Here is a 129,710-nt window from a genome sequence, read left to right as displayed (position 1 = left end):
GTTTATCTTCTTAACAATCAGAACCAAGTTTTATTGTTTTAATCCATTTATTTTATATATTTATCTTTAGTAGTGTTTTATATATTATATTTTTTTATTTCATATAATATATATATATATATATACTACAAAAAAACATGTAAATACCGACGTTTATTTTTGTAATTTACGTCATTTTTAACTGTCGTTATTTACTTGAGCGACGGTTTCTTGAAATGTCGTAATTCTTGCCGTCACAAAGTATAATACGACGGTTATAGATGAACCGCCGCAACAACCGTCATTTTATACAATGTATAAAGTGACTGTTTAAAGAGGCAAAAAAGCGTCAGTTAAAGCTGACGTAATATTTTACTGGATGAAAAATATAATGTGAAAAACGACACTTTAAACTGACATTATTATTATTATATTATGACTTTTTTAATTGTCACCAGATAAATTACGTCATTATCAAATGTCATAATTTTAATATTTAATTATTTATTATTTTCCACCATACTTTCATAATTTAATATAATTTATTTTTGATGATAATTTAAAATATATAAAAAATTATATTACTATAAAAAAAAAGAAATTAATAGACTAAATTATTTTATTACCAACATAATATAATTACACCAAAGTACAAAAATATTCAATCATCCAAAAAAAACATTAAAATTCCATAAGACAATTATAAAACTTGCAATGCTAATTCTAAGTTGTTTTGCTTCCACCACTTGATCTTCATATATCGTGTGGAGATGGCACACCACTTCTAACATTTGGTGCCTACAATGAAGAAAGAATATAAATACATATGAATAAGTGAAATTCAAATAAATTAAGAGATCCATACAATTAAATGCCAAAATAATTAAATAAAGATGTTCTATTCTCAAAACAATTAAATGAAATAGTTAACTAAAATAATTAGTTAACCAAAATATTCATTCAAAACAAATATAAAATTATATATATATATATATATATATATATATATATATATATATATATATATATTCTGCACACATATAAAATAAATGTCAAAAATGTATTTTATAAGTTTTAAGCATTTTATCTTCTTAAACATCATATTTGGCTAAAAAAACATAACAAACAACTACGACATTTAACATATGGACCTTAAATCCTTTAAAATATAACTTTTCATAAGAGTATAAAACAAATTTTAACAAATTCAAGAGAAGTGTTAGATATGGGTGAGTTGCTAGTATTTCTCATTTTGAAATATGAACTTTTAGACATTGAAAATGGTGAGGCAATACCCCTACACGCACCATAACCAAACAAGGTTAGCATTTGAATATACTAATTTAACATTATCAGATTAAATATAACACAGTCTTTTTATGGAATTAAGGAAAAAAGTTGCTAAGTATTTAGTTTTATTACACTACATATATAATCTCATCAACATCTAATTAACATAATAAGATTCTCAATGTATAGGTCATACAAGAAAGAATTAAGAAGTCACGTGAAAAACCCAAAACTTTATGAGAATTGAAATGCATACCTTTTGTTATTTTTCAAGCTTTTGAAATAGGGAATATGCAGGTAGCATAAACTACCTCATTGAGAAGCAGAACATATATAGTTATGAAAACTAACCTTTCTTTAGTTAACATTCTTTCTCACAGACTGTGTATCTGCACAAAACAACAGTAAATTCTTTAGAAGTTATATACATATGACTCTTATATATATATATATATATATATAAGAAACAAATAAGAGAAGAAAAGAAAGAAAAGTTTAGCATGTGATATATCTATCCATAAACACTTGTATGAATAGGGGTCTTTGTCACACCACCTTTTGAAAAGGAAATGGGAAGTCAAATTAATTGAAATTCATACAATAAGCCATATCTCTTTACACACCCAACCTGCAAGCCTACCAAATTAATACATACATACACACATAAGCAAACTGAAATAGAAAAGGAACATGAACACACATTATAAATTACTGTCATATTACTTATAAGGCTATAAATTGTATAACTTCCTAGTCGACCCCGAGCATGCTTTCTCTTAGAATAAGTGCAAACACCTAAACAACCAACGTTAATAGGAAGAATCTCAACAAACTTGTTCTTCCTTACCTCATACAACAGTATAATTTGAAAAAAAAAATGCATTAACTATAAAAAGCATAAAACATAAGATTCAACACATAATAATTGGGTAGAAATTCAAACCTTTAGAATGTGTATTTTGTGGATTCAACATAATTACTCACTACAGAGTTGTCTCTTTAGGGCACTCCCTTTATGTTCCAAAGGATATATTTGAGTTTATGTATGCAGATGTTTAAATATAGTTGTGCTTTCTTCTACTTTTCAAATGGTATTCGTATTATGCCTCAACAGAAAGTGAAGAACTTTTCCCTAACTGCACAAGAAAAACAAAAACTAAACCCAGTATCCAGAAGGCTTGATTATACATTGACATCATCATTGCTTCATAAGTGCCTTCTAATTCATATATTCACAAGAAATGAAGAGGAAACTCACAAGAAAAAATTGTGTCGTTGTGTCCTGACGACCCACCACGATCCCCTTCACGAAAAAAATGCAAATCCATGCCCTTCTTCCTGCATTATTGTTTAGCTTCTCCTGCGACGACGATAGGGAAAACAATCCTCGGGTGTTGAAGGTAGTTCCTGAGCGGATGAATTGAGAAACCCTAACTCTAACATCAGTGATAAGATGAAGATAGTATAGAAGGTGGAGGTAGGTGAAAGGGAAGAGGGCGAGAAGGGTGGCATTGGCGGGGGATTTATAGATGCAGCCGAATAGGGAGTGGTCACCGTCATTGTTGCTGGAGAAGAAGTCAATGTTTAGGGTTCCGACGTGGGTGAGGTAGAGGAAGGGGCGGCACTAGTGGCGACTATGGAGGGGAGGTCGTCAATGACTAAGTCTACAAAATGTGAATTTGGAAATGTGGGTTTGGAGTGAAGCGTTTCTGAGAAGGTTTGGTGAGCAGGAAAGAGGTGCAGGAAAAACAATTGTGGGAGGCAAGGTTAAAAGTCGACAAATTTTAAGCACCGAGAGGGTAAGTAAAAAGTGATAGGGAAAATATCAACATTAATTAAAAAATGACATTTAAAACGTCATATTTTACCGTAAATTGCCATATTTTACTCGTAAAATGTAACAGTTGTTCAAATGTCATATTATAATGTAAAAAGTGACAGTTTTAAACAACCGTCATATTAAAATTGTCATAATATACATGATTTTTTGTAGTGATATGTCAACTAGAAAATTTGAATCATGCTATTTAAAATTTCAAAAGAAAAGAAGAATTTAGACTTTAATTGCATAACAAAAAAACTATGAACAAAAAAGAACAAATGTCTTGTGTATTACAGTTTTTAGATAATTCATTTTTAAAATAAAAATGCTTAAACCTTGAAAAATCTTTAAAACATGATAATTCAACGGATATTGATGGATTTGATCTAATTTAAGAATTAAATATCTTATGGAAAATTATAGGTTTGGAAAATCATAAACCAATTGACACTCTTAATTATATAAAAAAAAATACATTTTTTTTTCAAATATATATAACTTATAGAATAATATTAACAATTTTAGTGTTAGTTGTTTTCGCCGAAAGGAGTTTCTTAAAGCTAAAGATATTAAAAATTTATTTAAGATCAACAATGTCTCAAAAAAGATTAAATGGATTAGTCATATTATCTATTGAGAAAGAAATATTAAATGAAATTAATTATGACAATTTAATAAATAACTTTGCATAAAAAAGCACAAAAAATAAATTTTAAATAAAATGCCTCAGTTTTTAAGTTTGCTTTAGACCTCCCAAATCATTGAGTCGCCCTGATAATAGATACCATAATCCAATAATCTAACTAAATATAGAATAAATGAAACAATGAAAAATAAACGCTTTATAATATTGTATGATTGAATTTGATTGAAAAGTAAATCAACTACAATATTTGAAGCAAATGAATAAATAGAGAATTCATATAAAATATGTTACCATGTCACCACTATTTTTTTTTCTTATATATTATTTATTTATTTTCACTCAACGAAAAACACTGAACTCTATAGTCAATTTGTTTACATTTATAATTATAAACTTCTTACTAATGTAAATAGTCATAATACCAAGAGATAAGAACATGAAAAGATCTTAAATGTAAGTAAATAGTAAATTCAAAATTAGTTAAAACAATCATAATTATTTATTCGTGTTTTTGTATGATTAAAATCAACTCCTTATACATTTTCAATAGCTACATATGCTAGTTTATTATTCATATATCATTTTTCTCTCCATAATCTTTCAGTGTTTAAATGTTTTATCATAAATACAAGAAGATAGACGTGGAGTAAGAGTGACTTGGAGGGGAGAGGCTCTGATGTTGGTTAAGCCAATCTGTTCAACCATATCAACAGCTCCTCCATCAATAGTTGCAATATCAAACCCGTGCAGTAAGGTACCAAGTGCCAGTGGCATCACTTGAAGACTAAATGATAGTCCAGGACACATTCTTCTACCTGCACCGAATGGAATCAACTCAAAATGTTGACCCTTAAAGTCCACTTCCTTGTGGGTTGTTAGGAATCTCTCTGGATCAAATTCAAGAGGATTTGGATATACAGAGGGATCTCGATGAAGCTTTGAAATATTAGTCAAAAGACGTGTGCCAGATGCTATATTATATCCACCCACTGTGCAATCTTCCATGGACTCGTGTGGTACACTAAGCGGTGCAACTGGGTATAAACGCAGTGTTTCCTTGATGATAGCATGAAGATACTTTAGCTTCTTCAAATCTGACATCTCTACCATTCTTTCACTCCCAACTTCTGTATCTAATTCATGAACCACTTTTTTTAGGATCTCACGATTATTCAGAAGTAAAGAGAGAGCCCATACCAATGTTCCTGTTGTGGTATCTGAACCAGCCAAAATTAAAGCCTACAAAATAGAAAAGTGAGAAATATTACTTTTGTATTTATTGTTATTTTTCTTATCATACTTGTATGTGTTATTAACGTTTAAATAATTTTAATATGTACGTATTATGTTGGATAAAAAAAATTGAAAATTGCACCTATTTTTAGAATAAAAAATACATAATTGTGGTGTCAGGGTGATGGCACTTACCAGACATGTAGCTTTGATTGTGGTGTCAGGGTCATGACCATCAAAATCTTCACCCTTTTCGGCAAGCCCAAGAAGCACGTCCATCAGGTCCTGGTTATGTTTCCCTTCACCTAAATCACAACCTCTGTTGCGTTTGTGTTCTTCAAGCCAAATCTGAACAAACCCTTCTAACTCTTTCGCCGTTCTCTTCATCTTCTTCTCGACACCACCCAAATCCAACCATCTCAAATACGGCAGAGAGTCGGACACCGCGAATGAACCGCTCAGATCAAACAACTCTCTCAATGCTTTTCGGAGCCGTTCGTTATCTGCATTCACACCGCCGTCACCGCCGTCACTAGCTAAACGTTTTCCTACCACCGTTCGGAACATAATGTTCAACGTTATGTCCCCAAACCACCTCATCATTTCGGAACCGCCGTCTTTCTTCTTCAACCACAGATTGTAACTCTCTTTCATTGCTGCTTTCACTTCGGCATCCATCACGTGGTGCAGCGTGTCTAAGCGGTGCGAAGAGAGGAGCTCCAGCGTGGCGATTTTGCGCACATGGCGCCAGTAAGAACCGTAGGGGCTGAACCCAATCATGGAATAGTTGTAGCCCAACACTTCAAAGGCCATGGATTTGGGACGGGTAGCGAACGCTCTGTCGTTGACGGTAAAGCACTCTTTGGCCATTTCCCAGTTGCTCACAACCAGCGTTTTGTGAGCTCCCAGACGCAAGGTGAAGATTGGGCCGTATTTGTCCGCCATCTGTCCCAAAGTAACGTGCGGCGGTTTCGACCCCCCTAAGAGGTGGAGGTGGCCAATCAAAGGCCACGCGCCACTTGCTTCTGGTGGTGGTTTTCTCGTTGCTGCGCTGTGGTTTTTGTGTTTTCTGGACAGAGATGAAAAAACGAAGAGAAATAAGAACAGGCAGAAGAATGAGATGGTAAGTGGTACTGTGTACTGCGTGAGAGGGTTTTCGAGGTACGCCATCATCGTATTGAAGAATTTTTTTTGTTGGATGGTTGATTATGGGACTATGGTGTGGGCTTCTTGTTAGAGTATAAATAGTGAAACCAAAAGGTGCGTTCATTTCAAGATATGGATTTATTTTCATTGAAGTCATATTTTAATTATTGTTAATTGAACCATGTTGAAATTATGAAATTATGAAGTCAAATACGACTTTTATACTAATTATTTTAGCAGCCATGTGGGTTGTAATAAAGTAAAGTGATTCCCATGTGTAACAGGATTAGGTGTAAGTCTATCTGTTGTGTCAACTGTTATGTGTTTCTTTGACTGTTCAAGAAAATTAGTGGATTATTATACAAAGCTTTAGATCTTCGGGCCCTATAAGTGACAGGCAATTTCCCAATACATTAATATTAAGTCAATGTTTAACTACAACAATTAATTACTCTTTAAATTATAAATGTTTTCATTAAGATCAATATTATTTGCCTTAGAACCTAAAATTCATTTTGTACTTAAAAAATATCTCAAGAGTTGAAAAAAGAAGATGTATTTGGTTTTTACTTCTAAACGATCTGGGACTACAAAATATATTAACAAAATCTTCAATTGAGAACTATGAAAATTTTTGTTACTACATATGACATCAATTTTCATTTTTTAAATGATTTAAAATTTAATTCATTAACTAGGTAATTTAAAATTTAAATTGTATTCTTATTCATTTTATATTTTATATGTAGTAGTCCATGTTTTTAAATCTATCCAATTTTTGTTTCCATCTACCATAATAACAATAAAAGAAATTATATTTTTCTATTTTAATAATTTATATTAAAATTTCTATATTTTTTATATTTTAAAATTTTCATTTTACAAAATTTATTAAAATCTATTAAAAAAGTATACACTTTGGTATATATTTTAGTTTTATTTATTTTTTTGAGATAAAATATTTTTAACAGAAAGTTACAGTCTCTTATTTAAAAATTTTATCATTTTTTATTTACAAAATTATATATATTTTACCCTGTCTCTACAGTAAAATTATATATTTTTTTCTTTATTTTTAAAAATTTTGAAAATTAAAAAAATGAAAATATAACCAAGTTAGAAATTAATTCACCAATATTAGTTTTAATAAATTAATCAATAATTTAAAAATTTAAAAATTTAACAAAATAACAGTTTTTAAAAATTATTTCATTTCTTAAAATTAAAAAGAAAAGAAAAAAAACTGGTTAGAATTGGTCCCTTGTGGAATTGAATTCGAGCAGTGTTTTGTAGAAAAAATAACAAAAACACCCTGTCAGGAAAACGAATTTTTTTCATTTACAATAAAATGATTTATATGGGAAACTGATGTTTGTGAAAGGAAAATAATATTTTAATTTATTTTTTTAAACTCATTTTTAATCTATTATTTTGATTATTATTAAATTATTAATTTTAATTTTTTTTAATAATATGATGATTTAATAGTGATTGAAATAATAAATTAAAAATAAATAATTAAAAATAGGTTAAATTATACTTTACTTTCTGAAAACTAATGTCTGTGAAGAAGTTGTATTAAAATGAATAAAAATAAAAAGGTTGAATCACCTCTGATGTTAATGGTTTTGGGGTTCACATAGTTTAGTGCATTTAATGTTCTAGACATGTCAGATCATAGCTTTTATAAATATAACATCGATGCATCTAGAAATGCTAATCAGAGAAGGTCCACAACTGAATCCGACTTTGATTCGCTAGGGGTTCTTTTAATAGCATGATTCATGATGCCTTACTTTTTATTCAATTTGTACTTAATTGCAACACCAAATTTGGATCAAGGTGTAGTATATTTGTATATCTGATTGAGAGGTGCATGCTACCTACTTCTTTCTCTTTCTACACTTGTTACACACTTCCATGAAGTAAAGTATTCAACATATATTCACACTTCTCTTTCTTTTTTTAATTTTTATGCAGTAAATTTTAAAAATAGTTATTTGTGCGAAATAAATTTTGGATACATCTACCGTCATATGCATACTGGTATTCAATTAAAAAAAATAGTTGTGTTTATATATATATATATATATATATATATATATATATATATATATATATATATATATATATATATATTTGTGTGATTGTATGTATAATTTTAGTATTAATTAATAATTAAATAATATATTTTTTTTATGTTTGTATAATTGTTCATCTGATATTTTCATAATAAAAGTCCGAATAATCATATGATCATTCTTTCCTTAAAAATATCAAATGGAAAAACAAAAAGTAAAAAGTAAAAAATATCATCATTTTTATTTAAATAGTTTTATTGTTTTTAAGAACTAAATAATAATTAATTCTTATTTTGAATGAAAAATACATAGAAATAAAATCAATTCTTCTTGAGTTCGATTTTTTTCCAATATAGTTTTATTTTATATTTTTGAAAAAATAAACATTTTAAAAAAATCATATACTATTATATATTTAATTAAAAGTATCGTTTTTAAACAGAGGTGATAGAATACTTAGAATCTTTTTACACATAAACTATTCTTAAATCTAAAATATGACTTTGCAAATTATAATTTATTTTTTACTATTCTTCATAATATTTTATAATAAACTATGATAATAACGTCAAATTTTATTTTTAAATTATTTTTTTTCCTATCGCAATTTAGGTTGCCAAAATCTTCAAAACTTATGTAAGACCATTATAATATCTTTTAGGTACTTTAAAAGTTTAAAGCATATAAATAATCTAAAAAAACATAAGTTTGAAGATAGTGGGTGTTTCTTATAAATAAAAGCAAAAGGGTGTAGATTTTTTGTTTTTTGCAATAATACTTTTAAAAAATTAATTTTATTTTTAATGGTGAATTTAATACACAGCTGTTTTCTCTGTCCTTAAAAGGTATATAAAAATTATTCCTCAAACGGTATTTGTCCTTTTCTTTCTTTAACTCCACTTGTTATTTACGCTAATAACCACATGTTATCATTAGGAAATCCATGTGTAAGATGGACCATGTAAAATTGAACATACCAAAATTTTAATTAATTAATTAATTTATAATTTTTTATTGGATTTCTGATGTCGACCAGAAAAAGGAAATACAAATTTGTTTCCTCTTTATCGATAAAAATGGGTTGGAGAAAGAGTGCGGAATTCCTTCTCTTTATTGGTTTGGTCGTTTATTTCCTCTAAACAACAAAATTGATTTGACAAGTGAGGAAGTGCCAAAATCATCTTCTTCCGTGGATAGGTTGTGTTCATGAAGAGTCCTACAAATTTTGTTTCCTCTGAAAAATGAAATTTGTTTTGTGATCGAAAAAATGCACAAATAATATTTTCTATTACTTAAAAAACTTTAAACACAATGGTTAAAATTTTTTTTCTTTAATTTTTAATAAATTTTAAAATTAGTTTATTTCGAAATTTTAGATCAATTTAGTCTTTCATCTCTCGAAATACATATCTAAATATATGAATTTTGTCCTTTTAATCAAATTTTATTAAATTTATTTGATGTTTTGTAAACATTTTAAGATTGTATTTGAGTTGTTTATACTGTATGACACATTTTAAGTCAAATAATATTATGAAACACATTTAAAATATTTTTAAGTTATTTATACTATATAACACAATTATCAAGACAATTCTCGATTCAAAACTAGGGGATCCTTATATCTTTTCGTCAACATGACTCCAGTTAGAGAAAGGGAATTGTAGGGTTACATTATTTTTTATGTTCCAATTAAACCTATAAGGTTAAACTTCCTATTAAATGTTTGGTACTTTCTTTTAAGATCCTTGTTTTACACGTTGACTCATTAATTACACATGCAATAGTTGGTGACATCCCATTTATTTATCATATGAGCAAATTGAGGAGGTTGGAGTAAAAAAAAAAAAAACCAACATAGTTTTTATTTTTATTTAACTTTTTTTCTCATGTATCTCCCTTCAATTTCGCAATAGTAAACAACAGTGGGTTTAACTTTTGAAAATGGTATTATCTCTTACTCCACTTTTAAATATCAACGTGAAAACGAGATTTTCCCTTGTCTTATTTATTATTTCTGTTTCTTCTCATGTATCTCTCTCCAATTTCTTATCTTACTCTATTCGTCAATTATTTTTCTAATGCTTCCCTCTTTCCGATCTATTACTTCTCTCTCTTTCTAGTTGTTGTCGGCTGCAGGCTACAGTAGCCATGTTGATCATAACTTTGAAAATGATTTCAATGACAACTATGATCACAACTCAAAAAGTTGTTCATCTCCTACTGCAATATTCAACCACACCTCAAACAACTCTTCTCAACAAAAATAGTTAAAAAATAAAAACACATGATGGTCCCCAAATTAAGGTAGTGTCCCCTTAACAAAACTGATGTTATAAGTACCGATTAACTCATGAGCATAGTTACAAGCAAACATATTTTGATGCTCAATAAAAAAAAAAGAGCTATTATTGGTCGACAAAGTTTTTTAACAAAGTTTTTACAAACTTTCTTATTCAGGTAAAAAAATATTATTTTATTATTTTATTTTAATTAAAAGTTAAAAATTTAAGTTTGTTAATTTCATTTTTAGAAACTTTATTAACTTTGTAAAAAAAAATGTGTCAATAGGTAATTTTTTATAAAAAAAGTTAAATATATTTTTGTTCTTCAAGTTTCAGTAAACTTTATCCATTTTCAAAATTTTATATCAATTTAGTCCTTAATTTTTATAAATATATGGATTTGGTTCTTCTTGTCAAATTTTGTTAACTTTATTTGACATTTTAAACGTATTTTATGATAATATTTGAATTAATATTGAAGCGAAAATGTGTTAAACGTGTAAATAATTCAAATATTATCATGAAATGCGTTTGAAATGTCGGATAAACTTAACAAATATTGGTTAAAAGAACTAAATTTATACATTTTTTAAGATAAAAAACTAAATTAATCAAAAACTTAAAAAAAAAACTAATTTCAAATTTCAAAAAAAATTAAGAAACAAATATATATTTAACTAAAAGAAATTAGAATAGTGCGTACTGACACCCCAACCAAAAACAAAATGTGATTGCAATTTGAATCCAAGTGTTAAAATGAGATTGGCATGCGGACCAGCCTACCAGTCTATCAAAATGGTATGGATTATCTGACTCACCTAATTTTTTATCCATTAAACCGTTTTATTTCTATATTTTTGTATATTAAAAATTAAAATGATTTTAAAAAATTATTTTTTTAAATATATAAATATATAATATTATTATAATTTAAATTATTAATACTTATAAATAAAATTTTAAATATTAATTATAATAAAAAAATTTAACAATGTAAAAGTAATAATTATATTAATTTAATTAGGTAAAAATATTAATTAATCAGTTAAAAATTCAGAAAATATTTATATGATTAAATATATTTTAAATATTTATTTATAAATTATATACAAACAAATTTTTAAAATAAAAATTAAAAAGTAAAATAAATTAAAAAATAAAAGTGACGGATCTGCCAATTACGGACAACTCTATGATGACGCGTGTTACAAATTATTCCATATATAATCTATCCTTCAACAAATTATTCGTATCAGGATAATATGTAGACTCAATAATATAAATATACATACCTTAATACACAAAACTTGTTATCTCTAAAAGATGGGGAAAATTTAAACTATTTTTAGATATAAATAAACTTTTATAAAGTGTCTTTAATAGCATTATTTATCAAGAAAAACATATGGTATCTTTAATTATACAATCAATTAAACAGTTTCACAACAGATGAGTAACTTTGTTGACGTTGGGTAATACAATGGATCTTGCTAAACATCATCACCAAAAAGTAGGTGATGTGATAAAGCGGGTCTGAGTAAAACCTGGAGAGGAGTGGTTTTCATATTTGTGAGTCCAAACGTGGCACTCATATCAACTGGAGCATTGGATGGGGTGGTGATTTCAAATGCCTGCAAAAGTGAAGCTAATGCCAAGTGTGTCATCTGAAGGCCAAATGATATGCCAGGGCACAACCTCCTTCCACCACCAAAGGGAAGGAGTTCGAAATGCTGACCCTTCAGATCAACACTTCGGTGGCTTGTCAAGAACCTCTCTGGTTCAAACTCTAATGGATTTGACCATATTCGTGGATCTCTGTGTAATTTCCAAATGTTCAAAATAAATCGGGTACCCGCTTTGATGTTAAAGCCTCCCAGTGTACAATCTTCTGTGAATTCACGTGGACCAGAGAATGGCCCAGATGGATACAATCGCAGTGTCTCTTTTACCACAGCTTGAAGATAAACTAATTTGTTTATATCCGATTCGTTCACTAATCTTTCTTTTCCCACGTGCTCATCCAATTCATCTTTTACTTTCTTCAATGCGTCCCGATTATTTAGCAACAACGACAGTGCCCATGTCATGGTAACTGCTGTTGTATCAGTTGCTCCGGCAATCAGCATCTGCAAGATGCAACAATAAAGCCACCAAACCATTACAGTTTTTGAGTAGTATAGGGTAACCTGAGTTGATGATACTGAATATAAACCAAAACAACAGGAAAAACATTTTTAATTTTGAATCTTTTATACGTACCGTGCAGGTGGCTTTTATCACAGTGTCGACATCGTAACCGGCAAGGTCGACGCCTTTAAGGACCGACAACAAAACATCAACGAAGTCCTGTTCTGTTTTGCTCTCATCAGTGACTCTTTTCTGGCGATGTTCTTCTAACCATTCAGAAACGATGATATCCATTTCCATGGCCGTTTTCTTCATCTCCTTTACTTCACCTCCCAAATCAAGCCACCCCAGAAACGGAATGGCGTCTCCAACCACAAACAACCCTGTCAAACGGAAAAACTCTCTGAAAACCTTCCTTATCCGCCTCACCTGTTGCTCGTCTTCACTTTTGGCGGAGTATTGCTTTCCCGAAATCATCCGCAGAATGACGTTGAGATTGACGTCTCCGAACCACTGCTTCATCTCCACCGACAAATAATGTGACCCACCTCCTTTCTCCGCCCATGATCTGTACAATTCTTTGAAGGAGCTCTTCACCTCCGAGTGTCTAATATCCTTCAGAAGTTCGAAGCGGGTGGTGGAGAGCAACTCCGAAGCCGTAATCTTTCGCATCTCGCGCCAGAATTCTCCGTAAGGGGAAAACCCAAAGTTAGCATAGTCGTAGCCCAAGAGTTTAGCGGCGGTGAATTTGGGGCGAGAAGAGACAACGACGTCGAGAGTGGTGAAACACTCTTTGGCTAACTCCCAAGAACTCACCACCACTGCTGGATGCACACCAATTCGGATGCTGAATATTGGACCATACTTGTCTGCTAAGGATGCTAAGGTTACGTAAGGAGTGGAACCACCTAAGAGGTGAAGATGACCGATCAAAGGCCACCCACCGGCGGCTTCCGGTGGGTTGCGGGCGGAACCTGGTGTATCCCTTTTGATGAAGAAAGAAATGAAGAGTACGGCTATAACTGCTGCGACCAGATACTGAACCGTAAGATCCATCGCAATTCAGCTACTATATCAAGAAATTCTATTCGCGAAACGTGGTTGGGCCGTAGATGGAACGCGAAAACCAAGAGTCAAATATGTAATGGTAGTTAAACAAGAACCAGGGTTTTTTTTACTAGAGCGCTGAATCTTTTAGATCTCTTACAAATACCCACTTATTTGTTATCCTATTCGATTCACACTTTAAGTAATATAATTACAGACTTATTTTGGATCCGTTTTTTTATCTCTTCAATTTGAAACTGAGTGTTTTCCAAGCTAGAGTTGTCACAATCTCTTCTTCACACTAATAATGTCTGATCCAAAAAGAATCCAATTCATCTTACACAGGCACAGTTTCTCTCACTCTCACCCAATCAAATTCTAAATCTATACTAACAAATGTGTAAAATAATCGGAATGATTTCAAAGTCCCAATTCATAATACAACAGAATGACAATGTCTTCACTGGTCCCCTGAATGAGAACCGATAACCAACAGTGTAATCCACAAGTTAAGGTCATCCTGCCTCATCTTCTTTAATCTTTTTTTTTTTTTGGCTGACTAACGCCATAGCTTTCTTCTTCACGCCACTGATTTTTTGGCCTTATCCCAACTTTTTCTTACCCTCAACCTTTGATCAGCATGAAATCAAAAAGCACTGAGCCGCATATTTCGACTTGTAGAGAAGTCGATGGTTCCCATTCCTTTTCATCAAGAAACTGTTTCGAAACTGAAGTTGTTTACAGTTCTAATAATCTCACATCGGTAAGTCAAGAATCAAGATAACGTGGTGATAGACTTTGATTAGGTCATATATAGGAGTATGATAGACTTTTTTTCCGTCAGTTAAATAATCTAGTATACGAGAAATGAATGAAGACAAAAGGACACTATTATGAAAAGATAATTAGATAACTTTAACAAGAATTAAAAGAAGAAAGAAAGTTGGAAAAATGAGAAGACAAAATGGTCCAAACAAAGAATATAAAAGGGAAACTAGAAAAAAAGAAAAGCGACAAACGATATCAATTAATTGTTTTGGTGGATACTAATACACACACATTGTGTTCAAAACACACTTGTTTTTTAGTAGGTGTATTCACCCATGTTTTATTTCCTTTTAAAAAAAATCAATTAGAATGAATGGATGATGGATTAAAAATATGTTTAATTCACTTCATAATAATTTTAATATAAAGGATGTTGTTATTCTTTAATATATTAAGTCTGACGTATTTAATATATAGAGAGAGGTGTTCATGAAAAAAAAGAAAAAAACTAAATTACATGTATGTATTTTTCATAATATTTTTTTTCATGCTAAAAAAATACTGTCTAAAATATTTTTAAAGAAAAATAGGCATTCGTTTCGTCTTATAATTGCATTTTATTTTATTTTATGGTAAAGTTAACCTTTATTTTATACATTAAACTCTATCGATGAATTTATTAATATAAAAGTTACATGTAAGATAAAAAAAAAAGAAACTTACATATAGATAGATGGTTTTTCTAGGTGAAGAAATACTATAAATGATCCTTTTAACTAATAACACTACAAAAATGTTTCATTTTAACTGCAAACAAATGCGTCGACCACAAGTATGACGTTAATATAAATTTTTATTAAAATTTATAACAATTTAAAATAAATACATTTATTTAAAATTTTACAATTCAATCTATAAATTTATTATTTTTAAATCAATCCTAACATTTGTCTATAAATTATTGATATATAAATATTTAAAACAATATTTAAATAAAGTTCAATGCAAAATATAATTTAAATAAACTTAATTTTGTTAAAAATATAATAAAAGTACCAATGTAAAATTTATATAAAAATTAAATTTGATATAGGGATAAAATTAATTCAGTTTTTACAAAATTGGGACTAAATTGAGACAAAATAACAAATACAGAGATTACATTCAGACTTTTCATATTCAATAATAACACATGGTACTACCATATCACACTGTTTATGCCACGTGGCACAATCTTAGATTGACAAGTGACAATTTTTTTTTAAAATAATTATAAAAAAGATAAAAAATTAAAAAAATCACGTGGTGACATATGACACATAAATAACACTATTACTGTACTACTAATGGAAATGACCTTATTAGAACGAATCTTCCAAAATAGAAACTCAATCGAGTTAAATAAAAATGAAGGACCTACTTGAGATTTTGCTACAAAAATGGAATCTCGGAATGATTTAACCTAATAATAATCTATAACAATGTATAAAGATAATTCTTTCTTTTGTGTTTATGTTTTGTTTTTCTAGTTTTACCCTTAATTATTATTTTAAAAATTAATTATTTTATAAATAATTTACCTTTAACCGTTATTTTAAAACCTTCTTTTATTTTTAACAATTATTTTATTTAACAACTATTTTAAAAATTAATTAAATATTAAAAATAAATATTATTGATTTTAACTCAAATTTCTACAAAAATTAAAAAAAATACAAACACACAAGCGTGACAATGCCTGTGTTTTCGCTAGTAATAATAATATAAATAAAAGATTCAATTTTCTTTTAATACAATTTTCACTATGTATATTTAAGTTTATATTATCTTTATTTTCAAAGATAAAATAGTAATTATATAATTTTATTTCTTAAAACATATTTTATAATTTATCATACTCATCACATCATACACAAACTTTCATAAACTATCATCTTAAATCCACTCAAATCACACAATTTTTGTTTTAATCAAAACAACACCACAGTCCCTTCAATGTCTCCTCAAATTCATTCAGTTATTCTCTCTTAGATCCTCTCCTCATTCCAAGCACATCCTTATTCACTAACCAAAACGAGGTCATCATTTGCACATTTGTTGAGCTCATTTTAGGTGAGTTTCAACCTGCTATAATATACACCTACATCATTGGCTTACTGTTTTTAAATCATAAACCCAACTCGTGCTTAACATAATTGAGTTTTCGAAAAAAAAAATAAAGGATTTTGATATTTAACAAAATTTTTATTATCAAACTTTGACAAACTTTCTATTAAATCTTTATCTTTTCTTTCTGAACCATAATAAATTATTTAAAAAAAATATCGATCCAATTGAGTGGTGACATGCAGACATTATTAAAATTTTGTCAAAAAAAATAAAATTTTAATAATATTCACGTGTCATTATTATATTGGATTAATATTTTTTTAAATAATTTATTATAGTTTAAAAAAGAAAGGGAAAGATTTTGTCAAAATTTGTTAAAGTATCAAAATCCAAAAATAAAAACGGTGTCACCGACTATTTAAACCTCCAAGAATTGAAATCACCTTACAAACTTTTCCGCAAGTGGTTATCACGGGTAAAATTGAGTGTTTGGTGGGTAATATATTTATTGCATTACCCTTCCTCCATTTAATAACATTAAATAAATGTAAAACTCTGTTGCGTGAATATCCTATTTTTTAATCCAATTATCTAAAATAAGATAATATTTTATTTTAAATATAAAATAATTTAAAACGAATCCACTATAAAAGTAAAAATAATATTTTTTATTAGATGTTGAGGTTAGGTAAAAAAATTAATTGAGTGGTATACATAAAAAAATATTCCTTAAAAACACTATAACAACTACTCCCACCACATTATAATAACATAACAACATAAACGAATTTTACGTCTGGTGAATGTTTTGTCTTCAAAACTATACAAGTTGATCCAGTGCTCGAAACTTGTCATGGAAGCAGCAGCGCTTGTTGTAGTAGCTGTCTTTCTATTACTATGTTACTTCATCAAATGGGATACAGCAGGTTCTACTGGCAAGCCACCGGAAGCAGCCGGTGGCTGGCCTTTGATCGGCCACCTTCGCCTCTTTAGTCGCTCCGGTCAGCCTGTATACGAAGCCCTAGGAGGCTTAGCAGACAAATATGGCCCAATATTCAGCATCAGAATGGGTGTGCATCAGGCGGTAGTGGTGAGCTCTGGGGAGTTAGCGAGGGAGTGTTTCACCACTCTGGACGCTGTTGTCTCATATCGTCCCAAATACAGCGCCGCAAAAATCTTGACATACGACTATGCTAGTTTTGCGTTCTCCCCTTACGGAGACTTCTGGCGCGACATGCATAAGATTACGGTTTCGGAGCTATTTTCTACCCGACGTGCTGAACTGCTTCGAGGAATTAGAGATTCGGAGGTGCAGAGCTCGTTGAAAGAACTATACGGAACGTGGGTGGAGAAAAGAGGTGATTTGTTGGTGGAGATGAAGGAGTGGTTCGGGAACATGAATCTGAACATGATTCTGAGGACGGTTGCGGGAAAGCGATACTGTGTGGGGAATGGAGATGAGGAACGGATGAGACGGGTTCGGAGGGTACTGAGAGATTTCTTTAACTTGTTGGGGGTGATTGTGATTGGGGATGCGATTCCATTTCTTGGGTGGCTTGATTTGGGAGGTGAAGTGAAGGAGATGAAAAAAACGGCTGTAGAAATGGATAGCTTGATTTCTGAATGGTTAGAAGAACATCGCCAACGAAGAGACTCAGATGGGAAGGAAAGAGAGGAAGACTTCATTGATGTGTTGTTGTCTGCTGTTGACGGGGTTGACCTTGCTGGTTACGATGCCGACACTGTCATTAAAGCGACATGTTTGGTAAGCTGTCTCAAAACTAACTACAGTTTTCATTGAGATTAACATACATAGTATATTTGTTTTACATAAGAAGAAAATGAAGTAGGAAAGTAAAAATAGTAATGTAACAAGCGATTTGATTGGAGAAGAAAAATAATAATGTGTAAATTGTTGCCTTTTATACAGACATTAATAGCTGCAGGAACGGATACTACGACAGTTACGCTGACTTGGGCATTATCGCTACTGTTGAATAATCGCGACGCCTTGAAGAAAGTTCAAGATGAATTGGATGAGCATGTGGGCATGGAAAAAGTGGTGGATGAATCTGACATAAACAAATTAGTGTACCTTCAAGCTGTAGTTAAAGAGTCAATGAGATTGTACGCAGCTGCACCACTTCCAAGTCCGCGTGAGTTCAACAGCGATTGTACCTTAGGTGGCTACCATATCGAAGCAGGTACGAGATTGATTTTGAACATTTGGAAGATTCAAAGAGACCCACGTGTGTGGCCAAATCCATTGGAGTTTCAGCCAGAAAGGTTCCTGACAACCCACAAGGGTGTGGATGTGAAGGGTCAGCATTTTGAGCTACTTCCTTTTGGCGGTGGAAGAAGGTCGTGCCCTGGCATATCATTTGCTCTTCAAATGACGCACTTGGCTTTAGCAGCTTTTTTGCAAGCATTTGAAGTCACAACACTGAACAATGAAGCAGTTGACATGGGTGCTTTATTTGGACTCACACTCACCAAAGCCACCCCGCTTGAGGTTCTAATCAAACCTCGTTTACCACATCAAGGTTTCCTTAATAATGTATCCTAATTATGTGTTTGTCCTTACCAGCACCTTCAATTAGTATCTATGTAGAAAGATCAGAACTTGGTGTGTGTACAATTTTATGAGTGCTGTACAAAACTAAGGTTTTTTTGTATTTCTGAGTATTTTGACAAGCAATTTGCAAAATAGGGTTGTTTGTGAATCTGGGTCATGTCGTGAGAGAAGGTCATGTCGTCGGGGAGGACCACATTAAAGATGAAGTTGTCCTTCCCCAATCTGGTTTCCTTTATTTAAAACTAAAAAATGAAGTCGTCAAGCAAGAAGTCAGTTTTTGTAGATATGACATGAAGTCGTGAGACAGGAGGCCGATTTCAATTTTTTTTTTAACGTTGCAGTTTTATTTTATTTTTTAAAAATTTTTAGTTTTGAGTTTTTTTAACCTTTCAGATTTGATAATTTTTTTTTAAACAATTTTGTTGACAGTAGTTATTATATTTAATTTGTTGGGAATTAATTTTTTATTGGTACAATAAATTAATTTTAAAAAATACATTACATAATAGAAATAACATAATAAAAATTCGCAGCCTAAAAATACATGATAAGAATTACATAATAAAAATAAACTAGAAAATTAGATAAAACAATAAATTATTGACGATAGGGACAATTGCCCCTATGATGTCCTTCTTTTCTATAATAGGGACAGTTGACTCTATGATGTCCTTCTTTTCTATAATATGAACATTCGCTTCGTCTGTTTGGATTTAGTTTATCCATCTCATTATGGATTCTATTAGTTGGTGGTCTTCCCCTTACCTTACGGCGCATGTTTGAATCTGGAATGAAATTTGGTTCGATGTATATGGACCAATATTCTTTATTCCTAATCGGATGAAACTGTATTTCATATGCTTTGTTGATGTTGTAGAGGCTATAATCCGGATGGATGTATGAGGTTAGGTCTATATGCGAGAAAGAGCAAACAACTATTACGTGATGAGAAGGCCGTTGAAGAGCTTAAAAATGACCACAATCACACCACCAATCATTTAAGTTAACTGTAAAAGACATTGGTAGACAGTGATCATATGGATAAAACATCTCTCACTTGAAATTCATTATTTTCTCTTGAGTATCGACGCACTTGACACATGTCTTGCCTGATGACTTTGTTTTTTTTTGTTTTTAAAGAATGAAACCGGCATGATGGAGGACGACTTCACCTTCAATGTCGTCCTCCATCCTAACGACTTAACTCAGTTTCGCAAAATAAAAAATTCAGAGACCCTTTTATACAAATTCGAGTAAAAAGGGACCCCAAATAAAAAAAAAACCTCAAACTAATTACAATTATTATCTGCTAAATGTTTGATTAAAAACGTAATATGTTGCACAAAAGTAAATAGTTGGTTTCAAACCTGTAACCAAAGTAATTCGGGTCAGCAATTAAATCGGTAAAAAAAGGATTTTTTTTAATTCATTAATGAAATTATCAAGAAAACATATCAAAGTAAAAATTATTATTATAAAATTAAAAAATGGAATATTTAAAAATTAAAACATATCAACAAAAGAATATAGGGATATAAGTAATTATATCTAAAGCCGAAGCCAATTGAAATATTTAAATAAAATAAGCCAATTGAAATAATTATTTAAAAAATGTTATGTTTTGATTCGGAAAGGGACATTGCAACGAAAGACTTAAAAATAAAATATATGATTTCTTATTCCACAAGTATAAAATAATTATTTTCAAATGAATTGAACAAAATGACACTTCAAATTCGTATTATAATGAGTTGTGAGCTTGTAAAATGTCACATAACTCATTCTTTTTAAAATATTTTTTTATAATCATAATTGACATTATTATTTTTTTATTTTATTTATTTTTATGTTTTATGTTTTATTTTATTTTTGAATTTCATTTAATATTTCAATTTTATTCAAAATGAAAGTGGAAAAGATAAATATTTGGGTTAAATTATGCAAATAAGTAAAAATCTTATAAATTTGAAAAGATTATCAACAATATAACTAAAATATTGACTAATAAAAAATTATCGACACTTATTCACTAAGTTATCCGATTACAAATCAAAAAATTTGAAGAATATATTAAAGATGAAATCTCCAAAAATTAAAAAATATATATTAAGAATTATCTATTACAATTGAGATAACTACAAAATCAAATATAAATTTTAGGCTGTCTAATTATAAGAGTTTATAAATTGATGATATGCTGGTCAAAATACAAAAACTTGATATTTATACACTTGGTAATTAAAGAACATTTTAAAAGCTGAAAATATATAATTTCATCATCTAATTAAATCCTTCAATTGCGGGTGTTGGACAAAATATATTCTTAACTTATAATGTTTGAACAGAATATTGAGCTCATAAAATTGTACAGAGACAAGTTCTGATCATTCTACACAGATACCAATTGAAGGTGCTGGTAAGGACAATAATCGCGTGATTACGATACATTATTAAGGAGATGTTGAAGTGGTAAACGAGGTTGGATTAAAACCTCAAGCGGGGTGGCTTTGATGAGTGTGAGTCCAAATAAGACACTCATGTCAACTGGTTCATTGTTCAGTGTTGTGACTTCAAATGCTTGCAAAAAAGCTGCTAAAGCCAAGTGCGTCATTTGAAGGGCAAATGACATGCCAGGGCAAGACCTTCTTCCGCTGCCAAAGGGAAGTAGCTCAAAATGTTGACCCTTCACATCCACGCCCTTGTGCGTTGTGAGGAACCTTTCTGGCTGAAACTCTAATGGATTTGGCCACACACGTGGATCTCTTTGTATCTTCCAAATGTTCAAAATCAATCTCGTACCTGCTTTGATATGGTAGCCACCTAAGGTACAATCGCTTGCGAATTCACGCGGACCAGGTAGTGGTGCAGCTGCATACAATCTCATTGACTCTTTAACTACAGCTTGAAGGTACACTAATTTGCTTATGTCAGATTCATTCACCACTCTTTCCCTGCCCACATGCTCATCCAATTCATCTTGAACTTTCTTCAAGGCATCGCGATTATTCAACAATACCGATAATGCCCAAGTCATCGTAACTGTCGTAGTATCCGTTGCTGCAGCCATTAACGTCTGTAAGATGCAACAATACCATTAGCAGGAGTAAATTTCGAATTAAATCTCCATTAGTCAAATTAGCCTATGTCGATCCTAACCGTAATTAAACGATTTATCAGTTTTTACCTTCCTTATTTTTACCTTTTCCTCCTACTTTTTCTTCTTATGCGTGTTAAACTCAATGAAAAACTTTAATTTTGAGACAGCTTACCAAACATGTGGCTTTAATGACAGTGTCGGCATCGTAACCAGCAAGGTCGACCCCGTCAAGAGCAGACAGCAACACATCCATGAAGTCTTCCTCTCTTTTCTTCCCATCTGAGTCTCTTCGTTGGCGATGTTCTTTTAACCATTCAGAACTGAAGCTATCCATTTCTGAAGCCGTTTTTTTCATCTCCTTCACTTCACCTCCCAAATCAAGCCACCCAAGAAATGGAATCGCATCCCCAATCACAACCACCCCCATCAAATTAAAGAAATCTCTCAGTACCCTCCGAACCCACCTCATCCTTTCCTCATCTCCATTCCCCACACAGTATCGCTTTCCCGCAACCGTCCTCAGAATCACGTTCAGATTCATGTTCCCGAACCACTCCTTCATCTCCACCAACAAATCACCTCTTTTCTCCGCCCACGTTCCGTACAGTTCTTTCAACGAGCTCCGCACCTCCGAATCTCTAATTCCTCGAAGCAGTTCAGCACGTCGGGCAGAAAATAGCTCCGAAACCGTAATCTTATGCATGTCGCGCCAGAAGTCTCCGTAAGGGGAGAACCCAAAACTAGCATAGTCGTATGTCAAGATTTTTGCGGCGGTGAATTTGGGACGAGATGAGACAACAACGTCCAGAGTGGTGAAACACTCTTTCGCTAACTCCCAAGAGCTCACCACTACCGCCTGATGCACACCGATTCGGATGCTGTATATTGGGCCATATTTGTCTGCTAAGCCTCCTAACGTTTCGTATACAGGCTGATCGGAGCGACCAAAGAGACGAAGGTGACCGATTAAAGGCCAGCCACCGGCTGCTTCCGGTGGCTTGCGAGCAGAACCTGCTGTAGCCCATTTGATGAAGTAACAGAGTAATAGCAAGAAAGCTACTCCGGCAAGCGCTGCTGCTTCCATGATAAGTTGCGCGCACCGGATCAACTTGTATAGTTTTGAAGACAAAACATTCACCAAAAGTAAAATTCTTTTATGTTATAGGAGTAGTTGTTATAGTTTTTTTTAAGGATTTTTTTTGTATATTATTTAATTTTTCTACCTAACTTCAACATTTAATTATTTGAAGGAAAATGATTTTTTGACTTTTGATAATTTTTTTTACAATTTTAAGTGTTATTTTTTAAATAATTTTTTATTTTTTTTATTTTTTTATTTTTAATATTCAAAATTCATTTAGAAGATGACACATCATGTTATAAACAAAAGTTGTCAAAATTTAGTATTTAAAATATCATTGTCCTTTACTTTTATAATAGTAGATTCATTTTAAATTATTTAATATTTTAAAATAAAAATATTATTTTATTTATATTAGATAAGGAGAATAAAAATAGAATATATCTGTCTATACCATTACTTCTTTTTTTTCAGAAAATTGAAAAATAATATTTTACGTTTAAACGATAATATAATAATTTAATATACATTAGTATTTTAAATTAAAGGTTGTGTTAAATATTGATACGTTTATTCTAATGAATTTAGAAAGACACGTGACAATCACAAAATAAAAATTATTTACCTAATAATTTGAAATAATAATATTTTTAATTATATTTATTTTATTTTTATCTTAAATTTTAAACATATGTTCATTATATGATTAAAAAAGTTGTCGATATGTTGATTTTAGAGTTCCGTTTCTCGCTTCAGTTCTGTGAGAGCAATGTCTCTGACTTTAACGAGGAAGAAAATTAGGAAGATGTTAGTGACGTGCAGGAATAGTTCAAAGGGAAACAACGATGGCCACGAAAATGACTTTTGTTAAATAATTGAATGTGAAATTCAGGACTTCATTTGGATGTATATCATATTTTCATATCCTTAACCATAATTTTTTTAATAATTCTATGAAAAAGAATATGGACGTCTTTTAGTTCACTGCATTAGTATGTCATATAATGAAATGAAATGCATATAATCAACTATAAAATGAGATCATTGTTTCATCTCTTCTGTGATTTTTTAATGGCAAATATAAGGATATCATATAACACTGACCTCTCACTCATGTCATGGCCTAACATCAAGAACTGGAATTTAACGAAGTTCATTTTGAAGAATAATAAAGGAAAAGGTTTTATTAGAGGATGCAAGGTTAATTTAGAAGGTATATAATTGGGGTGGAAGGCGAGGAGTGAGAAGAAGCTCCAAAGGAGTTGCCTTAGGAATTGTTAAACCGGGACTCTCCGTCATGTCAACAGCTTCATCTGATGGGGTTGCAAATTCAAATGCATGAAGCAGACGAGCCAAGGTCAAGTGAAGAACTTGCAGTGCAAAAGACATGCCAGGACAAGACCTTCGACCAGACCCAAAGGGAATCAGTTCAAAGTTTTGGCCTTTAACATCAACACCATCACTTCTCAGAAACCTCTCTGGTCTGAAAGCAGAAGGCTCTTCCCACACCCTTGGATCCCTATGAATCTTCCACAGGTTAACCACCAACCGTGTCCCAGCAGGGACATGGTAACCTCCCACATTGCAATCTTCTTGGGCTTCCCTTGGGCCTAGGAGAGGCCCAGCTGGGTATAGCCGCAAGGTTTCCTTTATAATTGCTTCAAGATATGCAAGGTTTTTAATGTCTGACTCCTCAACTTGCCTACCCATTCCAACATTCAGGTCCAATTCTTCTTGGGCTTTTTTCAATGCTTGCCGATTGTTGAGGAGTAATGAGATAGCCCAACTAAGTGTTCCTGCTGTGGTATCACTGCCACCAAGTATAATAGCCTGCACATATTCACAAACAAAAAAGTTTAACATTTAACAATCAAAATTCAATAGTTTCTACCTTGCAAAGCATTAGAGAGACAAGATCGTTAAGAAAACATAAAGTAAATTATTAAGGAAGAAATTAGGTTGTTGAGTTTACGAGACACGTGGATTTGATGCTGGTGTCGGAATCATATTGGAAATTTGATAGGTGACCACTCTTCTGAAGAGACAACATGACATCTATGAAATCCTGTTCACCCTCTGCTTTAACTTCACCATCAACTCTTTGCATACGATGCTCCTGTAGCCACCCTTCAAGTATGGAATCCAACTCCATGGCAGTTTTCTTCATCGCCCTCTCGTGCCCCTGCACATCAAACCAACGCAGAAACGGGAGCGCATCCGAAACCACAAAAATCCCAATGAGATGAAAGAACTGATTAATAGCCTTCTGGCACCGCCTTGCTTCATCATCATCACACGTTGCAGAGGCACCGAAGTAGCGTTTCCCTGCCACCATTCTAACCACCATGTTCAGAGTCAAATCCTCCAACCACCGGTTCAGTTCCACAGCCACCGGTTGAGACCTGTTCTGGACCCAAGAGTTGTATAACTCCCTTATGCCCATGCTGAGTTCCGACACTCTCACATGTTTGAGCATTTCGAGCCTGCGGTTGGAAAGAAGTTCAAGAGTCGCAATCTTTCTCATCTCACGCCAAAAGGGACTGTAAGGGGCAAAACCAAACACTGCGTAGTTGTATCCCATAATCTTTGCGGCAACGGTTGTGGGGCGTGAGGCAAGTGCCTTGTCATTGGTTGTGAAACATTCTTTAGCCACTTCCCAGCTGCTAACAACAAATGCTCTGCGAGTACCCAGCCAGATGTTAAACGCTGGTCCATATTGATCAGCCATTGTTCCTAGTGTTCGGTAGAGAAGTTGGTCGTGGCCACCCAGAAGGTGCAGGTGACCGATAAGTGGCCATGCACCAACCGGGACAGGAGCTTCTTTGCTATTGTTCCTACCTCCTTTGTTTCTCTTCTTTCCATGCCAGAGAACGACCAACATGGCTACCAAAATGGCTACAATAGTTAACTGCAAGGAGGAATCCATGGTTTTGAAAAGATTGTGCAAAATGGAGATGGTGTTCCATCAATTTATATTGCAAATACTACTGAATTTAGTTGCCTGAAGCATGCCTCATCTTTAACAACAGTTTCTGCCGAGCCTCCCCCTATCCCGTTGCAAATAAAGAAATTCTTACATATTGTTGAAAAATGATGATGCTAGAACTTATTGATTAATCAAATACGTATTAATTAATTAAATAGCATCATATATTGAATTCTTAATAAGCCTAGAATTAAGGTGAAATAATTTTTCCTCCAGCTGCACTCCTTCCCAAACTTTTCCAAGATGCCAGACTCTGCCATTAACGCTTTATGCAAGAGGAAAGTTGGTCCCATCCCACTTCATAGATAACATTTTTTCAACCATGAGTTGGATTCTTCGACATACACTTTTCAATGACTTCTTTATTTTAATTTGAAGCAATTAATTATTAAACCAAAAAATTATTTATGTATTCTATTTTTAAATTAACATAACTAAATTTATTAATGATAAAGCTATTGTTTTATGTTTCATGTTTTTTTATTTTGATATTTTAAAATAAACTTTGATTTTTTTTAATTTATATGGTGATTTTTAAAATTGTAAAAATAATTATAGCTGAACATTGTAAAAGAAATCTGTTTACATTTATACCTTGTTTATAAAAAAAAATTCTAAGTACTCCCTTTCATTCATTATTTGTCAATCTACACTCATCTGAAAAATGGGTCAAAATTTATTCAAAAATATAAAAATAGCATCAAAATGAAAGACAAAACAATAATTATATTATTAATTTAAAAGCATAACACATAAATTATTTTTACAGTTAATTAATTTAAAAACCAAGTACTTTAAGTTTAAAAAATAGATGACAAATACTTTATTATATTATAATTTTATGGTATTATTATATTATTATTAATACATATAATTGATATAATTGTATCTGATATAATTATATATCATGGATTGATATAGCAGTATCATTTCAACATCAGTTCCATATTACACGTATATTTCTCCAATTATATTCTAAGTCTTTTTAATATGAATGATAAAGATGAGAGTGGTTAGAATGAAAAAAAAAATCGTAGATTTAATCCTCTGCTAATAATTTAGAAAAATAAAATTAGATCGGTGAATTAAAAAGCAGGATAAAAAATTATAGGTTCAACTTCCCCCATAAAAGACAAAAAAAAAATGTAAAATTAACATTCATCCTTGAACTAATTAACTTTTCTAAATTACATATATTTTTAGTCTTGATAAAATTAGCTAAAATTATTTAAGTCAAAGCATCTTCTGAACCACCAACTACTAATTAAAGCTCAGCATATCATTATTCATGCCTCTTTCTCTTCATGTCTAATTATTTTATCCTATACTCTTTATGCTATCATCTGTGCCAATGCTGTAGGTGGGGGAGAAGAAATTATTACACTTTTCCTCATTTACAAGAAAAAAATATTAAAAACATTTCCTTACGAGTCTAGGGGTTAATGGGGACTGCGTAAATTTGGATTAGATAATAATTTCTTATAAAAATTGTAGAATGAGAAATTGAATTTTCTTCCAGTTACTTTAATGAAAACTAATTATGATAGTAAAGAAAAAAGAAAAAGAAAAGAAAGAGGTTGTAGATATAAAAACTAATTGAAGTAAATAAATAAAAAAATAATAAAATAGGCGTTAAAAGACTGTTAATTATATTCTTCTAACACCATTTAATAAGTTTATCGTTGTTGTTATTGTTTGATTACGTTAATCCCATTCAAATATATTTTTTTCATTGAAGTTTGATAGAAAAAAGAAAAGGTCGCTTCACACCTTCTTAATAAGAGAAGAACCTTTTTCTATAAACGTTGTTGTTTCATGCTTAATTGTTCTATTTCTTGCTCATGTCATTTATATATAATATTACAGTAGTGGCAAATATTGCAAAGCTCCAATAAAAAAATCAACCATCCGAAAGAGTGAGTAAATGACAAGATAATGACATGATGAGGAAAAGGTCAAATAATAGAGTACACATTTTTTGTTGTGTGTTTTTGTGGTTGTTATCTTATATCGAGTATTAATAGTATATTAATGTTAGAATATTATTTTTTTAATATATTTTAAATATTAAAATCAGTGTCCGTATTGAAAAATCCGACAAAAAATATTCGAACTAAATCATAATTGTTGAGTTAGTCTTCACATTGCCAAATCATCATCCATTATACAACTTTTTAGTGTAACTTTAAAATGTCAGTGGATTAAGAATGCATTCATTATCGATGTCAATCATGGAGAATGAAACACGACAATGAATTGGTGAATGTTTAGATTAAAGTTCAGTAGAATAAAATACTTATATTCCTAAACTAACATTTCTTTTCTTCTTTATTTTGTGTTTGAAATTCTGAATTACATTTCAAGATTCCATGTCAATTTATTTTTATAAACTTAGAATTTACTAAAAAGTAGTTCATCCACTGATATTTTAATTTATTAGTTAAAGATCTATATTTTGAAATTATTGAATAAATTTTGAAAGTTAATTGTCGAATTTGTGAAGTTTTGAATAAATAAATATTGAAATTAATAAGGTCGACTGTAACCAATAAATATTTTATCCTTTAAATATTGAGATCAATAAGGTCTACTATATAATCGATAAATAATTCAATGTTTATCATAAAAATAGAAAAGTCATTTCCTAATAAGGACAAAATTGTTTATATATTGTTTTATCCTCAAGGGATTTGATCTCTCTTATCAATAAAAACAGAGAAGATTTTAGGAGAAAAACAACCTATTTGTATATAAATGTCTAAAATATAATTGGTTTTTATTATCGATCAAGAAATATCTTTGGAGTAAAAAAGTTTAATGACTTAAATTTTATTTGCGTTTTTTAATTCATCAGAAAATCCAAATTCGGTAATGGATTCCTACTTTTAAACTTCTGATATGAACCAAATTACAACCATTTTTCAAAATAAAAACCATTTTTTTCAATTAAGTTCAAACAAAAAAGAACTTTTCTTTTTATAAATATAAATTCATTTTTACATAATCCTAAAATGTGCATGTTCGAGGGAAAAAGAAAAATGTTTAGAATTAAAATTATGAGACAAATAGAAAGCAAAGAAATTTTATATTTTTATTATTTCTTATGATGAAAATAGTAGATTTTTTTTTATTTATTAAATAAATTTTCAAAATAAAATAAATTATCTTTACAATTAATTATAAAAATTGTAAATAAAAAAATGAAAATTAATACCAAATAAATTCTGAAGAAACTTTGAAATCTAAACGCTGAACATAAAAAAAGAAGAAAAAAAACAATAAGGGTTTCAAAAACAAATCATCACTCTCTTAGATACAAATATAAAGCATGATCTGAGAATGATGTCATGACAGTGGCATAAATCTTGACCCACCAGTTGAACATGGGTCCTCTTCTGAACGCTTACAACATATATGGTCCATTGTCTGAGAGAACTATTATATTTCTTCTACTCTTTGCACTGAAAATGACATTAAAGACATATTCTGAATTCTTTGGACAGAAGCAAGTGTTTCCTAGCAAAGATTTATCCTCTTCTCTCATCTCTTTTTGTAGCTAGACAAAACTCATAAATATATATATATATATATATATATATATATATATATATGTATCATGGAAAAAGAAACTGATTCATACGGATATATAAGGTTCCTCTTCTCTCAGTAATAGTATAGTGTTGGGGCATGCTTAAATGAGAAAAAAAAGGGTTCCAATGTGTTGAAAAGCAGAGAAGAGTTAATTCTGTTGTTTCTGCGTGATCTCTTTGCAAGTAGTGGGCCTTCCAAGGGTAAATTCTAGGTCTAGCGTCATATCGGAACGTGACAAAGAGCAAGATTCCAATTTCTCCTCCATGCAATTCGACAGGCCTCCATAATGCTGTCCACCCACCTGTTTAAATGTTACTGTTACTCCAGTGTAATTAATTGTTTTCAAGATATATGCAGTACATGCAAACTGCACTGAAACTAGTGAAAGCAATGTTTGAATCTATGGGTTCCAACTTACCATGGTTTGGTTTTCTCTCGCATGAGGATACATTGAATTCATAATGGGGCTCTGTATGTAATTTATTGAATTTGTCTCCATCGATGATTGCCATGGCGCCCTGAGTGTAAAAAGCAAGTGAAGAAACTAGGTAAAGAAGGTACGCAAACATGTCAAAGCAACGTAGTTTAGCTTATTTTTTGTATAGAATGAGTACAAATCCTAATACCCTTTTATGATCATTGGTTTTTCATGGTAAAGCTCATAGCAATTAACTTGGAGTGAGAAGTGAAAAGGAAAAGGAAAGTCTAGGTTAATTATGAGAGAAGCTTACGTACGTCGTGATACTGGTATATATCAGTTTTGCAAAGTTGAATTTGAACTTAATCAGCTTGTTCTGGTGATAACTTAATTAAGATCAGAGCCACAGAACCAATTAAGTTTCTACATTTCACAGTTGTCTCTGCCAAATTAAAATCACTTGTCCCTAGATAATGACTTTTATATACTTTACATTTTACTTGTACCTATGTAGATGACTTAACATAAAAGTTTGACGATGGAATTTGATAGAAGAAAAAAGAGATAGTCTACAGCAGTTTTGTGAATCACTGCTAAATGCAAATGTACTCACTAAGTGTGTAAAAAAGGGAAGTGAAAACTATAATGGATTATAAATATTATATGGAAGGAACAGATAGATTAAGGAGGGAATGTGAGATACATTAAGGTATAAGTATGCTGTTGTACCGAATAAATGAGCATAAACCTATAGAAACCTCTAGGTTTAACCTATATCTACAATCAATTTCTCTTGTAATATACATGCTTCAATATTAAATGTATGGCTGTGATTAACTTCAGCGCGCATCAAAATTATATTCACAGTTCAAGATTAAATCTTTTAGGTTTAGTTCTATTTCACTTTGAAACAGATGATCACACCGCAACACTATATTTGTTACAGAACTGAGTAAAAATGTGCAAAAGAAAAATATGGATATCATATACATGTAGAAAGTATATACAAGAACTTGTAATATTCCTTTTTCTCTGCATCTATCTTAAACATTATCTCTTAAAATCGGATAAGGAAAAATATAGGTGATATATATATATATATTTCAGAGATAAAAGATGAAAAAGTTAGAAAGATTAGTATCATAGGTAATGCTATATATCAATCAATAAATGAGAAGGAAAAAGAGAGATAGAAAATATTGTACTAGCATACAAATATTATTGTTGTTATATGCATAATACACACCATTTTGTTAGTTATATGCAATGAATGAATACCTGTGGGATTTTAGCAGCGGGTGTGGCAAATTTGGTCTCTCACAAGCTACGGCTCCATGCAGATCGACAATCCCTGGCTTTTGGCTCAACCCTATACCTGTCTGCCCATAACCTGTATAATTTCACCACCGGCGATACACCCATTATTCTTGCTTTATCAGACACCATCTTAATAATTCACATCTACACTTTAAAGTTATAGTCCTATCCCCCAACCAATTATTTATATATATTCTTCTTTCACACCAACTTTGTTTTATAGTTTATTCTTTCCTTTTAATTATCATACTCTTACTCTACCTCATAACTAATCTTCTCTTCTTCTTTTTCTTTTTCCTTTAGAGTGTTCAAACTCGTTTATTTATTACTCTCCTTCAGAAAAACATTAGACTTTGAGAAGATCATGGCTACTCTTTTATGAAACAAAAAGAGTCAGAGGAAAAGTTTTAGGAATATAATTTCTCAATTTTTAATTGAAAACAGTACTAGAACAAATCATGGGCTGCCACACTCGAATCACCAAGGATTTCAAACAAAGAGAATAACAATAATAGAAGAAACGAAAATGGGGTCCTTGAGAGGGAACATCCAACTACCTGCGCTGCTTTTGTCAGAGCTCTTCACTGTTCTATACATCTGCATGAACATCCGCATGAAATAAAATGAGAAGAAAAGTCCACAACGCTAAATTAGCATCTAGATACCTCTTTGTCCTTAGTGTTTGTTCTAGCTTCCCCACTACGGGAGGCAATGACTAAGGAACTTTATATGTTTGTTTTGTCAAGTCAGAAAATAAAAAGAAAATTTCATTAATTACCACGAAAAAGGAACTAGGGAGAACCGAATGCGGAGAGATAGAAACAGTAACCCCACCTGCAAGTGACTCTTCACGTGAGCTAGAGTTAGATCCTTCACGTTCATTAACTCTAACACAGACTTCGGAGTTGCCCCTGCCACCAACAAAACATACAACCAAAACGAATTAACGAGAATAATATGATATCAAACTTTCATAACAGAATAATGATCAAACTAATCATTCAAGGTTTAAAAAATGGTCTGCAGTCACGATTTCTGCCGCGACATCATGGTTTCGAGGGTTTCTTCGACCACAACTAGAACGTTGCATTTTTCTGCAACTCCACACAACCTCAAAGATCGCAAGAAACAGTGACCGCGGTTACAACCACTGTTTAAAACCTGAATCATAGCATGCAAACTATGCTTAGAATATTGTTGAGTTGATGATTTACTTTCATGCCCACCAAGAAGCTGAACCACATGAACAAAGTGAGCGTGGAGGGTCGTGGTCCATCGCATTCTAGGAGCTCTTGAGCTTCTTCTCACACCTTGAATGCCTCTAGCATTTCGTTTGAAATCAACGGTATTAGTCTGAGGTTGGTAGTTGTGGAGGTGATTGAAGTTTCTCGACACTGCTCCTTGGATAGGATAAAAATTCAAATTTTCCCTTCCGGAGCCTAAGCTCAATGTCGGTTCACGATGACCAAGGTTGTAAACAGCGTGGCGAAAACCATGTTCGTGGCTTAAATCGCTTCCACTGCTACCAGAATCAGAGGTTGAGCACAGATCGCTGTAAAGCGTTTTGGTGGTTAATGTTAATCCGTTGCAGGTTGCCTCCACTTGTTTAGCGTCAGGATCTGAAGTGAATGGAGGGCTGATGTTTAAGGAGAGGTCTGGCTCTGGCAAGGGTGCAAAGGTTCTCATTACTGCGTGCGGAGTGGCGCACATAGGGATTGTAGAGATCTGGAATATCAGTCACAGAAGTGGCCAGTGAGGTGGTACAATTACATAACAAAGGAAAAGAATGAGAGTTTAATCAAGGATGTGGAAATGACACAGTGAATCAAATATAGTAAAACACAGAAAGTAGGAGGAGTTGCTGAGGGAAATATGAAGAAGAGAATAGAGTGAATGATTGAAGGAGGTAATTAAAAAGAAAGGTAGAGTAACTGAGTAAGTAACACTCACTGGTGTACCGTTGTTCCAATTTAAAAGTGGTTTTGAGTACGAGCTCATGACGTACAAGTGCATTAAATAGTCAAAAGGGTCCTATATCAAGTTGAAACAGAAATGTTTCTCGTAAAGAATGGTTGAAGTGTCTATAAATAAGCTAAAGATATATGTTTTATATATGGGTGTGTTTATGTGATGACTGGGTTATGATTTGCATTGGTTTGGTGAGAGGTGGTGGTGGGCTTTTTAAGTAGCATCCCGAGTAGGGATGAAGGACGACACGGAAAGTTGTAATCAAAGCAGTGACGAAACAACGTTTATTAATATTGCAGAGACTAGTTGCCACCAGGGAAAGAGAATTGATGGGAGTTGTTTGTTTGGGATGGTTGTTTGAACGAAAAGGTAGGGAAAAAGGAGTAGTTATTTATGGAAGCTGGGGATTAGTCATCAATATGAAAGGACTGTGTATGCAGAGAGTAAGAGAAGGAAATGGAGAAGCAGGTAGGTGCAGTGCAGTGCAGCAGTAAAATGTTTTTCTTTTTCTTTTTACTTAATGAGGTTGGGGTGATATAATGGTGGTTTTGTCAGGAATGGTTGGAATCGAAGAAAAACAAAATGAGTACTATTGAAGGGAATATTGGAATGGGAATTGGAGTCTCCCTATAACGTTGATGGATTGCGACGACCCATTAAAATTCCCTGCTCTTTTTGTTTCAAGATCGAGGTTTAGTTTATCTCTTTATAATACCATTTTCTTTAATAGGAATATTCTCGTTTTATCAAACACTGACAAGCAGTCCAAAATGTATCCTCACTCTCGATGCATTCTTCAATGGCTGCCTCATTCAGATCCATCCATCGTTGCCGCGTTAAACCTCTTCACCTTCTATTATTATCCATCACATGTCTCTTTATGTCACACCCTCAACATCAACTTCATTTCACCCTAAAGTAACCCAGTTTTCTTATCCATCAAATACGCAACATGACACAAATATGGAGTAGAGAGAAACCATACCAACACTGCTTTTTTCACATGAACATGTTGGGACAAATTATGGTGTTCCAATTTCCATTTTCCATGTAGGAAAACCCTCTACTTTCTTACAAAAATGTGTGTTGTTAACATTAATCACAGAAAAAATATGGACTCAAATTCTTTATGCTCCATCACACTCAAACCACAACGAGCATTGTATAATCATTTTGTTAGAAGTGTCACGTTTGTTAGAAATTGATTTTAATTATGAAGTTAAAATAGACTGAAGTCAAATTTTTAATATAATATCAGATTATTCGTTAATGTTTAATCTCACATTAAAATATTCATTCGAGATGTTAATTTAACTGCGAAACCCTGTACTTAGAAAAAGCTATTCTTGAAAAAATTTAAATTCTTTTTTAAATAAAAAGTTGACTCACGTAGTATTTTGTCTTGTTTTGATCGATTAAATTTTTCAATATTTTTTGGGATTGTGCAACCAGTGTCTTAATCCGTTCGCCAATTATTTGTGAACGGATAATGTGGTCTGATTTTTCCACATGATTTTCAGACTACATTTTTGGCTTTGCTCGAAAATATTTGAATAAATAGGATAAATCCATAACATTATAATAACAACAAAACATAGTTCTATATGGTATCAAAATCGATAATATTCGCCGCCTCTAAATCTACAGTATTTGTTTAAGTCCGAAAAATGAGATTCAATCCATCTTTATGATAATGTAAGATTAATAAGGAAAATATTTCTTTACCACTAAATTTTTGACAATTTTTTTTTTTAATTTTAAGTGGTATCTTCTAAGTGATTTTTTATTTTTTTATTTTCTCATTCTCAATATTCTAAAATCATTTAAAAGATATCATTTTATATTGTAAGAAAAAGTTATCAAAATTTACTAGTCAAAATATTATTATTCTATTAATAATCGACAAAAAGTATTGCTGTGGATTCACCTTTTCATAACAATGTATTACAGAGTGGTTTAGTAAATTGATTTGTATTTTGTAAGAATTTTTACAATACTTTAGTAAATTGGACTTGTATGATATGTAAGAACTTTTTATGTAGTGTTTTTGTTTCTATTTTTTTTTATTTAGTTTTGTTTTAAAATAATTTTTATTACATCATTTTGGCTAAGGTAAGGAAGACTTTGGCATATTGTTTGGCATGCAGTGGTACTGTCTTTAAGGTTAAGGTGGTAGCGTAACTCAATTATTTTCCATCAAATGAACAAATCTAATTCTTTGTATCTCCATTTAATTTTTTATGTTGCACTTTTTTCTGTGTAGAGGTTTTTAATTATTTTAATAAATCTTAGTAATATTGATGACTCTTAAAACTTTAAAGCAATACATTTATTTATAGGTAATATGAAACTTAAATTATATTTGAACTCTTATATGTAACAAAAATAATATTTAACTAGAATTATACTTGATGTTTACTAATACTTAGGAATGAAAAACTTGTCTACTGTTTTTTAAACCATGGTTACTTCCCATGATTTTTCAAACCTGATTATTTATGTCGGTTTATAAACCCCCGGTACTTTTAAGAGTTTGAAACCTTTATAATGTCAATAATTAGTTTTTAGTATTTTTTTTTTTTTTTGAGGTTTCAAAACTCCTCTTGAATTTTTTTGACTTTGTTGCATTATTATTTTTTTCTTAATACACATAAATTCTAATACAAACCAAAAATTTTAAAAACAAAAACTTTTAAAAACAAAAACTTTTAAAAATAAAAAATTTTAAAAATTTTAATATAAGGAAAAAAATAAAATTTACAACTTCAAAATCAAATAGTATAAAAAAACGTAAATTAAAACTATAATGAATCATTATTCTGTTATAATTCTTGATATATATATATATATATATATATATATATATATAAATAGTTCCTTGATCAAATACCTAATTACACCTAGTTTTAGTTATTTTAATAAACATTCATACTTATGAAAAATAAAGCAAAATAAGTTAAGTTTATTCTATGAAAATAAAATCAAACTTATGTTTAACTGGCTGTTTAGAAGCTCATTCTTAGGTTTAATGAGGGAGTTTTATTAATATTAATGTGACCTGAGCCCAACCATATAAGGTACGGACACTACTATCAATCCAAAACTGACAATGAATTTATGGGTCTTTTATTCTTATATAATGCTTTACTTTCTTATTTCTATTCAATGTGAGACTTAGATTCACATTTAAATTCCTAACACTCATCCTACATGTGTATAATATTATCTGAAAATAACCAAGTAATCCATAAACCATAAGTGTTTTCTTCAACTGAAAATGTAAAAGCAGACATTTAAAATTAATTTATGTACTTCATATTTTATAATATTTTTTCACTAATTTTTTAAAAAACTTAATTTAGTAAATATATATACAAGTTTTGACGTATAAACATGAAAAAGAGTATTTATTTTTTTGTTGAGATATCCATGCCTTTATTGCCTTTATTGTTGTACCCAGCTAAGTTGGTGAGGACCGCAGTAGGATGACAGCATAAACAGCTATGCAAGATAACAGTGATTGTTAAGAAAATAAGGATAAGTTGATGTTAATGCCAATAAAATCTGCACTACTGAAGAAGAATATCAGCATATATATTCGTATATATAATGCGTTCAGTACGACGAGTTGTTTTACTGCTTCATCCAAAACCTTCAAAAGCTTTTGCCTTTTTGTCAACCATGGCAGCTTTTAGGCAAGCAGAGAAGGTACGCAAATGGCACATTGTCATTCAAAATTAGTCGTTGGTGCCATAATAATAATGCAGTGATGATGCCAACACCAAGGTCAAAACCTTCCTCCATTTTCAAACATGGTTCAACCTGCTGCTAAGCTAACTCATCACTAGCATAGCTTCTTTTTCAATAGCCGTTGCTCGCAGAGGTACTAAACAAAGGGAGAATGCAATCACAGCATACGTAAACCTAAATTTACACGTACAATTTAATATTCTTGTTATGTACGTCACAAATATATCTATCACCAACTTTAATATTCCAAAATGCTTTTTTGACAGATTTTAAATTTGCGACAAAAAAAAAAATAAAAATATGGAATAAATAACAAACTGAAAATCACGTTTGAACAAGGACCATAGACTCTGAAACTATAAATGACAATAAATGGTAGTACGTACTGATAGTGTAGTTACCGGGAAGTGATTATGCATGGGAATAGAATTATCCTTAGTAATTTATGTGTGTTTGTCTAAGAAAATGGTGGAAGTGAAATGAAAAAAAAAAAAAAAAAGTTGGTGGGAGGTGAAAGAGGTTTAATTTGTGGGTATAGGGAGAGAGAAGTGGTTGAAGAAGGTGATGAGGTAGCAGAGTGCATATGCAGGGGTCCACTGTGGTGCAGAAAAATCATGTGCCTTTAATCAGTTTTGTTGGGCATACTGCAAACTGCTTCTTATTATCTTCTCCTCAACTCCAAATTTCCCATTAAATATCACACTCACTTTACTTCTCAGGGAAGGATATCCATCCAATCCAACAACTGCTTTACCACACTTCATTTCAAACTTTTTAACCTATCAAACCAAAACCTAGGTAGACCAGTTTATTATTTATGTTCGGAATTCAGATTATTTCCATTTTAACCTTCATTAATGTCATCCTAATCAAATTAAAGACTGACTGTGATTGTTCCATTTTTTATAATTAAATATTATAAATGTTATTTATAATTCATTATTTAGTTTCTATATATATAAAATATAAATATTATATATAATAAGTGTCTATAGTATACTTGTAATTGCATATCATTTAGACTATTATCTTATATGAATTTTACATAAATCTTAATAAAATAATTATTTTTGTCTTTAATCACATAATTAATGAGGATTAGAAAAGTTATAAAAACTGAAATTTGATATGTTAGTACTATTTTTTGAGATAAAATTGAAGGAAATTATGAAGATTGCACTAATCCTTAAAGTTGTCATCGAGTCACATAAGGTGATTTACGAAGATTCAAAATATAAACTATGCGGCTAAGTAACAATTTTGGCGTTGAGTCACACATAAAGAAACCTTCATTGCAAGAAAACATCAAGTTTCACAATAGCAATTTAGCCTACCAAGAAAACTCATATGGAAAGGAAAGCTTAATTGTTGTAACACCAAGGTGGATGTCCGAGCATGGAGGAAACACCATGGCTCATTAACATGATAAGAACTAAAACATCATGGAGGAAACATCATGGCTCATTAACATGATAAGAGCTAAAACATCATTGAGTTTTTCTATTAAACAAAGGATACCTATGTTTTAGATATGCTAATTGTATATTCCATTTAGAGAGTATAATTCTTAGACAATTATTGTAATATCCACATAGAACCATTAGAGGAAGGAAGCAACTCTTTGTGCCTATTATAAATATCATAATGAGCAACTAATTTTTGTCTAGTTAGGATTGGACGTAACTTCTCTAAACTCTTTATATTGCATAATATATATATATATATATATATATATATATATATATATATATATATATATTATGTTATTAGTTATTTGATTTGTTTTTATTACTTTGGTAACTTGATCAATCATCATACTTCATCGATCTAGATGTAGTGAAAACTAGTTTAGAGTTTAGATACAATCATATTTTCTAATATTTGATAGATATGAGACATGGATCTACAATTTTAATTGGTTTAAAGAGTTTTCTTCATTAATATAAGGAGTTATTCAATCAAGGATAAGACATCACATTGGATCTCATGACCTTAGGTTACAATATTGTAAACATGAGGTTAAACTTACATTAAAGAATACATCTGTGTTCAATTAGTATTATTTAATTCCTTAAAAATATTCATGCTTGAGTTTTATCGGTTAGTTCCATATTTTAAATTGTTTTATTGTATTATTTCAATCATTTTTATTTTACTACTTGAAAATTCAATAAAAAAATAAAAATCTAAATTTCATTTATTTTGGTTTTTATTAATTGTTTATTCAATTATTATTTTTTTACTTGTTGCATTAATAGAATGGAAAACTAAGATAAATTTCAGTTTCCAAATACTAAATTTTGACCTGTTTTCAAAACGGTTCGGGAGGACGAATATTAGAATTGGGCCTGTTGAAAACTGAATGTTCTGATTATCAATAATAAATATAGACACCTTAATAAATAAAAATAAAACTGACTTTAGTTTGAATTTTTCTAAAGAATATTATTTGAAAAAAAAAAATCGACTTAAATGATATTACACAGTGAAAAAAATATATATTTATCTTAAACACGACTCATTATATATTTTCTTTCAGAAAAAACTCATAGTTTTGAATTCTTGATATTTTAAACCATTATTTTCTAGTTTTATTATTAATTATATTTAGTTTAACAATTAAAATTAATTAATAGTACTTATTTTAATAAAATACTAAGTAATATATTTATTGTTTACTATAAATATAATAATTATAAATATATATATATATATATATATATATATATATCTTTTACCTTTATCTTCAATAATTTATTTTTTAGCATTATATTTCTATTAAAAAAAATTATATTTGTTTTCAATTTATAAATTTATTTTCTATATATTGATTTTCACATTATAATATTATATCATTATAAAATAATGTTTTTTATAAACAGGATTTCTTTTTCCAAAAAGGTCGAATATATTTTATACGTTTAGAACTACTAATCAAAATATATTAAAATTATATGTAATATATAAAACAATAATCACTATTTTTTTCTATTTTATACCATTTAAAACAATTATGATATTAGAATACTCACATAGTGCATGTGTGTACACATTTTTTAAATATATATAATATTATATTAGTAGGTGATGATAATATAATATTAATAAGTTAACATATAAAATAAAATTATTTATTAAAAATAAAATAAAATATATCAGAAAAAATTAGAGAATAACGGTTGATAAATAGAGAAAAAGAGAAAAAAATATAGATAAACTATTTTATAAAAAAATTTGTAAAAATAATAGTTAATTTTCAAAAATTTAATAAATAATTATATTTTAAAGAGTAAAATTGTCATCTTGAAATGTGGACACAAAAGAAGAAATCCTCTTTATATATTGTTATAGATATAAAACACTTTATTTAAATATATTTTAAGTTAATATAGATATAACTTTTTTAGTCTTTATAGGTTTTTATTTTAAAGTTTTTGACATTTTGTTAGCAATTTTTAATCTTTCTTATTAATTACAACTATTTTAGTATTAAGCATGTTAAATATTTTGAATAAATACAGAAATGCGATCTGCAATTATCTTTATATATCGCAATTTACATTATTTAATAAATAAATAAATATTACGAATCGAAAATATAACTTGTATGTTTCTTATATAAGTGAGTTATACGGAAATAAACATGTACTCTGCGGTAGATAGGCTGAGATCATAGGTTTTAAGATTAAATCCTAGGTTTTAAGATTAAAAAAAGAACAGGTTTCTTCAAACCCAAATCAAAATTTAGATTAACTGTGAAGTAGTCCCAAATATTACGTCATAAGTACTGATTTGGAGCGGATAGAGGACAGAACAAGGAGAAGAAGGTGAAGTCGAAGAAGTGAGCGTGTTTCAGTGTTTTCTTCTCATTTGGATCTGCAGAGAGAAGAGTCATGACCGTCTTTCACTTCTTTAACTGCGCGATTCTCACCTTCGGTCCCCACGCCGTCTACTATTCCGCCACGCCCTTGTAACTCTCTTCTCTCTGTTTCATTTTTATTCACAACTCGCGTATCAGATCTATATACGTTTCTCGGGTTCATTTCAACTTCAATTGCTTCATCAATTAGCCCTTAACTTATCTATTTTATACTCAAATAACTTCGTTTGCTTCAATTGTTATACCAAACTCTTTTTCATACGTATTCCCGATAGCTTGATTATGTGATGCTCTTTCAATGCATAGATGTAATCAGTAGTCTATCGGGAACCCTGTTCAATTTTCGATGAACTATATATGTGGGTGTGTTGAATTTTTGAATTTCTCCCTTTTTGCTGCGATGTCAAGACTAGGTCTTGTACGCTGGTTTAATGTGTTAGTTAAGTAAGTAGTTTCAAAATGCAGATCTGAGTATGATACACTCGGCACCTCTATCAAAGCCGCTGTAGTTTATCTTGCGACGGCGTTAGTGAAGGTTGGTGAATATATTGATTTGTTAACTATGTTGTGTCGTTGCACAAAGAAATGTGACAATCTGACTCTTTTTTGTCTGACACTCTGGCTGTGCAGCTTATTTGTTTAGCTACTTTTCTCAAGGTATCGGAGAGTGATAGCTTTGATCCGTATCAGGTATGTATGTGAATTGTCCCTTGTGAATTTGCTTGAATTGATTTATGTATACTGTTCATGTAGGGAGGCTAAATAACAAGTTTTAATCTTTAAATGAAGACCGCGCATTTACGTTTTTATAGTATACCTGAGAGCTATTACAAATTCACAGACACTTACAGTAGTTATGTCGAACACTGCATTGACATTTAGAAGCTATAATACTTTTTAGTTGTATTTTTGTGATTTTCGTTTTTAACCTTTATACCGATGTAAATTGAAATACCATATAATTAGATAAATCTGAGCATCTACAATGACATGTTCTCTTGTAAAACTTGATTTCTATTTTGTAATTTAAGATTTTTAAGTTACAGTAAATTCAAAGAGTTAATTATAGTTGTTTCATATCTTAAGACGTTTAACATTTGCTATGCGTTCTCGTCTTATGAGTTTCCTAGCTAAGCTAACACTACACAATTATTATTGTGTCAAGTTTTGCTCAATTCATAGTTTTATCTTAAATTATAATGTTTAGTTTGTAGAGACAGTGAAGTCTGATATCATGCACGCCATTGGGAATTTCCCATTACTTATTAGAAGAACAGCCAAATTTTATAGGTGAACTGTTTTTTCACAAAAACTAAATGAATAAATCTATGATCAGTATTATCATATCATGCTTGAATTCTGTTTTCTGTTCTTTGATATTTTTATGAAACTCTCCTCCACCATAATACTAGTATGTTCACCACTGAGATGGGGTGTGTGTATTGGCTACTTGAACGTGTAGGGTACTTATTAAAGTTGCATATATAGACACTGAAAGTAAGAGTATGGCATGCCAAAATGAGAAGTAGGCAGGTTTTTTTAATAGTCAGACTGATTTATCAGAATTAGAGCTGAATGGAGAGGAATGATACTCCCCCTTTCTAGTATTTGGTTTGCTGAAGATTGCAAATTGCAATGGTGTTTATAACTTTTAATCCATTCCAATATGCATTTAATATATGCCTGGAATCAGCATAAAATGAAACGCAAATCACAACTGAAACTGATAATATAAACTAGGTAACAAAACAAGAACCTAATACCTTCCGGCCTAGAGTGTAGTGAATAGGCTACTTGTCTGTGAATGTTTAGAAAGAAATCACCATTTCATTTCCTACCAAATTAAGGTCTCCGCATTCATGCATAATAGAGATGTGAATAAAATAACTATTTTGCTTATGAAGTGTCCTCTAAGATAGATAGCCTTATATTTCATGAGTTTGTTGTGCTGCCTATGTTTGAGGAATTATGGAGCACTTCTGGTTGTAAGGAGCTAATCTCCGTATTTTCTTAGAATAGTCCAAGTTTCTGTTAGGCAACAAAATGAAGGCACATAACTTAACAGATGGCTTTCAATTTATAATTTGAAGCCCTAGATACACTCAATGTCTATTTAGAGTCATTGTTATTAAGATTTTGTCTCGAATGATAACAAAGGCCTTTATTCTTCAGGAGATTTTGAAGGCATTAATAGGTTTTATAGATGTTGCCGGGCTTTATTTTGCCTTGACCCAGTTGACTCACAGGAATATCTCTCAGAATCATAAATTTCAAGCAGTTGGACTTGGTATGTGTGACAAGCTATACCATTTTATACACTTTTTTTAATATTTATGTATATCTTAAAGTGGTATTCTTCTTCTAGGGTCGACCATTTATGTTTCTTGTGCCACTTTACTTCTCTTATCTTCATCTGGGTCTTGGTGGCACTTTTCTTGTGACAGGCTGGGCGTTTGCTGACTCTGTACTGCATCGGTTGGCTCCTCTTTGGGTTGGTGCCAGAGGATTAGAATTTACTTGGGATTACATTCTCCAGGGCCTTGAGGCTAATGCGAATTTGGTATGTCCTTTCGTTTTGAGTCTTCTATTTTTTAGTTTTCTTTCTAATACTGAAATACAGTCCTCATCAGTATTATTCTCCTTGAATTTGGAACTTCTTTTAATTCTACATTCATTTGAATGATGGGATTGTTTGTCTATGTTGGTAAGTGTTATTAGTGAAAGCACGACTTAATTCATGTGCAGTTTGTAGTATATGTATCATGTGTAACTTTAAATGTTTCTGCTCATGCCTCTTTACAGGTGTTGAGCATATCCCTTGCTGCACTTGGATCTTTGATGTGGCTTCGAAAAAATAAGCCCAAGACCCTCATCCCTATTATTTATTTGAGTGCCGTTATTGTAGCAACCATGCCATCTATCACAAGGTCTTTCCCTGATTCATTACAGTTACTACCATTTTTTTCAAATTGTAAATGTGTAATTCATATTCAAATTAAAAAGTTTCTACCATTTTTTTCCCATGCAATACAAGTCTTTAGATTGAGAACCAAGCATAACATATTTCTTGAGCTTACCTCGTCTGGCTGTGCAAATGTAATCCATTACAATCAGATTGCCCTTCATATGGTGTTGTACTAGTATTAGAAATTTTACCTGTGTATATGGTTGTGTAATTGTTTAGTCAGCCGTTAAACAATCATTTTATGTCATTTGCTGTAGTGTGATATTTGATGAACTATGTCTTCTGCAGCTATCTGAGGCGTGGGCTGGGGTGGCACTTTCCTAAAGTGGTAGGCTTTGAGCTGTTCACATCCCTGGTGATGGCTTTTATAAGCTGGCAACTGTTTGCTGCGTGTCAGAGACCTTCGGTGTGAGAATGCTCTTTGCACAATGATAGAATCCTGGATAACTATTTTCTGTCTGGAGTTTTGGTCCAGAGTCATCTGCTTCTTTTGGCAGCCGCAATGGTTTTAATTCATAAATGTTTTATCAATCGTAGTGTCTTAATAGTTTGATTAAATTTAACACGCTTATTTATGTTCATGCGGTGGAATGTTGGCTGCTGCAATTCATTAGAAATTTTTGTCATCAGAATAGAGCTGTGAATTACCCCATACGTCTGGGATAACAGGTTGCAAACACTTTATGTTTGAAACTTCGTAGGATTTCCCATTTTTAACCCACCCATGCCTTGTCTATCACAAACTCCATTTTTTAGAATGCTGGCTGCAAATCATTGTGAAACAACTTACGAAATTTTATATTAACAGGGGATCGGTTCCGGTTCCTGTCCATGCTCACCCACGTATCACAAATTCACTAACGAGTGAGTCAAGACTAAATGTTTCGCTGGTTTTGGTAACGTGGGACATTTTCTACGTATCATTCAGCATATATGTGGTTTTGCCGCCGGCTTGTTTTACACATATCTATGATTTTATATCCTTAATTTGAGATGCGATTTGAAAGGATGTGTTTAGCATCAAATCATTTTCTGGTGGCGATACAAAGATATAAATTTCTCCGCAGTTTTAAAATCCAAAAGTTCCATTAAAGAACATCTGTAACATTATAGTATTTTCTTCGTTATTTACACGCCATTAGCACTGATGAGTAAAACACTATAAGTATCTGTAATTTGTTTGATGTGAGACGATTCACCGAAGCTGCGAAATTACGAAGATTAAGATGTTTAATCATTTCAAAAAAGAATGCAATATTAACGTGTTCGATTTTTTTTTTAAAAATCGTTAAGCACAAAGATAATTGGAAATGCTTAATTGACGAAAGGTGTGCCCAATTTAAGAGTAGTTTTAAACAAGAATTTGGTATGTATGCAGCCCAGAGGATTGGGAATGCAGCAGTTGAAGCCGATAAATAATTGACGAGAGATGATCCAATTAAGAAGAAAACGATGAAAGTTGAGAAATAGATATACAAGTCATAATGAAAAGAAGAACAGGCGAAGCATGAAATATAGAAGGAACATATATTGTGGATATTAATTAATTACTTGGTTATCTGATTCAACTCTCACTCTGCCTCAGACTCCTCCACCCACGCTTCAACTCGCAGGAGCACAAAGCCAACAGCAACCCCAACAAGAACAAGGCCATTGATGATAGCAGCAATGGTGAATATCTCACCGGCGGCATTGCAGGTGGATGAGAGCGCCCCTCCTCCCTTTCCTTTTCCGTTGGACGCTGTTGCTTTCACCGAGCTCATAATCTTAGCGAAGCACTTCTCAGTGCTCAAGGGAAGCCCCAAGGCCACCACATCATTGCTAGCCTTCAGTCCCCCAAATGAATTAAGGCCTTTTATGTGTAACACTCTGTTCACACTCTTCTTGGTCTTTGCCGGTGAACTCACGACGGCTCCGCCGGTGATGTTCTGAGGACACACGACAGCTGTGGCCATGGCCATTTGATCCTCACTGCTATACACCCAATAAAATTTTATCAACCAAACCTGCAGATGGCTCGCGTATCACTCACTTCAGCTGTGGATAGGAAGGGTTGTTTTGAAGTAGGAAGATCTTAAAAATGGGTATTTATTTGGATAAGGAGCTCCCACACTGATTGGCTGATAGGCCACGGATGAGGACTGTAGATTAGATGCTTATGAATAAAAGAAACGGTGGGTCACAACTCCACCTCCTCACCACTTCTCAATCTATTTCCAACAACTTTTTACATTTTCCTGATTATCAATACCATTTTTAAATTTTAGAAAATTAAATACCAATTTATTTCTCTAAAAGTTTACCAGTTTTTTTGAAGGTTGGACAAACTAAATGCACATTTTTAAAAGAATTTGATGATCAAATTCATTAATATAAAATATAAAGAAATTTTACATTTACGATCAGCTATAGAGACTGAAAATATATTTATTTTGTATAACTAAAGACTTTTAATATATAAATACATTTTAATGATAAATATTTTATAGTTTATATAAAATTATTTTAATAAATCATATTTTTTTAAAGTATCCAAAATTAATTTAAAATGTAAGAAATTATGAAAGATTAAAAAAAAAGTTCATTGTATTTGATTTTTCTTAATTAACTTTCCTAAACACAGTTACACAGGTTTAGTGATAATGCAAAGGAATAGCAACAACATCTAGGTTTCCCTTTGTATTTTTTTCTGCTTCCTTCTAAAAATAACTGTTGAAGATTCCATTTCTACTAGTTATTTGGCAAAATCATAATAAAAACTTTCTTTTACAAATTAGTTTTTATTAAAGATTTAATTAATTAGATATAAACTCGTTTATCAACTTAATATCATAGTCATTAAAACGCGTGTTAGTTATGAAAAGAATTAGATATAAATTCGTCATTGAAATCCTAATCCTACAGGGAACTAAAGTAATATTTAAAAATAATAATTTTATTGTATATTTTTAAATGAATTAAATAATTTTCAAATTATTGATTGAAAAAATAAATGTACAAAAATAAATAACTCAAATATCTAAAAATATAAGTTAAAGATCAAACGATATTTTCAATCAAATACATAATAATTATCATCAATTAAGCTTAAATAATAAGAAGAAAATTTACATATATATAAAAACTATGAGAATACAAAGATTATTTTTTCACACAAAAAAAAAAAATTTGAAAGGTGGAAAGTTAAACAAGAGAAGGTATGCAGTGGATGGATATTAACCAGACATAACTGTTGAATTTGGTCTATGCAGGGGACATACAAGAAACATAAATCTAGGTAAGTAGGTAATTAAACCACGGTTATGAAACAAACATACATCTAAAAGGAAAAACATTAGAAGGAAGAAGAGGTTAAGAATTAGGGAGAAAGAAGATGATCTATTTTTGCGGCATGGAATTGAGAAATCACAGCAGAGCCTCACGTATGGCTTGTAACTTTAGCTTTGGTTCTCCTCCTACGTACCTCTATAAGCGCCCTTCCCCTTCCAACCTAATGCATCATCTCTCCCAGAATGGTTTCGAGCTTCTTTCTGTTGCTCTCCCTATACCTCCTCTCATCACTATCATCTTCCTCCTATGGACTTTCCGATGTCGAAGCCTCTTTCATTGCTCGTCGCCAAATGATGCACTTGGAGGAGAATGAGAAATTGCCCGAGAACTACGTAAATACCTACAAAACAAACCTAAAATTTTCTCACACCAGGCTAAAAGCCGCATACATTGCACTCGAGGCGTGGAAAAAAGCTATCTACTCAGACCCCACAAATTTCACAGCAAATTGGTCTGGCCAAGACGTTTGCTCCTACAATGGAGTTTTTTGCGCACCGGCTCTAGATGACAAAAATATCGAAGTTGTGGCTGGGATTGACCTTAACCATGCAGACATCGCAGGTTACATTCCCCCAGAAGTTGGTCTGTTAACTGACCTTGCACTTCTGCATATAAACTCCAACAGGTTTTGTGGGATCGTCCCAAACAGCTTTACCAACCTTAAGATTCTGTATGAGCTAGACTTCAGTAACAACCGCTTTGTCGGGCGGTTCCCTGAACACGTGCTTGAACTTACAGAACTCAGATACATTGACCTCAGGTTCAATAACTTTGAAGGGGAATTGCCTCCTGAGCTTTTCAACAAAAGTTTCGACGCTATATTTATGAACAACAACCGCTTCTCCTCCAATATTCCTGAGAACATAGGATCAACCCCAGCCACGGTTGTGGTTATTGCCAATAACAATTTCTCAGGCTGCGTGCCTTCCAGCATCGGCGAAGTGAAGTCACTCACCGAGTTTGTTATGATCAACAACAACCTCACCGGTTGCTTGCCAGAAGAAATTGGAAAACTCGAAAAAGTTTCGGTGTTTGACATAAGCTACAACAACTTCGTTGGCGTGTTGCCGAGGAACTTCAATGGGCTTAAGAACGTTGAGTACTTGTCCATTTCGCATAACAAGTTCACAGGTTTTGTCCCGCGTAATGTCTGCACCTTGCCCAATTTGGTGAACTTCACATTCTCCAATAACTATTTCAACGGAGAGGAAGAAGGTTGCGCACCTCAAAAGAAAGAGCCTCTGTTTGAGGATGAGAACAATTGCATACCAAATAGGCCAAAGCAAAAACAGTCGAACGTTTGCAACGAGGTGATAAGCAAGCCTGTGGATTGTGGCAAAGCCAAGTGTGGCCATGGGGGACACACCCCATCAACGCCGTCTAAGCACACACCATCGCCTCCTAAAACTGAGAAACAGACACCGACACCAGTGCCACAAGCTCCACCCACCCCTCAACAGCAACAGCCACAACCACCACCTACCCCAACTCCACAACAACAACAATCCACTCCCCCACCTACCCCTCCAACACCCACGCCTCAGCAACCCACACCCTCACCACCACAGGAAGAACCCCACGGCGAATCACCCAAGAACCGAGAGAGAACTCCACCAACGCCTGTCTACTCTCCTCCACCACCACCTGTTCACTCTCCACCCCCTCCTGTCCACTCTCCACCCCCACCCGTTTACTCTCCTCCACCACCGGTCTACTCCCCTCCTCCCCCAGTCCATTCTCCACCACCACCCGTCCAGTCTCCTCCTCCACCCGTCTACTCTCCTCCTCCACCAGTTTTCTCTCCACCTCCACCTGTTTTTTCTCCTCCTCCCCCAGTTCACTCTCCACCTCCACCCGTTTACTCTCCACCACCACCTGTTCACTCTCCACCACCTCCAGTCTACTCTCCACCGCCACCAGTGCAGTCTCCACCACCTCCTTCACCAACTCCTTCGCCTCCTATGGAAGACGTCTTCCTCCCCCCTCACTTCGGCTCTTCTTATGCTTCACCCCCTCCACCTACCATTGCCGGTTACTAGACGGGGTACACATCTTTCTACCATTTCTACTAGTTCCTAGACATAAAGTTGCATTGTAAAAACTATATGAACACAACCAGGTTTTTTTTTTTTCTTTTTGTTTGATGTAAATGTTATCCAATCTAGCTGAATGAGCTGATTGAAGATTATTTTAACCATAAAACGTTATAAAAGATAGAATAGTATTTATTATTTGATAATCTCTCTGTTTCCCCCCTCCATCTTTATCTTTATAAGAAAAATTACTAATGAAAAGGATGATATATAATAATCAATTAATTTCTTACTTACAATTATTGTATTTTAGTTAAAGCTTTGAATAACAGACTTCAAAGTTAATTATAATATTTTAAATCAAATAATACAGATGTTTGTATAACTAATATTTAATTTAATTATATTAGTGAATGATTAACAAGGATCAACATATCTCTGAAGCATTAACAATATTAGATAGTCATATTATTTTATGGGAACAATTATATATAGAGATAGATAGATAGATATTGTTTTATTAATTATATTTCATAGTTTAGGAATAAGAAACTTTTTTTTTAAAATTAATACACTTTCAATTTCTATTTATTCTAAAGATTTATAGTCACAAAAAAGGGAAGGTTCTTTGTTTCCGTGGGCACAACTTCAAAATTGACATGTATGTTTTTCCTCTCACTAAAAAAAAAACTAATGTTATTTTTTTGGGTGATTTTTTAACCTCAATTAGATGTGATGTATTGTGGTTTTACAAACACTTACTAGGTGAAGTCTCACAAGATAGTGTGTCATAGTCTTGCAATAATTATTATTGAGTTTAATAATAAATAATGCATATATAGATATATCAACATTATTATTCTTATAATTTTAAGTATACTTTACCATACAGGTTTGACACCCAATTTACTAGAAAAAAAATGGTGTAATTTAGTTAAAAACAATTTCACTTTTACTTATTGAATTTTATCCATGGGATCACCATTTATTTGAAGTTGGGTATCCATTACAAAAGTATTTATTGACCCATCAATCCATTATTTATCACACCGTACCAAATGTCAGTACATTAATAGTTTTTTTCTCAACTTATTATATCAAAATATGTTATTCACTATGTATATAAAAGTATAAACCATTATAGTTTTAAGGAAACAATTGTGAAGCTTGAAGGTTGATGTGCTTGCATATGTTAACCTTACCCTCTATGATGCTAAAGTTAAGAGATTGTGTGTTAGGTGTAATGTTAATTAAGTTAACAAATCCAATACCAATTGAGATAATAAAATAACATTAATTATGTCAATAATTTTCTTTCCAGATTGTATGTAATAAAGGAGAAATATTTAAAGTAAGACATTCTAGTCAATTGGTGATTTTTGGAATTCGAAAACTGATAGGACTTCAAGAGGTCCCATGAACAAAAAAAAAAAAAAAAACTCTAAGAAACAAGAAAGTAATAGAGTGCTTTAACTAATGAAATTATATACTCTTCTGACTTGAACAAAACTAAATTCAAGTAATATAGAAAAGAAAACAAAGGCATTTATCATCTATTTCCAATATCAAACCCTTTCTTATATAAACTAAGGAAAAGTTGAAATAAAATTTTAGTTTCATGGGGTGAATGGAATCAAATATTGAAATTACATAAAAGAATCCAAATAAAAAAATCAGAAAATTTCATTACGATATATTATATTTCGTCTTAGATGTAAATTAGAAATTATGATATGATTCTTCAATTCTTAAATATAAATAAGTAAAAATTTCGGATGAGCGTATCAACATCAACACTATTGTAATATATTAAACATACATCTCCTTGATCGGTAACCCAGTCAAGTTAAGAAAAGCATAAATTGTAAACTTTTTCATTTCAATTTAATCTCATGATTTAAAAGTAAATGCTTCTTTAAATTCTAAAAACATAAGATAAAGTAAAAATATGTTGATATGTTTTGGGAACAAAAAAATATAAGAATATTCATAAATGTGTTCTATATAAGAATTTTTTTTTATGATATTAAACTCTGATCGGGTCATTAACCAAAATTCGACTTAGACATAAGGTTTATTAGATTATTAGATTAATGATGACAAATTTAATAAGAGATATTAAAGAAATAGAATATTATGAAAGAAAAACTTTTATTAAAAAGTCAGTGAAAGACAAAAAAAAAACCTTATAATAAAAATGTGCAGCAAGGAAGAGACATTTTTTAAATATTTTTTACTCCTAGTATCTTTCAACTAGAAAAAAATAACGCAAATAAAAAGATATATTTATTTCGTAATTTTAAAAGGTATACAAATAATTAGATCTGAAAATTCCCAATTTAAAATGTTAAACAAAAAAGAGAAAACACAGCCTTGGGCTCATTAAAAAGTCAGATAAAAAACCGTATTAAATAATAACACTATTATTGCTCTGAAAAAAAAAATGGTCTCATTCCTACCTCTTTCCATTCTCACTTTTCTTCAGTCAAACATAAAACCCACCGTCAACTTTACTCTGTATAGTTGCGAGGAACGGACGTGTCAGCTTCCTAATTATAATTATTTTAAATTTTCGTTACATAAATATTATTTTAATTTGATTCCCTTTGACTTGTACAACCTCAACTTTTTATCTCTACAATTTTGTTAAATTATTAGATGACACATGCACATACGTCACGTGTGACGTAGCAGGTACTCCTAAGGATTTTGCGTCGTTATTTTATTGGCTACTGTGTTTAAAATAAAACTAATCGATAAATACTAAATAACTTTTAAATTCTTTAACCTTATTTATTTTAGGAGAAACCATCAACCCAAGAAATAAATTTAGTAAAACTTAAAACTTACAAAAGAAATTATTCAAGAAAAGAAGTTTATTTTAACGCTGACTTCTATGGGCAGGAACGCGTGCATTTGAAAAGAACAAGGAAATCATGCGGTTTCAAACCAAATATTTTTATTATAATTTGATGTATAAATCAAATAATTTATATTTGGTTATAATTTAATGATTAAATTATTTTAAAATGTAGTTGAAAATTCAAGTGCAACGAACCTGATCCCGTTCCCAATGTCTCATCCCTCCTTTCCGTTGAACCAGTTGAAAACGGAATAACGTGACTGTATTTTTAAAGAACTGTTTTTCTTTTTTTACATGAGATAATCTTATTTAAATAAAGCAGTATAGTGTCACAGGAATTACACGGATAGATACAATAATACCCTTTACCTTCCTTCTTTCTCACTGTCAAGCTATATGCATTTGCAATTTCACACTTAATATGATTTTGTCAATTTTTATTTTTTTTATTTTAAATAATAATTCACATTTCATAATAATAAAAAGAATAATATATTTATTTAAACCAGTTACTCACTTCATTTCCCTCTTAAATCTACTTATATTCAGTCTCTTAAATCCTTCTTTAAAAATAAATACACTCTATGATTCTGGGCACAACAGGGAGAAGCATAGAAATTATAAGTTGTTATCATGTTGAAATATTTTTTTATCAATCTGGTAATCCATGTGGAAGATGCTCGAGGTACATTTTTTATAGTATAAAATAGATATGAAAAGGATAAAAAGGCTATAAAAAAATAAAAACGAAATGAAGTCAAAGACTTAAAATTAGATGGGTAGAGGGTAGGTAATATCGTAAATAAAGAATAAAGCAAAGTTTGATAATTCTGAGGCTAAAAGTATGGGAGCCGCCGTATATATAAAAATCAATTTCCAAATGTAGTTCGTGTTTCATTATTTTGGTTTTCTTCCTTCTCACACTTCTTCTCTCCGCACCCAATCAAACACACACTCTCTCCCCCCCTCTCTCTCTCTCTCTCTCTCTCTCTTCCAGTGATCAGGGGATCGCGTCGGCGGCGATTCCCTACCCTGTTTCGCCGTCCACCTTTCAATTCGACTCTCTCGCTTTCGCTTTTCTGATTCCCTCTATGAAAGTGCTTCCCGTCGCTTGCTAGGGTTTCCCAACTCTCAAATCCGCTTCCCCGAAAGCACCCTGTACCTTTTCTTTCTGCGATTAATCAACTTCGTAGTTATGGCTATCCGGGTTACCTTCTCCTTCTCTGGCTACGTGGCCCAGAATCTCGCGTCCTCCGCCGGCGTCCGCGTCGCCAATTCGCGATGCGTCCAAGAATGCTGGATCCGCACGCGCCTCTTCGGCGCCACCCAGAAAACGGAACTAGATTCTTCCGCCGGCGGAGTCCGAAATTTCTCCAGGCCCAACTGCTGGGCCCAGTCCACTTACTCCACCCTCGCCGGTGAGTTTCTCGGCGACGGCTTCAAGAGCCCAATCATCTTGGGCCTGATTTCAGTTATGAAGTCAACGGCGGGTGTGTCTGGGTCATCCGCGGCGGCTGCGGGTATTTTCGGTATTTCTCCCTTTAAAACAAATTCCATTATTCCCTTCTTGCCCGGTTCGAAGTGGCTTCCTTGCAACGAGTCCATTCCCGACGCCACCTCGTGGGAGGTCGATAAAGGTGGCACGAAACACACCGTTCCGAACGATGTTCCCGGTTTTGGAAAAACTAGTTGGCTTTCGCGGCTTTTGAACATGTCTTCTGAAGATGCGAAGGCTGCGTTCACTGCCATTACCGTTAGTTTGCTGTTTAAATCGTCTTTGGCTGAACCTAGATCCATTCCCTCCGCTTCTATGTATCCTACTCTTGAAGTGGGTGACCGTGTTTTAACCGAGAAGGTTAGTTATTAGTTCTGTTTGACTAAATTATTTGTGTGATTGTGTCGCGTTTTTTTTTTTTTTTTTTTGCTTCTTTGGAACTAATTAGGGTGTTAATGTCTGTGACAGGTTTCGTTCCTCTTCAGGAAGCCCGATGTTTCGGATATAGTGATTTTTAAAGCGCCTCCTTCTTTGGAGGTATGCTTCGAAGACATTTGTTTTTGTTGTTGAATGTTTTAAGGTGGTGTTGATTTGTTAATTGTGATGTTTATTGATTGGTTTCCGTTGTTATGTAGGATTATGGTTTTACTTCGTCTGATGTATTTATAAAGAGGATTGTGGCTAAGGCAGGGGATTGTGTTGAGGTATGATTTTATATTTTGATTAAGTTAATTGATCTAGTGTTGTGCCTTGTTCTTTTAAGTTATATCTTATGCATGATTGGGTTTTTGTTGTAGGTTCGAGATGGGAAACTACTGGTAAATGGTGTTGCTGAAGAACAGGAATTTGTATTAGAACCTCTAGCTTATGAGATGGATCCAATGGTAAGGTTTGCAAATTCGAAGCTGTAGTAGTGTTTGATTGAATTGTTGTGGGGCTTGACTGCATGATTAATAGTGGTGTTGTGTTTTTATCGCAGGTTGTGCCAGAAGGATATGTGTTTGTAATGGGAGATAACCGGAATAACAGCCTTGATTCTCACAACTGGTAATTTCTCAGCCCTTTTCGAACTGACTTTCTCTTGTTTATGCTGGAAGATATTTTAGTATAGGTCGACGACAGATTTTGGCCCATTTGTTGATGCTGTTCTTCTCAAAACAATCTAGCTTATGTAAAAATTTGCTATCAGATCTCAGAACTTTGAAACATGTGATTGTTCACATTATCGGATTAATGATGTCTGAGTTAACTTTTATTTGCTTTTTTTGTGTCTATCAGGGGGCCCCTCCCAATCGAGAACATTGTTGGTAGATCCATGTTTAGGTACTGGCCTCCATCTAAGGTGTCTGACTCTGACACCCTTCGTAAACTGCCTCCTAAGAACAAATCTGTGGCAATTTCTTGACATGATTCCAGCTGCTTTCTGATCTGAGGGTGATGAAGGTTTCCAGATACTTTCATATGTTGTAAATTGATAGCTTCTCCTGTTTTTGCCCGGGAATGAGCTTTCAATTCAAAGATTCTCTAAGAAGAGCCTGCGTGAGCTGGCTCTGCATACAGTTTGGGATGAATATCGTATTCATTGATACAAATTTGTCAATGACCTAATAATACCATTATGCGTTCTTTAGTGCCATCCGAGTCAAATGTGTTTCTCTTTGCTGAAGTACGGGGGAGAAAAAACAAAGAATTCCAAATGCATGGTATGATTTTACCCCATATAATGGAACATGATGATTGATTTGTTTTGTATTCTTTCATGTATGTATACTATCTGAATGCTTGTTAGTTCCATAATCAAGCCTCCTCGTAATTTGAATCTGTAATGTCATTCAGTCATACATGAAATTGTATGGCACAAATTGGTTGCCTATTTTAAAATCAAGTAATAATGCAATTTCGCATTCTTTGCACTCTTTGTATGTTTTTTTCGATTTATCTTGTGCCGTAAGAGTTGTGGAGTACAAAGGATTGATCCACCTGGATCAACAAAACACTAGACACGTACGGCCCAGGTTATCTGACCTGACTACGTGGTTGAATACTTTTCTTTACACTTTGTTTGGATAGCAGATGAAAAATGGAAAATAGATTAAATAAATTAGTGGGAATTTAGGGTAAAAACATGTACCTTTTGGATTGATTTTGGATTGATGGAGTCAAAAGGGCTAGAAAGTAAATTAATTTCTTTTTAACTTGTTTAATTGGATTAAAACTGCAATTGATTAATTATAATTGAGAGTAGAAAATAACCTAATAAAAAAATTCAAGATAAAATTGTTTAAATTATAATTTTAAACGGATAATGGATATTTACGTATAATATAATATACGTGTTGGACCCGTTAATGAAGGAGTATCAATATATTTCCTATCCATTACTCACCAGTATCAATTTAATATACCAGTATTGTTCTTAGGGATGTCAACGGGGCGGGTAGGGGGTAGTAGTTCTCTCGTACTCTACCCGCTGAATAAATATTTGTCCCGTATCTGTATTCATATCCGTCGGGTATCCGTTATGCGGGTATCCGTTTTTTTTTTTTCATATCCGCGAGTATTCACGGGTATCCGTGGATATTTACAACAATATTTTAAAAAATAATTATTTAACCAAAATTATTGTTTGGATCAACAAGTTCCCTTTCTCCGATTTATTCTTAAAAAACAAACAAATAAAAAATCACTACCAATTTATATTGTAGTTTATTTTTGAATAAAATATTAAAGAAATTACTAACTTCATCAATATCCATCTCTTGCAACATTGTATAAAGTTTCAAAGCCAGATCGTTTATATGGAACCTTTATTCATATATGACCTTAGAAAGGTTTTGAGAGAAGAGTTCCATTCGATTATCCGGGCTCATTGCCTAGTCCCTCTAAACTATCTAAAGCATATCTAAGTAAAAATGTTAATTTCATTACCTTCCATATTGGTCCATAACCAGTCTTAGAGACACATCAATGCCTCCACAGTATATGGAAGTAATTTACTCATTTGTGGGGTAAGAATATATATATATATATATATATATATATATATATATATATATCTTTTTCTGAATTAAAGTTTAGCGGGTACAGTTATCCACGGATACGGATACTATGATATCCATACCCGCCCCGTTAACATGCGGGTATCAAAAATATTCATACCCACGGGTAGCGGGTATCTATTTTTAATATTCATTTTCTATCTGTTGCGGGTTTTATCCGCAAATACCCGCGGGTACGGATTTTTTTGACATCCCTAGTTATTCTGTCCTATCAATTTCTTAAGTAATGTTTGTGTATTCACTTGAAATGTAAAATATTCTTTAATAGTAGTTATTTATCCACAGGAAATTTATAATTCATGTTGAATGAATTTGATTCAACTTTTATGCTTTTAGTTTAAATTTAAATTTGATTCCTGAATCAACGTAAATTTTTTTACTAATCCATCATTGAAGTAGTTCACTTCATAATCCAGTCGCTGTAAACACAGGCAAATCGACAACAGCTCTTTGACGTTCATCCTTACCCTATGTTTCAGAAATAAATTTGGCACTAAATCCAAGCAATGCTTTTGGTTTATCTGTTGAGCTTTTGATACGTTGCTGTTGACCAAACACTGTTCTGCAATTTCCATGGAGCTTCTAATATTTATAACAGATAACAGTTATACTCAATCTACTGCGGATCTAATAATCTAAACCTTGGTGATGTCCACATTATTTTTTGAATCATCTTGCTGGACTTCCACCGTTTTGTATGTATACCAAGAAGCACAAAATAAGTAAAATCCAAAGTTCAAAACACTTATGACAGACAACATCCAGTAGAAGTAGTTGAGCTTGTCCCTATTCAAGTTGTTGCTAGCCAACCACCCTCCACTCACTTTGTTAACCACCTCAACGACCACCGTGCTCGTAAAGTATCCGAATGCCACAGAACACCACGAGATTGCAGTGCCAAGTGACTTCATTCCGGCTGAACTTTCTGCATAGAAAAACTCCAAAAGCCCTATCAGTGAAAACATGTCCGCAGCTCCAAAAATACCATATTGGAACCCCAGCCAGAACACACTCATCGGCAAAGGCTCTGTGCTGTCCACCATGTCGTGTTCCATGGCTACAGACTTGCGGCGTGTTTCCACAAAACCTGCCACTGCCATGGAAGCAGCAGACAGAACCAAACCGATTCCAATCCTCTGAAGGTGTCGAATTCCGGTCGGAATCCCTGTGATTCTTCGAGCAATCGGGACAAAAACGCGATCGTATAAGGGGATTAGGATGAACATGAACAACAGAGGGATGACTGGGAGAGAGGCTCCTGGCACTTTAAAGCCCCCTATTTTGGTGTTCATGGTGGTGCTTTGTTGTACTGTGAAGGTCTGAAGTTGAGCCAAACAAGTGTTCATAAAGATGGTGCTGAGTATTATCGGTAGCATGCGGATTAAGATTTTTGTTTCTTCCACTTGGGTCACTGTGCACAGTTTCCAGTGTTCGGATGTTGAGCTACCTGTGCTGCTTTCAACAACTGCTGCTCGGTCTAAAAATCTGAGTTTATTGTTCCAAGAAAACCAAATCAGGAACTGAAACAAACAGTGTTTCAACTTTGTACTCACTGGAGTTATTTTTTTTCTTTTAATTTCATTACCTGAATTGTTCTGTCCTTTTAAGAATTTCAACATTGTCCCCTCTTTGCTTTTCATGAATCTCGTGCAGTTCGTCTGTATTATCTGGAATCTGAAGTTTTCTGTTTCTGAAGGCTGCCACGAACACCTAACAGTACAACAAAATAACATAACTGTTTGAAAAATTTCCGAAATATTGAATACTCACCACTCTGAAGTTCATAGATAACATTTTTTATTAATATGTAAGAGTAAAATACTTGAAGCATGAAATTGGTGGTTTTTGTAGGGAGAGTAGAAAACGGAATTGACAGTACCTGTATGATTCGAACTAGAGGACTTCCCTTTGGAACATTGTTTCGGTATAATGAGTTTCCCATGCATATGAACACAATAGAGAAAAGAATTGCTATGGTGCATATGATAAAGCTCCAATCCCATCCCTGGTTGGCACCAATCCAAACGATGAAAGTAACACCAATTATTGATCCTATGGTAAGGCTGAACAAGAACCAGTTGAAAAAGCTTGATAGTTTAGGTGCCTCCTTGGGATCTTTTTCATCAAACTGATCAGCCCCCAAAGCAGGTAAAGCAGCCTTAATACCACCAGTTCCTAAAGCAACAAGGTATAGGCCACTGTAAAGCATTGCAACTTGGCCACCTGTGGCAGCTTTACATTCATTCATCTGGGTTACTGCTAAATCTTTGCAGGGGATGGGTCTTAATTTGTGGGACTTTGCTTGAACTGCCAGAATACCAAATCCCTGTAAATAGTAGATCATACTTAACATTCAGATTTAAACAACAAAAATAGTAACATCAAATATCTTCTATTCTACAGTGTTTGGATGTTTAAACAGAAAAATAATCAATAGTCTCACCTAAGGGGAGAAATCTTTTTGTTATTTATTTTATTCTTTTGGAGGAGAGAATCCTTATTCCATTTTTATTTTGTTTTTGTTAATATTATAGGGTTCAAAGGGAGAAATTTGATTTACAAAAAGAAAATATATTAAATTCAATTCAAATTATTTTGTTTCTCAAACACTTTATTCACAGGAGATAATTTTACTTTTTTTTCTATTTAGATGAAGCGTTTCAATTATTATCAGATACAAAGTTTTATTTTAATAATTATGAACGGAGGTCGAGAGTCTATTTTATTCTTGGTGCATGATATGTTTGTTTGGATTATGGATCATAAAGAGTTAGATGAGAAAAAGTCGTCTTGGTTTTTACTTTAATCAAACATGTCCTTATCATGTTTTATAAGTATGTTATTTTTTTCTCTCTGTCACTCTGTCATTCAAAAAAGTTATATAAAACAAACGTAAAAATACAATTTCTCTTCAAGTAAAGACAAGGTACGATGTTGAATTTCAAGGAAGATTTTGAGACGTGTTCAGTCGTGCCAGTCAAGAAACAGCCAGTGCTTCAATAATTCAACAGCCAGTGGTTGACTAAAGTTTTCAGTAAGAGATGTGTTTATTCACATGATTGTTCCAACATGATAGTTCTAACAAAAACTCAACCATTTTAGGTCGTGATGCTGGAAAAACAATGCACTTGTGAGAGAATTTGGTTCAACTTACCAGCAATTCCATGCACGCGAACAGAACACAGGTCTTGAATCTAGAGAGATAGGTATCACTGATTATTCCACCAAAGAGTGGTAGTAAAAATGCAGTTCCCAAAAAGTTGGTCAGGGTTGTGGCGGATTTTGTTATGCTGAAGTTCATGTACCCAAAGAAGTAAGTTACTAGGCTCACAGCATTGGAAACGAAAGCCATGCTCTCTAGCCCTTCCATAGCTGCATACACAAAGTGGAATATTTCCAGTTTATTACAACAAATTGTGTGTTCTTTGAGTATATGGTAAGAACTTTAATTATGAAAGAACATCTATTAGGAGATGTAAAGGGTTGAAGCTGTTACCGTTTACAAAAAGTGCAGCTCTGTTTCCTCCTAGCCTTCTTTGTTGCCTTGGCTGGGTAACCATGTTTCTGCAGATTCCCTGAAGAGTGACGAAAACAAAATTCGATTAACCAAAGCAAGTTCAAAGGAGAGACAGAGAGAGATGACACTAAAATGCACGACATTGATCTTAAACATGTTTGAGAAACTGATTCACTCTTCGTTATCGGTTCGATTGGTATAACATTCAAAATTTCTTGCAAGAAAAAGGAAAGAGTTGATTACCATTGTTGGTGCCTTCTTTGGAACAGAATGTGCCACTTCTTTAGGAATTAGTACTTCATTCGCCATGAATTTAAATGAAAACCATGTTGCAGTTGAAGTAAGCTTTAAAAAAATCCTATGTCAACTTGACATTAGAAAAATAATTTTTGTCACATTCTGTAAGCTACGTTCCTGTTCTCCTCCCCAACCCCCATAATGTAGGTGTTTTAAACTTTTTAGTTGACGTAATCGTTTTTTTTTTTATCAGAGAACCAATAAATACGCATTGATAGGGTTGAGTATACCACGTTAGTTAGTAGAATTGATTGGCATCTCTCAACTACTTTGTTCATGCATGTAAATGTACCAGAGCGTATATCCCTGTATTGACCTTCAGAAACTTTCATAGTTGCATTCTAATTTGACCAAAAAAATAAACCCATTTTTTCCAATGCACCATTTAAATGAATCTGATAACAAAAAAACTCTGTTACGGGATTTAACTAATCATGCTAAACTAGTCTCCTTGTCCAAATACCGTGATAGTCTTATTCTATGATGTACCAATTCTTTGGTTTAACAAAAAGAATTATAGGTATCAAACAAAGTTTCTTTCATGATAAAAATTTAGTAGAGGTTGTTTTATAATAAAAATAGTTTATTAATGAAATTTGAGTAGAGAAGTTAGACAAATGACATGTTACGGTTGAATAATTGTTCCATGACGGAGGTCAGATGACTAATTCACAATTCAATTGTGAGATTCCTAATAAGACAATTATTAGGAAAAAGTATTCTGAATAACATCAATTGTCTTATGCCAAAGACCAAGCGGACCGGATCATAATTTAGTCGTGATGTTTGAATTATTACACTCTTAAGTGAAAATAGTTACATACTAACTAATAATTATAATTTTTAACCTAGTAATAAGTTATGGATATTTCTTTTGCTGTTGTTGCTACGTTTGGACAAGGGACAAAAACATGTTTTTTTATATCCTAACGTTCTCTTTCTGTTTGGATTGTGCTTTTGTCTCTTGTGATGTTTGATGCTGCTTGCTTATGTAACCATCCTTTGTAAATTACATGTCAGACAAGAAAACTACCTCGGATAGAGCTAAATGCATACTGTTGTGCCGGTATCTAATATCCCAAATATAAATGATTCCTTAAACTTCAAAGGTTTAGTAATGTCTGTAACTTAAAAATGACAATAAATAATTGTGATTGTATATATATAAACATGCACATTTAATATGTTATTTTAATACATTTCAATTATACTTCTAATATATATTCAAACGATAATATGTTAACCAAAATAGCATATTAGGTTGCCGTGTAGTTAAAAAATGTCAACAAATTCATATGTAATTAGTTTATAATATAAGGACGTGGTATGATGATTGTGGTGGCTACAAAAATGGTATCTTATTTTGACAATATAATTAAATGTATTGACAATTAGATGAGAAGCATCACAGCTCAACATATTCCAAATCCAGCCACTTTAAGCCTTTTTGTTTTCTTGCCGAAGGTCACTAACAATTAGAGCTAATTATGACAAACACTTTTAACACGTAGTGACTAATTAAACTTAATTTACTAATCAACAAGATAGTTAAGGAACAATGGTAGTGTGTCTTTATTCAATTTCCAAATCATGAAAGTTTCCTTAGACTTCTTAGCGTAGTTTATTTTAAAAAGGGAAATTATACTCTGACTCTTATCTTTTAACTCTCATTATTTACTTTCTGACATAACTTAGTGTGAGTCATTAATTTGTTCAAAGAAAAATATATTAGTACATTAATCAATGATTCACATTAAGTCATGTTATGAAGTAAAGGATATATAAGTAAAGAAATGGAAGTTATACAAAACTTATATTAATTGTTAATTGATGTATAAAGTGAAATTTTTTTCTATAATAATTGCCAAGTAACTAAAATATAGGATATATAATATCAATATTTTTCATATTAATTGTTAAAGTATTATGCATTTTTTGTATGGTCATAACAAAGTTTCTATATTATTGTAGAAAAGAAAAAACTCATACATATACTGAGAGAGGTATGTTAGATAATGGTGGTGGTACAAAACTTATATATATAATGTTAAAAAATTTAATATTACATAAAAATGTAATTATAAATACTAACAGATTTCATTAATGAAAGATATAGATCGGTTTAAATTTAACTTCAACTTTAAAGATATGTAAATTGTTAGTAATCTTTAATGCATAAGAAGTACTTTGTATGCAACATAGATAAATCATAGTTTTATATTAAAATAAATATTTGAAAAAAAAGTTATAAGAGAAGAAAATGAGGTACGTTTTTTCTTGATCCTAAAATTCTTGAATATCCGCATAAGTTAGGATCAACTTTCAATGTATGATGTAAGAATTATATTTAAAGTTATTTAGGTCAATTTATACTGAATAATTATTTAAAACCACACACATCATTATAATCATTTTATTAAAAAAATAAGTATTTTAAAATAGATCCACCACATAGATTATGTCACGATGAAGTAAATTTGTCATCTAAGAAAGAAATTATTTATTCACAACACTTGCATTAAATAAAAATGATAAATAATTAAATATGAAAAAAAAACTTGATTATATTTTTATTTAAAGCATACCTCTTTTTTAAAACCTTTTAATTTGTGTTCGACCTTTTTATAAAGAATGAAATCATACGATAACATTGTTCATAAATACATAATTGTTCTTCGCGCTAAATACAGTTGCACCTAATGGTATAACTCAAGTTGTCTCATAATAGATACTATATAAGTTTTTCTAAGAACTAATGTGATATGCATCTAATAATCATCTATAAAAACCACATCTCCTCAGATTTTATTCCGAATTTATAATAATGAATGTAATATTTATGACATTTTTTTTATTTTCTTATTACTAATATTTTTTTATAAAGTATTAAAATTTTATTTTCAGAGTATATATATATATATATATATATATATATATATATATATATATATATATAATTATTTAAATTATAAATTTTATTTGATAATTTTTTAAAAATTATTTTAAGGACCAATTTCAAGAAGATAAAAAAGTCACGAAACGTAACATATTTATTTCTAAAATACACTAAAGTTAAAATTGAAAACATAAAGAATTGTTCTTAACTTGTGAATTTGAAGTATTTTACGCAGCAATGAAATATGATAGATAAAAATGGATGATGAATGATAAAAGATTTTTAACAAATGCTAATAACCCAAACTTTAACTGAAATTCTAATAAAAAACTAAGAAATAATATCCTCAAATAACGATTATTATTTTACTTTAAGATATACTAAAATTAAATGTAAAATCAAGTCAAACACAAAGAAGACAAGTTTAACTATGATTTTAAGATCTCGTTTTCAAAACTCGTAGATGGAACAATTTGTAAGACAAAACTATAATTGTACAAGATAAAATGGAGATATCAAATGATAGATAAAGTATTGGTAACCTTATACATATGCTTGATTATTAGTGTTGTTAGTACTGATTATTATTTGTTAACCACTTCTCTGTATAATTGTACGATTGAGATTAAATGTTCTCTGTTCAGATTGTCGTTATAACATTTAGGGTCTAATTATTGCATCGGATTAATGAAAAATATGTGTAATACAAACATTTTATTAACTCTTAGTATTATTAATTAAGATGGGATAAGTGAATTCCTATTATCTTAACTTTATACTTTATAATAACTAGTTATATTTAATTTATGAGTAAATCATTAGCGCAGTGACAAGAGATCTATATCGAAACTTTGGATTATGACATCGGTAACGATTATAATGCTAAATTTAATTTGTCTAAGAGAGATTACAAATTAGATATAGAAAAATGGTGGTACGGACAAGGGGCAGAAAAATGAGTACTCATGGTTAGGAATGTTTATGCTGGAAGGAGAGTGTACCAATGTAGTTGAAGGGACTCATCCTTGAGGAGAAGATGGTTAGGAATCCAAATGTGAATCTAAGTCTCACATTAAAAAAAAAATAAAAAAGTTGAGCATTATATAAGAATAAAGACCCATAAATCTATTGCCTTAAAGTTTTGGGTTGGGCGCAGGGCGCAGGTCTCATTGATGTTTCCAAAAACCTTTTTTACATAGAACTTGCATAGGACAAAAAATACAAAAGTTAATCTGTTTGCTATATCAGAAAAAAAAAACTCAATTTTCGAGGGTGTGATAATACAAAGTATACAAATAAGAAGAGTCCTTATCATGTTAATTTTATAAAATTAAATTAAATTTAAACTCACTTCATAAAATATCAGATAACTTATATTTCATCTTCATATTGCATAAATATATATATATATATATATATATATATATATATATATATATATATGTAATGTTACATTAGACACGTTATTTTACGGGTAATGTGGCCTCATAAATATTTAATCACAAGTTAAACTTATATTACAAATAACTATTGATATATGGAATATAGTACAAAATCATAATAATAATATAACAAGTTGGTGATTCATTTATGAGCAGACTTGTAATTTTGCCCATAATTTTGTTCATATATTGTCTACGCACCCTTTCCATACAAAATATGTCTAATTAATGTTAGGAGTTAAGAAATTTTATTTTTATTTCTATTGATTTTTATTTATAGGGAAACATCCCATTATTTCCCTCACCTCTTTTCTCAAGTGAATTAACAGCCCAACATCTTATTTCTCTTTCTACTCACACCTCCCTATGTTACTCTTTTCCACCCTCTTTACAAGTGGGCTAATAACCCATGTTTCTACATTCACACTCCCTCTTTTTCCTTTACTATCACCTTAAATATCCATCTTCGTTCATTTGCTTCACTTCAAAAACCCACGTCTTCTCCAACAACCAAGGGAACACAGAAAACTCCATCTCCATTACCCAATTTTGACAACACCGAGTCACTCTTCACCACCACTCCAGAACAACATGCCATCACCTTCATCCTCTCCATTTTTCACCATTTAAATTCCGTTATCGTCTTCTGCATAATTATTCTCTCCTTCCTCAACACCTGCATAATTGTTATCATCTTCTCTGCATGATGAATTCGGAAATATTTTTTACAACACTCAATCCAAAAAATATAATTTGTTCTTTTATTTTGTTTAATATATAATTTTGGTCTTCCAATTTTAAAATAAAATATTTAATCTTTTTTGTTTCTTATATTTTAATTAATTGAATCATTTTATGATATTTCAACAAATAAGTTATATTTACTATTCAGTCGAACAAAAATAAAATTAGAAAAAAACATATTTAAAATCAAGGATTGGATCAAACTTCTAGATTTTTAAAATAGGAGAACAAATATCTCTATTTTAAAAATAACTGTAGATTATGTTTTCTAAAAATATTTAATATTTTAGTTTCACTTCAGTATTGCATTTGAACACCTTTAACTTTAATTATATAGACTATCAAAACAAAATTCTAATTTAATTTATAAAAATAACACTATTCTATTCTATTCCAAACTTAGTCCCTAAGCATACGCGAAGCCACGTGGAGAGAGAACAGAAATGTCAAAGCGGGAGCTCGACACGGTTCCTGGAGTGAGGTCAGAAAATATATAAACCAAATGAGGTTCGTTAATTTGATGTTCAAAGTGTTGAAATATCCAAAAATCGGGATTCTAAAATTAGCGTCACTGCGAGCATCAGTTAATTCGAGAATCGAAATAACAATGGACCTGCGTGAATCGATCAGCAACCAAACCGATGTTGCCCTGAGCATGACCAAGCTGTTGTTGTCGAAGGAAGCTCGGGACAAGAACTTCGTGTATTCGCCGCTATCGTTGCACGTTGTTCTCAGCATCGTCGCTGCTGGCTCCAAGGGTCCCACACTCGATCAGCTTCTCTCCTTCCTCCGATCCAAGTCCACCGACCATCTCAACTCCTTCGCCTCTCAGCTCGTCACCGTCGTACTCTCCGATGCCTATCCCGCCGGCGGGCCTCGACTCTCCTTCGCCGACGGCGTCTGGGTTCAGCAAACTCTTCCTCTTCTCCCTTCCTTCAAACACCTTGTCAACACTGATTACAAGGCAACTTTGGCTTCGGTTGATTTCCAGACCAAGGTAACTTTCCCTCTTTTTCACTGCATCCAATCCTCCATCCCCTTGTCGTGTTAGCATTGGATGTTTTGCTTTAGAAGCTAACCCTATATTCTAGGCATTCAATAATTTGTAAAAGGTTTTTGAAAACACTTTTGTTCCAGTGTAGAGAGTAGGCTCTTCCTTCAGAGAATGAAGAATGTGACAAAAGTGAGATCATTAGTGTGCCTTTCATCCAATGGTTTTCAATATAGTAGGTTGATGACGTGGAAATTCTATAGCCTTCTATTATCAAGTGATTTTATTTTAGCAGAATAAAGTTTTCCATAAAACGTTTGGATAAACTAATCTATAAGCATTTGAGATTAAAAAAATGGAAGAAGTTCCTCTGAGATCTAATGCAGAAGTTTATCTGAAGAAAATAAGGAAAGAGAAATAAGCGCCAGCTAAAATTAGCTCCGATATTTGGATAAGATAAATGATCTAAAGTACTCCAAAAGCAGAAATTAGTTTATGCATATACCTAATTTTATGTTGGGGGAGATACTTATTTTATTTGTTTATTGTCTTATTTTCCTGTAAAACAAATCTTCATCTCAACATTGACATTAGACTATGATCAATGCCACCTTCAAAGCAAAATATTTAGTACAAATTTCATTAACATTGTGTGTGACAGTGTGGATGCTTATTCATCCTTTTGAAAGCTTAAGCTATTTGTAAGTATGAAATGCTTCTTATTCTGTTAATGCAACCTTGCCACTGCCCTTAAAATATGGAAAACATCCAATTGCCGTTTTTGTAGTCATTACCAATTTAAAATTGATCCAAGCATCTTGATTTAATCACTGGACTGAACTTGCTATGTCTTCTCGAGTTTGTGACCAAGCAAATTGTGTAAAAATTTGCCAAACCACTGCTGCAATAACTTAATGAACCTCTGGTCTTATGCTCCCGTAATGTAGTACTAGATAGAACACAAAATCTCGATCCTTCATCAAATTGACTGTAAAGCACCACGACTGTCAACTTCCCTTGGAATTGTTGCCTTCTCGACTTGATGGTCTGATTTTGTAGCTCTCCTCATTGCTGTGTGGTACAGTCATATTTGATCTGTAGAATAAATTATAATTGATTTGGTAGCATAAATATGTGGGAAAAAAAGAAGATTTGCAAAACTTAAACCCTTCTATTGAAATGCATGAGATAAGAAGAGCAATCCTTTCATACAATTGATTTTTATTTTGATCATTTTTAATTTCTAAGGCGGTTGAAGTGGCCAATGAAGTTAATTCTTGGGCCGAAAAGGAGACAAATGGCCTTGTAAAAGAACTTCTTCCTGCTGGATCTGTTGACAGTACAACCAGACTCATCTTTGCAAATGCACTGTACTTCAAAGGAGCGTGGAATGAGAAGTTCGATGCTTCAATTACAAAAGACCACGATTTCCACCTTCTTGATGGCAATTCAGTCAAGGTTCCCTTCATGACTAGCAAGAAGAAGCAGTTCATAAGGCCTTTTGATGGTTTTAAAGTCCTTGGTCTTCCCTACAAGCAAGGCGAAGATAAACGCCAATTCACCATGTACTTTTTCCTTCCAGATGCTAAAGATGGGCTGCCAGCTTTAGCTGAGAAGTTGGCTTCTGAATCTGGGTTCTTGGAACGCAAGCTTCCTAATCACCGATTGGAAGTAGGGGATTTCAGGATCCCTAGATTCAAAATTTCTTTTGGGTTTGAAGCCTCTGATGTGCTGAAGGAACTTGGAGTGGTTTTACCTTTCACTGTTGGAGGTTTGACAGAAATGGTGGAGTCTCCTGTGGGTCAAAACCTGTGTGTTTCTGATATCTTTCACAAGTCTTTTATTGAAGTAAACGAAGAAGGTACCGAAGCTGCAGCGGCTACTGCTGCAACTATAATGTTGAGGAGTGCTCTGTCTTCATCTAAAATAGACTTTGTAGCAGACCACCCTTTCTTGTTCCTCATCAGAGAAGATTTAACTGGAACAGTACTCTTTATGGGCCAGGTGCTCGATCCTCGCGCTGGATGATATGAGCGACCAGACAAAATTAGTACAAAAACTCACTACCTTGTTCTGTTCTGTTTATTTACTTATGATAGGATGATCCAAAAGTTCTTAATGTTTGAGGTGTGACTTTGAATGAAAGAAAGCAAAAAAGGTACAAATGGATCACCTTTTATATTTGTTGTTGCCAACAGTTATTAGTTTTTACCACGTGAATAACCAAACATTCATGCTTTAGTGGGAGAGTAAAATTTTAATGAAGTTGATGGTGTGATTGAGATAGGAGAAGTTGCTAAAATTTGGTAATGCATTTCGTGGATTTTCTTTAAAGAATATTTTTTGCTTGACGGGAGTGGTTTCACAGCTTGTAAAGAGATGTTTGCCTTGGTGTGGTATTGGTAATCTATGACTTCAATGGCATGTTGATGTAGTGACTCATTCTCATAAACTAAAAGCTTCTTTGGTATCAAGGATAAACTCACATAGATAATTACATGAGGATAGTAAGATGGGTGGGGGTGAAATTTGGATAAGTGCATGTTTACTCCCGGTTATCTTTAAAGTAAAAATTCTTTAAATATTTTTTTATCTTTGTTACGAAATTTTTGTTTCATTTTTCTTTTTGTTGAGTGGTGCACACATCTATACATGTATTAATAATCGCTCGCGTGTTTTCTCAAATACTAATTAAATTATTTATTTTATAAAAAATATGATATAAAAAAACAATTATGTCTAATTGAACTTTACGACGAATATTGTGCCAATTATTTTTGCAAATATTAACAGAGAATGTGTATAAGAATTTTTAGCAAACATCAAATGAGTTGAATTGTTTAAGGAAGGAATAACAAATTGTACAACGAAATGAAGCAAAATTAAGAACTAAAAAGAGAAGAGAAAACAGATTTTTTAAATTACCTAATAAATCAAGAGAATTGAATACTCAAGATGGTTAGTAAGATATTCTCGCGTGACCTAAAATAAACCATAAATAATGATATTAAAAACAAAAAAATGAAAAATAAGTGCCTTAGAAACAATTTAATTCAATAAAATTGAGGTTTACATTATGTAATATATGATTAAAAGAAAGCTGCAAAAAAAAAGTGTAATTGAAGTTATCACCAGGAAGAAAGTACTTTGAAAATTTGAGAGCAAATTTGATGGAATAAATCAAACTATTAATTCAATAGTATTGAAAGAAGAATTGTGTAACAAAAAAAAACAAATGATCAAATAAAGATGTTTTGAATATTTAAAAGAAAGACAAAAATTAAAATCAGAACAGTGAAAATATTCACATACCTACCTTTGTTTTCGTACTTAATTTAAAGATTTGAATATTACTTATATATACTTGTATATGTCAACACAAAAAATTGTTATTAAAATTAAGATTAATTCAAATAAACAGTTTATAGATGAGTTTATTTTTCATTCCTAAAGATAAATAGTATATGAGGTATGTCCTACCAATAACACTTGTAAAATTTGATTTAAAGTGAATCATTATTATTTTCATGAAACATTTTATTAGATATTGTCGTTGGTTCTTAAGTGAGTATTCATCAAAATCCAACATTAAGTAATGTGAAGAAAGAAATAAAAAAACACTATAACATTAAAGAGTTAATTTGAGTGTTGTCACCACAATGTGTTTGTGTATGTGTATTTAAAATTTATACTCTTATTTGTATATGTGTTTTCACTTAAAAAGGTTATTTTTCTATTACGTGATTCTTACACATGGCATGAAAGTTAAGGTTAAGGATGACATCAAATTGGGTATGGGTATTGCTTACCCACCCGGTCTAAAAAAACCTGCATCACTACCTCTTAGATATCTAAAACAAAAAACTTGCAGATACGTATGGATACCTGTGAATATTTTATATTATTTTATTTAATTTTTAATAAAAATCTTTAAAAAAATCTTTAAAATATAAGTGCAAATAAAAAATAATTTATAAGAAAAAAGTAAATTAAATTACTCAATAAAATATTAATGCAAATAAAGTTGGTCTTTTAAAATCAAATTTAAATGAATTGCGTCAAAACATAATTTAAAAAAAAAAAAATCTTTTACAAATAAATCCAATTTCATAAATCTAAATAAAAATAAATAAAAATGTATGAAGTCAAAATTTAAATGATTATTCCATAATTAATATTTTCACTAATAATTTTATTTTGGTCATCGAATTTAAAAGAAAAACACTTAAATAAATTTTATAATAGCAGGTAATGGGTATCTGCCGATAGGATACCATGATACTTGTACTCACTCCAATAACAAACGAGTAATTAAATACTCTAGTGTGCTCACCAAAATCAAACTTTTTGAGTTGTGCCTTTTAAGCCTTTTAAGAAAGATTGGTACTGATGCTTATTTTTTTATGCAATGACCTCGTTGATACATATGAGGTGAGGTCTAACTGGGTAAAGGTGGTGTTTGTGGTGGATTTCACCTTCAGTATCAGTGAGTTGTCAACAACAATAACATATTGTTGACAACTAGTCTAATGTTCAAGACGGTGAGGATTGAAGATGGTGAAGGATTGTTGTTGTCAAGTGGTGAGAGCGGTTTAAGTAATTTTGTTGGTAACATGTCAGATGTTTGTTTAAAAAACATGTAAATGATATTATGTTGAAGCTTCATTAGGATCTTTTCATGTGAGAATTTTTGGAAAGGAAAAATATGGTGGTTCTCAACTGGTATTCGCTAAATCACATCAAATAATGTAAAAAAGAAGAAAAATAGAAAACTACCACCCCATTTGGGGTTGGAATAGTTAAATGGAAGAGAGTTTGTAATTTTGTCAAAAAATAATGTTATTTATGAATTAAATTTTGATACGTTGAATTACTTTAAATTTATTATTTGCTTTTATTTAATTTTATGCTCTTTTTTGTTGAAGTATTTCCACTTGCAAATTTTTTTTTTAATTTTTAATTGTAATAAATACCATATCAATTAAATGATATAATTATTTAAAAAATATTTACTTATTTTAAATTTATTAAATACTAAATATTTAATTTTATATTCTATCCATTTATATTTATTTAATATTTATTTCTATGCCTGAAAGAAAAAATTATATATGGAATGAAATTGTGCAATAAAATATGAACGAAGTTTTAGATAGTGTAAACTATTAACTATTTTTTAAGAAAAACAAAACTAATATTCATTATAAAGAAGTTATTCAATAAATTGTATTTTTTAAATTAGTTGTTCACTTTCCTTTTCTATTAAATAATTTTTTGTAAGTTTATTACTAAATCTAAGCCTATACTTCTTCAATAAAATTCACATAAAAATAATCAATAATAAAACATATTAGATAGGTAAAAAGAAAAGAGGCGAGTAAGAAAAGTAAGATGAAATAAAACAAGAATGTTCTGGAGAGAATGTTTGAGCCGATGTTGTTGGTGGTGAGGAACAAGTCTTGGGCACCTAGAAGACTGAACCCGTGGTGTTGAACTATTCAAGTCATCCCACACAACATTCAATAATGTGAAAAACTGAACCCGTGGAGGTGGATGGATGGGTTTCTATATTATTAAAAAAAACATTTTAATTATTTCCAAAATATTTGAACTTTTTCTGTTTATTATTTTATTTTGATCTATGAATAAACTATTTTAAACACTAACTAGTGACATATACATAATACAACATATTTATGCTTATTAATTTGGTGAACTAAGTTAAAAGAATCCACCAACGAAAACTAACTAATTGTAAAGGATCTTACATAGATAGGTACCTAATTCTATGCTTGAATCGCTAATGGTAAGGAATCTAATTGAATATTTTAAAAGATAAATTTTAAGTTAATTTAACTATATTTTATTTGAGATTTTTAAAAGAAAAAATTATGACCAGAAAAATCCGTTCTTATTCGTAAAATTTCGTTCATAAATCAAAATTATTAATAACTAAAAATTCATTTAATTAAATTTACGTTAGTAAAATTTATAGATAGATATAAAAAATCCAATAATAATTATCAATGATTAAAATTTGTTGATAAATATATATATATATATATATATATATATATATATATATATATATATATATATATATATATATATATATATATATATATATATATATATATATATATATATATATATATATATATATATATATCGATAATTACAAACAAGTATTGATCATTGGTAAATATTGTAATTTGATTTTTTTTTTTGCTCCACTGCTAACGCTGCATCTAACTCCTTCTCCATCTCTTATTCTTTCGTGTTGTTGTCATCGTTACCACTCTTAGTCTCTTGCCACAACTGCCAATGTTTACTTCTTCTCCTTCTTCCCTTTTTCTTCTATTATTCTCACCCATCTTAAGTTATTTATAATAAATATTTAGTCTGGTTTTGATGGGAATTTTGGCATCCATTTTACTAGGAATATTTTGAAAATTTTTTAAAAAAATTAGTTACTAATGCATTTATCAATAGACTTTCAAAAATTCAATTGCTGACAGATTTTTCAAAAAATTAAGTATTTAAAAAAACTTTAAAAAATGCATTTTTGATGTATTTTAAAAATATTACATTGTCAATGAATTTATGAAATAATTTTAAGAGAATTAATTTATTGACAAATTTACCAACAAATTTTAAAAGTGTACTACTAACTTACCAATGAAATTTAAAATAAATCAATAATTGGCGGATATACACATGAATTTTGGCATGAAATGATAAATGTCAAAAGTGGAAATTGTGACGCTCATCTTACCGATGGATATTTATGTCAATAACAAACATTTTATATTATTGACGAATTTTATCGATGAATGTATAACTAATATTCCTTCGATAATCAAACTTTTAAGTCACCAACATATATAAATGATGAATTTTATTGATGAATAGTGAATCCGTTTTCTAATTAAAATTCTAGAATCTGTCGTAAAATCTATTAATAAATTATATCTTATCAATAATTTTTTTTATTGGTAAAATTTAATTGGTTGTTTAACATTTTTTTTAGTGCTATTTAAGTAAAAATTTCCCTAATAATATTATTTTCATTGATAAGATAGATAACAACGACAAAAAAACTCTAATGAGTATATAACTAAACAACAACAAAAGTAAAAAAACTTTATTAAATGTAGTATAAAACCTCTCATCCTAGTATTTTTACACAAGTTTCCACAAGATGCACTGATTTTTTTTTTACTCTCTCTTGGTGGCTTCTTTTCTCTTTTTACCATAAACACTAAGAGCTTCTATATTCATATCCCCAACAATGTTGATACAAAGAACATTCTTCTAAGTTGTATAATGAATTAATAACCCATAAAGAAAAATATTATTTTCTTAATTATATTATTGTGTATCTAATAAATTGATGACTCAACTTCCGAATATTTTCTCACCAATCAATCGGGACCATAGTTAATCAAATTGACTTTTCCTATGTAGATAGCAAGTTTTCGTGCAAGTAAAATATCTATCAATTATATGTGAACTATTATTGTCCGTATGAGTTCTCTATAATGATAGTTGTATCATCTGTAGTGTATTCCGTATCTAATGATATCAAACTTCAATGTGTTTTTGATATCGAATGAAAAACTAAGTTTTTACTCAAATGAAGTGCAATTTAACAATTGCAATTCAAAACATTTTTTTTTTATAATTCTAACTCTTGATTGAATATAATGACAATAGTTTAAGAACATAAAATTAAATTACAAGACTAAAAGGAAAAAAAAAAACAAGAAAAATCAGATGAGAAAATAGAAGTTAAATTTTAACAAACTAAAACTTTCAACAAGTTGAAAAGTATTGTCAAATACGTTTCATAACAGATATGCTCATTTGAATTCATGTTTGTCACCATTAAAGGATCAAAAGATAAATACAATGAAATAACGTGAATAAAAATAAATAAAAGAAGTATAAACTACTACAACACTAAAAGGGCTAAATAAAAGAAACAAAAATGAACGTGATTACATATGTTATGAAAGAAAAAACATTTATAGGTTGATATTTGTATCTGAAATTAGAAAACGTGAACCAAGTGAGTTTGCTTTGCGGTTTCTAAGGGTCCAAATGGAGATAAGTTTTGAAAGGTGCGGTGTTTGAGTTTAGTTTAGACGTGAACGCCCAAGTCAAGAGGCAAGACACGACTCACTCGCGTTGCTCTCTTCAATTTCCTTTTATTTTGTTTAACAGAGAAAACCATTAATTTAATCCAAAGTCAGAAGTGTTGACCAAAATATTCGCCATTCAACTGAAGAGGCAATTTGAATTGGAAAATAGGGCAAGCAAAGAAGCAGCGTAGGTGTTTCCTTCCACGGGCGCTTCTTCTCGCTTCGCTTTTTTGCACACCAACTTAGCAAAACGCTAAACGCAAAAGCACCACTCTCACATGACGACCTTCTTCTTCTCCTTCTTCTTCTTCTTCTCAAACAATGAGCAACGCCAACTGTAACAAGCCTTCTTCTCCCCAACCTACGATTAAACAACGTAGGCTCACTCGACAGGGGAGACTCCGATACCTCACTGACAAAGACGCTGCTCTGCATTCCACCACTTCTCTACCCGCTTCTCCTCTTCCCTCGTTTAAGTCCGGTTCCGCTTCTGACCATTGGTCTTCCTCTGCGGTTCCGCAACCGCTTCCGCGTCCCGACTCCCCGTTGACTCGTCGATACGATCATCATCAACTCGGATCGCCCCCTTTCGAACATCCTGGCTTCGCCTTTCGCAGGTAAACCGTCGCTGCTGTTCCCACCACTGGGTCAAACGTGTTGTGTTGGATTCTGAATCGTTTGCGATTGATTTTTTTCGTTTCAGAAGGTCGGTGGATCATGATGCTGTGAGAAGTATAAGGTCTACCAGCAATTTGGGTAGACCTTCTTTTGATCCGGCGGCTTCAAATGCCAAACACGATTTAAGAGTGAACATTCCACCTGCAAGAGTGTTGGCAGGTGAATCCTCCATTCTTCATGGATAAGACGAGAATAATTGCTACGAATTCACTCTCTGATGAAAGTTATTGACTTACTATATATAGTTGGAATTCCAACTATTTGATCTTGAACTATATAATAATTTCATCTATTAATACACTTTATATATATATTTCTATTATCGACTAAAGTTTATAAATAATTATTCAACTCTGTGTCTCATAGAGTTTTAATAAATTTTAAATATTAATTATAGAGAATGTGTTAAAAAATATGAAGCCAGCACCCTTCTCATGTATGATCGAGGAGCAACATATGTTCATGTTAAATGTAGGAGATGTTTTACTTTTTACAGTTCTCGTTTTTTGTTGTTGTGGCAGGCAATACCAGTTCATGTAAAGATCACATAGAACACTCTCAAGATAATGACTCTGAAAATGTTTCCGACTTGAGATTGCATTTTTCGGCCAAGAGTGCCCCCAACAGTATATTCTCCAGCCCTGTTACTAGTCCCCGTAGATCCAGCAATGTAGATTTCTATGATCCTTCCATCATTTTTCATCAAGATTTTAATGACATTTTGAGAGTGTCACCGGCTAAAACTGCTCAGAGTCCAGACCGGACTCCTCTGCGCAGCCCAGGGAGCCTCCTCAATCCAGAGGGATGTCAGAGTCAGCTTCATAAACATAGCTCAAGAGTGTTGCCTGACAATAATCATGTTGATGCACATCCACTGCCTCTTCCTCCTAGAGCGTCACCACCGCCAGCACAGTCATCTCCCCAGCATCAACCAAGTATCGTGCACCTCACCGTAGATAATTCGCCTTCAATGAAAGGTCAATGGCAGAAAGGAAAACTTATAGGGCGGGGATCATATGGATCTGTTTATCACGCAACCAACTTGTATGTCCTTCATCTTTACTTTGTTGCCTTCATGGGAGGTTTTAAATTGTCGTCACGTTACAGTCATGGTTTCATCTGTTATGGAAAATTGCTGATAAATGCAATGAAAGCGGCTGCAACTGCAACTGCGGTCACAGAAACCCCAAAAGCCTCGACTTTTGTATGACTGTGGCCTGTATTTTAAAACCTTGCTGTTATCTGGTTTACACTTTACCTTTCGGTAGATACTCACGTGCATTCCTGTTGCATCACAGAGAGACTGGAGCCTCGTGTGCAATGAAGGAGGTGGAAATGTTCCCCGATGATCCTAAATCTGCTGACTGCATAAAGCAACTTGAACAGGTTCTCCCCCAACGTGGTTTTTAATTATACATTTTCCAATAGGCTGGTGTTTAGACTGTTGTTCTGAATGGTCTCATGTTTCAGGAAATTAGAATTCTCCGTCAATTACACCATCCCAACATTGTGCAGTACTATGGAAGTGAAGTAGTGAGTTCATATTGGCTCTTGTTTTAACTTTTTAACTTTGTTGCTGCCTATAAAATGAAATTTGTGAAATATCTTGGTTTTCAGGATGGCGATCGACTGTACATATATATGGAGTATGTTCATCCTGGATCACTTGATAAGTTTATGCATGACCATTGTGGAGCTATGACAGAATCTGTAGTTCGCAACTTCACGAGGCATATTCTCTCTGGATTGGCATACTTGCATAGTACCAAGACCATTCACAGGTAACAACTTGGTGACAAGAACTATTTTACCTCGTTTTATTTCTCTAAATATTGTATCTCTATGTTCTATATATACCAACAACATCTGATGAACTAGTTGATTCCAGCTAAAATCGTATCTCAAACAATAAAAAAGTTCATATGGAATTTGTTCTTGATATGGTAAAAGTTTCTTTTTTTTTAAAAAAAAAAATTTGGTGTGTATACTGATGATCAACTTAATTAAGTACTTATTTAATAAAATTTTGTCACATGAGGTCATACATATAGTGATGAAACTTACTGGAATAAGCAAAAAAATTAATAAATTAACACCAAGAAACTAATTAAAGTAAGATAAAAAAAAACTTATGAGGGTCTTTCATAAGTTTAGATAAGCTCGTCTTCCAGCTAGGCCCACCCTCGGTTTCTGTTTATTTAGCTAAAATTCCTGATTGCTACTGCTGTTTATGATTCTGTAGGGATATCAAAGGTGCAAACTTGTTGGTTGATGCAACGGGCATGGTTAAACTTGCGGATTTTGGGGTTTCAAAAATTGTGAGTTTTGAAATTTTGATCTTCTGTTACTTTTATTTAGGTATAGACTATTCGTGTGTATCATGTGATTATTTTCTCATTTACAAGTGTTAACGTGACACAATGAGTTTATCAGTTATCTTTGATGGCAGTAATACTTATTTTGTTTTATTAGTTTCCTTTTCTGCTGATCTAGTAATTTGAACAATCTGTTCCTTTCAGCTGACAGAGAAATCGTATGAACTTTCATTGAAGGGTAGTCCCTACTGGATGGCTCCTGAGGTAATTTATTACTTATATTATCTATGGAGATTTAGATGGGTAATGAGTAATAACATGCCACTTTTTTTTTTTGTAATTTGTTGATAAAGCTCATGAAGGCTGCCATAAAGAAAGAATCCAGTCCTGACGTTGCCATGGCCATTGATATATGGAGCTTAGGGTGCACTATCATCGAAATGCTGACAGGAAAACCTCCTTGGAGGGAATATGAAGGGGTTAGCACCTTACATGAACCGATTTTAGAGGATTGCACATGTTAATTTGTTGGTTTAATTTTCGAAGATCAATAATCCCTCTATACCCCTTATTCAAAAGAAATACTAATGCTATGCACTACAGTCTGCTTGGATTATTTTGTCCTTTTTGCAGGAGAGTTCTTTTTAGATTTTTGGAATCTTAAAATCCCAAGTTTAAATGATGTTTTCAAAATACATTCTCTGGAAACTAACGTTCACACCAACTATTTTAATCACGTTTGTCATTAAAATATTTCCATGGAGGAGGGAAAATTCGTGATACGCGTATGTGAAAGTTTTAGGCATATGAAACATTGTCTAACTCTTCGAGAGATATTTTAGGCATGCCAAAATCACCTATAGCTTTCCTAGACAAGGAAAACCTGATTCCTAAGTACCCCTTTAAATTGAACCATGTACTGTTTGTGTTGTTTTAAGTTTTAATTTATGGCTAAGCAAAGCATTTGAATATCCTGGCATCCCTGATATTCCTATTCATGGCATTAGCATACTTGTGCTTGGTTACCATGAGGATTATAGTGACCTGGTTATTTTCTGTCCACCAGCCGCAAGCCATGTTCAAGGTACTGCACAAATCCCCAAAAATACCTGAAAATTTGTCATCAGATGGACAGGATTTCCTTCAGCAGTGCTTCAGAAGGAATCCGGCAGATCGACCATCGGCAGCACTGCTTCTTACTCATGCTTTTGTACAAAATTTGCACGATCAAGATGCTCTACTTCATTCACAAGGGCAAAACTGTCCCAGAGGAGACCCTGGATCTGGAGTAAGTGCTAATTATATCCAAACTCCTTAATAATCTACCAATGTCAAAGTCCAAGGAGATCGATCATTATGAATTATAAACCAACCACTTGTTTGAGTTTATAGGGGTTGAGCTGCCTATGTGGTAGAATAGATTTTAGTATGATCTAGAATCACAGTGGTTCTACCCAATCTTTGCATAAGATGCAGTTAGATTTTTTCAATTATCGAAAAGAAAGTTAATAAAACAAATCTGTTATAAAGAGATTGACCCAGACTGGAATCATTATAGTCTCGTATCATATAATAACTATTCCGATGTAAGACGAATTTTTCACACCCATAAATAGCACACTTTTATTATGCTAGTTCAAAATTTTGTTTCTGGAAGCCGAATTCTGAACATGTTTTTGGATTTTTGTTAAAAAGGCATGTTAATGTAAAATTATCTTCAGAATTCGGTTCCTGAAAATCGAAATCTGAACTAGCACAGTAAAAACGTAAAAACATGCTATAAAACGGTATGATATTTTGGTAAAAGAAGTTGACAGTGTGCTATCAGTGTGAAGAATTCTACGTAAGACATTATTTGCTTATTACTTGCCTACTGTTTTTTTCTCTGTAGGATGATTCAAGTAGACATAGCCCCGCTCACAGTTCAAGAAGTAATAACCGTGTAGTGCCAGCCTCCATTGGCGCACGGTTTTTGCATAAAATTCAAAATTTAATAGGGTATGTTTTCGACATTATTTGCTCTTGGTATTTGACAATATGATAAATGTTAAATTTGGTAATATGCTCCCGGATACCTCATTGACATAATTCCCTTTGTTGTTTTTGTATTTGACAGTGACACTTCGAAAAAATATGACAGCGAGGAATCTAATCATTCTTCTCGTAACTCTCCCTGCTCCATGACAGAAATAAACAGTCCTCAATCTAGTGCCCTCAATTACATGGCCAATTCCAGCAACATACCCCTCACCACCGTTATGAGAATCATCAGGCACATTTGAAGCCTGTCACAGCTAAGATTTGGTCGAAAGTTACAATGACAACTATCATATAGCAGGGAATTAGAAGAACTAGGAGTTCTCAGTGATATTGAAAAACATATCAAGCTGGTTTGGTAAAAGCAATGGGAAGTTCACATTACTTTGAAGTTGCTATTATGTACATAATGACTAGAATAGGTTAGTTGAACCAATTCCCACGCGTGAAATTCGTATGTAAATTTAATTTATTAAATAATATTTGAGGAATAACTCTTTTTTTTGTTGTTTTACATTTAAGAGTGCAATTCGCTTTGAATACTTCCCAGACCTATAACATTGCTTGTACCTGTGAGTACTTTTTTATTATTATAAGTTCTTTGTTTTGCATTTTTTTAATGAAATTTTTTTATTTAATCACTGCAAATAATTTGGATAAACATCACAATTACATTTGACTGTTACAGACTAATATTATCAAAATAATTTCTACTAAACCTAAAATATTCGGGGCTTAGACTTTGGGATTAAGAGGGGGCAAGTGCCTTTTTGATTTCAGTAGTGAATTTTTATAAAAAAAATACAATAAAAAATATATTGGAATGGAAAAAATGAGTACTATTTTTGTTTTTTTATTTTTGTTTATTATATAATTGACAACCTATTAGTCAACTAAATGACTACGTATGTTGTTAGCCAGTGAAAGAAGCGTGAAACCCAAGCATTCGGCCCAAAAAGAGAGATGGAGTAAATTACATACTTTTAAAGATTTTCACAAATTATGTTAGACGCCAATTTTTGTTTTTTAAATGTGTACACAATGTGAAACCTTAGAAAATGTAGTGTAGAAGTGATAGTAGTTTAAAATTAACGAGAATCGATTATTTTAATATTAAAAGGTTTTAGTATAAATAGAATTGTTATAAAAGAGTTTCATTCTTTTAAAACACATCATCTTTCTAGAAATTACTTTTTCTAGAGTTTTCTAACTTCTCTCTAAGAATTTTGTCTCTCTGGTCATCTGATTGAAGAATCGAGATTGTAGGATTTATCCTCTCGGCGAGCTCTTCAAGTTAGACCGACTAGTCTCTCTTCACGTAAGTTGAGAGTTTTTCGTCCTCTTTTTGGTCTAATTCTATTTTTTGTCGCATGTGAGCCATCTTCCGCTTGCATGCATTATTTTAATTATCAATATGAGTTTTTGTTTTTGCTGTTTTGGTTACTTTAGATGTTCTGTATATACTTGAACTGAATTCTATAGTCCTTATTGCTATGAATTGAGATAAAAATGTTATTGTGGGTATATAAGATGATAATTGGTATGAAATGTTGTGTGAACATGCAAAGTTATAATGTTTAAGTAATTTCAAGGAGAAGTTCTGTATGGTGGTATTTTATAAGGACTTGATATTAGTTGGTATCATGACGTTCTAATAATCATTAATGCTCAAATGAAATAAAATGAGTTATGTCGTGAGGAGTAGTAGGAGGCCCTAATCACTAGACTTGATCAAGTCCTAGGCACAAAGGAAATTTACCTTGTGAGTGGTTGGGTATAACCCTTGAGGCCAAACTCTGTAGAGTTTGAGAACCACACACAGGTGCAAGCCACCGAGAGATTTGATGTCCCTTGCATGTATCCAGATAATTGAGTTTAGTGTTAATTGTATCTCTATTTATATGTATGCCTATGTGAGTTAAGTTTTCATATGAATATTTCCTTGTTTACATTAGTTTACCTTTTTTCTGTGTTTTTGTGTTGTTTGTATTTCTTTTGCGATGATCATCTATTCAGTGAAAGCAGATGTGGTTGTAGTGTCAGGGGCACCTGTGGAGGTTAAAGAGTTATCTTTTAAGTTGATAAAAGATTTCAGTGAAAACTGTTGTGAGTGAGTAGTCTGTGCTTATAATTGTATTAATATATTTTATATATTTGATATTTTGATTTGACTACTATAGTGAAACAATCTTATTTTATTAGTTTTTTTTAAGATTTTAAAATTGGAAGGTTTCACACAAAATATTTCTTTTATTTTTAAAAAATATTGTAACATATATTTTTACTTTACATATATTAATAATGTGATTGTTATAATGATAAAATGGTATAAGCGTAATTTGAGAACATTGTAATTTTAATTTATTAAAAACATAACAAGAAGATAATCTTTCTTTATAAGATCTTTTTAACTAATTTATACCTTTCAAGGAAATTAGCTAAAAATTTATTTTAAAATTATTCTTACATATTTAAAGCTAAAGTGTTAAAGTTCTTTGGAAAAAAATTAGTTTTATATTCTAAAATTCGATTTAAATCTTTTTTATTTTAAATATTTAATTAAAGATATTTAAAAAGAAAGTTAATACATTATTCAATTATGAAAAGTCTCATCAAGAAAGAAAAACAATTTTCTGAAAAGGGTTTTATGAATAGGAAAGATTCATATGGACTGAAGATTTACTCTATTGGCCCATTCATAACCCAAACCCAAACCCAATTGATACCCGTGTTCTCCCCGGCGTTAGTCACGTCCGCCATTATCATTTGAATATGTTCGGTTTCGATCTCCACCCTCTTCACTTTCCTTTCTTTCTTTCTTTCTTTCATTTTCTTCTTTTATTGTTCTTTTCTCGCTGCCCACCAATCGGAGCAAAGTGAGTGCTCATGAATGTTGGCTACTGATTCAGCAGATAAAAATGGGTGCAGAGTCGCACATTCCACGAAGCTTAATCCACAGAATCTACGCTCCGTTGGCTAACGAATTTCATTTTGCACCACCGGTCTCTTCATCCAGAACAAATGAACTCGAACTTGTATGCCTCTCTCTCTCTCTCTCTCTCTCTCTCTCTCTCTCTCCCTCCCTCCCTCTCTTAAAGTCATCCTCGATTCCACTTTTGAATTCAATTTGCATCCTCATTTAATGAATGTGGCAATTCAACTGTGTGTGTTTCTGTATCTAATTGTTAAATTGACGAAAGGTTCGAGGTGTTCTACGAATGCTGCAAGGGTTTTCTGGTCCCCTGTTCTCTTGGGATAAAAGTGCAAACAGTTTCCGTGCAAAGAGCGGTGTTTACGTCAGCCATCTCTCACAGAAAAGTCTCCACTCTCTTCTCAACCAGTTTATCCACGCAGCTACGTGTCTCCAATCCGTGGCGATTACACTCGATAAAGTTGAATCTGCAGTGCCGAAGTCTCCCCCTACTTTGAACGCGTTCGCGTCCTCTGCTTCAGCGTGCCTTCAGGTTTCTTTCTAATGCTTATAGGATATGATCTAACTTTGCACGCGCTATTCTCTCTAGAATTTTCTCTGCGCTGCTCTAAATCAGGTTTGCTTGTTGTCGCGTAGCGGTTACGGAATCTTGCCTTGAAGGAGGAAACATCCATGAGCAATGCAGATGGAATAACCACTCCAACCTTGTTAGGATTGACCAATTCCTTATCGAGGTTTTTGCTTTCTTTAAATTTTAAACTATAGCAGAGTTAGGGTTATGTTTGTATGCAGACTAGTTGGTTTCCAACTGTTCGTGTATTATTGACTTGCTAGAATTTGATTTTAGGAAAGTCAGTTTTTACATCTGGAATTTTCCCAATTTTTTTTGAAATGCATCTCTTGAACTGTAGTTTGATTTTGGTCATCGTGAGTTGTGATAGTATCTGATGGTCCTTTGCTGGATTCAGTCTTTGCTCAGGGGCTGAATTTCTATTTCAGGTAGTGCATGAGGCCATTCCTGCTGTATACTTTGAGTACGGTGTGTCTGTACCAGCAGCAGAACTCACTGTTCACGTGCTTGACTATCTTCATAAGAAGCTTGATGAAATGTGTCTGGTACAAGGTGGTGAGGTCGTGACTAATGTTTGACGCTGTACATCATGTATTTTCTAAACATTGTTCTTGGTTCAGGATGATAAACTTTAGAATCTATCCTAATCACAGGAGGAAGCTAACCAGATGGTGCTTTATATGTATGTTGGAAGCTTGTTGCCGTATATTGAGAGTCTTGATTCCTGGCTTTTTGAAGGAATTCTTGATGATCCTTTTGGTGAGGTAATGGTTATTGAAATTCTCAATTCTTCCGGGAGAAAGAAGTTCTCTCTTATGTTGTGCTAAAGAGTGTTATGGAAATAACTCATGTTACGTTGTTTATCTTTAACTTAGAAATACAATGAGTTTTCCATTGGTCCAAGAATTGCTAATGAATGTCTTTCTGTCCTCTTGCACTCTTCAAGTCATCAAGTGGTTGTGATGGATTTTCTTTGCCTGTCCCTCACTTAATCTTTATGCACAGAAAGAAAAAATCAGCCTAAAGCTCCCTCCTCATTGCACTATTGCAAGCTTTTCCAAGTATGAAATAAGTTAATCTAAACATGTACTAAAATATTGCATTGATTGTGCCATCTCCCTTTTCAGATGTTCTTTTTCACTAATAAAGCAGTCTCAGTTGATGAGGCCGAGTTCTGGGAGAGGAGTTATTTATTAAGAATACAACAGCGTGGCAAGTTAGGTTCAGAATTCTCTTCCACAAATTATGGCAATGGTTCAACCCCAGCATCAGATGACAAGGAAATGGACAGGAGGGATTCCATCTCTTTGTCTGCTACAATTAAAGGAAAAGAGTCAAGCATTAGAGACCGTCCAGCTTGTCCCTTTTTTATTACGGACTTAGCCAAATCAATAATTTCTGCTGGAAAATCTTTGCAGCTTATGCGCTATGTACCTAATCCCTCAGCGAGTTGTAGCAAAGAAAGTAATTATGAGGTTGGAAGCGCGAAATGCTTAAACTATGGTTTATATCCTGCTCAGAGAATGACTGGGCTAACCTTGCCGGAAGTTTTTTCTGTATCACTAGTCGGACTTCTTGGTCATGGTGACCATGTCTGTAAGTACTTTTGGCAAGAGAACTGGCACGATATTGTAACTGTTTCTTCGCATGCATCTTATGTAAATGAGGAAAAAATAGATAACGACAATAATGAAAGATTAATTGTTCCACCTTATTCAGAGAAGACTTGGTATAAGTTCTTGATTGATACATTATTTCAGAAAAGATCAGCTGACTTGAAGCTAAAATATGAACACATAAATAATGACGCCTCCGAGCTAAGAGGGGCTAAAGTTATTGAAGATGAAGTGCTTCTCTTGGGGTCATACATGGAAAATCCAGTTATAACAGTATGTCGAGAAAACCTCAGAAAGAATGGGAATGCCTTGAAAGCATTGAATTTATCTCGAAAATTCAGCTTGCCTTCATTAAATGATGAGAGTTTAAGAAGAGCTATATTTGGTGCAGAAAGTACTGGTTTTTCTGATAGTGAAGGAACGAACTATACTTTTGGCTTTCACTTTGGTGAATCTGAATACCTTCGCTCACAGGATGACAGAAAGCTGTTAGAAATGTTATTTCCTTTTCCCACTATTTTACCTTCATTTCAGGTATTTCTACTTGGTAGTCTGAGTGGCTTTAGTTTAGGATGCAGTACTTTGTTATATTGAGCAGATATTTGATTTGAAAACAGGATGATGTTCCTGTGTCAGAGCTCTTACCTTTCCAGAGAAACAGCAGTCTTATTTCTAGAGTTCTTCGATGGATGCAAAATGTTGACCTAAGAATTACTCCACTTCCTCTTGTTATTATGCAGTACTGTCTAACCGTCTACATTCAGAAACAGGTGGATTAAATTAAATCATTTGTCATTCAAGAGTTAAGAGTATAACAATATATAATTGCTGTATTTTTAATAGGACAGGTGGATTATATTGGAGTGAATATGCTGTCAAAGTTGATGAATGAATGGAGATTGATGGATGAGCTTGCAGTGTTGAGAGCTATATATTTGTTAGGTTCAGGTATCTGCGTATCATTTAAATTGTTCTCATACTTTTTTATATAATATATTGTTCTTGAATTTGTTTTTTATCACTTTAAGCAGGATTGGAGTGGAGTCACCTAGGTTTCTCTGTTTCCTGTTTTGATTTGTTTCTTGTGCAGGTGATTTGCTGCAACACTTTTTGACTGTAATTTTCAATAAGTTAGACAAGGGTGAAGCATGGGATGATGATTTTGAATTAAACACAACATTGCAGGTAAATTTACTTGATTTTGTTAAATTGTTACAATATTTAGAGTTCATCTAACTTGTTGCGATCTATAATAAAAGTTAGACTAGGATATTGGTTAGATTCTAATTTATTACATTAATTTATGTTTTGAATTTTTGGAATGAGTTTTCATTTAAATGCTTGATAAGTGACAAAAATTGTAAGATCTCTGGCTAATTCATTCTACAAAGAGGACCTAAGCACCCTATCTATGTGTGACTAACTTCATATGATATGGGGCTTTTTAATGACTGTATCTGTTCCTTATGCATTGGATTATTTATCTATAGATATATTACTTTTTGACATTATTTGTTATAACCATATAAACTTCCTTACATGGTATCTACTGGTTTCGGATTTATTCCAGTGCTATCATTTCTAATTCTAGACTCCAATTCTACCTACCATACATGAATTGAACCACTGTAAAAACCATTGTCATCTGTAATGGTTTTATTGTGAAGTTTTTGTATAAAGCCCATTTTGTTTTTGGTATTTTTGAGGTATATTGAATCAATAGCAAAATGGTTGGACATGAAGTTGAATCACAAAACATCAAACTAAATGCTTTGAACAAAAATGGTCAGGCTGTTAAATTATGACTTCTTCTACCTCCTATGCTGATTTGGCAAATTGGTAGTGAATAAAGGATAGAGTTCATGAGATATGGCTATTCTATATACATGCTATGATGATGGATTGTATTGTATACTCCAGCTTATTTGATAAATTAAGGAATCTTTATATGGCTTTTTTTTTCTTATATATTATTTTTTGTTCATAAGATATCTATGCTCATCAACTACAGGAATCAATCAGAAATTCTTCTGATTGTATGCTGTTAAGTGCTCCAGATTCATTGGTAGTTACGATAACCAAAAATAGTGTTGGCAATGATGAGCAAGCTAGCACAGCTGGTGCTGCTTTGAGCGCTCCTCGTCAAAGTCATGTCAATAGCTTTGGAATTAATGGCCTTGATATGCTCAAATTCACGTATAAGGTCCGTCTCAGTCAGTTGATTTTCCCTTTCTAACTGAATTCCTATTTAAGGATATGAGCTTCCTTACAAAAAAAGAAATAAAAGGTATATTGTAAATTTGGAATTGGCAGGTCCCTTGGCCCCTTGAACTCATTGCAAATACGGAGGCAGTTAAGAAGTACAACCAGGTGTCGGATTTGCTTTTGGGAGTTTTTACCATTTTTCCTTTTGGCCTTTTAATTATTTTCATCGTTCAGATTATGATTTATGTTCCTAATATCTGGTAGGTCTTTTGTACTAACGTTTTCTACTTTAATTTAAATAAATGTCTGGTAGGTAATGCGGTTCTTGTTAAAGGTCAAGCGTGCAAAATTCGTATTAGATAAAGTGCGGAGATGGATGTGGAAGGTACTTCCATACATTATTCCCCTTTTCTCATCAGTGGAGCATGTCCTCCCTCGTCTATATCATTCTTGGAATAAACTTCGCTATCTAGTTTTGTATTTTGTTAAATTCTAGACATTTACCGTAAGGTTTTTGAAATTTCATTCACCATCTGCAGGGTAGGGGATCTGCTACAAACTATAGAAAGCATCATTGGTTAGTGGAGCAGAAACTCCTTCATTTTGTGGATGCTTTTCACCAATATGTGATGGATCGGGTAAGCACATTGCACTAAGATAATTATAAAAGTAATTGCTGTGAGAAAAGATTTTCCTGCAAAACGTACTAAATGCATGGGACATTATTAATTGGCAATTATTCATTGAACACAAATAATGGTAGGGCCTGCTAGCCTACGAATAGAATGGCTAGTTGTAATTGCTTTTAATGCCTTCTAATTTCTTTTATGATAATAACACTATGTGATCTTCCCATCCAGTATACACTATTGCTTGCATGGTTCTGCATCTTGTGAAGGTAGCCTGAGCATTTTTTATCTGTCACCACAATTTCTATGCAGGTATATCACAGTGCATGGCGTGAACTATGTGAAGGTATGAGTGCAGCAAAATCTCTGGATGAAGTCATTGAAGTCCATGAGACTTACATGTTATCAATTCAACGGCAATGCTTTGTGGTTCCTGATAAGCTGGTGATTTATCATCTCTCTTAATTTGGGTGTTTTTGTTCTCTTTTCATTATGTTCTGACTAGAGTATTTATAAATAGGTATAATTACTAATTTGGTACCCAAATTTTTTGGTTAAGTTCAATTTGGTACCCATACTTTTGGTTTGTTCAATTTAGTATCCCAATTATCTAAAAAGATTCAATTTGGTCATCTCCATTAAGTTGGAGTTAACACCGTGTCCGTACAGGACACGTGTCAAGCCGTGAAATTTTATTTTATTTTTTTTTAATTTTTTTTCAAAAAAAATTATTTTTTTTTTCAAAAAATTAAAAAACTGTCACGTGTCGGTTTATCATCGTACCACGTGGCAGCTTACAATCATGACATGTGGCAGTGGTAATAGTTGTTTTCAATTTAGTACCCCAATTTAAATTTTTGGTTCAATTTAATACCCCAATTTTTTAAAAATGATCTAATCTCGTCTTTTCCAATTTGAGACCAAATTAGTAACTAAGTTTAATTATAACTTATATATACATGTTAAAATAATTGTTTTGAATTTATACATCAAATCACTACACCTAAATATTCAAATTATTTTATTTTTTTACAACTGTAAAAAAATTTCATGTGTTAAAAATTAGAAAGGTTAAAATGTAAAAAATAAAATAATTTAAGTATTTAGGTGAAATGATTTGATGTATATATTAGAAAAATTTATTTTAACATGTATATATAAGTTGTAATTAAATTTATTTACTAATTTGGTCTCAAATTGGATCATTTTAAAAAATTGGGTACTAAATTGAACCAAAAATTTAGATTGGGGTACTAAATTGAAAACAACTATTACCACTGCCATGTGTCATGATGGTAAGCTGGCACGATGATAAACTGACATGTGGTAATTTAAAAATTTTTTGAAAAAAAAAATAATTTTTTTTAAAAAAATAATTTTTTTTAAAAAAATTAAAAATTCCATGGCTTGACATGTGTCCTGTATGGACACGATGTTAACTCCAACTTAACGGAGAGGACCAAATTGAATCTCTTTAGATAATTGGGTATTAAATTGAACAAACCAAAAGTTTGGGTACCAAATTGAACTTAACCAAAAAGTTGGGATATCAAATCAATAATCATATCTTATTAATATTATGGAGCGAGCTTCAATAGTCTTAGCATTCGATATTGCATTCAGGGGGCTCTTATTGCCAGCCGCATCAACAGCATCCTTGGCCTAGCTTTAGACTTTTATAACATACAGCAAACATTAAGTGGTGGTGGAGCTGTTTCTGCCATCAAAGCAAGGTGTGAGATGGAAGTGGACCGAATAGAGAAACAGTTTGATGATTGCATCGCTTTCTTACTTCGGGTATTCTTCTAAAGCACTTATTTTAACTCTGCCGTTACTGAGTGTCAGTTCTATTTGGTCGTGCTGAAAATAATTAGTTCTTTATACTATGACTAAAATATATATACCCAGCATTTTTTTACTCATGCAGGTGTTTATGCAAATATTAAAGAGAAACCGGGCACAGAAGAAGTTTATAAATCTATGATATGCGTATTGGTTTAAAAAACGTATAAAACATAATAAATATTCAATTGCAATTGTGCAAATCCAAATTGAAATCATATATTTTTTACATCGACCATGTAAATATAATTGTCATCATAAATTACTTTCTATAATTACATATAGAAATAGCACTATTAATCTCATTGCTTTTTTAAAATAGTTCTTAAGGAGGACAATTTCTCTGTTTGGTTTACAAAGAGACAATATGTCTCTATATTACACATACTTGTATGTTTCTTTGGTTTTACTGGATATAAATGCTTTAAAATATTGGACACTTCACCTACATGTATGGGTGAAATATTCAAAACTGTGGTATCTGATACGTGAAACAACTAAGAGTGTCACTCAGTTGTGTGCTTGCTAGCGAGTGTCACAACAAAGTTGCAATGATATTATACTCTACGATATGCTCTGTAACTGGCAGTCAGGAATGTTGATCCTATATTAACGATAACGATGTCCTCAAGTCAGAGGGATAATAATTTGGGCCTATAGAAGCCCAAGTTAGATGAGTTGATTAGATGCGTGAATGCAGTGATTTGAGGTAGAAAAACTTAGAACGGATATAGATATTTTCTTATTACTAAAAAAGTATTTACCGAAGAATTTGTTCTTTGAAAGAACAACATCGTATTATTTAATCTCCGTGACTGACTCCACCTACAAGGAAAAGGCTTTGGTGACTTTTTTTGTGCCCTCAAATTAACCGTGCTTGTGGAAAAGAACATTATTGAGTAATCTTGGTTGACTACCCAATCAAACATAGTTTAGTTTGGTCCTTGATTTGATATGCAACCATTTATTTTCTTGAATTGTCTCGCAACTAACCTCTCCTTACAACATAACCACAATAAAAGGAAGTGAGGAATGATTGATGTTTATGCTATTTCAATATTTCTTTAATAAAACAGTCATATTTTATTACATGGAAAGTGATTGTTCCATACATTTTTAATATAAAAAAATAGAAAGTACATCATTACGAATCAAAATGTTACATGATTGCATCATATACAGCTGAGGAATGATTATCCCAATATTTGTTTGATAGCATTTTACTCATTTACCTATCATATATTGCAAGTAAATTTTGTTTGCATTTAAGACCGCTTGGCATGCTGAGATTTGATCACTACCAGAAGAATCTGGTCGTACCTCGTACCTTTACCTTTCTTTTCCCCTCCCCCATCTTCCGGAAAAGAAAAGGTGAATGCTTTTTGACTACTTATGGATTTATCAGGTTTTATCATTCAAGTTAAATGTGGGGCACTTCCCTCATCTTGCTGATTTGGTGACCAGAATCAACTACAACTATTTCTACATGTCTGCTAATGGAAATTTGATGACTGCCTCCAGTTCTGGAAGTGTTACTTCAAGGTTGGGGAAGCCTCCTGGGTAGAACTTTTTGATCTTAAGGTGGATTATCAACTTTTATCTGAATATGAGAAAAGTTCTGCGCCTGCTTTAATGTTGTAAGTGTTTTTGGAATATCCTCCATTTGCTTGATCTTTGTGCATAGTGACGGGGGAATTGAAAGCTGCTGTAACCCGTGATGCCTGTAATTGCAGAGCCACTTGTCTGGCAAGCTGCATGAGTGTGCATAGAAAGATATAGTTTCTGTCATTGTTGTTTGTCAGCTACGTAGGATCAACTCCTACTTTTTTGTGTAAGCCTGAGCCCTCTCTCTTTTCCTCTCTCTCTTGCTTGGTTTAAATTTCTTTAGCTTATCAGATTTCGTCAAGCTTTTTCATCTTTAACAGTGTTTTAGAAGTAATAACATTTATTGTAATTATTTCTCAAACTAAAATAACCGAAACGTAAGTCTCGTCCGTAAGATGCGACACAAACGTTGAAGATTGACAACTTTCAAAGTTCTTGAATCATGATGGACACCAGGACGGTAGTGAAATGTGGATCATGACTAAATACAAGAAATGAAAGATAAGAATGTCATGAAGTTGCCAACAGTGAAAATGTTGTTGGCCATTATAATCTTCAACGCATTCATGGTGCCCTAGATAGGTCCTTCAATTCTTCCCAACGCATCCAACTCCATCATCCCAATGTCCTTCTCTAATTATCTTTTGCTCCTTAGAAGCAGCTCGCACTAAGGTCCTTTTCTAATTCTGTCTCCTGTATTTCTGCATTACACTTATTCGTTATTTATTTTTCAACTGCTTCACTAATCTCCCAATCCAACCATATTAGGTACTCAAAATGTCTGCCAATGTATCAAAAACGCCAACTTCTTCTACTGAGTCTGGCGGTACAATCACCTTCTAGTGCTGTTAATTGCGTTCGACGTAATTATGGATAAATGATTTTTATAATAATTTATTATATATAAAATCTATAGCATATAGTAATCCTTAAAAATAAATTACTTTAAAATGCATCATAATAATTTACTTATTAGTTTAAAAGTATATGCTTTTAAATAATTATGTTTTATTGGTCTGTCCAGCTTTAGGACGAGAAATATAATATATCTTAGTTCTGGAAATTGGACTCAATCCACTTAAGGAAATAAACTTTAATTTTATTCTTTCTTATTTATCATACCCTCTACCCCTTATGGGTGGATAATAACTAGTTTTAGCACTAAGAAAATAACATTGAATGTTTCTAGCTTAAGTTTATCTCTAGTTTTTGCTAGAACAATTATATACTTTATTATAAAATAAAATTTAGTCCAATTAAACAAAAATAAATTTATAATGTAATAAATAGAAACAGCACAAGTTTTTGTTTAAAAAAAAAATGTTGATTAAAGTGGATCTATACAATTTCATGTTAAGTGAGGTAAAAAAGTAACCAGTTAAGTTTTTTTAGTAAAAACTAATCATTATACTACCAAATATGAGGGCCATTTTATGAAAAACGTGTCAAAATAATTGTTAATTTCTTTAAAAAAAATACATTATAAAGACCAAAATAGAAATAATAATTGTTGACACAGAAAGAATTCTCTTTATAGATAGTCATTTTAGTTTAAAAAGTCATTAAGTTTAAAAAAATAGTCCAATAGAAAAAAAAATTAAATTTAAATATATATATAAGATAAAATTAATAATGTGATTATTTTAATTTATAAATAGTTATTTAAATGATAAAATGATAAAAAAAATATGAGAGGATTTTTTTTATATAATGATATAGATAAAATGGATACTTCTGCTTATAATACCATAAAAAACAAGGAAACAAACATGTTATTTTTCGTTATAGATTGCTGCTATCCAAGTCTTCTTTTCTGCATAATTTACCATCACTTTTAAAAACATACACATTTTATTCTTATATCGACAACAAATTAATATTTTTTAGAAATTAGTGATAAAAGAAAGTAGTTTAGTTACTCGTTAATACTTTGTTACATATTTAACAAGTTAATAAATATGCAAGAATTGGAAAAAATATGATTATGAATGGTGTGAAAAAATTAAAATAATATTTGTAAAATAATAATAATAAAAAAAAGTAATAAAATATCCTTGTAAGACAAAATGGAGATGTTGTTTGACTTTGAGGTTGTAACTGATCAACTGTTAACAACCCATTCGAAATAAAAGTGTCAAAAGAAAACAAAAAGTCCAAGACAGAGGGAGTGAAAAGACTGCTTTTGTAGTTTGTGCAATTTTGCCGAACTACCGATCAAAGTACACTCTTCTAGATACCCCTTCACCTCACAATGTTACCAAAATCTATTTCCACACCAGTTTCTTCTTGATGCTGATTTTTATGCTACTCTTTTTACCTAACACCAGTAATATAACACGTTTTCAGGTATGTTTTCTGAATAATTGAGATCTTTTTAACTTTAACAATCAATAAAAAAATAACAATAAGTGAGCAGAGTCAATTATGTGGTACGTGGACCTCGAATTCGAAGTATGAAAATGCAGGAGATTCCAACATTTTCAATGCCCTGTACATTCTCTGGAACAAACATTTCAAGTCACAATTGTCGAGTGCGTAACTACCAGAATTCAATTGAAATCGGAACCCAACACCGGTTGATTAAGGTGGAATGATGTTATATAAAAGCATAGGTTAGTTAGTACCACCGAATCACATCAGACACAGAGAAGAACATGGATTTCAGCAGCATTAGAATGTTGGCACAAGGTGTATTTCTCTTCCTTGTTCTTTCGACCATGGCAGAGGGGACAAAGCCCAGAACCATTTTGGTCGGAGACTCCCAAGGTTGGCGTGCAGGCACTAACTACACGCAATGGGCCATTCAAAACAGCCCCTTCCACATAAACGACACACTGGGTAAGTCAAAAATTAAAAATCCAATTTGTGTGCATTTAATTTCTCAGTTAACCATATTATTTCTGCTTTAAATATAGTTATGTTATGGATTGATTGATGAGTTGAATTTTTTGGGCGGTGAAGTGTTCAAGTATCCCCCACCAGGAAATTCGACGGTTACGCAGAGCGTGTACTTGCTCCCGAACTTGTGGAGCTACATAACGTGCGAATTCCGAGGAGCAAAGGTGTTGGGGAACGCAAGTGAAGGCGATGACGAAGGGTTTAAGGTTGCATTAAACGAGTCGAAGCCATATTACTTTGCCTCTGCAGAAGGCAACTCTTATGACTGTCTCGCTGGTCTCACCAAGTTCATCGCTGTTCCATCAACACGCTCTACCCCTTCTTAGCCCAAATTCAATAATTTCCATTTCACTTTATGTTTCTCTTTCTTCTATCATTTCACATCTCATCTTGTGTTCTGTCTTCTTTTCTTAATGAAATAAAACTGCATTTGGTAAGCATCATCTGTCTTCAGGGCTATACGTTGAAAGCCCGTGATAGTTTCCTTCGGCCCATTCTTTTTTGTTTGGTCTTACCCTCTTTTAGCAAACAACATAGGCCCAAATAAATATTCTTCTAATTCTACTTTTTCTGATGTTTAATCAACGTTTTCATGTTTATACTAAAAAATAACATTTTCAATCTTGTATAAAATAATATACTTACTTTTTATATTTTCTTTCAGAACATCGTATAAAACACAGAGGTGAAAAATAAAATATTGACCTTCGATTGTCGCACAATTCTATATATATTTATATTATTCAATTCTAGTCCTAACAATGCCACAAACACATTCTTGGCCAAGTCCATTTCACGTAAATATACACAATTGATAGCAACATTTTACTTAAACTTATGAATTTAATATTCAATACAAATATTGAATCTTTAATGGATCGAACGAATATAGTCCCATACCAGTACATGAATAAAATGTCAAACAATATTAAACTTTAGCAGCCTTTTTTATAGTCAAAATAAAACAATTATGAAAGCTATACCCTAAATCCTAGAAAATATATTATATAAATATTTTAAAATACTTAAAAGAGAAGCAAAATTGTGAGTGACGTTTATTTGTGACACATGTTACATTCCAGCATGCATTGCTTTAATTTATCCAACCCTATTTTAAGTGGAATTAATTTGTAAAATGTAGGTTATATAAGGTTAAAGAAAAAGAAAGTTATAGTTAGGCAGTGAAAGACGCGATAAGTATCCCTCCTTGAAAGCAGCGGAACGCTTGATTTCATGATGAGATTTACGCGTTATGAAGAAGATTAAGATTTGATGGTAGATTCGTGATTTACGTATTGCTCACAAAGCAACTCATCATAATTAGGTTCATCATTCTACCTAGTTTTGGAATATCATATATTAGATAAGTGAGGGAAGTTGGTGACATCTGAATTAATGGAAGTCCCACAAAAGGAATAAAAAACTGAATATTCTATATATTGTAAATTAACGTTTTATGGATGATAATAAAATAGGAGTGCAGAGCATGTGATATGATATGGATATTAAACCATGTGTGAGTGTGAGGGAGTTGAAGGAGTCTTGAGCTGGAAGTTAAACCACTCGCCCTATTACCATAGTCTGCTGCGTTTTAAACGTTTTTTTTTTTCAACTTTATCTATTTTTCTTACGATCATAACATTCATGACAATAAAAAACTCCTTATTCATTGAATTTATATCACAAAAATATTTGCAGATATTATTCATTGAATCATATCTAAAATATTTTTTCTATAGTCACATATATAATTTTTTTATCATTATAATGAAATAATTTTTTGTAGTGCTGTTTTAAAATATGAAAAGTTGGGTTACATTTTGAATACAAGAGAGACAAAAACTATTGTACTTAAAAAAAATTGAAGAAAAGTATGATAACTTAAATTAAGATATGATTTTAGATTTTTTTTTCTTTTTCATTTACTTTCAATTGTATAATACACCGTACAAATTACATTTTTTATACGGCCTTTGTACCTTCAAATCCAATTTGGATGATGCATCACATTTTAAACATGTTGCCGCAATTCTTGAGTCCCTGCCCAACTCGTCCTGGACAGTATAATAACACTATGTTATTCCTTATTTATTTTTATTTTACCAAATAATTAAATATTTAGTTTAATATTAGTTATTTTTGTTTTCTCAACCTATTTATTTTATATTTGTAGTGTCTTTGTACATTTTTTCTAAACCAAAACGCCAAAAGATAGGGTCTTTTTATTCCTCCCTAATTAAAACGACACTCAAATTGTAATGTAGTTGTCGTTTTCTCTCTGATGTCACTACAAGAAAATGTTTTATTAGTAACCAATTTTAGTGACTAAAAGTTGTTAGTCACTATAGTGACCAATTTAGATACCAATTTACAAAATTAGAATTTATTAGTTACTAAAATAGTCACTAATATAAATAAAAAATTATAATTGGTTACTAAATTTGTCACTAATTAATTAGAGAGCAATTTAGTAACTAAGTTATTTTGGTAGCCAAAACTTAGGTAGCTAAATTTTAGTAACCAGTTTTCTTTGGTAGCCAAAACTATGATATCTAATCTTAAAAACCAATTCAGTAACCAATTATAATTTTTTATTCATAATAGTAACTGTTTTAGTAACCAATAATTTTTTTACTTTATAAACTTGACTTTAAATTAATAATTATAGTAACTAACAACTTTTAATCATTAAAATTGGTTACTAATGAACCATTAGTCTGTGTTTATCATTTACTCATCTCAAAATTTCATCTTTTTCTTTTGGTGTGTCTTTATCATTTACTCATCTTCAAAATTGCATCTTTTTCTTACAAAGGGTTACCTGGGCTCTCTGCCAGGTGGCGCCCAAAAAAGGTGACTTTGATAATTAAAAAAAAAAAAATTTGTTACCTATTGACATATCTGCATTTTGAAAATCTGGGACATTCAGTTGAAAAATGTTTTTCATTAAAAAAATGTTATAATCAACAATTAAATAAGACCAAAAGTGTAGTATTATTTTTATTTCAAATTTAATACGTTAAATCATGCGCAAATATGAAGTGAAGGGGTAGTAAAATATTCATAAGCTTATTACTCATCTGAGTATTTTGTTTTCTTTTTTTTATTTTCAAAAGCCAAGAACTCACTGTTCATTATAACTTAAAATCTATGAAAAACTATAAAATTATGGAAACGGCACACAAAACATAAATGAAGACGTATAAAAATTTGGGAGCAAATTCAGTGGAAAAAGTCACGTACTTAGTTCATTAACATCTGTTTTTTATTATTATTATTTTCGGTGCATCAAGTGTGTTTGTCTTTATTTTACATGTATAGAATAAAGATCGAACAAAATCACCGAAATCAAATTCGGAAATAGAAAAACTTGTACCCAAACCAAAAAAAATTATGAAATCGTATTGAATAGTATTTCAATCGCGATTAAGTCATTGAAACTTGAATCAGTTTCTTAATAAGGATAGTGATGAGTTTAAAGTATTGATTTCAAATATTTAATACTTTTATTTACTTTATATGTTACGAATTAAATGGCATTGTGAGTTATAGGTATGTATCTAAAAATAGGAAGTAGGATATTTGGTTTGGGGAAATAGGAAGTAGGATATATAATCTGATTCTCCCGATTTTCTATTTTTTCTATTTTGAATTGTGTGTAACAAACTCGTAAATGACAGCAGCACAATGCCATGAGTAGCTTGCGTTCAGAATGTTAGTAAAAGACGAGCCTTTTCATTAATTCGAATAGGAACAAGAAGAATTACAAGTTATGAAAATAGAAAGCGTGTATCGATAACGACAAATCCAGATTCTGCTCCTTTTATATTTTATTCTGGGATAATACACGCATTTGCCTTTCATTTATCATTTATGAGTTATCTCCCCCGTGAAGTGGAATTCCCTAAAACATCTGTGTACCAGTGTGAATGAGACTAAATGTATATCAATTATCAAACACAAAAAAAGATATGTCGTTAACACAACGTTAATATATATATGTATATTATCATATGTACTTTTTCTTGTTTTTATTTGGACTCTGTAGTTCATTCCTCCCTCTTCAGTTCCTCTACCAAAAACAAATGCAACTAAAAAAAAGTACTTTAAAGCGGAAGAGAAAACTGGTGTTAAGTTAACAGCTGAAGCCAGAAGGCAGAAGGGTTTAAATTTAATTCCCTGATCCGTAAAATGAAATTGCTCAATAATATACTCGAAAGAGAAAGAGACAAAAACAATTATGATTCATTTAATGAAAGTTGGGGTTATCAGAGAAATTGGAAGACACATATTCCCTCACTTCCCTGGCGATCACATCTCTCATCATATCCCAAAACCCCGCCGGCGCACTCTCCGGCGATACCCGGTGATCCAGCACGGTGTCCTCGGCCACGGGGGCGCCAGAGATACCGGGGGGAGCGAGGGTCAACGCGGTCAACGGGTCATCCTGGAAGGAGCGAGAGGGAGTAGAAGAAGTGGCTCCCTCGTTGTTGGCCTTACTAACATTAGTGTCAAGAAAAGCCTTGGCTCTGCGCTTGAGCGTGGAGTTCCAGTGGTTCTTAACGGCGTTATCGGTTCGGCCCGGCAGCAAACGGGCAATGGTGGCCCACCTGTTTCCGTACTGGGCGTGGGCGGCGATGATGGTCTCGTCCTCCTGGGGGGAGAAGGGGCGGTGCTCGACGGTGGGGCTGAGCTGGTTGCACCAGCGCAGGCGGCAGGACTTGCCAGACCTACCCTTAATGTAGCGGCTGATGAGGGACCAGTTGCGGGGTCCGTAGCGGTCGACGAGGCGGGTGAGGATCCGATCCTCCTCGGCGCTCCACGGGCCTTTGATTCTGTGGGGGTTGTTGTGGTTGGAGTCGGAAGAGGAAGAGTCGGAGGAAGAAGAGGTGGTGGTGGAGGAGGTTGTGTTGATAGCTTCCATGTTGCAGAGGGAGAAATGAGGGGGTGTTGTTGTTGGGTCGGTTATGTTTATATAGTGAGAGAGTGAAAAGGTGCATGCAGCAACGGAAGATGTAGAATGTAGAATGTAGAGGGAAAGGGTACTTCCAGGAAAGTGGGGTTTTGTATAGTTGGTGGGTGTGAGGGTCTAACTACTATGACTCTTGAGATGCGATTTGTTTTCATATCTATACTCTTTCTTTGACCATTTTCTCCTCTTTGAAATTTCCTCACCACCTTCATTTTCCATTTCTTTATTACTACTTCCACCTTTTTTATTATTCTGTCAACTTCTCCTTACTCATTTGGCGCTTTCTTATTCATAACAGTTAGCCTCTATTTAGGCATCCTCAGGTTACATTAACAAACATATTCTATCATTTTTTATTCACTCCAAATTTATATACATAATACTCATTATCAAACAGCTGTACAGAGACACTCTACTCTTTCTCTCATCTTTAGCCTTCTTTCTTAAACCACAAACCAAAATCTAAACAAATGTCTTCTCCATTTACCAACTCAAATGTTTTTACTTTTCTATTTTCATTTCTTTTACTTTCTTTTCTAAACAAATTTATCACATCTTCTACTCCAACCTAATTCTTTTTTAGGATATTCAATCCCCATTATCTCTTTTATTTCTTATTATTTTACAAAAATATCTCTTGTTATGTGCTTTTTAGCTCAGAAAATTATAAATTATAATGTCTTCTTACTTTCTAAAGTTTAGTTTTATCAACTGTGTAAAGATAATCTTGAAAATCTCAAGTTGATTACCGGGATGCATTAACTTGAATGAGATGGAGAGAGTATATAAATACTTTGGACATAAATTAGGAAGAAGAAACGACCGACCAATGCTACCAAGACACAACTTCAGAAATCAAAAATATTTTTTATTCAGGCACATAAAATTATAATTTTGCTGATACATTTTCTAGATTTGTTGATATAATCTACCATAAAATTCTTCCTTTTTAATTAGTCAGTATGATATAAAATAATAAGAGTAAGAAAATATAAAATATAAACAAAATTAAAGTAGTTAATTGCATTAATGTTAAAATATTAGTTTATTTATTTATTTCCATTTATGTGTGTTGTTTGTTCCCTCCCTCGAGTGCGGGTTTGAGTAGGGGGTAGACACAGTGAGCTAGGAAATAAAAAGATAAAAAAAAAAAGGGTTGGATTTAAAAGTGACTATCGTACTGAAAAATTGAAGTGTGATAGAATATTAGGTTTAGGGGTGGAAGTGGTTGTTGATTGGGGTTTAGGGATAGAAGTAGTTGTTAATTGGGTGCGTTTAAAACATGAGATGACAGAAAAAGTTGAGCTGTTTAGCACACAAGAAACGTTTTTTTTTTAATGTAAAGAAATGGTAGTAGTAAAATAGAAAGATTACTAAAAAGGAGAGAGGAAGTGGGGTCCGAAACCTTTTTTGACTATTTTTTGTTTGGGTGAGGGACATACAGATACAGCTGTAATGTGAAACACAAAATTCATCTCTATCTATAACCAACCAAGTAAACGACTCAAAGTGGTGTGCACCAATGAGTGACCGTGTATATAATAAAATCTTGGTTCTCATATTTTTAACCAAAATCATATAAAATAAAACACTTCAACTTCCTCCACGTAGGAAGGCCCCACTCCAGCCTGTAAGAATCTCACGTGATTCAAATTCAATCCCTTTGACTTTTTCGCCTCTGACCCCACCTTTTCCACACCTTCTATCAACCCACCCAGTTACTTACTCTCACAGTTAATCCAGTTGCACCACACACTTTTCTCAATTTTCTCGATCATTCACTCCAGATTTATGTTTATGTCTTATTTATTCTCATCTCAATCCTACCTTCAATGTGAACTACTTACTTAATATTTAACGGAATTCTCAATACCACAACCTTAATTTGTTGTCCTATGACTACACGACGCGCCAGACCTTCATATTCACGTGACATTCTCTTTCGCCATTACATCATTTCTTTTTATCGCATTCTACTACTTCTTTTACGTTCAAATTATAACATGTTTCTAATTTCGTCCTTTATATACAGTCACTAAATAAAAAAGATACACTATTATATTATAAGTACAAAATGTAAATTCAAAGTGTATTATATTATTATTACTCGAAATAAAGTAAAACAAAAAAAAAAATATTATGTAAGCATCGTTTCATATTTGTATTTATCGTTACTTTTAAACTTTTGTTGGTAAGTTCCTATATCAAGATTACTACTTTTAAACATAGTTGGTATTTATCTTATTTTATTTCATTTCGTTAACGGTCTCCCCGTTGACGTGTAAGTTATCTAAACATAAAAATGTAGCTTAGTTAACATTTTTAAGTGCAAAAACAAAGAAGATGGACGAAGCAAATTTTAAAATAAAAAAATGCAGCATTAATTCTAACTTTTTTTTTGTCTGTGTGTGTTTTAAATTGTTTTAAATAGATATACTACCTAATTATTGCATGACGTTTTCAACAAATCATTAAAAAAAAAGTAGCGAGTTTGTACATTTGATGTGACAAATGTTTTTAATAAACTTGAAGTTATTTTTGTAAGTAGACAGACTATAGAAAAATATAAAGCTTATATTAAAAAAGGTGGGAGAAGGTGTTCGGTGAATAAATAAAAGGAAAAAAGAGAAATTGAGAAAAGCAAGTGCTTGAAAGTAGAGTTATTTTTGGAGGAAGGAGAGGAATGATGAGACAGTAGCCGCCCACGTGGCAAAAATAAATTGGTTTTAGAGTGTTGTCATCCTAAACAAGGGAAGCAGTTGGGCAGTTGATAAAAACAGCTGGCACCAAACTCTAAGGCACCGACTTCTTCCTCTTCCGTTACATTCCAATTATAACTGCTCAAGGACCACATTAAAAAAAATTAAATAAAAAAACGCATATTCCTACTCTCCTTTACCCTGTCTTTCATTTAGGAATACAAATCACAAATAAGACGTAATAAAGGAATAAATAACATATATTTTTAAGTTGTTATGTAGGGAAGGTTGAAAAAAGAAGAAGAAGCTCTAATGCGTAATTATACATGTATGTGTGTAAATGACGTAAATACCTCAAAAATAAAAAAGAAGAAACACGTGAAAATGAAAAGTCAAGATTTTTAGATTACGGAAAGTCTTCTTTTTTTCTCATGTTTTTTCCGTCCAGTTTTGGAGAGCCAAGATTATGACGGGACAAAAATCTCTCTCCCCATGTTGTCAATTATGTTTTGTTTGACCTTGGGAAGAAAGATCAGAAAAGCGAAAGAAAAAAAAAAACAATTTGCAAATTTTATGACGGTGTAAAAAGTAAAAAAAAAAAAAGCATGTAGAATGAATAATTAGGTCAATAACATTTTTTTTTATATAAAGGAGGTTTTTTTTTTTTCATCTTAAACTAAGGTTTAGAAATTTGAATCGTGTTGACTAGTGTTTTTATGATTCGTTTATGCGGGTCGGGTCGGGGCGGGGCGGGTGAGGTGGAAGCAGAATAGTTTTTGGTAGGGTACATGAACGGATAGAGAGGCAGTTGCTAAGTGGGACCTGAAATTAGAGCATGAATGTTTGATGCGGATTTAAATGGGCCCGGGTGTGTCCCCTTCCAACCCATTTGCCGGTAGAACCGGGCCCACTTCCTTTCTTCCGCGTGTGCTAACTGCTAATCCAAATACCAATTGTCCTCTTCTCTATTCTCGTAGGTCCACTTTCATTATTTTTCTAACATTATATTTACGCTCCCAATGGATTTATGTGCTACTTTTTCATTACATATTAGGTATAAACATTTTGCCCAATTTATTCTTTTACTTTTAAATTATGAATATAATTCATCCAAACTAATATTGAGGTTGCGTTAGGTTGAGTAAGGTATTTAACATAAAGTAGTATTGAAAATCAATCAATAATTGAGCGTTTAAAATGGCTTACATTGTATTTTTTGTGTTTTTAATTTTCAAGTTCACTTTGATGAAATAGTTTCTAACAATTTTACAAAGAAAATAACTTGTACTGTGTAAAACTCGTAAAACATGTGTTCATACGCCATATATATCCATTCGTGTTTGTTGCATTAAATTGAAATTGAGAAATTGAAGGTGATATTGGATAGGAAAAACTAAATACAATGACATGACATTAGAGAGATTGAGCTTTATCATAATTGTTCAAGGACTAAAATTAACCAAATATATATATATATATATATATATATATATATATATATATATATATATATATATATATATATATATATATATATATATATATATATATATATATATATATATATATATATATATATATATATATATATTTTTTCTTTCTTTCATTCTCAGTTTCAATTAAACAATGGTGTCATGCTTCCCCTCCTTCCTACAGAAATATAATGTAATCTTGATCACAAATTATCAACAATTCTTCATATTTTCCGAGCTTAATTATAAATCCTATAACATATTATTATTTTTTATTATGATCATTATTATTATTATTGTTAATAATAATATTATAAATCAGTGTAAGATTATTTTTGAAGTTTTTCTTGATTATGTTATATTTTATCTTAAAAATATGCGTTAACGGATTACCAAATGAGATTAGTCAGAAATAATTTTTAATTTGAAATCGGCTTTTAAATTTTCAGAAACCACACGATTATACACCCAAAGGGAATACGCCGCGCCTAAAATCATCCCAAACGCTACTAATGTGGCTACTAAGCTATTTCTACAGCGCTTCGCTAACTCGAAGCGCCTCGTTATGAGAATCTAGCTTCGCTAACGCTCGGCTAAGTCTTGAATCTTCGCGCGTTCGCTTTCTTTGACTCATAAATATTGTGATATTTTTTGTGTGAAAAAATTTGAAAAGAATATCTAAATTACTTCAATTTGTCGTTGTTTAAGAATTAAGTTCGATAATAACTTATATAAACTTTTATGTCATAACTCGTTGAAACAACTTTCAAGTAAAAAATATACTCATGTTAGTGAGATTCATGTAAATAATGCTTTTATATAAAACTATTGACAGCTTTTTTTATTAAATATGTTGAATGTGCTAAATACAAGTTGTGTTTAACTAACTAGACTTAACGCGACTTTGATCCAATCTTACCAATTCTTTATCCAAACTTTTTCTCCTTTTGGAGTAAAAGATAAATGTTATGTTGTGAAGAATAACAAGGCTCGTTTGGACCCAATTTCAGACCTGTTAAGTTTCGGCCCTGGTAATATGGGCTTTAAATATTGTCCGTGTAATGTTGTCTCGGCCCATTCATTGGAACAAATGCAATCTCAAAATTTCCGAAGCATGCCTATGGCCTTTTTTTTGCTTTCGGCTTTCAAAATGACTATGATTTATCTGTATGCATGAAATCCCTCCTATTGTATTTACCCCAAAGCTGAAATTAAATTGTTAAAGTAACATTTTTCTCATTGTTAATCTTGGTGTAATCTTACTCCTGTTTTTCATGGGAAATGTAAAGAAAACGAAAATGAAATTTCATCTGTCTCATGTTTAAATTATTGTCATTATATTCAAGATTGTGTTACCAGAGTATTCATACGGATATGGACCTTTTATACTAAGAAGTCTTCTTAATAACTACATTTGTTTCGAAATTCAAAATTTAACGTCGTCTTTAATAATGTAATGCACCCAACAATCAACATATTTTTGGTATACCTAAGTTATGTTAGGTATCACTTTGAAATTATGAACAGCAGCACTAAGGTTAGAGATATTTCTTGTGAATTAATCTCACCACGTGAAGAGAAAATGAAAGAAAATATGATATTAATCGATTCAAATACAGTGAAAGAATTAGTTTTCACAACATAGTTCATTAATAGAAAGAATCTTATAATTTATATTGTATATAACGTTCACGTTAATAAAATTAGAGTCTAGATTCTTTCTACCGTTATTTTTATTTTTTGTTTTCTCTTATGAATATTAAAAAGTATATTGTCTTAATATTTTAAATATGTTTTTAATATATTTTAAAAACCTTATGTAATCAGTATATTATAAAGACACAGTGTAAAAATAGTAAAAAATTCCAGAAAAAAATCAAAATCCGTACAATTATTACAAATGCAATAAAGTATTAAATTTTAGAACTATTTATATATTTTTTAACATGAATAATTTACTTAACTCATTTTCATATTTTTTAAATTCTTTCTCATTAAATAGACAAAAAAATATACAATTATATTTTTAGTGAATTGACTTTAAATACGCAATGATACTTGAAATATTTTAGCTAACAATTTTAAACGGAATTTGTGAGGTGGGTGTGTTTATGTTGGAGTTATGTGCAATCTAACTCTAATCCAACGCGATACGCATTAAAAAGTGTTGACAGAGTAATCTGTCCATTGAAAATGAAGTTTTAATGGTTTTCTAAACACAACCCAAGTCTTCCACAATCATATAATTTTTTTATTTGTCTTTTAGAATTTCAATAATGTATTTGCTTTTTTTTTTTTTTCTATTATACCCTTAGTCCTTACATTAAACAATTACAAATGCATTTTTGTTTATCATGTTAGATAGAGAGAAGATGGGCACAATTGAAAACAGTACAACTGTTTGATTAAATATAAAAAAATGGTATTTTTTTTTTCTCGATTATTTCAATATCACCTTAAATGATATTAAAAAATGAAGATAATATTTTATTAATATATTTTTTTTAAAATGCCATTCCTTACGCTGCTTTATAAATTATCAATTTTAAATAAAAACATTGTTTCTTTACATTTATCATTTTTAAAATTTCAAGATTTTGTTTTTGAATTATGCTCTTATTTTTATTTTAATTAATATGGAGGAGAGTCAAAATTAATTATGATAGCACATAAAAAAATAAAAAAAATACAATAAATAATGGACTCGTACTATACGCGTATTAATTATTCACATTTTTCTGAAGATTTATTTTTCCAGAAATTTGTTAAGTTCAAATAAGTTTAATATAATTAAAGGAAATTTCTATGAAACTTAAAGCAAAAGCAGAAACAGAGTTCAAGTATGATGAGGCATGAAATAGACAAAAGACATATACATATATATATATATATATATATATATATATATATATATTACTCTTCATCCATCTAAACAAACTCAGCCTCTATTTTGTGAATACTGTGTGATTGTTGGATTCAGAGTAAACATCAAATACCTCAAACCTACCTCTGTCCCCATCAATAATCACTCTTGTTGAGTTGTAAGATAATGACATCATTCATTAATTCTATATATATCAATTTCTTTTCTATTTTTTCCAACAATTCTCAAAACACACTTCCTATCTTAAATCGCAAGTATCACCCTAATAACACAAAACTAGGATAATTCTACCAATCTAAACAAAATGCGATTGAAACTTTAGATGTGACCTATGTTTTCATGTGGCAGTACTCAAATTGTGTTGGAATAATCTAAACCTAGGGTACATACACCATGGTTCAATAAATGAAAAAAGAACAATTTAGGAAAACATACTACTGAACATTTTAAAAATTATTATGAAAGCGCAAAATAATTTTTTGATCAATATTATTTAACTTTAATTTATGTTTCATCTTGACTTCTATCTTTTTTTTATTACAATTTAATATATAAGGTATTAGTTTCAATGATAGCAGAAGTAGATAATAATTGACATAATGCAGCTTAGCAAAAACATCAAATTAAAGCAATTTTTTAAAATTAAACAAAAAGTTAAGATAATAAAGTAAGATTAAAGGTCTTTAATTATATATATTTGTTTGGCCTCTAAGTATAAGCGGGGAAAAGGACATGCTGCTGACAAATATCTAAGTTAGCAACTGTCAGTCATGACCTACAAATCTTATAAAATCTATATTATTAAAGAAACCTTTTTAACACATATTTAACGTAATTTTTTTTAGTTTCGATATATAAAATGTTTTAACAATTTGGAAGAAATAATCGCAAGATTAAAACAGACGAATATTTACAACGCAGAAACAAAGATAACATATCAGTTATAATCTGTAAAGAGAATAAAATACAAAATATAAAAAGAAATCTATTAGGTAAAGTGATTTGCTTTTTATAGCTCATGTGCTTGGCAAAAAAATAATATTGAATAAATAATTGGTGCAACTTCTCTTAGATTCTCTGCAACCATATGAACACACAACTGTAATAATACCATATTTATTACTATATTCATTAGTGGATAGCTTTATCGAATAAGAGACAAATCGTTAAAAGTGACCAAAAGTAAAAATGTTAAAAAATAACTGCACGTGTATATTTATTACTTGGTATGTTATTCTTGTGGTGGCGGGGCATGCATTATTTTTCTCTGAAAATGTTTAGCAGAAAGTAACTTTCTTATTTGGTCCCAGCCAAAAAGCGACCTAGTTTTTTCTCCCCAGTACAGACTTTTTTTGGCCGCCCAAATCCTTCGAAGCTTTTCTAATATACTAATGGACAAAGGGGATGATTAGAGAGACATTCACAGAAGAAAGTGTAGAGATAACTCGGAACATATTAAGAAAAAAAAGTTGATCAGAAATATAAATAATTCCAAATCTGTGGTTTAAAGTTTCTGGGGAATGGAAGCTAAAGCTAGGCGAGTATAGGTTGAGAATGATGAGAAAAAGAAGAAGGCATGTTATGTTGTTGAATGATTTGAAAAAGATGGAGCTTACAGGGTAACTTAGAGTAACAATGATAGATAAATATATGATGGTGATGATGATGGTGTATATACGGAAATGATGAAATCTAATGAGGTCTAACAAAGAAGATACTCAACTCGGGGCCTTGAGCCCCATCTGGGTTTATCATGTACAAAGCCTCTGAATCCTTAGACCCAACCACCCTCTCAAACCTTGCTCTCATGTACGTCATTTCACCGTCGCAATCTTTATGATCCGATGCGGTGGGGAGCACCCCTGCTCCCATGGAGACCCCTCTCAAATGCTGCATCACGTGGAGCTCATCGTCGCTCATCTGTTTCCGCCTGATGGAGTACCCCACCTTTCTGCCATTGCAATACACCGCCCACACGAACTCTTCCATCAGCTTCTTCTTGCTGCTCTTCGTCTCGCTCTCCAACGCAATCCTCATGATGTCGGACGCCATTTCCTTGTTCAGAGCACTGGCCAGCATGGGAAGCTCGATCAGAAAAATGGGCATCTGACGCGTGTCCTCTTGTATGGCCAGACTCACCCTCCCCTTCCGGTAACCGAAGATGGTGCCGGTTGTCGCACTGTCCTTTAGCATTTTCCGAGGTCTTCCGAGGAGAGCCACCATTTTGCATCCGGAAGTCAACATGGGAAACAACTTGAACATTTTCAAAAGCCCTCCTCCGCCGGAGAATTTGCTGCTACGCTTACTCTCCCCCGTCGTGTGACGGAGTAAAGATGCCAAAGCCGGGTTTTCCATCGGGTAACACGGGCTAGAATGCACCGATGGCATTATAGCATGCTATTATCTACCACACTAAATATGATATAGAGAAGAAAAGGGTGAAGGTGAGTTAAGTGCTAATAAGGTGTTAAAGAGGGTTAGGTCATGGAATCTTTATAGTGGCAAGTGAGGAGGTTACTTTAGACTTGCTTGAGTGAGGGAAAAACCGAGTGAGATTAAAGGTTGATGTGACCAAGTTTGTGAATTGATAGGGGGTTGAAGGTGATAAGATAAGGGCAGGGTGGACCACGAAAGACTTGAGAAAAAAAGAAAAAAAAAGAAAAGAAAAGAGGGTTGTGTTGTGGTAATGTTGGAGTGGCATGTGCCTCTCTGATCATTACTTGGAGTATCAACGTCAATTGCCTTTTTTGCTTTCTGAAAGCTTTGAGTAGTAATTATTGAGATGAAGAGCGTCCTTTCCCTAACAATTTTGCTGTGCGTACATGAAAATTTGCTTTTGCTTCTTAGTGACTCTCTCTTTCCTTCCACCCTTTTTTTTATTTTAATGTGTCAGACCATAGGTCATATTCGACAAAGGCGTTTTAGGCAGTAGAAATTATCAACAGGCCCGGTTGTACCAAAACCACTCTTTTCTTCTTTTCTTTCCTTTCATGCCTTTATGAATTCCTATTATTTTCCATCCCACGCTCGTGCTTTTTGCACACACATGGTCCGGGATCACTGAATGTATTCTTACGTTTTGGTTCAATGTAATACCAGAAACTCTAGCTTCATGTGTAGTGTGCATGGCATGATATCAAAAAGGGGAAAGAGAGAGGATAGGACACAAATCGGGTAAAGAGCAAGATGGGAGAAGAAAGTGGCGCATAAAAAACATTAATGTTAATGTTAAAAATGAACAAAATGGGACCTTCCACGAGAGTAATGAAAAAAGAAGAAGCAACGTCGGTATCAGGCTGGTACCATGAGAGGTTGACAAAGTATGCATTAAAGTTCCTTTTACGTATGGCGCATTGCTTCGTGATTTCGGCATTCCTAATTTTTCTGCCCCTCATGTGCTTCTGTTTCATTGCATTCCACTCTCATAAATAAATAAATAAAAATGTTTATTAAGTTCACATATCTAATCAGGATTGAGAAGGGTGTGTATCAAGTGGATTTCGAATGTGTCCAAGAAAGAATTGAAGCCAGCTATGACATGGAATTGATTGAATGGACCTACAACACTGCAAATTTTTGTTGTAAACTGTTTCAGAGCAGTGACTGATTACCAGCCACATTGTTGTAACTATGTCCTTACTTGGACCAAACAACGCGATGTTTATTCTCTGCCTTGCACTTCCCTTCGTTTTTCTTTCCAAGTGAAACATCCAGTTAGGCCAAAACTTTGACATTAATTATTCTCAAATCACACTCCAACCCTCGATTGCCTTTCAATTATTGGGGTGTTGATGGGATTCATGATTGTACACAACTTTCTTTTTTTCTTTTTTTAATTTTTTAGTATCTGGTTTGTATTATCTGAGATTGAATTGCCTGTTTTTATCATTGGGGGAAGGTAGACACATAACACTAACATTTTACCAGAAAATACACTTTCTGGAGAAAGCGAGAAGCTTTGGTGGGAAATGCTGCATCTCAGATTTGACTGTAACAGCTTGCCAAAAAACCAGTCACAATCACGTATCGGGCACAGTTTCATCAAGATCCAAATTAAACTTTCCTTTCAATGCAAAATATTGAAGTACAAAAATGTAAAAGGGTTCAAATTTCAACGACACTGAGAATAGTGCACCAAAGTAAGCACGAGTTATATAATTCATTCCCAATCAACGACGCTTTAGGAAATCATATAATTCATCATTTGTACTTATCGCGAATGCGTTTCTATTTGAATAAACCGGAAAAACTGAATATCATTTCGTCCACAAATGAAGATTTCTCTTACAAACTATTAGAAAATCTTCCTCAAATGTAAATTAGGGTTTTAGCACGATTGTCAAATTCCAATTTTAATATTTTAAAACTAAATAAATACCAACCTAAAATGTTGTTGATTTTCTTTTTATTCTATATCTATTAATTATTATTAAATATAAATTTATATTTTATTTTAGTTTTTAGTATCATAAAATTATGATATTATATTTTTTTTAAATTATTAACCTTGGACACGTGTCTTAGCTAGTTCGATAACAAATTTAATTTTAAAATTATGGAATTATAATATACGTATAATACATGGTAAATATTTGATTTTATGTAATAGATATTTTCTAAAAGAAAATAGTATATGCAATGATGGTTCCAATAATTTTATGCTGATTGATTATAAATTATCACGTATGGTGATTTGATTGATTTTTTATCATATCTACCTCGAAAAGAGTCATCCTTAACATATTTATTGGTTGAGATCATAAAATCTCTTTACATAATCGTATAATAATTAAGCTTTATTTTTAATAAATAAATATAACTTAATAGAAATTTATATTAAATATATAAATTATGCTTAAGTAATAACGATACAAGGTTGTTTGTAAGTATTGATAATTTCTTCTAAAAATTATTAAAAGTTTATATATGAAATAAAAAGAGAAATAATGAAAAAGCTAAAATGATAAAAAAGGATTAAATACACAAATAATGATAAAATTGGTAGTTTTAGACAGTTGAAGTAATTGTTTTCTGACAAACTGTGGCATAGAAGAAGAATTGCACACATCAAAAGTACAAAAGAAAGAATATTGATAATATTTAATTGAGAGTGTAGAGACTCGAGACGGAAAGCATCACTCTCCAAATTTAAACTTTAATTATAGTATGAGAATAGACCAATTGTCTTTATATTTTTAATTGCTTTCTTTGGAACTCATTTCAAATAAATGGTTCCTTAAAAGCAACTTATCTTTTAACAAATTATGAACATTATTTTATAGAAAAGGTGAGTAACATAAAGGAAAGCCACGTTTGTGTGTCACTTATAGATCAAGATGGAACATAGTTATATTACTATAAAATATATATATATGGAGTTTAATTATTCTAGTTTTTAACATTATTTTTTACTGTAATTATTTTTTTCTTTTTCACTCTCTTTTATTTTATTTTTATATTATTTAAATAAAACATTACAGTCATAACATTAATAGTAATAGTTAGATTAAGAAAGAAGAAAATTAAGAATGAGAATGAGAATCGTATAGAGTAAAACTACGTTATAATGGCTTACCACCTCCAAGAGATATATTACTATTAAATGTTAAATATCATTTCACAAAAAAAAAATATATATATATATATATATATATATATATACAGTGAATTTAAATTAAATAATAATTAATTTACATTTCTTCGAAAATTGAAGGATGTAATTTGCCTTAAGACACCCCTCCAGTGACCCTTCCTTGTAGAATTGATATAGTTAACTTATAGTTCAAACTCAATTGTTTTTTCTGACGTTGTTGTCGGCCTGATTGATTTGGGCTTTCACTAGTCCAATTCACAATTTAAATGAGGCCTTGTAAAGACTTTGATTTGACCATTTCTTCCTGCACCCCCTTTTTATAATATTTTTTTGCATATCATACATGTCAGCCCACTTACCTTTGGGCTGAACTACCCAATATTTGCAATTCATTTTGAAATTATGGAGCAATCTAGCTCTCGTTTTTAACTTCCACGTTTTCTTTTATTTCAAATAAATGTCTACATATTACTATTAAAATACAATGTAATCATTATATGGTTGGTCTAAATTATATCTTTATCAAAAACATTTTATTTTATTTTATTATTTAGAGACTTATCTTGAAACTAACATAATAAGAAGGCATTTAAGGAAATCTTTCGAAGTGAGAAAATAACAAATGGCATTTACATTATTCTCACATGTATGATCTAGAGCTGTTCACTAATTGTATCCACAGAACCAATAAAACCTTACAGAAAACAGAAGCAAAACTATGTACACAACAAGTATCTAAAATTGAACTCATGTGTCATAATCTGTACAAATTGTGAGAGGGGCTCGGTTTTTCTTTCCTCAATGAGCTTAATGGCTTCTTTCCCCACATCACTTGGTAATTGGAGGCAAATCCAATCCAGCAATGATTCCAAGTCTTTTGCAAAGTCCAGTAAATACCAATCCAGCAACTTCGGGATAAGGAACTTTGATGTCGAAATTCCAACTGCAGCCTGTAAGTATTCCTTTTTGGCCATTTCAAGTTCGTTCTCAACCTGAGATGCTGTGTAAATTCTCACCTGCAATTGAGAAAATCAGCAACAAGACACTGCAAATCACGAAATTATTGAATTTATTGAGTGCAATAAAAGCAGAAGTTTAAAATCAAGTACATTAACAAGAGTAACGGGTTTATCATTATGCACTGCTTATAGTAGATGAGAAATATTCAATGTAAAGTAGGTATCAACTTACAGCAGGAGAGGACCAAGTTCCACAGGATAGAGCAAATGTCACCAGGGGCTCTGACAATTCTAGTCCATAAGTTTCATGATTTTTCCCTCCCTTTGATAATGTTGTCTGTTTAGGATTTGGCTGTAATAAGCTTCGCAATTTCTAAAATTCCCACCCAAGAAAAGCTAGACTTGAAATGAAAAGAACTCTGAATAATAATTAAAATGAACATGCTTACAAATTTGTAGTGATAAGGAAGTCTTAAAATGCCATGTTCTATTGTCGTTGCACTTAGCAAGTGTCCACCCACATTTATTGTGGCCTGAGTAACAAGAAAACAGTATAAATTCTTGAACCTACCAATGCTACTACATCAACTCAGGGAACAAACGAAATGCATTGCGATCCAAGCCACAAGACAAACTTTCATACCTTCTGCATCAGCGCAACCACCATTTCAGGACTCTCTGGTATGCCATTTTCTATGTATGCCTGAAGCAAAGCAGAACTTAAATAAGCTATTACCCACTTTAAAAACTTGTTTGGTTAAAGAAAAGGTTCTGTCAACAAAGGCCATTTCAGATGACACTACTTGTTCTGATAGCATGGTTGACTTACATTCATCATACATGAGTTATAGATGTTGATCCAGAATGCAAGCTTCTCCTGGTGGTTGAGATTGTCAATGTTGACACAGGCTAGTTTTCTCAGAAGAAGTCTGCAAATTTTCCAAATTTAGAGTATTATAACATCTAAATGACACAATTGATAGTATCGAGGAAAAAAATAATAATTTGTAAAGAATAACATACTTCAACCGGTGCAGTAAAAACAAAGATTTTGCAGTTCGTTTTGGATCGAATGATTTGGCTTCAATTGCACATAATTGCTTGTATGGACCAATTTCCCTCTTTCCGAATTCCAAGCAGATACCATAAGGATCCCAAAACTCGCTTCCTTCAACGCAGTTTTTACTAGATTTTGGAGTCCAGGAGTGTGGTACATTACCTGCAGAATCCAAATTCTTCACAGTACTCATTCTCAAGAGAATGCTTGATAAACACTTCAGAATATTTTCAGAGATTATATTTGGACTTTCCCCCCCTTTTGGTTTGTCATGTAGACTATGGTTTCTCATTTCTGCAATTGGCTGGTCTTTCATCCTTAGTTCTTGCTGCATAATTGGAAAGCTCACATTTATTGACTTCAAAAACTCACGTTTTTTCACTAGTACTCCTATCAGAGAACTTAAAACTCTTAACACACGACACACCTGCTTTTTTAGAGGATCCCAACGTTTCTGTGGTGATTTATTGTCGACAGGGAGTTTCTTAAATGGCGATTTTGTAGTCTGGCCTTTGCATATGGACTGCTTGCTACTCTTGGAAGAATTAGTACATGTTTGGTTCTCTTTTCCATGTCTATCTTCTGGAGAGACAAACAAGAGAATGAAGTTAATGAAACGCATTCTCAATAATGAAACAACTTAACCTCAATTGGTGACACAAAATGGTCAGTTACTCACTTGGAAGTGTTGCTGTAGGCCTGGTTTCAGATCTTGCAGCATTATCCAGTGTCTGGGAAAGGGACTCCTCTTTAACCTGTTTGGGACTACTATGCGGACTTACATTGCTCACACCAGCTGATTGCTCAAGTTTCATCCTAGAGGATGACATGTACACAGCTTCCTGGTACAAGTCCTGCCTGAAATGCACAACCTGTTCTTCAAGCCTAACAATTTCTTCTTCCAGTACTGCCACCTCAGCAAGAAGTCCTAGTGTCTAGAAATTTCAGATTAAATCCAACAGCCAAATGGTCATGTTTCTTGAACACGATAACCTCTTCTTATAACACTTCAAAATTTAGTTCAAATGAGTTAATTTCGCTTTTAACCTCTTGTCAGTTTCTAACTTGTGATTTTAAGTTTAAATGATTTATTTCATTAGAAATTAGTACTGGTTAATAAAAGAGAAAATAGTCCATCTACTTTACAATTTACACTGTTAACCAAAACCAAATAAAGCATATTGGTAAGTTTGAACAATTATTCCATTCTATAGTTATATAGACTATATTTCAATCCTTATATTTAGAACAATCCATTTTAATATATGTATTTATAACTTTGAATCTGTATTAGTCTCTATCATCTAAGTTCATAGGAATTAAATGAGATTAAATATGGCATATATATAAGAGATAAATGGATAGTTTTTAAGTACAAAGACTAAAATGTAAAATTTATATAACTATACAACCAAATAAATAATTAATTCTAAGGTTTTGCAATAATGACTTTAAAATCACATAAGCCGTGATTTTTATTGGTTACAGTAAAATTACAATCACAGTGCATAGAAATAAATTGTTTATGAAGAAAAAAACTGACAATGAGAAGGAAGAGAGATTACTAACGTAGGGAGGCAGATACGGAGGAAGACGAGGCAGAGCTCCCAAAGGTCTGTTGAAAGCTCTCTCCAATGCTCTGTGTATGTTCTCCTCACGTCTAAGCTTTTTCTTCAACCTGTCAACCTGAAAAATAAGTTGGAGAATCCATCTCAGTTGGCAATTAGAAGCAAGAAAATGAAACCCATATAACAAATTCCAGAAGAAACTATGCCATTACATCTTGCTGTAAAGCCAGTTTTCTGTCTTTGCTCGATGTTTTTCCACCCTTAACTGAACTATTCGCTCTCCCTCGCGAGCTTTCCCGCATCTCTGCCTTTTCATTCAAGGTTTCAGAGGTTAGAATTTAAGTAAGCAACTAGGATCACAGTTTGAATTGAAAGTGCGCGTATTCTCAGTGTGCCAGATTCACAAGTAAAAAGCAAAAAAAAAGAAAAAAAAAAGGTTTGAAACCTTGAGGTTTATAGAACCCAATTCGATCACGAATAATGAAAACTAAGGGTATCTTTTCTTTTCCTCAATTCATCCCCTCCCATTTGCGTTACTTTGTCAATAAAAAAAATGCCGACTTTTCAGAATTTCTGGGATCATTGATTGTTAAAACTGAAGCCATAGTTTTGGATAAGAACTGTTACGCTATCATAATCATAATTAATACTACTAATAATAATAACAATAATGATAATCATAATTGAATAGAATAGCAATAATACTAATAAATGAATTTGATGTACTGTAGCAACCGTTTTTCAAAAATATACAGAGGACATAAAATGAACCGGGTTTTGAGGTGGAACTTTAGAGCAAATTTAATTACCCTTTCATGTGACACCGTGATGGGAGGTTTCTTATGCTGCAGCTTGGCCCTGATGCTGGTGTTCATCTTTTCAAATTCTTCTATAAGTCTGCACCTGCATGCATATATGTTCACCTCTGAGCTCTATCCATCAAGTTGAGTTAAACGGTGATCGAAGTGGTGAAGAAGAAGATGAGCAGAAAGAAACAAAGATGGTTCGGTGAAGCTCAACAGAAGAAGACAATGAGAGTGGGACGGTAAAATTCCACCACCACCACTACTAGGCTTTAAGGCTTTAACCGCTTCAGATCATGAAAACGGTACTTAAAGACGCTTCTGTTAACCAAGGCACATGCTCAAGACTAAAAAAAAAAATTAAATTAAAAAAAAAAACAGAACAAAACAAAACTTCTTGATATATTTTATTTTTCAGTTTTTAGGAATAAATAAGCGTTTTCTTAAATATACAATAATTATCAATATAAAAGAAGCTTAGACTTTGATAAATCATGAATAATTAATATAAAAATCATGACGTGAGTAATAAATGATAGTAGAGTTCTTTTTTAAGGAATATATTATTTATTTATATTGTAATTAAGTTTTAAAAAAATGATTCTCCTCTTCTTCTTAAAGACAAAATAAACCCTAAAATGAAAGGGGCTAAGGCGCATGCCATGATGAAACACAGTGCGCTTTCCATTTAAGTTCTTGCTGTATTCATTTTAACCCAAACAAAACGCTCCTCTCTCAAGCCTTTTTGTCTTACTTTCTTATCCTTCTACTGTTTTCATTTTCTGTTTTGTTGATTCTAACAAAAGTAAAACTTTGATGTGGGTTGGTGGGTGGCTTTTACTGCATGCTTAAATTAAACTAAATTAAACTTTGTGACATTAATTATCTGGTGGTAGAGATATATGAGTCAGGTCACAATCAAATCGTAATATTTAAACTGTTATATTCTTAAATAAAAAGAATTATACTTTAACTAATAATTATAGTTTATGACAAAATAATAAACACTCGATCCTAACAATAACATTAAAGCAAAGGCAACTAAACCATTTTATTTTCTCGTTTTCGGACAAATTAAGAAAACTAATGAATTCAACCGTATTCTAAATGCTTACAATAATTGGTGGTATAAATTATGTGGCAGGTGAAACATCATAAACTCTGTTTTTCTTAATACAAACGCGTCATCTGTAATATATGTCAATTAGCAACGTTCCATTCATCACTAATACAAAATAAGAGAGGAATGTTAAATCGAAGGTTGAGTATCGGAGTGTATTGTTGTGATACGTTACAAGTCTTTGTCACGTACTTGTTAAATAAATGTTTGTATTTGACATGCTAACTAGTACTAAACAAAAAACTTAGCTGACAAAAAGGAAAATGTTTTTTTTTTTTTGTCATTAAACTAAAATGATGTTTCATTGAGAAAAAACTAGTGAGTGGTAATAGAAAAGGAATCGCAGATGAAACGGCAAATAAGATGATGATGATGGGTAGGTGAGAAGATATGGAAAGAAGGTAAAGCTTGTGTTTAAAACAATGGATCCATCAAAAACCACGTGACGGTGACTCCAAATCACAAGGTGACGACGTTACACATATCTTTATTTTTAATTTTCTTAAAAAAAGGAGATTATTCGCTAATTCTCAATGTATTTTAGCATCTAATCTCTAATCTAATATTCGTAGAAGGAGCATGTCAATGTCTTTTCATAATGTAATTTTAGCTTTTTGGGTTGTCATGCTTCTTTTCCAAACACTGGACTGGATTAGTGACCCAACTTTATTCGCAATAATTTTGTCCAACACTAATTTCTTTTCTTATTTATACTTATTCTCTCAATTATGTCAATTAAATACTACTACTATACATTTTTCAACAATTCATTTATTCCTAAGTCTCCAAGCAATATAATTGTATTATTATAGTTCAATTGTTTGAGATAATACAAATATATATATATATATATATATGAGGATAATTAAATTGACGATTAAAAATTATATATGGTGTGAAATCTATTATTATTAAATGTAAAACTTCAACCAGCAAATCCCTCTCTAGTTAATAATTATCGAATAAGAAAGACAGTCTTAAAAATCGATGTGATTTTGTTGGATAATTGCTTTTCATAGACACGTGTGAAAAGCAGAAGAAAAATTATAACTTAAAATTAATTTAAATATAAATAAATTTATATAAAATCTATATACACTTTTCTTAAAACTATATTTTTAAATTATATATAAATTTATTTTATTTATTTTTTCAATTTCTTATAGAAAATTTTATTTAAATATAACATGGAATCGATATTATAAATCAAACTGTCAACTCTTTCTAACTATATCTATAGGAGTACATGGACATTGCATGTTGAAATTTTTTTGTTTTTTTTTTTCATATTTAAGAATGTTCCATTCTAACCTCTATAGTTGCTTTAAAATAGGTAGGACAATCGGGTAGCGACGAGGTTGTCCTTTAGAGAGAGTCAAAGAGTTTACTCAAGAGAGATTCCAAACTCAAATTATTGTTGTGTATAATAATGGGCTAAAATGTATTAAACGAACATATCTCATAAAGGTGACTATACTTGTATTTATAGGCCAGAATGGGTGAGAGTGCTACACTTTTTTTTCTTATTTAGATAGCTAGCAATATATATTAAATGAAATATTTAATTTTTTTTTTCTTAAATATAAACTTCAATGAATAAAAAGTAAAAAAGTTCTACAAGTAGTTTTATTATTTTTACTTCATGTACATATTATCTTTACCGACATAATTTTATTTATATTGTTTCTAAACTATCTGTAAGATTATGAGTCTTGAAACTGTATGTTTTCATAACTAAATATACTCTATATATACTCTATATAGAAGGTGATAGATAGTAAATTAAGAAGAATATATATATATATATATATATATATATATATATATATATATATATATATATATATATATATATATGTATGTGTGTGTGTGTTTATTAGAGTAATTCTTTATGTATCTCTTGTAGTATTTAACCATTTTCTTCCTTTTTTTTGAAGTCTAACTAAGAAGAGACGTGGGTGGTTTAAGGTTGAAAATTCTAATAATATGTTTGTGTTTTTGGAAGTATATGATAATAGTTTTGTATTGAATAGGATAGATGGATGATATCGCTGTTTGTTAGAGTATAAATAAATTATTTGAAATTGTTAAAGGATTGGAACATTAATATGAAGTGTAAAAGGAAATTATAATCACTAGATGGTGTAAATACTTAAATTAAGTAAATTCATAATATTGGTATTGTACAGTGTTCCGATGTCAAGTTGGATTATAATTTTTTTTTTAATTACTACACATTTAAAATGTTATCTGTTTTGAAACATGAACTCCGTTACAATTTTGTTCTTAAAAAACGATTCGAAAAATAAAAAAAGAAAAGAGGTATTTAAATTATTTTAGGTCTCAACTTCTCATCTCAATAATATGATAAGATTAGACGTGATAGGAAGATATGATAAAATATTAAATTTTATGATTATTAATACTTAAAACAAACATCTTTTAATGATGTTTAAGTGTCGATACATTAAAAGATGTTTAAATGTCGATACATATTTATGTGATTAATCACATAAGTTATATTCGATATAAACTTAATTAAGAGAGATGGAGCGGATTCTCTTTCACAAAATGCTCGATCAACAAAGTAATTATTAAGTATTAAAGTGATAATAGTGTCCATAGTTAAGGAACTTGTTGGATGTTATTAATGTTTTAATAAATAAATATTTTTTTGTTGTAAAAAAAAAGGATCTTTTAAAATGATGTAATGTAATATATTTGATTTATTTTATATAAAATTTTGTCACTGTATTAAATTTAACGATCATAAATTTCCTACTTATAAAAATTATTAAAGAAAATATAAGTATATGCCAAAATTTATTCTTATTAATTTGAATGTCAATGAATCTAAAGGGGAAATGAGGATTTGGTTTCATTAGGAAAAGGTAAGTTATTGCTGTTAACTGATTACCTAACTTAGGTTATTATTTGGTATCATAAAGTCTTTTTATTTATATTTTATCAATAACTTGGCATCAAATTATTTGAATTAGTCAGAGAGCAAATTAATATTTATATGTCAACCCTTATTACGTTGTTTTTATAATCAAACACGAAAATCATAACTAGAAGTGTTGTAGCCAGTTTTTGTAATGGATATAAGGCGTGCAGGAAGACAAAAATACGACATTAAAGTAACTAGTTGTAATCATATGTTGTTGCTTTCAGTTTACGCGACAATGGAGATTCCCTCTTTTTCCATTACTAATGAAAAGTGATTAACCCCGAATAACAGTAATCATATCACAAAGTTGGGACAGAAAACAGTGTAATATCTCGTAGAACACACTTGCAAGAACAAGTAAAGTCACGCCTGTGTATCATGTCATCTTGTGTACAGAGAAAATACATTTTTCTAGTAAATTAAGTAATATATCCATAGAATAGAAGCTCTATCTTTCATCTTTTATTCTGTAACATACTAGCATATGTAATCACCAAAAGAAACTGTTTCAGCTTTTATTGCGATGAAAAAGCTCCATGGCCCTCTCCTTTTTTCAAAACAAAAACAGTGTTTTGCGACTAAGATGTTTGGTCAAGCTCCACAATCAAATTAGTTTCCGGATTTCATAAATTTCAGTATCAATTTGAAACAGAAGACAGGTTATTATTATTTGAAACAGTTGACAATTATGCGGCTCCTTTTTTTGCTACAAAACAAAGTCAGTGATGGTGATTCACAACAATCCATAAGACATTAGCTAAATACCATAAACTAACCATCAATATGCTAATTATGTCACAGTCCCTTTCAATTACCCTACCTCATTTACTTTTTACACAAAGATCAATTAGATGCATTGAAGCCACTGTACCCTTAGGCATAATTATGCAAATAGCATCTCTTTTTCTGGTATAAGATTTTTGTGTGAATTGGTTTCAGTAGGTGATGATTTGTAAAATTGACAGTACAATGGGTTGTTCTAAAATTATGACAGTTATACTCAGGTTTAACTAGTATATATAATTCCAATAAGATTTTGAAGTAACCTATGGTGAATTCAAAGGACAGTTAGAAGAGTTGCAGGAAATTAAGGTTATGCCCTGTGAAATGGAAGGGACATAATGATGTATTGGAAACACAAGTGTGATTGTACAGAAGGTAATAATTTAGTAGCAGTGTTATTTACGACAGATTCACGAACACTCGGAAAGTTTCCATTTCATGCTGGAAAGCATAAGTAGAGTCCACACACAGTAGCAATGTCCTTCTGTTATTTCCTTACACAAATGGTACGCATATTCAGACCCACTAGCTTCACCGCTTTATTTCGACTTTCTGGAGCCTCAGAGACAGCATAACCGACAAGTGTCTAATTACGTAACATTACTTAAGAATGCATCAACAAGTAGCAATTTTGAAGTTTAATCACCGGGTCATTCGTGTAATATTTTTAAGCAACTTCAGATCAAGTTTAACTGCATTCTTAAATTGGACCACAGTCTCAGTTCTAAATGTGTGCATATATTTAGTAGGAGTCCCAATGGTTTTTCATCCACAAATGGAGTGAATCATTTCACCTTTTACGTTGAAAGCTTTTGAGAATGAAGACTTGTTTGATGATGAAATGGAATTGGACTGTGCTGGATTCGAATGTGTCGTTATGATCACTCTTATCCACGGTTGTCATGTCACCTTCTCACAGCTTTTGTATTATTAATAATTATTGCAGTCTTAAGTTATACGCCTTTTCCGTTTTATAACGAAATCATAAGCCTGTGTGTAGCAGTTTGTTTAGGTGAATAGCACATGCACACATCCATTGAGAAATGATCTTCACTTGATCACATGGTGGTGGGGATTAGCACTGTAAATATAAGTGATGGATGGTCCTAGCCCCCAAGAAATCCACAAAATTTGCTTTTACCTTGTTTCCCAATTAGATAGAAGACCAAAAGGGTGGAGAGGGGTCCAACGTGTCGTACCTTTTGTACGTGTCAAATGTCATAAGTTTCTGGAGTCTCACTTTAGATTTTTATGACAGTCTCATAAGGAAAATAGAAAAACCTTGGAAATTTTCTGCAAACCACTGATAAAAGGTGAAAAAGCAGCCATTTCCTAGAAACAATATCTTTTCTCCTTTCTTACTTTTTTACTTTGTGGATATGCAATAAGCTTTGTCTTGCCCCCTGACAAAGAAATCTCCATGACTTCTATCGAGACCCTTTTGGTTTATAAATATTGGTAATGGAGAGGGAATGGAAACTCATCCGGTTTTCTCAGCACACAAAATTTGGTCATGAAATTTGTCTGCAATGTCTTGTAATTACAAGACATGAGATGGGTTGAATGTTGTTGAAGATAACGTAAGAGACAGAGACAGGTTACCTTACGTTTGCTACAGAAACAGAAGAAGTGTAGGATAGGGGTTGAGAAAAGGTAGAAGCAAAAATAGTGGACCTTGCATGAGTTCTGATAAAAAAAACAACCCAACAAACCCCATAACACGGAAGTTGCATCCACCATAGATCAATAATAATGGAGTGGAGTGATGGTCAAAAATGGTTGAGGTGAATACTGTTAATGAGACTGTCATAAAAATGGTTGCATTGTTTGTCAGCATTATGTATGTTAGTATGTATGTCTTTACGTTCAATTTTGCCTTTGCATTGGGGAAAGGTGGACAAAATAAAACAAAAGACACAAGTTTGATGTCATTTATTTTCTTGAAATGCTAATTCCGGGAGTTTTTTTTATTTTTTTTCAAACTTCTGTCTACATCTATCTAATGGGCTATGGTGGTGGTGGGGAGTTGGACCGAGAAGCCCATTCCAATTGGGTTTCAACTTTCAAGCCTTTTATGTTCGGCTTTTAATTGATTGTAAAACCACTCCAAGTTCCTTCAGCACATCAGAGGCTTCAAACCCAAAAGAAATTTTGAATCTTGGTATCCTGAATTCCCCTACTTTCAATTGGTGATTAGGGGAAGCTTGCGTTCCAAGAACCAGAAAAAGTACATGGTGAATTGGCATTTACCAAGGACTTCATTTAGTTAAAATATCATAAAATGATTTTAATTAATTAAAACATAAGAGATAAAAAGGATTAAATATTTTATTTTAAAATTGGAAGACCAAAATTATAGATTAAACAAAATAAAAGGAACAAATTATGTAATTATATTTATCTTGGCTACAAATATATTCGTGAGAGAAATAAGTTTTGTTGTAAAATCTTGAGACAATTAAAGAAATAGATATGGAGGTGTGAAAACTCACCTTGAAAAGATATTCCTTTTCTTAGTTATGAGAAAATAAAAATCTGAAAAAGACAATAGAACATAAGAAACCAATACTTGTGAAAGAGAAAATGTTTACGAAAATGAAGCAGTGGGATTGAAAGGGGGTGTTGGAGAGGGAAGGGAAGGGATGAATAGAAAAATAAATTTTATTACAAAAGAAGAATAAGTTGTGGAAAAACGCATGGACTTGTTCTCAATAATAAGATGAGGCCCATGTTGGACCAACCCAACGGTGAAAAATGGGCCATTACTGATAAAATTCTGTGATTGCGTGAGGTCTAGTGATTTTATCAACCAGTGAAGGCAAAAGCCAGGAATGGCTTAATCCAAGTATTAAAGTTCTAAGTAGTATATTTTTTACAAAGCAATAAGATATCTCATGTCCCAATCTCATTGCTAGCTTTTGCAGAAGCAAGATAGAGAACGATGCATTCATTTTCCAAGTATTAAATATTGAAACTATTATGGTTAGCTTGGTTCATCTTCTCCAGTATCTAGATAATCTTGGAACAATTAAGGTTAAACTATTCATCTTGTCGATATTAAATGTTCTCCCAAATCATACAAGAGGCACTGTGAAAAACAGAACACAAATGCTTAGTTATTTATTTACGTTATGCTTTGTAACATTGCATCTAACCAAGAATAAAGTTTATCAACACAATAGACCAAAACGATAAACAACTATCTTTGAAAAATTTGTATTTTCTTCTTTCACAGCTCATGCATAATCTAGATAGTAGAGCTCAGACAACAGGATAACATTCTGCATAATTAAAGATATTTCAAGTACTCTTCCCATAGGTCAACCAAGGGAAGAAGTATTACAAACTATTGAAATGGAATACAATTTTAATTGTAGAAAAAAGGCAATATATCAAGTCAATGACGCCAATTAAGAAAATAAACTGTGAAATTTAGCAGAAACATTACTATACACTGTGACTTTGTCACTAGTCAACAACTAATAATTGTATACTTGGCTTGCACTCCACATCAACCCAAAATTGATCTTGGAGGACAGAAGGATGTGCTGATAAATTTTCAAAATCATTTGGAAGTGACTGAACATTACTTCTATTCAAGAGCAAATTTTCACAAATTACCCAAAAAAAGCTCTATTTCCTGACCTCCATGCCTGTAGAAAGACTGAACCTGCCTCAGGATATGTTATGATAAACCAATCAAATGGAAAGACTTGACAACATGACAGATCTTGTAATGTGTATCAGATAACTGAGATATTAGATGCAAAATTACAAACGATTTTTACCTTATCACACATTCATAAACTGGCCTGTTTACATACAAAATTTTCACATTAGTTTGACCAGTTGAAACCAATTTGACATTGAATAATGCGACTGTAATCGCAACTCTAGAGGGCCCGCAATTCATAAACAAATCCATGATCACCAGAAAACATGTTACACACAATGCCAGCAGTGAAAAATTGTGCTAAGCAGTGAAAAAGTCCCCCGTGATTCGAGCTAACAAAGGCAAGTAAAAGCAAAAAGTGATTGTATTTGCAACTGAAAGTAAACAAAAAAACTATATTAAATTAAACAAAAGAATACAATTTGTTCACGCAAACAAAGAAAAAAACAAAAGGAATCGTTTGGTAGCCGTGTAATCATCTTGATCCGAAGCCAGCCAACCTGCCCAAGATTCCCTGTTTGTACGGTAAATACGTTCTTTTTTTCAAATCCTCGGTTTCCGCTTTCTTTCTAGCATAGTGCAATTCATGGGCGGAGAGGGGTTCCTTTCTTCTGGGTCTTGGGCCCGGGCCTGGACTCGGGCTTGGGATGGAAGTCTTGGGGTCTTGAGGCTTTTTGTAGAAAGCGGGAAACTTCCTCAAGGGGTCCTTGCTGGAACCTCTCCCTTCAGAGGCACTACGGAAAAGCAAAAAGTCTCTGAATCTCCATTTCCTTGAACTCTTTGATGAACTCGACGAAAGCGAAACTGCGTCGGAGACCGAACCCTCTTTGTTGTCCTGCGCTTGGTTGGATTCCTCATCCCAAGTATAGTGAGATACTCTGTTACAAGGAGAGAGCGAGCGCGCGACTCTGCTGCGACTTGAACTCGAACAAACACTCCTATCCCTCCCTCTTCTCTCCTCCTCCTCCTCTTGTCCCTCTTTCTTCTTGGAAGATCTTCTGGGCTGGGCCGGAGGGAGAAGTGGGCTTTTAACGGAGTCCAACAAATCGTCCTCGATGAGCGGCTTGATTTTGCCGCCGTCGAAAAGTTCTTCCGCAGATCGAGGGCTCGTGGATTCCCCATCAACAAAAAAGGCAAACCCATCGTCATCCTCGGGGACGGCGACGCTCTTATCTTTATGGTCAGCATCGTGTTCATGTGGGTGTTCCAAATCATAAAGAGAATCAAATTGGGCGAAAAACCTGGAGGGGCTAGAGGGGGCGCTTAGGCAAAAATATTCTCCGAATCGCTTAGGCGAGGAAGGAGCACTGAGATAGGGCGAAATCCTTGCACGGTTGAAATCGAAAGGATCCTTGGAGGGACTTGCGCTGGGACTATGCGTTATCACTTCCATGGTGAAGTAATTGGGAATACTCGTAAGAAGAGATAGGTGTGTGTTTGTTATATATGCAGAGAAGGGTGAATGAGATGACGATGATGATGATGATGAGAAAAGGGATTAGATTGTTTTGTTGACCAGTGACAGACAAGGGCACGTTTGGGTCCTAACCTAGCCGCCTTTTAATACCGGTGGTTTAAATTATGTGTGACTTAGGTGGGAATAGAATGATGTAACAGTAATAGGAGTCTCATTGTAACTGGACCACATGGTATGGTATGGATCACTTTTAACGTGTTGTTTGGTCACCGGCTACGTAATAATTTATAGCTTTTAAGGTTGTAGCTAAGACCACCCACCCACGTTTGCATTTAACATCCTTACCGATTTCAGATCCACGCCCTTCTTAATTACTAACAATTATCTCACTTTTTACGCGCATCTTATATTTAATGTCTCAATCTAGAAGTGTGTATGTCTACGTTTACTCACTTTTAAATGTCTTCTATATAATATAATAAGTTTTTTACTTTATATGTCACTTGATTTTATGCTATTAACGAATTTACTTAACGTGTTGTTTATTGATTAAGTCAAGGATTTATATGTATATTACCTTGTTTGTTTATGTTTATCTCAAAATTTAATTACATTAATTTTTAATGTAAAGCTTCGAGTTATGGTCAAATATAAGCGTATTTTTTGGGTTGAAATAAAGTTTAGCATTAAACTATCCACTTCCGTTTCTCTGTGCAGTGTGTATGTGTAATGGCAAACAAACAATGAAGATGACCACATAAAGCCCATTAAATTATACATTATTACTTGCGTTTAACTTGGTAATAGTCAAATAGAAGCTGCTATTAAAATATGCAACCTTTGATAGTCCTCCATTTCGGTGGCGGTAAGCAAAGGATGAACTTGAATTCTAGAAGAGAGTGACCTTTCCTTTATAATAATATATACAAATTAAATCTATAACTCAAATCATACACACTCACCACTCCACGTTTCTTTTATTGAAAACATGCATCTGGACAATGCAATCGTGTTGTCAAATTCTTATTATCTTATCATTATAATATTTTAGGTACATCTTAAGTTTTTTTTTTTCTAGTAATGTTGAAGTTTAGTTATTGGAAGAATTGAAATTTATGCACTCTATCTTACTATTATATAGAAATATATTTAATTTCTTCACTAGTTAGGTAACGATTAATTCAAGTTTGATTTTTTATATCTCTCTAAACCAACCTGATTACCTCTGTGCCAAAGAAAGTCGTAATGAATCGATTTTTTGTCCTACCACAATAAAATTGTCATCTTTTATGCTAAGATATTTGTTATTTTAGAACTCATAACCATGGTTTTGATAAAGAATAAAATTATAAACGAACCAAAAAATGTAGCATTTACATTATTATATTATATAGGCGATTAATTTGGTGCAAATTATACCCTCTAAAATTACCATAAATTTGGTTGCTGCACTCGTGAATCCAATCAATGCTAAAATATTGCATGCGCTAAGGTCAAATATTAAATCCCTTGAATGAATGCAAAACTCCCACGTAGCAGTCATTTACAGGGAGATATCATTCAAATGCATTGAAATTTGTTTGGCCATGAAAAGGATTTTGGAAATAGCATAGGAACAAGGTGGTTTGAAGCCTCACACTTGTCCTTCCTGAAGGAAGTGCAGCACCAAAGGATTATCCTTGTTCTGTCCCTTTCTTCCATGTCAAAGGTTGTGCTTTCAACTTCAAATATTCTTATCAACACAACAAAAAGTTACAAAGAACATAGGAAAACCATGTTAGCATGTCCAAGAACAAAAAGGAATAGGGTGAGAGGAAATGGGGGGCAGAGGAAGAAATTTGTTCGGTAAAGGAAGTGAGGGGAAGGAGGAAAGGTCGTTGAGAAAGAAAGAAGGCGGGGAAAGGAAGAGAAAACGAGTGACTTTTTCTTCTTAATTGTGGTGGTGGTTAAAAATTATCATTACCTGTAAAGAATATATTTTTATAAGTGTGTGGTTTTTTGGTGTTTTAAGATTAATATTTTTAAATTATTAATTTGGAATAAATTTTTTTAATTATTTAAAAGTATATATGACTGAACAAACGTTTTAAAATATAAAGATCACATTGAAATAAGGGTAAAAGATGAAAAACAACTTTATTAATAATTTAGCCACAATAAAGAGGTACATGTAATTTTTACTTGTAGGAAAATCTGAAAGTTTCTTTAGAAAAATTGGTCATTTTTAAACCTCTGGATCCATCAAACTCAAACTTAAAATGCATGTAAAATCTGTTTTTAAATGGTGAAATATAGACGAATTATACAAATGAAATTCAACTGATTTCAGAATCGAGATTAAGAAAACCATTTTTGAGTTTCTATTTTGCAATAACCTTCTGAGTATTTAAGTGTGTAGTATGTTGGCTTAATTGTATTTATGCTATAAAAATGATTTAATATTGTTTTATTTATTCTTTGTTCAATATAATTTTTATATTTTTCAAAAATATTTAATGTGATTCTTTTTATTATTATTTCCATTTTGTCGTTAAATTTGGACAATAAACATAAAAAATTATTAATGTTGATATTTTGTTACGTTATCTTAACAATAACATAATCTTTGTTCATTGATAACTGTTTAAAGTTCCATTATTATGATTATGGTAGGTCAAAAGATGAGGCAAAGTTTGAAATATGATTGCAAAGGTTGGTGAATCATATGTCAAGTCAATCAATTTGTTTGGAGAGTACCGAGTCTCTTAGCCTTTGAAATATCAAGTACAGTCATCTTAAATAAAAGTCAGTATTTAAACAAAAACTACTACCTCCACCATCACCGTTGATTGATTAATTAGTATATATATATAAAAAAAAATTGGCTTCAATTTTGATAGAGTTTTATGAGAATTGAAATGCTTCTTACCTCTCCTAATATAATGTAAAAATAACATCTAACTTGTAAAATAAACAATCATCTCCCTTACATTTTAATAAAATAATGTTCCTACCCTATACTATTTAAATAAACATTCACTCTTTTATATTATTAATTGTAACACAATGCCGGATCATTTCTTTTATTAAATTACCTAATTATCATAAATCGTATCAGATGATCAAATAGGTAACATGGTTGTTATTTATTTTACGGCAAGTAACACAGTCAATAATAATTCCTGAAAATATAATCAACATACATTTATTAATTCCCATAAAATAATATTATTGGTCCTTGTTAATTTTTGTTCATCTAAAGCCTTAAAAAAATCCTTAAATAATACCGCATTTTTGTAGTATTAGTTCTTACAATGTGAATATGGGTTTTTCCCAACCTATAAATTTTTCATGCCAACTAAATAATCGTTTTCAATTTATTACAGGAATTAAGAAGATACATTATAAAAAATAAAACAAAAATAGTAAAGCTCTTGAATGTACTAATGACCTGTTTGATCAAATTTCTACATAAAAAGTT

At 32.1% G+C, this 129,710-nt stretch overlaps 18 protein-coding genes and 1 pseudogene across 30 annotated transcripts; 8 read left to right on the top strand and 11 right to left on the bottom strand.

Moving 5' to 3' along the window:
- Positions 1-4,206: 4,206 nt before the first annotated feature.
- On the bottom strand, positions 4,207-6,210 carry LOC114162436 (cytochrome P450 CYP82D47-like). The gene is made up of 2 exons (XM_028046325.2): positions 5,166-6,210; positions 4,207-4,976 (listed from the first exon to the last, which is right to left on the bottom strand). The coding sequence occupies exons 1-2, from the start codon at positions 6,141-6,143 to the stop codon at positions 4,338-4,340; spliced, it is 1,617 nt and encodes a 538-aa protein (XP_027902126.2). The 5' UTR covers positions 6,144-6,210; the 3' UTR covers positions 4,207-4,337.
- A 5,605-nt stretch (positions 6,211-11,815) lies between these two features.
- On the bottom strand, positions 11,816-14,430 carry LOC114196089 (cytochrome P450 CYP82D47-like). The gene is made up of 2 exons (XM_028086612.2): positions 12,742-14,430; positions 11,816-12,608 (listed from the first exon to the last, which is right to left on the bottom strand). The coding sequence occupies exons 1-2, from the start codon at positions 13,663-13,665 to the stop codon at positions 11,973-11,975; spliced, it is 1,560 nt and encodes a 519-aa protein (XP_027942413.1). The 5' UTR covers positions 13,666-14,430; the 3' UTR covers positions 11,816-11,972.
- A 2,887-nt stretch (positions 14,431-17,317) lies between these two features.
- LOC114162246 (cytochrome P450 CYP82D47-like) lies at positions 17,318-19,203 on the top strand. The gene is made up of 2 exons (XM_028046073.2): positions 17,318-18,298; positions 18,464-19,203. Exons 1-2 carry the CDS (start codon positions 17,387-17,389, stop codon positions 19,097-19,099), a joined length of 1,548 nt encoding a protein of 515 aa, XP_027901874.2. The 5' UTR covers positions 17,318-17,386; the 3' UTR covers positions 19,100-19,203.
- Positions 19,204-21,306: 2,103 nt separating this feature from the next.
- On the bottom strand, positions 21,307-23,392 carry LOC114196163 (cytochrome P450 CYP82D47-like). Its single transcript, XM_028086715.2, has 2 exons — positions 22,378-23,392; positions 21,307-22,181 (listed from the first exon to the last, which is right to left on the bottom strand). Exons 1-2 carry the CDS (start codon positions 23,287-23,289, stop codon positions 21,546-21,548), a joined length of 1,548 nt encoding a protein of 515 aa, XP_027942516.2. The 5' UTR covers positions 23,290-23,392; the 3' UTR covers positions 21,307-21,545.
- Positions 23,393-24,329: 937 nt separating this feature from the next.
- Positions 24,330-26,343, bottom strand: LOC114162602 (xanthotoxin 5-hydroxylase CYP82C4-like). Its single transcript, XM_028046546.2, has 2 exons — positions 25,259-26,343; positions 24,330-25,116 (listed from the first exon to the last, which is right to left on the bottom strand). Exons 1-2 carry the CDS (start codon positions 26,210-26,212, stop codon positions 24,493-24,495), a joined length of 1,578 nt encoding a protein of 525 aa, XP_027902347.2. The 5' UTR covers positions 26,213-26,343; the 3' UTR covers positions 24,330-24,492.
- A 3,533-nt stretch (positions 26,344-29,876) lies between these two features.
- Positions 29,877-34,108, bottom strand: LOC114164752 (putative transcription factor KAN4). The gene is made up of 7 exons (XM_028049509.2): positions 33,549-34,108; positions 32,813-33,323; positions 32,433-32,509; positions 32,156-32,195; positions 31,560-31,671; positions 30,282-30,381; positions 29,877-30,164 (listed from the first exon to the last, which is right to left on the bottom strand). Exons 1-7 carry the CDS (start codon positions 33,609-33,611, stop codon positions 30,012-30,014), a joined length of 1,056 nt encoding a protein of 351 aa, XP_027905310.2. The 5' UTR covers positions 33,612-34,108; the 3' UTR covers positions 29,877-30,011.
- A 6,939-nt stretch (positions 34,109-41,047) lies between these two features.
- Positions 41,048-44,882, top strand: LOC114163180 (seven transmembrane domain protein). Its single transcript, XM_028047317.2, has 7 exons — positions 41,048-41,286; positions 41,662-41,731; positions 41,827-41,886; positions 43,369-43,483; positions 43,641-43,756; positions 43,999-44,123; positions 44,450-44,882. Exons 1-7 carry the CDS (start codon positions 41,210-41,212, stop codon positions 44,571-44,573), a joined length of 687 nt encoding a protein of 228 aa, XP_027903118.1. The 5' UTR covers positions 41,048-41,209; the 3' UTR covers positions 44,574-44,882.
- A 717-nt stretch (positions 44,883-45,599) lies between these two features.
- On the bottom strand, positions 45,600-46,277 carry LOC114163181 (uncharacterized). Its single transcript, XM_028047318.2, has one exon. It carries the CDS (start codon positions 46,120-46,122, stop codon positions 45,733-45,735), a length of 390 nt encoding a protein of 129 aa, XP_027903119.1. The 5' UTR covers positions 46,123-46,277; the 3' UTR covers positions 45,600-45,732.
- A 1,396-nt stretch (positions 46,278-47,673) lies between these two features.
- Positions 47,674-49,722, top strand: LOC114163177 (pollen-specific leucine-rich repeat extensin-like protein 1). The gene has a single exon (XM_028047316.2). It carries the CDS (start codon positions 47,674-47,676, stop codon positions 49,528-49,530), a length of 1,857 nt encoding a protein of 618 aa, XP_027903117.2. The 3' UTR covers positions 49,531-49,722.
- A 3,566-nt stretch (positions 49,723-53,288) lies between these two features.
- LOC114163974 (putative thylakoidal processing peptidase 2, chloroplastic) lies at positions 53,289-55,795 on the top strand. Of its 2 annotated transcripts, none has more exons than XR_003599455.2 (6): positions 53,289-54,242; positions 54,351-54,419; positions 54,518-54,586; positions 54,680-54,766; positions 54,862-55,053; positions 55,161-55,302. XR_003599455.2 is itself a non-coding variant. In XM_028048397.2 (6 exons), the coding sequence occupies exons 1-6, from the start codon at positions 53,583-53,585 to the stop codon at positions 55,285-55,287; spliced, it is 1,080 nt and encodes a 359-aa protein (XP_027904198.1). In that variant the 5' UTR covers positions 53,289-53,582; the 3' UTR covers positions 55,288-55,795. The 2 variants fall into 2 exon arrangements, 1 of the variants encoding a protein (XP_027904198.1); XM_028048397.2 differs by having other exon boundaries at positions 54,862-54,929; positions 55,161-55,795.
- Positions 55,796-57,298: 1,503 nt separating this feature from the next.
- Positions 57,299-60,798, bottom strand: LOC114162715 (protein NRT1/ PTR FAMILY 4.5-like). Its single transcript, XM_028046675.2, has 6 exons — positions 60,702-60,798; positions 60,438-60,516; positions 60,096-60,313; positions 58,821-59,267; positions 58,527-58,651; positions 57,299-58,426 (listed from the first exon to the last, which is right to left on the bottom strand). Exons 1-6 carry the CDS (start codon positions 60,765-60,767, stop codon positions 57,577-57,579), a joined length of 1,785 nt encoding a protein of 594 aa, XP_027902476.1. The 5' UTR covers positions 60,768-60,798; the 3' UTR covers positions 57,299-57,576.
- A 5,504-nt stretch (positions 60,799-66,302) lies between these two features.
- SERPIN1 (Serine protease inhibitor (SERPIN) family protein) lies at positions 66,303-69,114 on the top strand. The gene is made up of 2 exons (XM_028047453.2): positions 66,303-66,834; positions 68,077-69,114. The coding sequence occupies exons 1-2, from the start codon at positions 66,340-66,342 to the stop codon at positions 68,854-68,856; spliced, it is 1,275 nt and encodes a 424-aa protein (XP_027903254.1). The 5' UTR covers positions 66,303-66,339; the 3' UTR covers positions 68,857-69,114.
- A 5,911-nt stretch (positions 69,115-75,025) lies between these two features.
- On the top strand, positions 75,026-80,613 carry LOC114163968 (mitogen-activated protein kinase kinase kinase 5-like). Of its 2 annotated transcripts, none has more exons than XM_028048388.2 (12): positions 75,026-75,589; positions 75,679-75,809; positions 76,172-76,694; positions 76,949-77,036; positions 77,121-77,183; positions 77,268-77,431; positions 77,893-77,968; positions 78,170-78,229; positions 78,319-78,444; positions 79,032-79,253; positions 79,857-79,963; positions 80,082-80,613. In XM_028048388.2, exons 1-12 carry the CDS (start codon positions 75,294-75,296, stop codon positions 80,245-80,247), a joined length of 2,022 nt encoding a protein of 673 aa, XP_027904189.1. In that variant the 5' UTR covers positions 75,026-75,293; the 3' UTR covers positions 80,248-80,613. The 2 variants fall into 2 exon arrangements, with proteins under 2 accessions (XP_027904189.1, XP_027904188.1); XM_028048387.2 differs by having other exon boundaries at positions 75,032-75,589; positions 75,676-75,809.
- Positions 80,614-82,756: 2,143 nt separating this feature from the next.
- On the top strand, positions 82,757-91,739 carry EMB1427 (Spc97 / Spc98 family of spindle pole body (SBP) component). 5 transcript variants are annotated; one of them, XR_003599477.2, is made up of 17 exons: positions 82,761-83,037; positions 83,203-83,466; positions 83,571-83,668; positions 83,903-84,065; positions 84,159-84,269; positions 84,633-85,655; positions 85,739-85,891; positions 85,970-86,069; positions 86,212-86,306; positions 87,133-87,324; positions 87,435-87,491; positions 87,640-87,711; positions 87,866-87,964; positions 88,268-88,399; positions 89,579-89,752; positions 91,203-91,434; positions 91,531-91,739. XR_003599477.2 is itself a non-coding variant. In XM_028048535.2 (16 exons), the coding sequence occupies exons 1-16, from the start codon at positions 82,921-82,923 to the stop codon at positions 89,937-89,939; spliced, it is 2,907 nt and encodes a 968-aa protein (XP_027904336.1). In that variant the 5' UTR covers positions 82,757-82,920; the 3' UTR covers positions 89,940-91,195. The 5 variants fall into 5 exon arrangements, 4 of the variants coding, with proteins under 4 accessions (XP_027904336.1, XP_027904335.1, XP_027904338.1 ...); XM_028048535.2 differs by lacking the exons at positions 91,203-91,434; positions 91,531-91,739 and adding an exon at positions 89,883-91,195 and having other exon boundaries at positions 82,757-83,037; XM_028048534.2 differs by having other exon boundaries at positions 91,203-91,739.
- A 2,163-nt stretch (positions 91,740-93,902) lies between these two features.
- On the top strand, positions 93,903-94,737 carry LOC114164526 (uncharacterized). Its single transcript, XM_028049237.2, has 2 exons — positions 93,903-94,240; positions 94,364-94,737. Exons 1-2 carry the CDS (start codon positions 94,057-94,059, stop codon positions 94,624-94,626), a joined length of 447 nt encoding a protein of 148 aa, XP_027905038.1. The 5' UTR covers positions 93,903-94,056; the 3' UTR covers positions 94,627-94,737.
- Positions 94,738-98,435: 3,698 nt separating this feature from the next.
- LOC114162630 (transcription factor MYB77 pseudogene) lies at positions 98,436-99,268 on the bottom strand (annotated as a pseudogene).
- Positions 99,269-107,782: 8,514 nt separating this feature from the next.
- On the bottom strand, positions 107,783-108,856 carry LOC114162558 (MIZU-KUSSEI-like protein (Protein of unknown function, DUF617)). Its single transcript, XM_028046484.2, has one exon. The coding sequence runs from the start codon at positions 108,713-108,715 to the stop codon at positions 108,020-108,022; it is 696 nt and encodes a 231-aa protein (XP_027902285.1). The 5' UTR covers positions 108,716-108,856; the 3' UTR covers positions 107,783-108,019.
- Positions 108,857-112,528: 3,672 nt separating this feature from the next.
- On the bottom strand, positions 112,529-116,627 carry LOC114196172 (uncharacterized). 7 transcript variants are annotated; one of them, XM_028086725.2, is made up of 11 exons: positions 116,314-116,617; positions 115,717-115,812; positions 115,506-115,622; positions 114,616-114,871; positions 114,364-114,518; positions 113,903-114,264; positions 113,709-113,808; positions 113,523-113,582; positions 113,329-113,412; positions 113,112-113,231; positions 112,529-112,936 (listed from the first exon to the last, which is right to left on the bottom strand). In XM_028086725.2, the coding sequence occupies exons 1-11, from the start codon at positions 116,377-116,379 to the stop codon at positions 112,637-112,639; spliced, it is 1,716 nt and encodes a 571-aa protein (XP_027942526.1). In that variant the 5' UTR covers positions 116,380-116,617; the 3' UTR covers positions 112,529-112,636. The 7 variants fall into 7 exon arrangements, with proteins under 7 accessions (XP_027942526.1, XP_027942528.1, XP_027942527.1 ...); XM_028086727.2 differs by having other exon boundaries at positions 115,717-115,808; positions 116,314-116,616; XM_028086726.2 differs by having other exon boundaries at positions 113,112-113,216; positions 116,314-116,614.
- Positions 116,628-125,214: 8,587 nt separating this feature from the next.
- On the bottom strand, positions 125,215-126,512 carry LOC114164235 (uncharacterized). The gene has a single exon (XM_028048825.2). The coding sequence runs from the start codon at positions 126,224-126,226 to the stop codon at positions 125,309-125,311; it is 918 nt and encodes a 305-aa protein (XP_027904626.1). The 5' UTR covers positions 126,227-126,512; the 3' UTR covers positions 125,215-125,308.
- Between the last annotated feature and the right edge of the window lie 3,198 nt (positions 126,513-129,710).

This window comes from Vigna unguiculata, chromosome 9 (assembly GCF_037176805.1).
Source record: "Vigna unguiculata cultivar grain cowpea cultivar isolate G323 ecotype 2 chromosome 9, ASM3717680v1, whole genome shotgun sequence".
Taxonomy (NCBI): Eukaryota; Viridiplantae; Streptophyta; class Magnoliopsida; order Fabales; family Fabaceae; genus Vigna; species Vigna unguiculata.
Note: the sequence above shows the minus strand (reverse complement) of the source record. Positions and strands in the feature narration are given on the sequence as shown.

What these genes read in the sequence shown, in the direction of transcription:
- LOC114162436 (XM_028046325.2), bottom strand. Translation starts at nt 6,143, where the DNA reads ATGATGGCGTACCTCGAAAACCCTCTCACGCAGTACACAGTACCACTT. An exon ending in CAATCAAAGCTACATGTCTG is followed by an intron (nt 4,977 to 5,165) that starts GTAAGTGCCATC and finishes TCTATTTTGTAG; the next exon opens with GCTTTAATTTTGGCTGGTTC.
- LOC114196089 (XM_028086612.2), bottom strand. Translation starts at nt 13,665, where the DNA reads ATGGATCTTACGGTTCAGTATCTGGTCGCAGCAGTTATAGCCGTACTC. An exon ending in TGATAAAAGCCACCTGCACG is followed by an intron (nt 12,609 to 12,741) that starts GTACGTATAAAA and finishes TGCATCTTGCAG; the next exon opens with ATGCTGATTGCCGGAGCAAC.
- LOC114162246 (XM_028046073.2), top strand. Translation starts at nt 17,387, where the DNA reads ATGGAAGCAGCAGCGCTTGTTGTAGTAGCTGTCTTTCTATTACTATGT. An exon ending in TCATTAAAGCGACATGTTTG is followed by an intron (nt 18,299 to 18,463) that starts GTAAGCTGTCTC and finishes CCTTTTATACAG; the next exon opens with ACATTAATAGCTGCAGGAAC.
- LOC114196163 (XM_028086715.2), bottom strand. Translation starts at nt 23,289, where the DNA reads ATGGAAGCAGCAGCGCTTGCCGGAGTAGCTTTCTTGCTATTACTCTGT. An exon ending in TCATTAAAGCCACATGTTTG is followed by an intron (nt 22,182 to 22,377) that starts GTAAGCTGTCTC and finishes TGCATCTTACAG; the next exon opens with ACGTTAATGGCTGCAGCAAC.
- LOC114162602 (XM_028046546.2), bottom strand. Translation starts at nt 26,212, where the DNA reads ATGGATTCCTCCTTGCAGTTAACTATTGTAGCCATTTTGGTAGCCATG. An exon ending in GCATCAAATCCACGTGTCTC is followed by an intron (nt 25,117 to 25,258) that starts GTAAACTCAACA and finishes GAATATGTGCAG; the next exon opens with GCTATTATACTTGGTGGCAG.
- LOC114164752 (XM_028049509.2), bottom strand. Translation starts at nt 33,611, where the DNA reads ATGCACTTGTACGTCATGAGCTCGTACTCAAAACCACTTTTAAATTGG. An exon ending in GCTTCTTGGTGGGCATGAAA is followed by an intron (nt 32,510 to 32,812) that starts GTAAATCATCAA and finishes TGTTGGTGGCAG; the next exon opens with GGGCAACTCCGAAGTCTGTG. An exon ending in CTCTGACAAAAGCAGCGCAG is followed by an intron (nt 31,672 to 32,155) that starts GTAGTTGGATGT and finishes GAAATTATACAG; the next exon opens with GTTATGGGCAGACAGGTATA.
- LOC114163180 (XM_028047317.2), top strand. Translation starts at nt 41,210, where the DNA reads ATGACCGTCTTTCACTTCTTTAACTGCGCGATTCTCACCTTCGGTCCC. An exon ending in TTGCGACGGCGTTAGTGAAG is followed by an intron (nt 41,732 to 41,826) that starts GTTGGTGAATAT and finishes CTGGCTGTGCAG; the next exon opens with CTTATTTGTTTAGCTACTTT. An exon ending in ACCATGCCATCTATCACAAG is followed by an intron (nt 44,124 to 44,449) that starts GTCTTTCCCTGA and finishes TGTCTTCTGCAG; the next exon opens with CTATCTGAGGCGTGGGCTGG.
- LOC114163181 (XM_028047318.2), bottom strand. Translation starts at nt 46,122, where the DNA reads ATGGCCATGGCCACAGCTGTCGTGTGTCCTCAGAACATCACCGGCGGA.
- LOC114163177 (XM_028047316.2), top strand. Translation starts at nt 47,674, where the DNA reads ATGGTTTCGAGCTTCTTTCTGTTGCTCTCCCTATACCTCCTCTCATCA.
- LOC114163974 (XM_028048397.2), top strand. Translation starts at nt 53,583, where the DNA reads ATGGCTATCCGGGTTACCTTCTCCTTCTCTGGCTACGTGGCCCAGAAT. An exon ending in AAGCGCCTCCTTCTTTGGAG is followed by an intron (nt 54,420 to 54,517) that starts GTATGCTTCGAA and finishes GTTGTTATGTAG; the next exon opens with GATTATGGTTTTACTTCGTC. An exon ending in CTTATGAGATGGATCCAATG is followed by an intron (nt 54,767 to 54,861) that starts GTAAGGTTTGCA and finishes TTTTTATCGCAG; the next exon opens with GTTGTGCCAGAAGGATATGT.
- LOC114162715 (XM_028046675.2), bottom strand. Translation starts at nt 60,767, where the DNA reads ATGGCGAATGAAGTACTAATTCCTAAAGAAGTGGCACATTCTGTTCCA. An exon ending in AGCTGCACTTTTTGTAAACG is followed by an intron (nt 60,314 to 60,437) that starts GTAACAGCTTCA and finishes TTGTGTATGCAG; the next exon opens with CTATGGAAGGGCTAGAGAGC. An exon ending in AAAAGGACAGAACAATTCAG is followed by an intron (nt 58,427 to 58,526) that starts GTAATGAAATTA and finishes CAATAAACTCAG; the next exon opens with ATTTTTAGACCGAGCAGCAG.
- SERPIN1 (XM_028047453.2), top strand. Translation starts at nt 66,340, where the DNA reads ATGAGGTTCGTTAATTTGATGTTCAAAGTGTTGAAATATCCAAAAATC. An exon ending in CGGTTGATTTCCAGACCAAG is followed by an intron (nt 66,835 to 68,076) that starts GTAACTTTCCCT and finishes TTAATTTCTAAG; the next exon opens with GCGGTTGAAGTGGCCAATGA.
- LOC114163968 (XM_028048387.2), top strand. Translation starts at nt 75,294, where the DNA reads ATGAGCAACGCCAACTGTAACAAGCCTTCTTCTCCCCAACCTACGATT. An exon ending in GCATAAAGCAACTTGAACAG is followed by an intron (nt 77,037 to 77,120) that starts GTTCTCCCCCAA and finishes CTCATGTTTCAG; the next exon opens with GAAATTAGAATTCTCCGTCA. An exon ending in CCTACTGGATGGCTCCTGAG is followed by an intron (nt 78,230 to 78,318) that starts GTAATTTATTAC and finishes TTGTTGATAAAG; the next exon opens with CTCATGAAGGCTGCCATAAA.
- EMB1427 (XM_028048534.2), top strand. Translation starts at nt 82,921, where the DNA reads ATGGGTGCAGAGTCGCACATTCCACGAAGCTTAATCCACAGAATCTAC. An exon ending in TGCGGAGATGGATGTGGAAG is followed by an intron (nt 87,712 to 87,865) that starts GTACTTCCATAC and finishes CACCATCTGCAG; the next exon opens with GGTAGGGGATCTGCTACAAA. An exon ending in TTGTGGTTCCTGATAAGCTG is followed by an intron (nt 88,400 to 89,578) that starts GTGATTTATCAT and finishes TATTGCATTCAG; the next exon opens with GGGGCTCTTATTGCCAGCCG.
- LOC114164526 (XM_028049237.2), top strand. Translation starts at nt 94,057, where the DNA reads ATGGATTTCAGCAGCATTAGAATGTTGGCACAAGGTGTATTTCTCTTC. An exon ending in CCACATAAACGACACACTGG is followed by an intron (nt 94,241 to 94,363) that starts GTAAGTCAAAAA and finishes TGGGCGGTGAAG; the next exon opens with TGTTCAAGTATCCCCCACCA.
- LOC114162558 (XM_028046484.2), bottom strand. Translation starts at nt 108,715, where the DNA reads ATGCCATCGGTGCATTCTAGCCCGTGTTACCCGATGGAAAACCCGGCT.
- LOC114196172 (XM_028086725.2), bottom strand. Translation starts at nt 116,379, where the DNA reads ATGAACACCAGCATCAGGGCCAAGCTGCAGCATAAGAAACCTCCCATC. An exon ending in CTCCGTATCTGCCTCCCTAC is followed by an intron (nt 114,872 to 115,505) that starts GTTAGTAATCTC and finishes TGAAATTTCTAG; the next exon opens with ACACTAGGACTTCTTGCTGA. An exon ending in TTTTTACTGCACCGGTTGAA is followed by an intron (nt 113,809 to 113,902) that starts GTATGTTATTCT and finishes GAAAATTTGCAG; the next exon opens with ACTTCTTCTGAGAAAACTAG.
- LOC114164235 (XM_028048825.2), bottom strand. Translation starts at nt 126,226, where the DNA reads ATGGAAGTGATAACGCATAGTCCCAGCGCAAGTCCCTCCAAGGATCCT.